The sequence below is a fragment of the Daucus carota genome, chromosome 6, assembly GCF_001625215.2.
Source record: "Daucus carota subsp. sativus chromosome 6, DH1 v3.0, whole genome shotgun sequence".
Taxonomy (NCBI): domain Eukaryota; kingdom Viridiplantae; phylum Streptophyta; class Magnoliopsida; order Apiales; family Apiaceae; genus Daucus; species Daucus carota.
The window spans coordinates 28,510,708-28,617,617 of NC_030386.2; the positions used below are offsets into that span (position 1 = coordinate 28,510,708).

At 33.9% G+C, this 106,910-nt stretch overlaps 12 protein-coding genes across 16 annotated transcripts; 9 read left to right on the forward strand and 3 right to left on the reverse strand.

Moving 5' to 3' along the window:
- Positions 1-2,271: 2,271 nt before the first annotated feature.
- Positions 2,272-5,360, forward strand: LOC108226198 (uncharacterized). Of its 3 annotated transcripts, none has more exons than XM_064080424.1 (12): positions 2,272-2,392; positions 2,467-2,628; positions 2,714-2,993; positions 3,086-3,182; positions 3,281-3,402; positions 3,509-3,590; positions 3,689-3,797; positions 3,903-4,057; positions 4,182-4,293; positions 4,392-4,646; positions 4,748-4,897; positions 4,981-5,360. In XM_064080424.1, exons 2-12 carry the CDS (start codon positions 2,470-2,472, stop codon positions 4,984-4,986), a joined length of 1,527 nt encoding a protein of 508 aa, XP_063936494.1. In that variant the 5' UTR covers positions 2,272-2,392; positions 2,467-2,469; the 3' UTR covers positions 4,987-5,360. The 3 variants fall into 3 exon arrangements, with proteins under 3 accessions (XP_063936494.1, XP_063936492.1, XP_063936493.1); XM_064080422.1 differs by having other exon boundaries at positions 5,041-5,360; XM_064080423.1 differs by lacking the exon at positions 2,272-2,392 and having other exon boundaries at positions 2,411-2,628; positions 5,041-5,360.
- Positions 5,361-5,466: 106 nt separating this feature from the next.
- LOC108226199 (replication protein A 70 kDa DNA-binding subunit A-like) lies at positions 5,467-7,633 on the forward strand. The gene is made up of 10 exons (XM_017401143.1): positions 5,467-5,616; positions 5,701-5,980; positions 6,084-6,183; positions 6,274-6,395; positions 6,478-6,559; positions 6,650-6,758; positions 6,847-7,001; positions 7,083-7,194; positions 7,273-7,476; positions 7,580-7,633. Exons 1-10 carry the CDS (start codon positions 5,467-5,469, stop codon positions 7,631-7,633), a joined length of 1,368 nt encoding a protein of 455 aa, XP_017256632.1.
- Positions 7,634-8,130: 497 nt separating this feature from the next.
- On the reverse strand, positions 8,131-9,920 carry LOC108227884 (uncharacterized). The gene is made up of 7 exons (XM_064080607.1): positions 9,820-9,920; positions 9,627-9,705; positions 9,273-9,558; positions 9,097-9,167; positions 8,748-9,018; positions 8,574-8,659; positions 8,131-8,473 (listed from the first exon to the last, which is right to left on the reverse strand). The coding sequence occupies exons 2-7, from the start codon at positions 9,699-9,701 to the stop codon at positions 8,216-8,218; spliced, it is 1,047 nt and encodes a 348-aa protein (XP_063936677.1). The 5' UTR covers positions 9,702-9,705; positions 9,820-9,920; the 3' UTR covers positions 8,131-8,215.
- Positions 9,921-12,431: 2,511 nt separating this feature from the next.
- LOC108227885 (ras-related protein RABA1f) lies at positions 12,432-14,187 on the forward strand. Its single transcript, XM_017403261.2, has 2 exons — positions 12,432-12,868; positions 13,540-14,187. Exons 1-2 carry the CDS (start codon positions 12,648-12,650, stop codon positions 13,970-13,972), a joined length of 654 nt encoding a protein of 217 aa, XP_017258750.1. The 5' UTR covers positions 12,432-12,647; the 3' UTR covers positions 13,973-14,187.
- Positions 14,188-14,894: 707 nt separating this feature from the next.
- LOC108227883 (cyanidin 3-O-galactoside 2''-O-xylosyltransferase FGGT1) lies at positions 14,895-16,443 on the forward strand. Its single transcript, XM_017403258.2, has one exon. It carries the CDS (start codon positions 14,992-14,994, stop codon positions 16,372-16,374), a length of 1,383 nt encoding a protein of 460 aa, XP_017258747.1. The 5' UTR covers positions 14,895-14,991; the 3' UTR covers positions 16,375-16,443.
- Positions 16,444-17,371: 928 nt separating this feature from the next.
- Positions 17,372-22,054, forward strand: LOC108228128 (acyl-coenzyme A oxidase 3, peroxisomal). Of its 2 annotated transcripts, XM_017403616.2 has the most exons (13): positions 17,372-17,998; positions 18,078-18,195; positions 18,311-18,418; positions 18,903-19,075; positions 19,202-19,301; positions 19,618-19,692; positions 19,834-19,964; positions 20,052-20,187; positions 20,262-20,381; positions 20,721-20,870; positions 20,952-21,056; positions 21,221-21,322; positions 21,534-22,054. In XM_017403616.2, exons 1-13 carry the CDS (start codon positions 17,529-17,531, stop codon positions 21,780-21,782), a joined length of 2,037 nt encoding a protein of 678 aa, XP_017259105.1. In that variant the 5' UTR covers positions 17,372-17,528; the 3' UTR covers positions 21,783-22,054. The 2 variants fall into 2 exon arrangements, with proteins under 2 accessions (XP_017259105.1, XP_063935853.1); XM_064079783.1 differs by lacking the exon at positions 19,618-19,692 and having other exon boundaries at positions 17,401-17,998; positions 21,534-21,921.
- Positions 22,055-23,275: 1,221 nt separating this feature from the next.
- On the reverse strand, positions 23,276-24,853 carry LOC108228129 (cinnamoyl-CoA reductase 1). The gene is made up of 5 exons (XM_017403617.2): positions 24,630-24,853; positions 24,407-24,561; positions 24,136-24,321; positions 23,695-24,047; positions 23,276-23,555 (listed from the first exon to the last, which is right to left on the reverse strand). Exons 1-5 carry the CDS (start codon positions 24,748-24,750, stop codon positions 23,393-23,395), a joined length of 978 nt encoding a protein of 325 aa, XP_017259106.1. The 5' UTR covers positions 24,751-24,853; the 3' UTR covers positions 23,276-23,392.
- Positions 24,854-26,561: 1,708 nt separating this feature from the next.
- LOC108226531 (NAC domain-containing protein 73) lies at positions 26,562-28,368 on the reverse strand. The gene is made up of 4 exons (XM_017401502.2): positions 28,067-28,368; positions 27,715-27,983; positions 27,412-27,601; positions 26,562-27,232 (listed from the first exon to the last, which is right to left on the reverse strand). Exons 2-4 carry the CDS (start codon positions 27,877-27,879, stop codon positions 26,709-26,711), a joined length of 879 nt encoding a protein of 292 aa, XP_017256991.1. The 5' UTR covers positions 27,880-27,983; positions 28,067-28,368; the 3' UTR covers positions 26,562-26,708.
- Positions 28,369-38,468: 10,100 nt separating this feature from the next.
- Positions 38,469-54,626, forward strand: LOC108227269 (homeobox-DDT domain protein RLT2). The gene is made up of 18 exons (XM_017402325.2): positions 38,469-39,288; positions 39,382-39,855; positions 41,810-41,892; positions 43,757-44,182; positions 44,283-44,372; positions 44,458-44,622; positions 44,736-44,958; positions 45,287-45,387; positions 45,880-45,966; positions 46,062-46,214; positions 46,296-46,451; positions 47,509-47,718; positions 47,815-48,438; positions 48,523-49,068; positions 49,696-50,292; positions 50,473-50,577; positions 51,522-51,782; positions 53,565-54,626. Exons 1-18 carry the CDS (start codon positions 39,177-39,179, stop codon positions 54,366-54,368), a joined length of 5,217 nt encoding a protein of 1,738 aa, XP_017257814.1. The 5' UTR covers positions 38,469-39,176; the 3' UTR covers positions 54,369-54,626.
- Positions 54,627-76,971: 22,345 nt separating this feature from the next.
- Positions 76,972-81,238, forward strand: LOC108224691 (transcription activator GLK1). Its single transcript, XM_017399382.2, has 6 exons — positions 76,972-77,610; positions 78,834-78,974; positions 79,347-79,664; positions 80,122-80,181; positions 80,370-80,477; positions 80,916-81,238. The coding sequence occupies exons 1-6, from the start codon at positions 77,110-77,112 to the stop codon at positions 81,069-81,071; spliced, it is 1,284 nt and encodes a 427-aa protein (XP_017254871.1). The 5' UTR covers positions 76,972-77,109; the 3' UTR covers positions 81,072-81,238.
- A 4,301-nt stretch (positions 81,239-85,539) lies between these two features.
- LOC108226200 (protein E6) lies at positions 85,540-86,133 on the forward strand. Its single transcript, XM_017401145.2, has one exon. The coding sequence runs from the start codon at positions 85,540-85,542 to the stop codon at positions 86,131-86,133; it is 594 nt and encodes a 197-aa protein (XP_017256634.2).
- A 2,770-nt stretch (positions 86,134-88,903) lies between these two features.
- Positions 88,904-106,707, forward strand: LOC108224281 (26S proteasome non-ATPase regulatory subunit 2 homolog A). Of its 2 annotated transcripts, XM_017398812.2 has the most exons (25): positions 88,916-89,233; positions 89,340-89,440; positions 89,935-90,055; positions 90,137-90,196; positions 90,456-90,523; positions 90,976-91,018; positions 91,351-91,416; positions 91,614-91,652; positions 91,733-91,815; positions 92,316-92,430; positions 92,663-92,737; positions 102,873-103,031; positions 103,194-103,301; positions 103,379-103,486; positions 103,567-103,707; positions 103,784-103,888; positions 104,102-104,320; positions 104,598-104,711; positions 104,796-105,011; positions 105,122-105,181; positions 105,320-105,433; positions 105,601-105,686; positions 105,885-105,993; positions 106,112-106,290; positions 106,384-106,707. In XM_017398812.2, exons 1-25 carry the CDS (start codon positions 89,222-89,224, stop codon positions 106,457-106,459), a joined length of 2,577 nt encoding a protein of 858 aa, XP_017254301.1. In that variant the 5' UTR covers positions 88,916-89,221; the 3' UTR covers positions 106,460-106,707. The 2 variants fall into 2 exon arrangements, with proteins under 2 accessions (XP_063936587.1, XP_017254301.1); XM_064080517.1 differs by lacking the exon at positions 106,384-106,707 and having other exon boundaries at positions 88,904-89,233; positions 106,093-106,269.
- The last annotated feature ends 203 nt before the right edge of the window (positions 106,708-106,910 follow it).

The window sequence follows — 106,910 nt, forward strand, 5'->3', positions numbered from 1 at the left end:
TCTGTTACATTAAAACAACTATTAAAACTGAAGTGCATTTTAAAAATAAAGATCTCAACACACAGTTCCAACTTCATAAAAAAGAGATTTTTACCAGATGATTTGATGCGGCGTCCACGTTATTCAAATGTTTCCAAAACTTATGCGCCACAATACCTGATGATTCCATTCCTATAAGTTTCAAAGACTGAAGTTAAATTAGACACATGTATTTAAAATAATCGAAACCACAACAAAGCAATGCTAGCATTATGTAGATACCTGAATTGGATCGCCTGCACACAGAGAAGTGAAAGTATGTTATTTCGATTATTCGATAGCTATTAACTGTTGCAATAAATAGAGAAAGACAGCAGAATTAATATACTGTACTTTGTTAAAGTAACTAACAACTTATTAAATTGAGTATTAGGTCAAATCAATCTGTTGTGGAATATCTTAATCCACATACGAAAAGTATTTTCCTACTATGTATTCTTATTACATATAAACGAAGCCAAATGGCGCATGTATTTTTTAAAATAAGATATAATATTTTGATTAAGATATCATTACACTACAAAAATTGTTATCATAAATTCATTTCGGGTATGTTTTTTGTTTGTAGACTTTGTATAACATATGTTATTTAGCCAAAAACGGTTTTTCTCCATTTATAATAACGAAATAATATTTGGGTACGAATATTATTACACTCCAAATAATTACAGATTAAATACATTTCGGGTTTGTTTTTGGTTTGTACACTTTGTGTAACAAATGTAATTTAACTTTTAAAGTTTAGGCAACATTTATGATAAGGATACATATGTATAATCAGATAAGAAATATTAAATTTACTAAGAACTTATTAAATTTAGTAATAGGTCAAATCAATATGGAGTTGAATATCTTAATCCACATACGAAAAGTATTTTCCTACTATGTATTCCTATTACATATAAACCAAGCCAACTAGCGCATGTATTTTTTAAAGTAAGAATCAAACATTTTGATTAAGTAAGCTTCACACTACAAAAATTGTTATCATAAAGTATCTTCGAGTTTTTTTTTGTTTGTAGACTTTGTGTAACATATGTAATTGAACTTTTCAGGTTTTTCTCCATTTATAATAACGATATAATATTTGGGTAAGCATATAATTACAGTCCAAATGAACTACATCATAAATCCATTTTGGATTTGTTTTGAGTTTGTAGACTTTGTGTAACATATGTAATTTAACCTTTAAAGTTTTTCTCCAGGTATAATAACGATATATATTTCTAAACAAATAACAAATTCTTATCATCTGCGCGATTCATGGGAAAAAACCCGAGTTTTTTTCATCCCATTATTGAAAAGATATGTTATACGCTGAGGGAGATACCTTCCACAACGATCCAAGAAATGTTACGGAGGCTTCTGTAAAGTAGTTGCACAGACAAAAGTTTTGATAGGGAAAAAATTATAACTGATGATATTAACATCTATAAACACTGATAATAGATCATAATCGTCTTCTTTCAAATTACATTTCCTATTTGTGGAGAAAATATAGTAAAACTGTTTACGTTATATATAGTAAAACTGTTTACGTTAGATATAGTTGGGATGAATATCATCACCATTAACATATTGGGACCTACCCACTTTGTAACATGTTGAGCTAAATATATAATCTTCAGCTATTAATATAAGAAACTTTCAGGTAGAACTATAGTTTCTTAATTATAAACATTTTTTTTAAAAAAACATATTACATTATAACAATTATTTTATCTTATAAATTAAACTATAACTTAGCGAATAGGAAAATATAATGAATACAAATATGGTCAAAATATTTGACTATGGATATATACATATGTACTACTCCCTCTGTCCCATTTTAACTGATGTTTGACTTTTTAACACGTATATTGAGGTGTGAAAAAACAATATCTACACTCAATAAAAAATTTTAATTCTTATATCAAATAAAAGTTTAGACTCTAAACTTTTATTTGATATAAATTTTATAAAAAATAATCATGTTTAGATGTAATTTTTTTAACATCTTAAAATACGTGTAAAAAAGTCAAAAGCAGTTAAAATGGGACGGAGGGAGTATTCAGTAATGAAGTTATTAATTGTGACGTGGATTGTTGTCGGTCTATATAAAAATAAATATCAACACTAACTTGAATATTTCAAGATTCAAGTTACACTTTTTTTTCCCGCTCACCTGGAAGATACTTATCGAATATTCGATGGTTTAATAAAAAACAATAAGTACCAGCATTGGATTCTCTCGGACCAGTTTCCACCACTCATTTTGGTTGACCACCATCTACTTTATTTATCCCTACAGTGTGTATTATTGATGTTCTAGATCTAAGACCAGACCATAGCAACGCTTCTGCAAGTACAAGTAAGTGGTTCGCTCAACCAACTTCAATCAGAGCTATTAAGACATCCTTAAATACATTTTTCTGACTTTGACAGGATATGGATGTATCAATGTTCAACAAATATGATAAGGTGCAGCACCTTCATACCGAAAGAACAGAATGGACCTTGCGTGTTCGAGCTCAGGCACTCTGGAAATCGATAAACAGACAAACCAAAGAATTTCGCGGCTTAAATGTTATCTTCATCGATGATTCGGTAACAGATGTGTTATTTAATTCCGTCTTAAATGTTTTATACCTGTTCTCTGTAATTCATTTATAAATATTGTTGTTTGGGTTAGAACTGGAGGATTCATGCTTTTGTCAGTGCAAAGATTTGTGTTTTCTTTGAAGACCTTCTTAAAGAAGGGGCCATTTACACTCTGTCAAACTTTCATGTAAGAGAATATGGGACTGAGGAAAACAATAGGGCTGTCAGATTTGGAAAACACATTTACTTTGCCAATCACACACAATTGGTTCCAGAGGTTGATAACATCACCAACATAGCTCCCTACGCTTTTGACCTGTTCCAAATAGCTGATGCAACCAATCTTATTACTGATACTCGCTTCTTGATTGGTACACTCTTTTCATTCTACTTATATGATGTTTTAAATTTTGATTATGATATCACAGTACTAAGACAAGTTAATGAATTTAATGTTTGTTAGATGTTGTTGGGAAACTGGAAGATAAGAATATACAACCTGTTCAGTCCAAAGATGATGAAAAGAGAATTCATATCCGCTTTAAGATTTCAGATGGGAGGTTAGAGTTTCCTACCATTTAAACCAGTCATTACTTCTTAAACAGATTAAAACTGCCTTAAATGATTTCCAACTGAATATTTCATGTTATTGAATTAGGTCGTCTATCAATGTTACATTCTTCGGTGAATTGGCTCTTGAATTTGACAAGTCTGTGAAAGTAATCAAAGATGAAAACATTTCAGTTATTATATCAAGTGCCAAAGTTAATCATTATGATGGTATTCTTTCTTGAACTCATCTATGTTGGGGGGAAATCAGTACCCGGTTCATTACTTTTATTATTAATATGAATAATCTCCAACAATTCTAATATTTGAACTTCAGGAAGTATATGCCTAAACAATTATCCAGCCACAAGGTTCTATATTAATCCGAATCACCACAGTGTCGCCAAACTAATTGAAAGGTAGTTAATTATGAACAGATGATCACTACGAATATACATTAATTTGAACACGTATTATCAAGTTTTACACTTTTACATGTAATTATGTACTTCATCAGGATTTCTGATCCTGCATACTGTGTGAACACATTTGAGCATGTGACAGAGGAAACACCTCCGCTATTCTCTGTTGAAGATATTAAAAAATTGCAAATGGATTATGTTGAGGTATACCATATCACTTTGAATGAAAATTGTCATCAGCCAGGTCATTTAGTACAATTGCAGTTTTGATTAGTGAGTCTAAAATAAAAGTACACAATTTTTTTACAGCGCAAGGTCAGGTGCAAAATTACTGTTAAGAAGGTTGATGAGAAAAGTAATTGGTATGATGATGTTTGTAGTACATGTGGGACTGAGGTTACCACTGTTGATGGAAGGTATCGATGTGTCATCTGTTCAAGGAATGTCCCATTTCCAGATAAGAGGTTATATCCATCCTAAATTATTTCCTCAGCGTGACAATTTACTTAATGATTAGTCCACAACATCTAATCCTTCAATCTTTGAATTATGAATTTTGAAGGCATAGTAATTCTTTTATTCTTGCAGGTTCAGGATTGCTACTCTTTGCAATGATACTACTGGGCTGATTGCCATAGTGTTTCCTGATGATGAAATTCAACGGATCATTGGAAAAAATGCTTTTGAATTAGAGGACGAAGTAAGATAAGACCTTCTCTGTTCCATAAACCATGTTTTGTATTTCATTCTGAAATTCACAAAGGAGATTGATTTAACCATGTATGCTTCATGTTATAGGTTGGAGATGAGAATAAATTCCCTTCCCTGCTCAAAGGTTTTGAAAAGAAAGATTATGTCATTACATTAACTATAACTGAGAGGAATGTTAAGAAGACCAGCAACATATACACAGCTACAGAAATTTCGGATCCCGTTGAAGTGTTAGGAAATCACAGCCCCACAAAGGAAGCAGAGGTTACTACAGGCGAGGAGCCAGTGGTCAATCTCGGAATGTCACCAAGGGTTGATAACAGTGACAACGTTACTGCAACAGTTAAGAGCCTTTAAATCAATCTTATTATTCATCTGGAAATGGTTGGTATATTTAAGATTGAAACTAATTTGTGTTCCAATAAATTTTTAAAATTATATAGGAGATTCCATGCAGTCTGACTGCTAAAACAAGCCCGCCAACAGCCAATTCATCAAACAAAAGCAGAAGTCGAGAGAAGAAAAAAGATGTTGAATATGAACTGGAGGATGATGTCCCTATCGGAAAATTCAAAATTCCAAAAACAGAGAAGGTGATCATCAAACTATGCATTATTTTCCATTTATGTCGGCCTATTATATCAGATATTGTTTTAATAAAATTTCTCACAATTAGGTCTGATGGTGTTGCCTTTTCTGAATGGTGGAACCATGATACTTCATTTTCTTTTGGTAGTTCGGAAGACTAAGCCTGGAGAGCTTCTTTTGTTGTGTCCTGCTTTTATTATTTTGTTGTTTAATGAATGCTGTCTGCAAACTTTACACTCCCTTTTGATGCTACTATTGAACAGAGCTGCTTAGTTTGGATGGTTTCTACATTAGAGTAAAGAAAGATACTCATTTGGATGGCCTGATATATATGATGTCATTCTGGAATTTAAGACTTTTATCAAAGTAGTATTGGTTCTTTATTCAAAGCCCAGATACATTGGTGACAAGCCAGTAAAAGGCTATAAAATATTTTGTTTTCTTACTCTATCAGTCATCATTATTTTATTATTGTTTTTTTGTTTCAAATCTACAACCAATTCAAGCCTATATATACACACACGTCCTAATACATTTCCAGCATCCACAAAACATATTCTACTCATACGACTCAATGGCAAATAGAAAATATGATAGTTTCAGTAGTCTGAATGCATCCAAGTCCGATTGGATAGTTCCAACCAGAGTGCTCAACCTGTGGAGAGGTTATCGTAAAACTGGAGAGCCTTTCAAAGGCTTTAACCTCTTGCTGCTTGATCATAAAGTAAGTAAAAACGAGGGTATATTATTAATAATTTGTTTTTTCAAGTCTCTCCTCTTTCTAACTGTTATAAACATTCTACTTCAGCGATCTAGGGTCCATGCATTTGTCCCCTACAACTTGGTTGACGAGTTTGAGCCAATGATTCAAATCGGGAATCTTTATGTTTTGGAAAATTTCAGTGTGAAACCTTACACTGCTGATGATAAGTTCAGGTGTCTTAGAAAGAAGTACCAAATTGTCTTCAACGAGGAAACTGAACTGACCCATATGGAAGAAAATGTCGTTAATGTGGAGAATTGTTGCTTTGATTTCTTTGACATAGCGGACCTGCCAACTCTCTCACAGCAGAACACTTACTTAACTGGTACTTTTAACTTAAAATATTATTGCTCTGTACTTAGATTTTTCACTTTCTTCATTGCTACTTTGCAAAAAATTCTTAAGTTTCAAATTGACAAACATGTTAGATGTTGTTGGAATCATGGAGGAGCATGAACCTATTCGCAAAATACAAAATCGTAATGGCGTCATACAGTCACAGATAATATTTGAACTAACTGATGGAAGGTACATAAGATTCATATTTGTTTAAAAAAATATTGATAAAGAAGAAAGCCTAATGATTATCTTAATTTTCTGCATATAAATCACTTCAAGATCAAGTGTGAAAGTCACATTTTGGGATGAGTTTGCTAAACACTTCTCTGATTGTCTGAAACAAGCTCAAGAATATCCTATTATTCTTATCATTGGTTGTGGGAGAGTCACCACATGGTCAGGTATGTCCTTCTCCATTTCATATAAAATTATAAAGATTTTTTAACAGTTATTGCAAGCTCATATGCTCATGTTGTTTACCAGAGCAAGTAATAGTGACAAACGTTGGTGCTACAAATTTCTACATTAATTGTAATCACCGCAGTGTGAATGAACTGAGGAAACTGTAAGTGGTTTAATAATTATAATACTACATGACTGTTATTAAAAAGTATGATTAACACCCAACTATCTTAAACACTGCTTCTGTTTATAGTTTAGCCCAGAAAAAGATATCAACGAAGACTGTTCCAACAGAAAACAGAGGAATGATGAAGTTTTATAAATGCGGAGACATATCCAAATTGGGTGTTGATCATGCTGAGGTAAAGTAAAAATTCATAATCTCATACATGTATCCACACATTAATATCATCCATAAATTATTAACAAACATTATGTCCGTCATTATAGAGGCAAATCTTTTGTCAAGTGCAACTCACTAATTTCCAGCAAGTGAAAACATGGTTTCAACCAATTTGCACATCATGTTATGCAAAAACCATAAGAATAGAGAACCAGGACACGTGCAGAGGTTGTCAACGGATTGTTCCGTATCCAGACAACATGTAAGTATACAAAAATTCCTGACCTTACTTTTGTAAGTTTACCAATACAAATAATAAGACTGAAATCTGGCTTTACTTAAGGTTTGAGTTATACGCAATTGCTTCTGATGAGACTGGATCCATCCTAATTATTCTGGAAGAGCGAGAAGTCAAGAAATTGATCGGTAAAACAGTCTATGAGATTAATGCAGAGGTAAACTTCCACAATCAAAGTTTTAATGTGAGATACCACTTTATAAATAATGTACTTCTGGTTGAAAACTTTTATTAGGGAAGCAAGGAGGAAATTTTTCCAACTATCCTAAACAGTATCACAGCAAAGGACTACACACTGAAGATTAGAGTCCAGATGGATAACATTCTTAAGAAATCAGAATTCTACATGGTTACTGATATTATGCAAGGGTTTTATAATGGAACATATCAGCAACAACAGACTACCATACCCCATCCCATTGAAAGCCTCGAAGCACAGGCAAGTATTTCATAATTAAATTACCATATTAGCAATACTAAACTTGCCCGCTTCTCTGGTTTCGATATACTTATTATTTCTGCTGTTATTTCCAAAACTGCAGCCATCATCATCAAACTGTACCAATGGTACTGTTTCAACTATTAGGCTGACTTGATCTAAGGGAGGACTAGGAGCTCTTTCTACTAAGCTGGAGCTTTTACTTTTAAGTTATTTAAATCCCTACTATTTATGTTCTACTCTTCTAACTACTGTGTAATGAAGTTTCTAAAACATCTGAGAATTCTTGCCTATGGTATAAATATTTATCTCCTCTATGGGGAATATGAAATTTTAGGCTCTATATTTGCATTTCTTACCTGCTGGTAGGCTCTATATCAAACAATTTAAGCGATGAAAAATATCCACATCTTTGTTATAAATCAAACCTTCACAGTTTCATAACTCTCAAAAAAAACATGATCAAATCCAAACAAATCTACTTACATACATAACAATGCTAGCAAACATGCAGAGTTCAATTAAGTAGAACACCCTAGACAACAAAAAAAATGCATAACTTAAGCTTGATCGCCATGCCATTTGTCGGGTACGAAACTTCAAATAGTTCATCAAATACTATCCAACAATCTAACAATAATTTTCAACCACATATGAGAAAATATAAATGATAAAGATCACAGAACAAAGTTTCCAACACCTGATTCTGCAATAAAAGCAAATAACACCTAGCAATGTTTTAGGCATCCTGGATCTTGATCACTTGAACGGCGAAGTGATAGAGAGAGTTACTTGCACACTCTAACACAACCACATCACCTTCTACTAACTTCAAATCATCCCTAAACCTTATCCAACCATCATGGATTGTTGTTCTGCGAGACTTTCCACCTCGACTCCTAACCTGCAGTTTCCAAGCCCTATCCCCTGAGTATACAGTAATATAATCCCTCCTCTTCCAGAATGCTGCAACATCTTCATACTCAGTAGATATGTCCTAGAACAAAATTTAATAAACCCAAAGTTAATAAAAGCTGATTAATTATGCAGGGACAAAATATAATCTAAAAGAACAGAACAGTAAATGATAGGCTTACCACTCCATAAACGTATTTGTACATATGATGTGGTTGAACAGTTATCTCAATGTGTCCACCGACTTTTGGATTATGTGAATTTTGACCTACAGAGAATTACATAATGACTAAAATAAGATGAAAGTTGATATATCAAAAGTACACAACATATAAAGGTATGAAAAATATTACTACCAATTGAGAGTGGTGTTCCAGGAAAGATGACTTCTACAAAGTGGTCATCAAAAACAGAAACAGTAGTCGACCATTTATCTTCATAACTGAATAAAATCAAGTTAAAAGCACTGAAATTGGCAATTCCTACAATTGAACAGAATTTGCTCAAACCAGTAAACTTCCCAATGCCATGATTGTAAAGTCCAGCAATCTTCTTCCCATTACTAAATATGTAAGTCTGATACGCAGCCAACATCCCAAATGCTTTTTTAAATGACAAAGGTGGTTCCTAAAAATATATATGGATTATTTTACATGATTGTAAAATGAAATTTGTTTTACAAAGTAACCAGGGTGAACTACTTACAAATTCATCAAACAATGGATCCTCATCCTTGACAAAGTTGACAAACTTCAGACCACCTTTTTGCAAAGACACTAACAAACAAAAAGACACAAAAAAAATTAAACAGAACAAACTCTTTAAGGCAGACACTAAAAAACTAAATGACATCAGTTTTCAAAAGATTGGGTGAGTATTACCATTCCGAGGGCGCTTATTCTGCATGCAGTGAACAACACTTGGATAGTCAATCTCCCTCAGATCAGTCCCAATTACATAGACATTAAAACCACTACACCCATTGAAGTCGAAAAGAAGCATTTGGCCCCCAATTAGCTCAAAATCATCATACAATGTAGAAAGCCCTGAAAGTGTGCCTCTTTCCTCATCCAGCACAACAGGGATTTCATAACCATTCCTAAATCCCAACAACAAACAGTTTGCAAGCATATGACCATATTTGTCCAAAATTTTTGTCGGCAACTTCTGCAAAATAAAAAAAATTTAATAAACGGAAGACTAAAAGTGATCAGTAGACAATCTTCAAAACTAACCAACTCATCTGAATTTGTATCCTCATTTGTGAGAAATTTGATGAATTTTGGCAGTATCAAGCCCGAAGATTCCATAGCACTACAAATATTACAAGAGATGTAATATCAGATTATTGCATGCAAGCGAATAATTAGGTATACAACTTCAAGAATTATGTTGAATACTATACCTAAACAGAACAAAAAAATAAACCTTCAATCGACTATTGAAGGCTTCACAGTGCAGACAATGAAAGCAAATGGGCACAGTTACAATTAAACTGATATATGCGTGTGGAGGATACCGAGATGAACCTGTAATGGACTTAAATTAAGTGTAATAATAACAATTAGGTGAGAAGCTGAGTAATAAAGATATCAAGTCAACGTAACTTCGCTTACATTTAAAATTTTATACACTGTTAAATTCATTTAATTTTTCATCTTTCATTAAAAAGGGAAAAATTCATTTAATTTTTATACGTCTTTACTTTAATAAAGATGATTTACGTGGGTTTAATACAAGACGTGAAAATTCTTTTTACTGACATAACAATTTCCTATCATTTTCATAATAAAAAAATATCTTCATGGATCAAGTGTAAAATTCATCATTTAATTTAGTTTGCTGAAAATTCGAAATTAATAATTTCTGAAATTAGTATTAATCAAATTTTTAAATTTTAATTTGTAAAAACAAAGTATTAAGTGTAACAATAACAATTAGGTGAGAAGCTGAGTAATAAAGATAACAAGTCAACGTAACCTCCCTTACATTTAAATTTTTATGCACTGTTAAATTCATTTAATTTGGAAACGTCATTAAAAAGGGAAAATTAGTATTAGTCAAATTAAAAATTTTTAATTTGTAAACTTATATAATTAAAAGTATTAAATTTTTGACACATTTATTATACATTCTTTAGCTTCCATTTTGTAAAATAATCATTTATATGCCCATGCGTAGCGGGCAAGATATACTAGTTTAGGTAATGTGTCAAAAAAATGCACTCCAACACTATCTTAGTATTATCCTAAATCACTAGCACAACCTTAATTTTCCTAACCATTACCTATTTATAAGTAACCCCTAGCCATTACCTATTTAATATTTATGAATAAAATAATCATCTCTCTCCTTTCTTTGTCTATTCTATCATTTTCCCCTTCTCTCTCTCAAATTTATTATTAAAATAATCTTAGGAGAACAAATATAGGGATTACTATTGGAGTCGACACTAAAAATAGATTATCTAAATTACTGAGACATACTAACACTCATTATTTTATATTATTTATAAATAATAGGATAGTTAACCTATTGGACTTGCTCTTAGCCTCTCAGGTAGGGCTGAGCAAAACCGGACCGAAACCGAAAAACCGAACCGAATTGTGTAAATTCGGTTCGGTTCGATTTCAATTTTTTCAAAAATTAGGTTAATTCGGTTTTTCGGTTTGAAGCGAAAATAATTTCGGTTTGGTTCGGTTTTAGATATAATATTTGTATCTGAATTAAATATATTTTATATACCTTATTTACATTCAGAAAGTCAGTAACCCACCAAGCACTAACCCTTCTGAAATTTGAACAGCCCCTCTTTAGTCTCTTACACGACTTACAGCCGTTAACCCCTTGCAGCGTATACCATCGTCTGGACTCCATCAGCAATTAGCTTCTAATTAGTAAATAAACCAGATCTTCTCACAGGAGAGTTGGTTCGGTTCGATTTGAAATAATAATTCGGTTCGGTTCGGTTTCACGAACCGAACCGATCGAATGCTCAGCCCTACTCTCCTGTGAGAATGGGCCTAGCGTGGGCTCTTGGGCGTGTATGCAGCTACCCTTTAGGGTCCTGAATAGCACTTTATTGGATGTGTATTGAGTTGAGCGGGTCTCGATCATTTCAAGGACCGATGATGACGACGTATAGTGATAAGTAATGTCTTAAAGAGTAATTTCTCTTCATTTCCATTCAATTTTTATTTTAACTATTTTGGTTAAACATTTGTAAATATACACACACGTTCTCTATCATATTTTTTATATGAAATCCGGTTTTATAATAATCACATCATCCTTATTATGCATAGCATGGTGTTGTTTGACAGGGATCGAAAACCCATTTTCTTGAATTATAATTCAAAATGTTTTTTTAGAGAATTTATAAATCAACTTCCTAGTTATAAGTCCGAATATGATAAGTTGAAAAGGTTTTTTTTAGTGACTTTCTTATTTTGAAAATTGATTTTACAAAAATATAAAAGATCATTTTAAAAAAAAAATTATATTATTATATTAATATTTTTAAACCCGATAAACCGTAAATAGAATAAATTATTTAAACATATAAATTAAAAATTATTTTTTAATTATAAATATTTTTTCACTGATCTTTTTTTAAGTTGATCAATTTATAATGTTTGTATAAATTTAAAATTATGAAAATAAATCAAAAGGTGGAATAATTTGTAATTATTTAATGACTTCCGCACTAATCTATTTATGAAAAAAAACAAATTACGTCTATCAAATTTACTCTTTATATTTTTTATATCTAGACATGTACTTTTAAATGTATTGACCGAGTAATTAAAAATATTATTTTTAATTATATTTTTAATAAAAATATGTATTCAAAATTTTAATTTATAAAAAATTTTGTAAATCAATAAAAATACATTTTACTATCCGGTCCGATCCCGTCAAACTCTTGTGTGTCAATAAATCAAACCGTCGTACAATAAAAAACCGGAAAGAGTATCATTTTACACAAAAATCTGAATTTAAGGCAAAAGCCACGGTAAGAAATTAAAAAGAAAAAATATAAAGAAAGAAAGTGTGTAAAGTGGCAAACACACCTCGAGTCCATCGCCTTCATCTGTACTCAACATCAGTATCAGCGCTGCGCCTCTGCTCTCTCCAAATGTTGAGATCTGTACGATAAGCCCCCTCAAAACCCTCCGACTCCGATCTGCACTCACTTAGTTCCTTATACTTACACATATACACACAATTTTATCTACCGCACAGCACAGTTGAGAATGGGGGCGTACAGAGCAGACGACGATTACGATTACTTGTTCAAAGTAGTGCTCATCGGAGACTCCGGCGTCGGCAAATCCAACCTTCTCTCGAGATTCACGCGCAATGAGTTCAGTCTCGAGTCCAAGTCTACTATTGGCGTTGAGTTCGCTACTCGGAGTATTCATGTTGATGATAAAGTTGTTAAAGCTCAGATTTGGGACACTGCTGGCCAAGAGAGGTTACTCTCTTTCATGTTTAACTTGTTTATTTCTTTAATTTCTCTATTTGTGTTTTTAATTTTGTTTTTTAGGGGTTTGATGAGTAATTAGGGGTTTTGTTTTGATTCAACTGATTTTCAGTTTTGGATCTTTGCATTGTGGTTGGATTCAGATTTTAAGTGTGAGATCTGGTGTTTAAGTGGTGATGGAGTTTGTTTTTACAAATTAAATTATACATTGTGTTTGAATTGTTGGATCAGGTTTATAGGGTTCACAAAACATATCTCACTACTTACAAAATTAGTGTTGTTTACAGTTGTTACTTGTTAGCTTAAGTTCAATTTTGGGGGAAGCAATTACTTTTTGCGGTCATTTTATGTTTTAAGCCCGAAATTGGAGTTCAATGTTAGTACGGACTACTAACTACATTATGAATTTATGATTACTCCTATCTGTTAGGTTCTTGTTTGACCAAATCGGAAATGTAGTTGGGAAATTAGGATTGGTAAGATTCATTGTTGTTACTTGTGAGACAATGTAAAGATAAGTGTAAATATCCATCATGTAGATTTAAGGTCTGGTATACGGGCTGAATGACTTTATTAGGATTATAGTGGTTGCGATTATTTTATTTTTTCGTGATACCTAGGTGTTTGTTGGAAAACACTTAGTTTATTCTGTTTGTATATAGGTACCGTGCAATTACAAGTGCATACTACCGAGGAGCTGTTGGTGCGCTGCTGGTATATGATGTTACTCGACATGTTACATTTGAGAATGTAGAGAGGTGGCTTAAAGAACTCCGGGATCATACAGATTCCAACATTGTGATCATGCTTGTGGGGAACAAGGCGGATCTGCGACATTTGCGAGCGGTCTCCACTGAGGATGCCAAGGCGTTTGCGGAGAAGGAGCGCACCTTCTTCATGGAAACCTCTGCCCTGGAGTCCATGAATGTTGAGGATGCTTTTACAGAAGTGCTTACACAGATACATCAAGTTGTTAGCAGAAAAGCTCTTGAAATAGGAGAGGATCCCACCGCTTTGCCTAAGGGACAGACAATTAATGTTGGTGGCAAGGATGATGTATCAGCAGTTAAAAAATCTGGATGCTGCTCATCCTAGATTTGATAATGTGTGCATTGCGTTTCTAATCTTCAGTGACATCCTATATATGTGCGGTTGAGCTTTTCTGTATGAATCATGGTTTTAGGTTTAATACATGGAGGTTCCAGTCAACAAAGTTAGAGTTTGTGGCATATGAAATTAAAATTCTTGGAGTTTACTGTCATTCAAGTCTGTAAGTGAAGAAGTTCAAGTATTGGTCATTTTTTCACCTAGTTTCAGTCTTTTTAGAGCCGCTATATCAAAGTTAATTATGGGCAATCCTTCAATGTTTCTCTTTGATTGCTTAGGGCTCTTCATCTTCCTTTATAGTGCAGCGGCAGCAGCTTTTAATCATTTCTATTAGCGCAGTAAAGACTGTTATCTTGTAACATAGTGAGGTGACCATGCCAGTATCTGTAATGGTTTTCTGTGGTACAGGATATTCCGATATTGTTTATTAATTAGTATAATGTATTTTTTTCCTACAAAGGACTGGCCAGTTCAGATATTGGATATCCTACCATACTAATTAGTATAATGTATTTTTTTCCTACAAAGGACTGGCCAGTTCAGATATTGGATATCCTACCATACCATCTCTCTTGATTAAAAACCTTGTTAATTTGGTGTGATGGTTTTCCTCTGCAGCAATTTTAATTTCTCATCAAAAGGCAACAATGGCTTCGCAGGTGCGGTACATTGTTGCAGTTCTTGTTCCATGTGGTTAGGAGGAAATGCTTTAAATTCTGTGAGTACTGTAGACAATCATGTGATTGATTGTTAAGTAGCAAAAGTAGCTTTCCAGCCCCAACCACCATTCCAATTTCCAACCCACCAATTTTTCCTCTGCTAACCTCCGGAGGATTCTTGCTGTCAAGAGTGATGGTTGGTGTCATGGCAATTGGCTACAAACCAGTATCCTCCCTATATAAGTATATTATTTGATTGATTATATGAAGCTGCTTATTATCTTCTTTTTTATACTCTAGATTGTATCATTTGTAACTTGAATTTTCATAGTCAGTCAATAAAAAGCTATGGGTGTACCAAGTCCAAGCTTGCACATTGCCATGTATCCTTGGTTTGCACTTGGACACCTTACCCCTTTCCTCCATCTATCAAACAAACTAGCCAAACAAGGCCACAGAGTTTCCTTTATGGTTCCCACCAGAACCCAAGAAAAGCTACAACATTTCAATCTCCATCCAGACCTCATCACCTTCATTCCAATCACTGTACCACATATCGAAGGACTTCCTCCTGGATCAGAGACAACGTCCGATGTGCCCTTCCCTTTACAGACCCTGCTTGTTACTGCTATGGACCAAACTAAGGACCTAGTGGAAGGATTGCTCCGTGAGCTGAAAGTGGATGTTGTGTTCTTTGATTTTGCATACTGGATCCCCAGCTTGGCTAGACAGTTGGGAATCAAGTCACTACATTACTGCATTATTAGTCCAGCTACAATAGGCTACACTCTCTCCCCAGAAAGGCATTGCAGTGGAAGTAACATATCTGAAGCTGAACTGAAGCAACCCCCAGCAAGTTATCCTGGTTCAGATATCACACTTAGCGCCTATGAAGCACGGGCCTTTTCTGCTAGAAGGGTGATGAAGTTTGGAACTAATATGCAGTTTAATGATCGTCAATTCATCAGCTTGAACGAGTGTGATGCACTAGGTTTCAGAACATGTAGGGAGATTGAGGGTCCTTACTGTGACTACCTAGAAAACCAATTTCAGAAGCCTGTTCTCCTGACAGGGCCTGCTATCCCAGAGCCTTCTACATCTCCTTTAGAAGAAAAATGGGCAAAGTGGCTAAGTAAATTTGACTCAGGTTCAGTTATTTACTGTGCATTTGGAAGTGAATGCATCTTAAAAAAGGATCAATTTCAAGAATTGTTGGATGGTCTGGTGCTGACAGGTATGCCGTTTCTAGCAGCACTTAAACCACCCGCTGGAGCAGGTTCAATCGAAGAAGCACTGCCAGATAAGTTCGAAGAAAGAGTTAAGGGAAGAGGAGTGGTTCATGGAGGTTGGGTTCAGCAACAGCTGATATTAGAACACCCTTCAGTCGGATGCTTCATAACACATTGCGGCTCAGGTTCTTTAGCAGAAGCTTTAGTCAATGAGTGTCAACTGGTGCTGCTGCCGCAGGTTGGGGATCAAATAATCAACGCCAGAATGATGAGCCGAAATTTAAAAGTTGGGGTGGAAGTGGAGAAAGGAGAAGAAGATGGGGCGCTTACTAAAGAGAGTGTATGCAAAGCTGTAGCTTCTGTAATGGAAGAGGGTAGTGATGTTGGGCAACAAGTGAGAAACAATCATGCCAAGTTGAGGCATTTTCTGTTGGACAAAGGATTGGAATCCTCTTACATCCACAACTTCATCATCAAATTGCAGGAGTTATTGATGGGATGATATCCATGTTAATTGTGCTGGATGTTTTTCTGTATACTATGCTTTCAAAAGTTATGATTCTTGGTATAAGATTGTTAGAGCATCTCAAAGGGTTCAGAACTGTTAGCTAAAAATCTATGTGTCATCCTGTGTGTTATTAGGTGGCCCTTTAAGATAATAGGTAAAAAAAGTTGCACTCCAACCATCACCCTTTAGCAAAAAAATTATAAATAACAAAGTATCATTCAATAGATTTGTTGAAACAAAAAGACTATTAAGTATAATTTTAGCTTATAATAATTATACATAACACCATTGGAGTGGAAACCTTCACTGTTAGCGAAAAAATTGTATAAACCATTTGGATAAGCATTATGGCTAATGAGTTTAGATATTAGCCTCGGAGATTAGTCAGAAGTAAATTACTCTAACAGATTCTTGGTATAAGATTGTTTCTCTTATTTTTCTTTTATATAGTGAAAAAAATGATTATTTAAAATTTCACTAATTATTAAATTAAAATGTCATTTTTTAGACCAGCCGCTCTCCTAATCAATGTCAAAGCCAAAAACACATGCCAGCTACAGAGAGTCAAACTCCCGCCCAGTTTGACTGGAATCTAGTTAGTGTGTTATTTCTTCACAAGAATCTGCGGTCCCAGTGGCGTTCTCTTATCAACATAAGTTTATGCATATTTTATGACAAGCACATGCTCCATTCACAGAATTGTTTACTATTTTCACTCTTCGATTCTTATTAATTACTATCGCCCAGGTTAATTGTTATTCAGTATTTAATTTTCTTTTTATAAAAAATATTTGGATTATATCTTCAAAAAAGTTAATTAATTTATCTATTATTTTTAGATTCGATTAAAAAATTAAAATCATTAAAAAATTTGATAAATCTTTAATAAATTCTGAATCATGACATGTTAATTTGTTAACTTTCCGAATGTTTTGTTTATGATTTGAATGATAATAATTTCCTAAAAAAAAAAAAAGATTTGAATAATAATATAGTGTATTTTAATAGCCCGTCACCCACGACTTTCTGTCCTAGAACCAGAAGAGTCTCCGACGGCGAGGGGCATCAATGTATAGTTGTATAATGTATACAACAGTTTCTGATGTAGAAAAGTGAAAGCTGGCTAGTCCATCTTGATATTTTCCAAGATGGACAACACTGATCGCGCCCTGTTCCGCACCCAGCTTCTCTCTCGTCACCTCCAAAACGACACCGCATTCACCTCAAACTCTCCTCTCCAACCGTCCCCATGCCTCCACTACTCTCCCCCCGAGGCGCGCTTCGAATTCGACACCAAGGATTTGCGAAAGCTGGTCGACGGCCACCACGTGGAGGAGCGGGACTGGCTGTTCCGCCTCATGAACGGCGAGCCCGAGCTTTTCGGAGTTAAACGCAGAGGTGACAGAGTGTTTGCCTCGCCTGATTATAATCAGCCTATGGAGCAACAGAGAGAGATGACTCTCAAGAGGATCAGGTATATGGCCCACCAGGGCGCTTTTCATGGCTGGGTTACTGCGCCTCCCGAAAAAATCGATCTCAAGAAATTTGCTATGCTGGAAATTTGTGGAGCTTATGACCATTCTCTGGCTATCAAAATTGGAGTCCATTTTCAACTCTGGTGTGAATTTATTTTTTTTCGTGTCGTTTAAGTACTTATTTCAGAAAAAAGTAGATTTTTACGTATTTTTGCGTTACAGGGGTGGTGCCATTCAGTTTTTGGGGACAAAGAGGCACCATGACAAGTGGCTGGAACTCACTGAAAAGTACCTCATTAATGGTTGTTTTGCCATGACCGAGTTAGGCCATGGAAGTAATGTATGTATTTTTCAGCTTATAAGTAGCTTAAGCCTAGCCAAATGTTACCAGTTTATTGTTCAGTAGATTTGCTGACCTGGTTTCTTTGTGTTCAATATTTGGTCTTCAATTTCAGGTCCGTGGCATTGAAACAGTAACCACATATGATTCCAGCACCGGAGAGTTTGTGATTAACACGCCTTGTGAATCAGCTCAGAAGTACTGGATAGGAGGTGCAGCCATTGTAAGACACCCTAATTTCTAAATTACTTTACCAATTGCCATCATCATAGGTGGCGGATCGTCTTCTACACACTGTTACAAGTCACTGGTCACTGGATCACTTCCAATAAACTACCAATTCATTGCTCAGTTAAAAAATCACAACTTTGTTGCTCATGGCTGGAGTATTTTCCATTTGATAGACCACCTATTATGTTATTGGGTTTAAGTCAAACAAATCTTCTATGATATTTTAAGAACGTTAAGTAGAAATTATTGGGGCACATTTTCCAGCATGTTGAAGTTTTAGTCATCAGTGTAGTAGTTTTTTAATTATGGCATAAATCCTAGTTCTTGTTTATGTTAATTTGATGTCATACATATCATCATTAATTCGAAACTTGGTAGTTTCACTAGAACATCACCATATATACATAATCACTTTACAGCTTTGATGAATAAATCCTATCTTTATGTATTGTTTTTCCTGTTCTGTGTGATGTTAGCATGCCACCCACACAGTGGTTTTCTCACAGCTCGAGATCAATGGGAAAAAAGAAGGGGTCCATGCTTTTATTGCCCAAATAAGAGATGCCAATGGAAATGTATGTCCTAATGTTCAAATAGCTGATTGTGGGCATAAAATTGGGCTCAATGGTGTTGACAATGGTCGAATCTGGTAAGGCGGATAATTCCTTTTATTTTATTTTTCATATCATAACAAGCAATCACTCATAAAAAGGACTTTACTCAGGATAGTTTTTAACTTCAGTTAAAGTAATCATTTCCGCAACTTGTATTCTAGGTTTCATAATTTCCGGATACCTAGAGAAAACTTGTTGAATTCAGTTGCTGATGTATCTTCTGATGGTCATTACATAAGTTCTGTAGAAGACCCAGATCAGGTGATCATTTTACCATGTCAACTTATAAAACTGTTTGTGTGCGCCTGTAGTAAGTTTGTGTGCTCATTTTGTTAACTATGTAGTTCCTATAGATATTAAAGCTGTAATACCTGTTTTCATGCTGAAAATTAATTAGTTGGAGGAAGTAACCCCTAACTTAATGTAAAATTAATCAAGGGAAGTCTCTATGTATTGTGACAATAACTTGAGGACATGGACTTGGCGAAGGAGAGATTTTATATATGTTCCAAACTGGCAAACTAATAGTTAGTTTCATAGTCAAAAAACTAATTTTGATACATAAATTTCTCATCAGAGGTTTGCTGCATTTATGGCTCCTTTGGTATCTGGTCGTGTCACACTTGGATCTGGTGCAATTTACTCTGCAAAGGTAACTAGACCTATATAATGCACTAAATGTCTTTTTCTTTACTTCAGGTAAAAGTTGCTTGATTTTAGTGTTTGTCACAATAGTATGGGTGAGCATCCTCTGAAACTCTTCATAGTATGTCAAACTTGTTTCTTCTGTCAGGTTGGTTTAGGAGTTGCTATCAGGTACTCCTTGACAAGGCGGGCATTTTCTCTTGCTACAAATGGGCCAGAAGTCCTTTTGCTTGATTATCCAAGTCATCAAAGGCGGCTATTGCCCCTTCTTGCAAAGACGTGTGTATTCTGTTTATCCTCTTATACTGCCTATTTCTGCAGATTGGATCCTGATTCCTGAGCCTTTTATTATCAATTTTGAAACAGATATGCTTTGAGTTTTGCATCAAACTTTCTGAAAATGCTATACGTCAAGAGGACGCCTGAATCAAACAAAATTATCCATGTATATTCCAGTGCATTCAAGGCTACAATGACCTGGCATAATATGACCACTCTTCAGGTTGTAACATAATTGTCTTTAAAGGCATCTACGTTAATGCAGCTTCATTTATACTATATTGTACTGTGAATCAGGAATGTCGTGAAGCCATTGGTGGACAAGGTTTAAAGACTGAGAATCGTGTTGGTCAACTGAAAAGTGAGTTCGACGTGCAATCCACTTTTGAGGGGGATAACAATGTTCTCATGCAACAGGTATAGTGATAGATATTATGATTATTGATGTCCATGTAACGAATGTGTTCTCTTTTATCAAATAAAATTTTAACACATTTCGAGCGCTCTTCGACATGCTCATGTCATTTGTCACAGTGAGATGGATGTGTGAACAGAAATGCCTCTGGTGATATTGCAGTTTGAATTACCTTTTTTTTTTTTTTTTACAATTTCCTGTTTTCTGCAATATCAGAAATAGGTACTTCAATCTTATTGGCTTCAGCTTTATTATTAAACATAATGGAACTGTAAGTGTAGTTCATATCATATTAAGATCCTCCAATGGTTTTGATAAATTTAGTACCTGAATGACCTTAGGTTAGCAAGGCACTACTCTCAGAATTTCTATCAGCTAAGAAAAGCAATATACCACTGAGTAGAGATTTGGGATTAGAACACATGAATAACTCTTCCCCTGTTATCCCTTCTCAACTCACAAGTTCTATCCTGAGGAGCATTCAGTTTCAGGTAATAATGCATATATTGATTTCTAGTTTCATACAAGTTATCATGCGACAACAGCTAACATTGATAACTTATTTGACGTAGACGGATATCCTCTGCCTGAGAGAGGGAGATTTACTGAAACGTTTTGCAGAGGAAGTTTCGCATTACCAAGCACAAGGACTAAGCAAACAAAAAACGCTGACAATGGTATAAATGAATAATTAAGATATTAAAATTGTTAATCCTCTTTCCTTTCCTAATCAAACTAGTTTGGTATCCATTAAACCATCTTTAGGATGTTTGTACTGTTGTATGCTCTCTTTCACCTTCTCATCTCCCACTTAACACAATTGTTTTTTCCATTTTTCAAGACTTATCAGCTTGCTGAAGACTTGGGCAAAGCCTTCTCAGACTTGGAGACTTTCCGATCCTTTGTCGAGGTTGAGGCAAATGTATCTGCAGCCGACATGAAGGTATGCTCCCGCCTTCCCCTCTCTCTTGTTACTCGGTGATTCATATCATCACACAAGGAACCTGTAACCTAAAATTTAAGTTTCTGAAACAGAGGTGATTAATTCTTGTGCTATCAATAAAAATAGAACAAAAAATTTTCTGTTACAAATCAAAATATAAGAAAGTAGGGTCGAAAAGCATAATCTGATTGATTATTTATACTCCTTGCAGAACATATTAGGTCTCTTGAGATCTCTTTATGTTATGATAACCATTGAAGAAAATGTTTCATTCCTAAGATACGGATATTTGTCAACTGCAAATGCTGCTGCAGTGAGGAAAGAAGTGGCCAAACTGTGTACTGAGCTAAGACCGCATGCACTTGCATTGGTCAGTTCTTTAGGCATAGATGATACTTTCTTGAGCCCTATAGCCTTTAACTGGATTGAAGCCAATTCTTGGTCTGAAGTTCGAAATTAAGCTATCGCCATCCTTCTCTATTCTAAACTCGAGGATCAGAAGTGAAGTTATACTTGGTCCATTCTAATAACCTTTCATTGCCCGTTCCAGTTGGGTAAGAAGTACAAAATCATGTCTAGAGTAATTTGAATTCATAATCTAGTGACAATAAAATTTCATCCATGTAAATCTTCAATTCTACTGCTTGTGACATGGGAAATCAAACCACAGTAATATTTTTGATATACCAATTTATGTCCTGCATTGGTGTTCTGCTGGTGCTGCATTTGAGATATTTGTGGATATAATTTGCAATACTTGTTTTAGAATGTAAGTAATTATATAAATGTATTACGTACGATATGCAACATCCGAGACCATGCAAGAATATTTTCTTTCCCACTTTATAAGTCGAGCCCGAGAAGTCCTTGTTGTTCGGAACATGAAGTCATAATTGTTCGGAAAATGATGCTGCTGAAATATAGCATAGATCCATTTGGGGCATTTCTCTAGCACCTTAAGGTTTTAGATGGACTGGTTCTCAACATGATATCAGAGCTTTACATGACTGTTGAAGATCCTACTTGATGATGAGATTGAGTTCCTATTGTTGATAATCGTTGTGAAATATTGTTCTCGTCTTCATCGCATCTCCCCATCTTAACATGGTATTTGAGCTTCTGGCCAAAAAAAAAAAACAAAAAAAAACATGGTATTTGAGCTCTGGTTTAGCGGAGGTCTCAAGTTCGACTCCGTCACCTCCAATATTCTCACAATTTAATATGGATACGAAAGCATTAATTGACCTAAAGATGGGAGCCCGTGATCCACTTTTTAACCCAAAACTGGGATTTTGAGTGAGGGGGAGTGTTGAAATATAGCATAAGATCTATTTAAGGGCTTCCTCTAGCACTTGAAGGTTTTAGAATTTAGATGGACGAGTTCTCAACAGCACAGTTGCGGAGGAAAAAGTGTTGTTTTTAGGGAAAATACTGCAGTTTGGATTACTATGCTAGACGAAATATATATTGTTAAATTTGATCTCTATCACGAATTAAACTTTATTTGATTATACTCAAAAAATTTAATCGAAAAGGACAGCAGTCTTCTCAGACGACTGTGGCTGCTTTCTAATTCCTTTAAGAGTACAAGTGACTTGTTATAGTCTCGAATGACTTTACCATGACAGGTTCAACTACTAGGATTTAAAAATTGCAGATGGAATGTTGCTTATATTTAAATTTAACTAATAAATTAGAATAAAAATTAGGAAAAGGGTAGCTTCATTCTGTATTCAAGTCCTCAGTTCACTCGAAGTCTTGATTAGTTTTACAGGGTATGAAGTCTTGTAAAAGGTGTTACTCATTTAACCAACCCCTTTTACCATTTCTTCTTCCAAACCACATATTCGTAACAAACAACCTAATGCAGCGTGCAGCAGGTAAGCAAAGTTTCATCTCTCAAGCTCATTTACCAAATATCAAACATTCACACACACATTTATTTTTACTCTGCTTAGTAAAAACATAACTACATTTTACTGCTATTACTTAGAACAATTACAATGCACATGCAAGGACTGGAGATATAAGGTATATATGATATCTATTTGAAAACTTATTATTATTGTATTACTGCTGATCATTAGTAACTGGGAGGTGCCTCTTCTCCTGCAGGCTCTTGACGGTCTCGTATAGGCATTGCTTCACCGGGATGAAATCAAGCCCCAGATCTTTTAGCTTTTGGTTCGAAAACTTGAACGGCTTTGTCCTCGGATTAACTTCATCAGAACACCTGCATTATCCATATAATTATTTGTAGTACTAATTACTTAATCTCATTTTTTTTTAACCCTAAAACATGGAATTATAGCTAAATTTGTTACGTACTACTTTTACGTTTAGTACAAGAAAAAACACAATCGCAGACATACTTGGTAGGAATCGGGTACTCAGGAAAATATTTAGCCAGGATCTCAACAACTTCGCCACGATGAAGTGAGCTCTCTGAACACAGATACCTTCCCTCTGCGGAGGGACTCTCAAAGATCATAATATGTGCAGCCGCGACATCTCTAACATGGACATAGGCTTGCACTGAGTTTGCATAGGTCTTGACTGCGCCAGTGAGGTATTTCAGGATATGAGCCGTGCTAGCATTCACGGTAGGCTGCAATAGTGGACCGACTACTAATACTGGATTGATCACAACCATGTCCACCCCTCTCTGCTTCGACTCTTCCCATGCAGTTCGCTCTGCCAGTACTTTTCCATAGCAATACCAGTTCTGCATAAATATACAAATCCATCACAGTATTTCATAAATTTAGGTTATAAGTTTGGAAGCATGCAAAGCAAAGGCATTTAAATGTTACCTTAGTGTTCTTGCAGAAATCAAGATCACTCCAATATGTTTCATCAATCAGCTCGTCAGGGCTCCGATTGGGGTCCATGTATACCGCCCCGATAGATGAAGTGAAAATCACACGTCTGACATTGGCTTCCGCAGCAGCAACTATCACATTTTTGGTTCCGACAATAGCTGGTTCTATCATTTGTTCCTTCAAATTTTAGATCAATTTCAGAAGCATGCATTTTTCACCAGCACTAATGAACCACCTAAATAAAAGCTAGCTAGTCACTTACCGGATCATCAGTGACGGGTGATGCAGTGTGAAAAACACCGTCGCATCCATTGATGGCATCGCATAAACTCTTGAAATCAAGCAGATCAGCTTTGCACAATATCAATCTCTCCATGGCTCCTTCAAGCTCCTTCAAATGATCATTTTTTGGATCATCTGGACATGTATGCACAAGATTAAAAATTTTGAACGTCGAAAAACAAAAACAAAAAATGAGCAGGTACCTGGATTTCTGACAGTTCCTCTAACCGTATAACCTCTTTCCAGGAGTAACTTGACCAGCCATGAAGCCACGAATCCGCCCGCACCGGTAACACACACAACTTGGCCGGAAACTAAACGCATGTTTCCAACACTAGTCTCTAAAACAGATGAGATTACGAAATCTTCTTACAGAATACAGACTGCTTAAAGTAATCAAGCTTTATTCGGATACATCTCTATTGTGTTGCAGTTTACTGCTATTTATAACGTGACAATCACCCCATGCCAATTAACCCCACCAAACTATTTCAGGTAAAAATTAATTTACAGCGCTTGTGTGTACGTTTCTAAAAGTATTATAAACGTTTAAATTAAGCTCTGATGGAGTCACGAAAATTAAACTCGGTATAAGAAAAAATAAATGTGAATAAAGAGAAACATTTAAACGAAAAGAAAAGACTATGGTCTAAATTGTTGAATATGAGTAACACCAACCCCAGGAATTGAAGTCTTGAGTCCACCGGGGGACTGTTAAGAGGGGACACCTTAGATAAGACAGAAAAGTAGCATTGTCAAGAGCAGAGTATTAGCTGTGATGCCATAACCTTTGATATACGATGAAAATGTCAGAGCTTTCCAACTGTTTTTAACAAACTGGAGAAAATTAAGCACAGGCCCCTCGGCCCTCCCTGCCGAGGTTTAATTCAATATCGTCCTAAGACGAAACAGGAAGTCTGTTTGGTTTTTCTTTTTACCAACTCAAGTAATGTTAAGAAGAAAAAATGTTCTAGTGTAAACACATAATGAGGAGAAGCAGATGTACTACTACTACATTTTCACATTTTGTCCTCACATTTCCTGCAAATCGTCCTGTGACTCCTGTCGGCTGTCATCACATATTTTCTCACCAAGATTAAAATGCAAAACTATACTCGCTCAGTCCCGTTGTATTGTCAATTTTTTGAGGGAGTCTTGACACACATTTAAATCACTAGTACAAAAATGACTTTCTGGGTCGCTTTTTTAGCGTTGGTTAAAGACAAAACTGACGCTATAAATACTTTTTATGCGTCGGTCGGGCAAAATGCCTGACGCTTTAAGTTGACTTGTAAATTATTTTAATATTTTTTGTAGAAAAAATTTTAATATTCAAACTTTTAAAATGCTTAACAAAATGAGAAAATGTTAACAAATCGACCGACGGAGCCGCAGTTACCCTGAATGGAAAGGAGGGCAGAAGGCCCAAACGAGCCCAATATAAGATTAGGCCCAATCTACTACTTTTTCCTGGTTATTTAAGTTTGAGACAATGACAATTTTGTAATCTTTTCTTCTAATTTTCAAATTATATAAACGTCCTTATGTTTTCATATTAATATGTCTTTCTACTCATCTAATTTAGTTTTTAATTGTGTTTTTTTATCTGAAAGAATTATTATTCAGCTAAAAAGAATATAGTTATGGTCGTATGTTACTAGCTAAAAAAACCGTTGAACTTTTTTAAATTCTAACCACTGATCCAAGATAAGGAGCCTGTTTGTTTTAGTTAAAAGCTGAGGTTTAAAGCGGTTTCTAACTTTAAATGAAAAATGTATGTTTGTGTAATAAGTTAGAAGCCCATTTTCACTGTTCAGCATTTTGTAGCAGCCATATAAGACAACCGTATAATTTGTAGCAAAAGATTATAATATATTAACAAACACCGACTTAATTTACATAAACTACAAGCTTATAAAACTATATCTAAAGATTAAATAAAATATATCAAATTAATTGTCAAAAAGTTTTGAAAATTATTTACATTTTATATTTATAAGAGAGGATTGTTAAATGTGAGGCAGAAGAGCGTAATTATCCAAGAATGGAGACACTTTCACACTTGCAATCCATTCTCCATCAGGCTATAATTTGTTTCACATATGCAAGCAGCAAGAAAGTACTAATCAACGAGATATCAATAATTTAATCATATGCATGTGATGAATACAATTCAAACAAAAACTTTACAAGAATGAATTCCAGGCCATTGTTTCCTTTTTCTGAAAGGAAATCCCAGGACATTATTAATTACTTGAGTTAGAAACTAAAATACCAAGCGATTAAGAAGTAGTCTGCTTAAAAGATATAAGAGACTGGTTATAATAATCAACGAACACAGCGCTATTGTTCTTTAAGCTAGAACCTCCTGCATTCCCTGGTGTATTAGTATTTACAGCAACGGTGTCCTTGGGTAAAATGGGTGCAGAACGTCGTAAATTCACCGCGGAGGTGGTGCTGCTGCTGCTGCATTGTCTAGGTTGAGTCTGGAAGAAGATTTTGGAAACAACAAGCTCTCCATCTTTTTCGTCATCATTGTTACCAAGATGATACTGATGCATTACCCAATTAGTCTTTTCGGGTTTTCGCTGCTTGCCGTAGTTAGTGTAGAGCACAAGTATTTTCTTGTACCCTTTGATGACTTTGCCTTGATCAATAAAAACTGCCCTGGTTTTGCCAGTTTTGTGCCATCGGGTCTCGTTTCCGTCGATGTCCGCGTGCACTTTTCTTCTCTTTCTGGTCCCGGTGGTGTATGCTTTCGAGGGCCTGTGGAAAAAATGTCGGATAAATCCATCCTTGCTCACACCTGCAATTTCCCATCAGTATTATTATTATTATTCTCAGATATGTTGGAGCGGGTGAAGTTCGAACCCATGACTCTTTGGATTAATGCAAGGCCCGTTTCCACGCACTCAACATAATTACACTCTATATATATGCATGATGTGCGTGTCAGAGAAAGGTGCAGAGGTGTTTGAAGATCACCTGGTAATTTTTCTGGATGAGCATAGCAAATACCGTTCTCGCCTTCAAGGGTAGGGATGAATTCATCAATCAGGGGATGAAGCTTACGAGCATCTGACCTTACCTTGGCTTCTAAATGTTCAAGAAGTTCTTGATCGCTCGGATCAAACTTCACTCCAGCTGGCAGCCCGGGCAGATTATGAATGCCGCCCTACATCCCTCGCAATAGAATTAACAGCAACCAATTATTCATTTATCATACACATAGAGAAATTGAATTTAAGGGCGCGACTGACACTAAGAATGCATTTGTATATACTAAACCTTTTCTTGCCATTTGATCTGATGTCCACAGGAGGGGCAAGCTTTAACACGGTTATGTGTTGGGCTTTCATTACTCGCGACAGTAAGAACAGTAGCAGGAGGTGGAGGTGAAGACTTTCTCACAATTGCCATGGCATCATCGCTGCAGTCGGTGCACCATGTCATGTTTCAATTCTTTGTATTGGTTTTTCTAGCAGCTGCTATGATGATCATCACACTGCATGTGATGACTTGTTCTTATCTAGTTCTTTTCTAACAGTTCTACAAATCTAAGAAGTGTAAAACACAATTATAAAAATGAAACGCAAAAGTGATAAAAGAAAATAAAGAGAAGAAAAGGCACAGAATGAACCTTGTCTCATCTACAGCATATTAATTTATTGCTTGTTTGCTCTTCGATGTTGGGAAGGTATTGTATTCTTCTTCAACAGCTAACTCCCCTTTTGAAGCTTGTCTTTTGTACAATTATTCTTCTTCACAATAATTGGAAGAGACGAAAATAATACATGTAGCTAGTACACCAGGAGATTGATACTTTGGATGCAAACAAATAATTGTATAAAATTATATAGAAGAGATCAAATATATGATATTCAAGGGTTGCTCAGATCACAAGTTTTCTGGTGAATAAATGTATTTAGAAATCACTTTAGGGAATGTCGAAAGATATCTGGATGATGTATATATGTCTCACACACACATGTAAGAATATACCGCGAAGCAAAGGGAAGTGTATTTGAGTGCAGATGGGGCAACCTGCAAGAATGAGAGAGATGCTAGTTCAGATGTCGCCCTGGAGTGTATTTGAAGGTAAATTTTGAAGATGAAACAAAATTAAAATATTTATGGAGAAATGTAGGAGAGTATATCAGTTTGACATTTACCAACAAATTTTGTTTCTTAACGTAGACTTGTCATGTAATACAAGAAACCTCCGGTGTACTTGTACATTATTCTGATCAGACACACAAGTAAGACACTGACCACGCACCATACGCACTACTTAATATACACAGAAACAATGCAACCCCAGAAGAAGTGAAGGGCAAAATGGTGAGTATTGTTTATCTTACAAAAAATGTTAACTCAGTAATCTGAAATACTTGCTCATTGCGGCGAAAGTATATAACTAAGGTTGGTTAAAATGGATGATGATACTGAATTAGATGGCCGGAAAATAAACAAGTCAGGCATGTAAGAATCAAATTCAAGCCGAGTCCAAAGATTCCTACTTGGGATCTATATACAATATATGAACGCAGAACATTATAATTATAAAACAATAGATTCCAGGGGACAAACTAAGCTTCTTCACATTTCTTCTTCTGGAAATTATTCTGTTTTACTTCTTGGACTAATTTACAAGTATGAATGTTGGGATAATTTGGTTTATTAGACGCATGTTATCTTGCTTATTAGCAAGTTTTGCCTCGTTTTTGTAATAAGAACTGGTCATTTTCATAAAAAAATATCTAAGTATTTTTCTGGGAACCGAGTTCTGAAAGATCTGAAACCGTCTAACATCTAATTTGGACGAGTTATATGCAGTGCTTAACCTTAGAAGTTGAAAGGGATGGAGGGGTTACTATATATTAAGGCATGAGAAATAGGCCACCAAAAGAATCTTTTCTAACAGCGTTACAGCGGGGTGATCTCTTGAAGCAACTCCAGGGTGCTAATTCTACCCATTTTTATACTGTTTTTTTTTTTTTTGAACGGCGATTTTTATATTGTTTTTAGTTTTCTTCTTTCAAAAATCACTCCAATAATCACAAACGAAGCTGGAACTCCTATTTTATCAGATGAAATTTTTAGCATCTCTTTTCTGTATCATTTGACGCCCACATTGATATCGGTGATATCTCTAGGTTCTGATAGATAGCATGTTTAAGGACTCCTGCATTATTTTTAATATATAATATAATATATAACTACTACTCCCTCCGTCCCAATCAATTCTATACAGTTTCCTTTTTGGGACGTCCCATCATTTCTATACATTTAATATAGTAACTTTTAATAATATAAAATACTATTACACCCACTTCTTTCTTCCACTATCTTCATTCTATAATAATATAAACACTATTACACCCACTATTTTCCTCCACTATCTTTTCCTCCACTATCTCAAATCTATCATTAAATATAAATAAGTCCCACCACTTTACTCACTTTTCTATCTCACTTTACTCACTTTTTACACTTTTTCTTGGTCTCCGTGTCCAAACCAAATGTATACAATCTACCGGGACGGATGGAGTATCAAATTAATATATGACAATTTTTACCTTATATTTTAAACTTAGCTCTCTATCTATTTCTTTATTATTTGAGAAAAAATTTGAAGATAAAATTGAAGAGAAGTAAACAAAATTAGATGAAGTGAATATTATGTGCAATAAAGAATATATACTTTTGGTAGGAGAAGAGAATCTTAAATTTTTAATGAGCTAATAAAAATTCAGTATATATAATATTAATTTTTTACATCTTTTATAAATTTTAAATTAGTTAAATATTTGAAAAAAGTTAGGAGATGCTCCGACAATTTGCCTTGTTATGCGGGGAGGGGGTGGCTCAGCTGGTTGAAATTGTTCTTCCAGACAAATTATTAATTTAACCGATGCCAAAAAAGTAAATTTTAAAATTGTTATAATTAATGATTTTATTGTCTATTAAAAAATCATAATTTTATAAATATCATAAAACTTTTAAAAAAAATAGAATATAATTCAGATATCACTAAATTTTGTAAATATTGTGAATTTTGAATGTATGTTACTGAATGCTAATAATTTTTAAAAATTGAGATAATACTTGTTCCGAAATCATCAATATATATATATAAAGGAGTATGCGGGCGTCTCTAGAATTGTTCGATCCAGTCTTCTGATTTTTCTTAAATTTCGGATAGAAAATATAATTATAATTCGAAAAATTAGGTTTAATACAATTCTAATGATAATACAATTCTTTTCTTATTGGATTCTGAAAATAGTACTATAGAATTTAGAAAAAGGATTCTAAAAGTAATTTTTTTTTTCTTATTTAGGAATCATAAAGATAATATAATTTTTATTTTTATTTATACATTATTTTAGAAATTATTAAAGAAGTACAATTCTAATTTTCAAAAGTTATAAAATTTATAATTTTATTTTATTAAATTTAAATAGAATCCAAAGTTTCCCGTTAGCACGATCCCCTTTTTTACCAATCGACGAACTACGTGCAGAGTGGATGAGAATGCCCGTGAATGGCCATTAGATTAAGAACAATATTACTGGGATAGCAAAATCACCTGGGTAGTTAAGAAATTTTTCTCTGAAATAATTTTTCTAAAAATTTTTCGTTTACTTTTTTCAATTTTTTGAGAGAAAATAGATAAGGTGGCTAAAAAATAGTAATCATTAAAGATATATAATCTAAGTAGTTAAGAAATAGGAATTTTAGCAAAAATATAATAGCTAAAATCTATGATATTCTAAGTAGTTAAGAAATTGAAATCCTAAAGAAAAGAGAGATAATTCTAAACAATTAAGAAATAGGAATCTTAAAGAAAAATATAATAACTAAAATCTATAAAATTGGATATATTTATCTAATTATAATTATAATTTTATCATATTGTAAATTATTCTTGATTAGTATTTTGTTTGAGGGGAGGGCGGCCCAAATTATCTTTCATCTAAATAATAATAAATTTTCTATTAGTATTATGTTTGACGGGAAAGCGGCTAAAATAATTTTTTATCTATGTTATAATATATTGGAGGGCCACTTTAAAAAAAATTTATATTAATTTTTATATTTTATATTAACGATATGTTTAACGCTAACATGACTCAAAATAACTTTTATGCAATTATAATATTAATTTGTATCAAAATTTATAAAAAAGATTCTTGATTAGTATTGTGTTTGAGGGGAGGGCGGCCCAAATTTATTTTTATCTAAATAATAATAAATTTTCTATTAATCTTATGTTTGACGGGAAAGCGGCTAAAACAATTTTTTTTATCTAAGTTATAATGTATTTTTCTTTTATTAAAACGGGACCACGACTTAAAATAATTTTATCCAGTTATAATCTTTAACTTTATCATAATTATATGTATATTTTAACTTTTTGTTATGAGTACTGTGTTTGACAAGAGAGCGGCCCAAACTAATTTTTATCTATATTGTTATATTTAATTTTATCATAATTATAATAATTATTGATTAAATTATCTTTGATGAGAGGGCGGTTCAAACAATTTTTTTTATTAGTATTGTGTTTGACATGAGTGCCGCTTAAACAAATTTTTATGTTAATTATAATATTTTTTTATTAATGATACTCCCTCCGTTTCAAAATAGATGTCAAAAAAGAAATTTGTTTCAAAATACTTGTCCACTTCAACTTTCGATGTGAAGTTATATTTCCAAAATCAACTCTCCTCCACATATTTCAAATTTATATTTCCAAGATCAACTATATACCACACATTAGGTTCAATTAATGACTTATTACACATCTTTTTTCTCAATATCCACTTTTCTTAAACTATGTGATTTTTTGAAAGTGGACATCTAATTTAAAACGGAGGGAGTATGTTTAACGGGAACATGACTCAAAAAAACTTTTATACAATTATAATATTAATTTGTATCAAAATTTATAAAAAAATCATAACGCCGCCGCGAAGCGCGGCTTTATTCACTAGTATATATATAAAGGAGGATGCGGGCGTCTCTAGAATTGCTCGATTCAGTTTTCTCATTTTTCTTAAATTTCGGATAAAAATTATAATTATAATTCAAAAAATCAGATTCAAGAGTTCTAAAAGTAATATAATTCTTTTCTTATTGAATTCTAAAGATGATGCAATTCTTTTCTTATTTAGTATTTCGTATTGAATTCTAAAGATGATACAATTCTCTTCTTATTTAGTATTTCTTATTGAATTCTAAAGATATTACAATTCTTTTTTTATTTAGTAAATCTAATAGGAATAGGATTATATTAATTCAAACGAACAATAATAAATAAAATAAATTTATATTTAAGATCTGTAAGATAACATGTACAATTCCTATTTTCAATAAGATATATAGAATATGTAGTTGAATTTTATATTATAAAATTTTATTTTTGATAAGCATCCTGACTTCCTAACAATCTATTCTACCTATTTCCATGGAGAATTTCATGTCCTTATTGGATAAATCACAACCATCTAAGTCCAACTTCCGAAGGTAAATAGATATCGGTTCGAACAAATCACATAATCATGCCTGACATGTAATTGTTAATCGGCACAACTCAAAAAGCGAGAGCAATTAAACAATCAATTTGGGGTTGGGGGAATCATGCATCTATCATAGCTAGGGTTCAACTTAACCCCGGATTATAAATCTACTCACTCATAATTAAATTAACAAAACAAAAGATATAATAAAAACACATAATTAACCTATTATTAAGAATAGAGAAACAACCTTCAATCTTCAAATCCTTGAACAAGAAGAAAAGTAAAAGTTTCTTCTCTTCTCTCTCTATCTCTATCTCTATGTATGTATCTCTAAAAACTAATTGATTTCTAGAATAAAAGTATTTTAATGCTTTTATGAAATTACAAGGCAGTCTCCGAAAATAATAGACACAAATAATAAATTAGATAACACGATATGTTCGAATCATAAAATTTGAATAGTAGACACAAATAATAAATTAGACAACTCGATATGTTCGAATCATAAAATTTATTAACTCAGAGTGTCTAGAATTATTGAATTTAGTCTTATAATTTTCTTAATTAAATTTCAAATTGAAAATAAAATTATAATCTAAAAATAAGGTTAAAAAATACAAATCTTATTTTCAAAAGTTATAAAACTTATAGTCTTATTTTTTAAAAAATATTCAAATCATATATCTAACAAATAATTTTCTTGAATTTTAAATAAAAAATAAAATTAAAATCTAAAAATGAGGTTCAAGGGTTGCAAAGCTAATACAATTCTCTTTCTTATTCAAGAATTGTAAGAGGAGTATGATTTTATTTATTTAATATAAAAATCATTGAAAAAATACAATGAAAAATATAATTTTTATTTTCGAAAGTTATAAAATTATAGCCTTATTTTATTAATTCTTTTCAAATTATATATATAAATAATAATTTTCTAAAATTTAGAGTAGAAAATAAAATTAAGAATATAGAAAATAAAATTATAATCTAAAAACCAGGTTCAAGTATTGTATAGATAAAAGGATTGCAAAGATTGCACAGTTCTTTTACTTATTTAGAATTAATAAAAGAGTAGGAATCTATTTATTCAAAATAACAATTATAGAACATATATAATTTAAAAATATAATTCTTATTTCCAAAAATTATAAAATTTATAATCTTATTTTATTAGTTTTTCTCAAATTATATATCTAAAAATAAAACCAGCATCTTCCGGAATATCAAATTGTATAAATAGGTTCGTAGCGCTAAACTCACGTCGTTCCATAATGATCAAGAAGATAGCATCTCTATCATGAAAACATCTTTAAGATCTTCACAACCTCATTCAAATAGTATGCATGAATTTACAACCAATATGTTCGATTCAGTCTTATAATTTTCTTGAATTTTGAATATAAAATAAAATCATAATTCAAAAAATCAAGTTCAAGGATCTTAAAGGTAATACAATTATTTTTTATTGGATTCTAAAAATAATAAAATTCTTTTCTTATAATTTTCCTAAATTTCGGATATAAAATAGAATTTTAATATAAAAAATCAAGTTCAAGGATTCCAAAAGTTAATACAATTCTTTTCTTTTTGGATTCTAAAGGTAATACAATTCTTTTCTTATTTAGGAATCATAAATGGAATCAGATTATATTTATTTAAACTAACAATTATAGATAAAATGCAATTTATATTAAAGATTTGTAAGTTAATACGTACAATTTTTATTTCTGATTTATTCTTATAATTTTATTAAACGTGGAATAGAAAATAACGGATTGTAAAGATAATAATCATTAAAAAAAACTAATAGCAAAAAAATTAGAATAATAACTAATAAATAGGAATCATAAAATAAAAATAATTAATAAATAAAATAGAATATATAAAATAGGAATCACATATTGATTTTATAATAATGTAAATGATTCTCGATTAATATTGTGTTTGACGGGCACGGGAGGCGGCCCAAACTAATTTTCATCTAAATAATAATAAACTTTCTATGAAAATTATTTTTGACGGGAAAGTGGCTAAAATAATTTTATCTATGTTATAATATAATTTTTTGTTAAAACGGGACCACGGTTCAAAATAATTATTATCCATATATAATCTTTAATTTTATAATAATTAGAATTTTTTTTATTAGTATTGTGTTTGACAGTAAGACGACTCAAACTAATATCTTAATTATAATGTTTTGTTATTAATTATAATGTTTTGTTATTAGTATCGTGTTTGACACGAGAGCGGCTCAAACTAATTTTGATCTATATTATAATATTTAATTTTATCATAAAAACAATAATTATGGAGTAATATTGTCTTTGACGGGAGGGGGCTTCGGACTAATTTTATTATTAGTATGTGTTTGACAGGATGGTCGGTTAAACAAATTTTTATACCAATTATAATTTTTTTTATTAATGATATGTTTAACGGTAATATGACTCAAAATAATTTCTATGTTATTATAATACTGATTCGTATCAAAATTTATCACGCCGCCGCGAAGCGCGGCTTTATTCACTGGTTCAATATCTGAAACACCGTCGGGCTAAGGGCTGCTTAATGGGTTTTGAATTTCCTGGAGCAAAAACTGCAATTGGGCTGGGCCTAAAACATTATTTGCACAAAAATGACTGCAGCGGGACATAGTCACAAGCTAATTTAAAGTTTCAAACCCATGTTTAAGTGGGTCTTGAGAATCCCATGTGGGCACTAGGGATGGCAACGGGTCGGATCGGGTCGGGATTCTTGAGATTCAGACCCGATCCATTATATTTCAGATCGGGTCGGGTTCGGATCCAGATCCGAAAAATGAAGATCCAGATCCGATCTGTCGGGTTTTTTCGGGTTTCGGTTCAGGTTCGGGTCTAATTCGGGTATTTAAAAAATAAAATTAAATACAAATTAAAAATTATATATCTATAAAATATGTGATTGTGGATTATTTTTTTAACTTTAGAAATATAAAAAAGAGAATTACAAGGTTCATTTATTACAATAAACACGAGAACATGTTAACTCAATTGTATACAATCAATCAACTTATCATTTATATTTTATTATTTTTATTGTATTTAAATTTTTTAATGCACAATAATTGATAAAAATAAAATATTGATGAAATAAATATAAATTCTATATTGCAAATATAAAATTAAGTAAAATGTTAATATTCATACCTAATAATTCATAATATTTCAATATATATACGTTACATTTAACATATATGTATGTGTGTGTGTATATATATATAATATTTTGTATCGGGTTTTTATCGGGTTTCGGGTTTCGGGTCGGGTCTCGGTTCGGAATACTTGAGATCCAGATCCAGATCCAAACTTTTTCGGGTCCAAAAATAAGATCCAGATCCGGATCCAAATCCAAAAAAAAATCGGGTTCGGGTAGACCCAATCGGATCGGAACGGACCGGGTATCCATCGGGTCGGATAAAACTGCCATCCCTAGTGGGCACGCGTTTGTAGTGCATCAAAAAATCTTCTAAAATCTATCTTCAAAAATCTTCTATTTTATCCAATTCTTTTACAGTGATATAATTGACTTTCGAGAAATTTATCACTTCAGATAGTTTTAATATCAACATAATTTATGCGTTAATATTGATAATTATGCAAGACCGATATTTTATATAAATATATGAACGTTCCACCTTACTAACCATATATGAACGTTCCACCTTACATCTGAGAAATTTATCACTTCAAATAGTTTTAATATCAATATACGAACTTTCCACCTTACTAATCATATTTAGTCATATAATGATTAAATAATTAAAATAAATTTTTAGAAAACAAAGAGATATAAGAAATCGAAACTACAAACAAAAAAACATGATTTGATAAAAAAATCACAATTTTTAGTCAAGAATGTATTACAAGCACGGCTAATTATCGTAACCCAATAAATATTGGTTGCCTTTTTTACATAGTGGAAATTTCTTAATGGAGTTCGTGAGTTATACAATCTGGTCGTGCCCGTCATCTTCTCTTATATCGGATCTTGAAAACAAATGAAAGTATAATAAGCTCCATTGTATGGCAAAAGAACGTGACTAATTTCACTTTTAATTTAGACAAAAAATCCTAATCAGACAAATTTACCAATTTAATGTAATATGAAACATGATAAAATTGTGAACATTTTGTGAACAAGCCTTTTGTTTTAGGGTTAGAAATGTACAAAATTCAGTATTGTTGCACAAAACACACTTAACGCATTTTATATATAATCTAAATTACATGAACAAAACCCATATATAATTGAAGACCGTGTCATATTTTGGATACTCCTCTCAATCACTCTCGTTTCATGAAGGCTGTTTACAAACCATCTGCCCAGCTTCTCCTTTTTCTGACAATTTATTATCCTTCTATCTACTCGCTCTCAGGTCACCAGAACTCAGATATATTTCCTTTGTCTAGAGGACTTAAGATCCGGTCCATACAAATTGAGTGTACCTTTATACGGAGAGGTCAAAAACCCCCCCACACACATAACCATATTCGCGCGCTTCTATTTTTCTGACTATTCACTATCTTTCTATCCACTCACTTTTATTTCACCGAAACTCAATTAAATTATCCTAGTCTCGTGAACTTAAGACCCGGGTCGTACGAATCGATTTATCACAGTGTACAAAGATGATCATCCACTCTTCATTGAGAATCACGAACATATGTTTCAAGAACAGATCAGATATATCAAAATTTATTTAATAATGACGTTTAATGTGAGATTATGAGATGGTTTAATTGATGAGATTAATGCGAATGCATGTATCTACTTGGGTGAAATTAATGTAAATGCATGAGTGCACTTGAGCGAGGTTAATGTGAATGTGGGGTTCACTTGGATGACGTTAATGGCTTAATGCTAATGCATGGGTCCATTTGGATAAGTTTAATGCGAATGCGGGTCCATTTAGGGGAGGTTGATGTAAATGCAGGTTCCATCTAGACGAGGTTAGCGTGAATGAGAGGTATATCCAGATGGCAGATGATGTCAATGTGAATGTAGAGGTCCACTTGTTGTCATACATATATTTCATTTTATATAAATTCTGTTAAGAAAGAATTTATCAACAATTATGTTATATAAATTCTATTGCTTAATACTTGTATGTTAAAATATTTTTCATCAAAAATTTTAATTATCATAAAATTAGGATGAAAATAAAATTTTATTCAGATTTTTTTAATTCTTTTTCTAATTATCTGTAGAGTGGTCTATTATGAATTAACCTTTTTTTCGTCTAACAATTTTGACAAAGAAAATCTTTTTTTCCAGAAAAAGAAGGAGCGGGCCCGGACTATATAGACTTGCTGGTGTCAGAGAAATACAAACACTAAGCCACACTCGCCACAGGTGCGCGTGCAACACATCTCCAAGAACAGCCTAACCTCGTCCAACATAAACAACAATAATTAAACATGGGTGGTGTTTGTTTAGATAAGTAAAAGGTGCAAGCAGGTCAAAACACACAGACACACACTTGTATGTATGTAAGTGTGTATGTATCACGTATTGGGAACCCAAAAAGCAGAGTGCATATATATACATAGAGTAGTAGGAGAATATAGATATAGAGAGAGAAAGAGAGCCAAAAATGAGAAGGATGATTAGTGGAAAGGGAAAAACTGTTCGTTGGGGTGTTCTTGATTTTTCTTTTATTCAACTACAATCCAATATTTCTTCATCTCGTGTATTAATTATAGATACAACATTAATAATACTTCTTGTACTAGTCTTAACTATACACACACAGATATTACTCTTACTTCTACTTGTGAGATTTTATTTATTTTATTACATCTATCATCATCATCAACATCTTTGTTATTCTTCGTTGATCAAATCTCACCGCTCATCTTTGTATCTCCCCACTCTCTTGATATTTGATGTTACATAGTAGAAACCCTTTTTATTTTTATTTTAAATTTTATTGAGTGAGTGAGTGACAAAGCAAAGAAACTAGTAGTAGTATATAAATTTTTTGATAGAAGTCTTGGTTTAGAGGCAGACAGGTGCACTTAAAAATACCCAATTCTTACTTTTTTCATCCATACCCTAAATTCTATTTCTTTCTGCTAACCCTAGAATTTGGGGCTTCACTTGTGCCTGCTGTTTGATCTGCTGTTATAGACATATAGTAATTATACACACAAAAGATTGGATTTTGGTTCATCTTGAGCTATGGAGGAGGAGGGTAAACAAGATATGGAGAAGACACCAGAGGGTGAGGGGAAGGTAAAAAGAAAGATGAAGACTGCTGCTCAGTTGGAGCTGCTTGAGAATACTTATGCTTGTAAGTTTGGTTGTTATTTGTGTTTAAGTATTATTGTTACTACATTTGTGTTGAATTTTGAGATGGGGTTTGTTTGTGTTGAATTTGTATTAGTGGAACAATATCCATCAGAGGCATTGAGAGCAGACTTGTCTGTAAAGTTGGGGCTTTCGGATCGACAGTTGCAGATGTGGTTCTGCCATAGGAGGCTAAAAGATAGGAAGCCAACACCGCCAAAGCGACCCCGGAAAGATTCTTCTCCTGCAGCTGGGTTGGGTTCGTCTGGTGGTGTGGGTATTGGTGATGAGATTAGGGCATTGGGTGAGGTTGGAAATGATTTTCCTTCTGGTTCGGGTTCGGGGTCAGGTTCATTTAGCCACATTGACTTGCAGAAGAGAATGATTGTCCCGAATCTTGGAGTTGATGTGCCAGATATGAAGAGGTTTTACCAGCCACCCCAAGCACTATCTGAGCTTCGAGCTATTGAATTCATCGAGGCACAGTTAGGGGAACCATTGAGAAAAGACGGGCCTATACTTGGATTGGAGTTTGATCCTCTGCCGCCTGGAGCATTTGGCACCCCCATAGGTATAATTGATTCTCCATTATGCATTATTTAGTCATAATTTTAATTTCATTGTGTGGTAACACTTCGTTCATGTACTTGCCTAGATATCGTTGCAAATGTAGTATATCATACTGATCCTTGACCCTTATGGAAACTTAGCACTTTGGAAAGAAATGGATTATTAGTGATACTAAATACTTGCACATTGGATTGTATTTTATTACCAATCTTGAAATCTGAATAAACTAAGAGTATGCTCTAAATGGGTTGGCTTTACTGCTTAGACTAGAAGTAGGGTTTTCCCCATTGGCAAGGGAAAGCTTAGTGAATTTTGTTTTGCTTTGGAGACACCAACTCTTCACATAATTTCGTTGTTAGAACTTGGAAGTTATACCGTAGATTACACGATACACAACCACAGAATATGGCTCATCGCAATATGTAATATGACTGATATGGTTTATTTTTAGGTTTAGACTGAACTATTATTTTTTCAGTTCTTAAATTTTTATGTCTTCTAATTAATTTAATACTTTCGCTCTAATTAAATATTTCAAGTTATAAATTAAAGTTTTTTTTAATGTTTATAAGTAATTACGAGCTCGTTCAAATATCAGCTAACCAGTGTGTGTGTGTGTGTGTGTGGGGGGGGGGGGGGGGGGGGTTATAGTGGTATACCACATGCTTGACAACTGATTAGCTGAGAGAGATCATACCTGGGTTATGATAATAGTTCATGACTCTCTCTAAGACCAAAAAAATTGGTTTAGTTTTAATATTTTAATTGCATTGACCAAAGATCATACAAGGATTATTGATAATAGTTATGGCTCCCTCTTGACCAAAAAGATTGGTTTGGTTTGAATTTTTTTATTGCATTGACCAAATTTCGACTTGATGAAAAAATATATTATTTTTCATATCTTTACAAATCTATAAAGTATATTTTATCGAGGAATAAATGTAGTTTTTATATTTGTGTCTTATTAAAAAAAATATATTTTAGTGTATGATTTATATCTAATTATATGATACACACACACACACACACACACACACACATATAAAAGTACTACAAAAAGGGTTTAGCAGGGGTATGATAGGGCTATGATCGATTAACTAGGAAAGTTCAGCAATGTTTAGAATTTGCAAAATTTGTGGGATTCTGAAAAGATTATAGGGTATTTCGGCTTGTGGAGTTGTGAGATTTTGTCTGGATTTTCACTTTGTCCTTTTGGTTTGCTGATCAGGAGTATGTTGATTCGTTGTCAGCTGTGCAAAGTTGTGATAATCTTTCTAATGATAATGAGTTTCAATTTCTGACTGCACTCTGCTGCTATATGACTCATCTGTATGGGCTTTGTTGGTTTGTGTTCTTCTGGATAATGTTAATACTAGGCTATTGTGTATTTCTTAATAATGGTGATACTAGGCTATTGTATTTAATTGGTTATATGTTTTTTTTGCTTACTGTGTTTTCTTTTCGTCTTGCATCGTATGCCATGCCTTGATCCAGTGGTCATGTGAATCCTTTTCTAGATATTCATTTTAGTAAAGCATGTTTTTCCTTCCTCTTGCATTGTAAACCGTGCCTGATTTGCTGGTCAGGCAAATCCTTTCCTAAAAAGCTTGCTTAGAAACCCAGAAACATTTATCATTTTAAGTTATATATAAGATTAATCCCTTTTTGGTGAATATATCAAAACTTAATTGTTTCAAAATTAGACGAAGTGTACATTTACTAATTATTTAGTATCTTTTTCAATTACTCTACATCTCTGACAAATAATATGGATGAGAAAGTTACAGATAGATTTATTTGGCATTTCGTGAAGCGATAGAATTGAGACTTAAATAATGCATCGGGTAGTAGATCTTGGTTTATAAAGGCTTATAACTCATTCTCATCACCACGGGATGTATAAATATTTGGTAATATATATTGATGAAAACTAATAGTGTTGCATGGTGCAGCGTTGACATCCGGGCAACAGAAATCAGTTGGAGGACATTATGAAGTCAAGCTTTATGAACGCCTGAATGCTAAGCCAATTCAGGTTTGTCTTTTTTCTCATTTATTATAAACTAATACCTAGGAAGTTGTGTTCAATTGGATTTTATGTTACTCCAACTTTTTTATTTAGGTTGCCGTACCGGTGCCGGATAGTTGGACACGACACTTATTTCGTGTCGGATCTTTTGACTAAAATATGGAAATTTTGACCAGTTTAAAAATTAAATATGAGTCATACCTGCAATTTAGAAGAAATATGTGAGAGAAAAGAAAGAATCAAGAATGAAATTAAATTAGAAAAGACACCTAATTTGCTAAATCCCCTACAAAATCATTTCTAATTTGAGTTCTGTTGCTACTTTTTGGTAAAATGTCTAACTTACCATACTTGTTTATTAGTATACTACTACGTGTCCCTGTACCCGTGTCCAAAAGTAGGACAGTGTCCCCGTGTCCCCAATTTTTAAAGTTCCCAAGTCCGACACTCAATTATATGTCGTGTCTGACTCTCTGTACCCAAGTCCGAGTAACATAGCTTGGATTGAATGAAATTGGGAGAGAATGGAATGAAATTTGCTCTCATATTTGAGGGGAATGTTTATAATTTTTGTTCTTTCTTGCATCCCTGTAGTAACAATTTAAATTAGATCTCTAGGCCCCCAATTTTGGAAGGAATGCTTGATTCTCCTTCTTCCTCGTTTTCCCTACATACTTTGTCTTCTCCTACATTCTTTATTTCTTCTTAAAATTTTGTGCATACTTTTCCATTCCCTTCTTCCAAGTGAACACAACCTTAGATGTTGAACAGGAATGCATAATTGTATATGACACTTTACTGGAGATTCCGGCATAAGACTTGTTACCTGGAGCTTCTTGGGAAGTAGCTTCTGTTTATTTTCAGCAGTACTTGTGTTTTTAAACATAACATAACTATAATATTATAGTAATCAGTTTGTAGCTGAGTGCCTGAAAAGATGGTATAATCAGATAAAGCTTCTTGTGCTAGGCTTGATAGGTTCTGCGTGTTGGATATTGTACATGCATGTGATTCAGTTCTATTTTTCCACTATATACCTTGTTTAGACTTGTAACGTTTTAGGTAACATTGATGAAGTGAAGACGAGCTATATATCATTACTGAACTGGATAGGTGGTAATAAGAAAAGTAGGTGTTCTAAAGATGATCTTAAATATTCACCTTGCAACTTGCAAGAAAATCCCCCATTGTGTGTAATTTAATTATTCAAATTCTGAATTTCAGATTCAGGTGTGTGTTCAAATGTTTTTTACTTTCTTATTGTGAAAGCAATGAAGAAGGGCTTTATAACATTGTTAATACTTTTGCCTAAATCTTAGATCAATTAATCTGCCCTCCTGACTTTTGTGTCTCACCTTTTATCAAAAAATTTAAATGTCCTCTCACATTATCTATTTTGATTTGTCCTCCAATTTTGTCTTTTTATATAACTCCTTTTTATATTTCTCTATTTGGGAAAGAATCTCCTATTGGCTATTATGTGTAAATGTTTTGCTCCTTGTAACTCCACTGAAAATGTTCTCATATGTTGTCACTGTTTCACTACTTCTCTACTACATCTTATATGGACATGAACAAACAGGAAAAAGTAAATGAAAATGGGCGCCAAATATGCTCTCTTAAGTTAATGAAAATGAGTGCTAAATATGCTCTCTTACTCATTTGATCACTGCTATGTAGTCTCAGTAACTCAATCGGTTAAGAGTATAGCACAGTAGAGTCAAGATCATATTTTGTTTTAAGATGTCTAACAACGCAGTCTGTTAGTTTAGAGTAGATTGTCAATGCCATTTTTTCTGCAATAATTAATATTAATATTTACTTAACATCAGGATAACTATACAAGTGACTGGCCTATGTTTTTGTACAGGCTTCTGCGAGGGCTCTTCATGAGTACCAATTTCTGCCTGAGAAACCATGTGTTAAAAGCGATGCATATGAAAGACCAGTGTCGTTGTATAATCACAACTCACCAGCTCATCTGCCCAGTTCTCGGACTTCATCATCAAATGTAAGGTTAGTCGCACATGGTAATGAGCAGTTACCATCTGCATACGGTTTCCAAGTTCCGTTCCCGAACCTAAGTCTATTGCCACAGCAAGGAAGGCAAGGACACCTCTTGGCATCGACCTCAACAGATCATGATACTAGGGCATTTAGTCAGTCCTTTCCGATCATCGTTGAAGATGCTCATCCTGTTTCTCACCCAATTTCTGGATTTGATAGTTCACTTATACCATCTGAAAGGCAGGTGATCCTTGATGATGACATTTTGCGGATCGAAAAGAAGCGCAAGGTTTGCTAATTCAGTCACGATTTTACTTTAAACATAAGTAGGTAGTCATTGTAAAATATCTTAAGTTTATGATTTTTAGGTGTGAAATATTGTTTTGCAGTTTGACGAGGCTAGGATAGCAAGGGAAGCGGAAGCAAATGAGAAAAGGATCCGTAAAGAGCTTGAGAAGCAAGATATATTGATGCGAAAGGTCTTGTTTATATGATTTTTTCTCCTTTTTTTATTAAGTAGGCATAAAATGCTGTATATTGATATGCTAAAGATCATGTCTTAAGAGAGAAGAACAAATGAGGAAAGAAATGGAGAGGCAGGATCGCGAAAGGCGTAAAGAGGAGGAAAGGCTATTGCGTGAGAAACAACGCGAGGAGGAGAGGTTGCAGAGGGAACAGAGGCGTGAAATGGAAAGACGGGAGAAGTTTTTACTGAAGGAATCTATGAGAGTAAGTTCAGTGTGTACTTCTTTAAGTGTTTCCATTTTATCTATTTTTTAAGAACAAAAGTGTCACTGCTAATATATATGTATAACCAACAATTCTTTTTTTTTTTTTAACAGGCTGAAAAATTGAGAATTAAAGAAGAAATGCGCAGAGAGAAGGAAGCTGCAAAGCTTAAATTAGCTAACGAAAGGGCTACTGCTCGAAAAATTGCTAAAGAGTCGATGGAATTGATTGATGATGAACGCGTGGAACTCATGGATATTGCAGCCTCTAGAAAAGGGTTGCCCTCAATAATGTCTCTTGATAGTGATGCTTTGCAAAACCTTGAGTTATTCAGAGGTATAAGCTTTGATAAATTCTAAGTAACTATCTTTGTATATGCTTACCTTTCGTTGTAATTACAATATATACTAATCCACTATGTTTATTGGTGTGACATTAACGTAAAGAGCCACTTCTGTCTTTTTCTTGCGAGATTGCACTTTAAAGAAAGTACTTAATTGATGGTCATGCATATATCAAGTCTCTTAAAATGAATAAAAACAGGAATGCACGAGAAATAATTCTCCTTTATTAAAAGGCTAACGGGGGATCCTTTCTCCTTGCTCTTTATTTCTCTGTAATGCCTCATTCATTTTCTTAGTATCTATGCAAATGCTTTACTCAGATTTGCTCACTGAATTTCCTCCAAAGTCCGTTTGCTTGAAGAGACCATTTGCAGTTCAACCTTGGACTGATTGTGACGAGAACGTTGGCAGCCTTTTCATGGTGAGCTCTCTCTCTCTCTCTCTCTCACACACACACACACACACACACACAAAAGGCGCGCACACACACAAGCACAAACACACACATAAGATACGTACATGTCTGCTTTTGTGCTATCTCATTTTTTTCCATTAAAAAATTTCAATGTTAAATTGGGCAGAGTATATCATCTATCACTTCTGTAAGAACTTTCTGGGTGATCTCAGTTTCTCTAAACTCTACGTGTTAATATAATAATAATAATGTCATGTTACATATTACTTGACCGACAAGAAAGAAACCACGATCTTTCTGAATTTAATTTTTTCTAATGGTCCTCTTTTGATACATTTAGGCTTATTACATATTTTTTTTTTTAAAAGTTGTAATGCATAATCAATCAGAAAGACCCATAATCATTTGACCATGTTAACTGAATAGATGTATCTTCTAACCTACAGGTCAGGTTTTATATGTAATGTTTTACGCAGTTAACTTGTCTACGATATACAGGTGTGGAGATTTTTGGTTACTTTTGCCGATGTTCTTGGAATTTGGCCATTTACCATTGATGAGTTTGTCCAGGCTTTTCATGATCATGTAAGCTCCCTCAATGCTCATGGACTAAATTAAAATTAAAACTGTATTTTGGTTCATGGAGATAATCTTGCTATATCTGCTTTTACATTTCTCAGGATTCAAGGTTGTTGGCTGAGATACATGTAGCTCTGCTTAAATCTATCATTAAAGATATTGAAGATGTTGCAAGATCACCCTCCTTCGGATTGGGAGCAAATCAAAATAGTGCTGCTAATCCTGAAGGCGGACATCCTCAAATTGTTGAAGGGGTAAGTCCTGCTCTGTAGTCAGTCTATAGCTGATTTTCTTTTGTCCAGTATTTTTCGGAATATTAATTTATTTTGCATCAGGCATATGCCTGGGGTTTTGATATTCGCAGCTGGCAACGACATTTAAATCCGTTAACTTGGCCAGAAATATTGCGTCAATTTGCTCTTTCGGCAGGCTTTGGGCCAAAGTTGAGAAAAAGGAGTGCTGAACAAACATATTTCCGTGATGAAAATGAGGTCTGATGTCCACTCTTATAGTTTTGTGTATTGATTGCATGTTTTACCCATGATAGAAGTCTTCGGTGTTCATCCAATCCGCCAAACCACGGTTTAGGACTGGACCAAGACAATTCGAACCAGTTAAACTGCAATCCAGAAAAAAACATTTTTAATGGTTTGGCTATCCCGACCGTATAGACTTGAGTGTTTTGGTTATGGTTTGTAAGATATATTTGGTGGTTAATCCAGACCGGACCATTTGACATATTTTATACAATAAATAAATAATATATTATAATATGATTAGCTATGATTTAATTTTACATTTAAAAAGGATCACTTTCTTTTATTATAAAAATTTAAGATTCCGCTTCATCAAACTTGTGAAAAAGATTCTGTGATCTTTAGACTACTTCTTGTTAATATAAAATTAAATATATTAGATTCTGGTGCAAGTATTTTATAAATATATGAAAGTGAAATCTATTGGCATAGAACATGAACACCTAAAGAATATTGGCATGAACGTTAATATTATTGAGGTTATTTTGATTTAGCACAGAACATTCAAGATTCTGAAACAACTGAAGAATTTCGAAACCAAGATTTTATAAAATTTAATTAGAAAGTCAAACCGTGGTGAAACCAAACCAAACCGTTCTTAGGTGGTTTGGTTTTTAAATTTTATTGGTTTGGTTTGGTTTTGAATTTTAAAAAACAGCTATCATTGGTTTGGTTCGAAAATTAGATGAATCAGGACCAAACCGGATCATGAACACCTGATGATGAGCACTTCTCTCTTCTTTTTTCTTATCTGTAAATATAATTACATCATTTGAAAATAATTTTCTAGCAGTTCAGAAAAGCACATGTAAATTTAGACATTGTTTTAAGTAACCATAGCTTGTTCTTGGTCTTGCTGACTGAATTTTCAGTTTGTTACAATTTGTTTTATTTGATAATATATTAAGAAATAATCCTTTGGTGAGACATTTTTATGAGGACGTGACATGCATATCTGTAGCTTCCCATAGCTTTCTATAACAGGAAGTAAGTTACCCTTTTTTAAGTGCAGGGTAATGGTAGCGAGGATGTCATTTTGACACTACGCGATGGATCTGCAGCTAAAAAAGCTTTTGCCATCATGCATGAACGGGGATATTCTAATCCTCGGAGATCCAGGCATCGGTTGACGCCTGGAACAGTTAAATACGCTGCATTCCACGTGCTTTCACTGGAGGGTGGCCGGGGTCTCACTATATTAGATGTTGCAGACAGGATTCAAGTAAGTCTACATAGTACATGGTTTACATAGGTGGTCATGACAACGCAGTTAACTAGGTAATGTATGTTTCTAACTTTTGTGTGATTACTATAATAGACATCTGGTCTGCGAGATCTCACTACAAGCAAGACACCGGAGGCATCAATTGCTGCTGCTCTGTCGAGGGATACAAAGCTTTTCGAGAGGACAGCTCCTTCAACTTACTGTGTACGTGCCCCTTACAGGAAGGATCCTGCTGATGCTGAGGCATTGCTTTCTGCAGCCAGAGAAAAAATTCTGGTGTACAAAAATGGAATTTTAGATGGAGATGTTGAGGATGTTGATAAAGAGGAAGCAGAAAGAGATGCAGATTCTGAAAGTGATGTTGCCGAGGAGCTGGAAGTTGAGGATATAGGTTCTAATTTGAAGCCAAGCAAAGATGTCTCTTCTTGTGAGCCGACTGATTCACAGTTGGAAACAAAATCTGCAAGTGGAAAAGAAATATTGCAGGAGGTTCTAGAACCTTCAGAACATCATCTTGAAAATGTTGTGATGACGTCATTGGAAGCTGTTCCTAATAAGGAAGACACGGAGATTGATGAAAGCCAGTCTGTTGAACCATGGGTTCAAGGACTTGTGGATGGAGAATACTCCGATTTGAGTGTCGAGGAGCGTCTTAATGCCCTTGTTGCCTTAATTGGAGTGGCCAATGAAGGAAATTCAATACGCATCATCCTGGAGGTACTGCTGTATTTTTTGCTACAATGGGTTTATGAACTGTTTTTTTCTTGTTTGGATAAGGTCTGAGAACTGAGAGCTTTACAGGATCGCATGGAAGCAGCAAATGCATTGAAGAAACAAATGTGGGCTGATGCTCAGACTGATAAACGTCGCATGAAGGAGGACTGTGTCATGAGAATTCCATATTCATCTATTATCTGTAGCAAGGGTGAAGAGAATATCTCCACTGCGGTTGTAGCTGGAAAGCAAAGTTCTCGTAATGATGGTAAAAGCGATATATCATCTATACAGTCTGAGGTCATGCATGAACACTTGGGTGATCTATACGTCAATACAAATAGTATGCATGCGGAAAGGTGTTCGTCAATGCAAGAGTTGCCAGTTGCCACCGACAGTAGTCCACTTGTGCAAGCTGTATATGCTGCAGAAAAGTCAAGGTCACGTCTAAAGTCTATTATCTTACAGAAGGCCGACGAAATGTATGTACACAGGTCTTTGCCTCTTGGGCAAGATCGCAGACGCAATTGTTATTGGCAGTTTGTCACTTCTGCATCTCTAAATGATCCTGGGAATGGTAGGATCTTTGTGCAGATGTGCAATGACTCTTGGAAGCTTATCGATTCTGAAGAGGTGGGATTATTAACAAAGATTTATAGGTTTTGTTATATAGATTTATTAAATTTCAGTTAAGTAATTATGCTAGCAGCACCTATTTATATGATTTCTTGCAACTTCTAAAAAAGTAAATTCAAGCTCAACTTCATTGTCCTTGCACGCTTCAAAAAGATTTGTATTATTTAAACCAGTCAAGTGTGAGCATAATACCTATTTAAACCCAATAGATAAAGTTACCCACATTCTCTAGAGTTGTAATCAGAGTATTTCCAGGCCTTTGGCTTTTCATGTACAGTACGGTTTGATAACATCTAGGCATTTTAATAAGTATGTTTATTGACCGAATGAATCCTTTTAGGTTGATATCCTATATATTTTTCCTGCTAGGTAGAGCCAATTGATGTTTCATTGATCGCAAGATCTCAATCATTATATCTTACAATTGTGTGCTACTGGCTACTGCACAAGTATATCTTTATTGTAGACATCTACCTTTGTATGATTGCACTCTACAGACAATCTGTTCTTGTTGCTTTTATAATAATATTAGTATCTTGTTCTAGTGATGATAGATATTAAACACGCTACAAGTCTATAACACATTAGACTAATCATCATTGACTCACCATTTTATTTTTACAGGATTTTGATGCCTTGTTGGCGTCTTTGGATGTCCGTGGTGTGAGAGAGTCCCACTTGTTCTCCATGCTGCAATTGATTGAAATGTCTTTCAAGGAAACTGTTAGAAAGAACTTGTCTCGCGTCAGCTCGGAAAAGAATGATGAATCTGTTGAAACAATGGCTCCAGAAATGAATTCTGATGACCAGCCTTGTGCTGCTGACAGTCCTAGCAGCCGTATCTGTTTATCGAATCCGGACATGCCCGAATCATCGGTGTCTTTTAAGATTGGATTGGGAAGTAATGAAACAGAGGTCAAGGATGCCCTGCAGCGACACCAAGAATTCGAGAAGTGGATGTGGAAAGAATGTTTCAATCCATCAATATTGCGTGCCATGAGATATGGGAAACCAAGAGGCAAACCAGTATATAGTGTTTGTGACTTTTGTCGATCTTTATATGAAGAAAGCTGCCCTTGTCAATATACCTCCAATGTTTCTACCGGAGATTCTAGCTTTTCTGAATACGTTAATTGCAGAGAGAAACTGTGCTCGGATGCTGGAATAACAGCCCCATCAGTAAGAATAAGTTTACTTATTGCTCAGTTGGCATCAATTGAGGTATGCACGCTAATTTCATCTTAAAATTTAAATTTGCTCCAGATCTGTAGATAACTACTTTAGTAAAAATTCTCTTATTTGTATTGTGCTATATACAGTTTATCTAGCTTTGTGAAGTACTAGAAACTTAACAAGATAAACTACTATTTTAACTGTGGTGGGAATCTGTTGGCTTGATAGGTTTCCATTCCAGTTGAAGCTCTTCAGTCTGTTTGGTCTGATGACTCTAGAAAATCATGGGGTATGAAGCTGCAAACTGCGACATCAGCTGAAGAACTTCTCCAGGTTAGTTCCTTACAAGTTCTCCATACATAATGTGTGCTTGTATACCACTTCTTGTCAAATTGATCAATTTTTTTTTACTGCAATTTGAGCATTATAATGTTATATATTGCTATCTAAAAATTCAAATCTGGGATTATATTAATTGTTGTTTCTTCTAATTTGGGAAAAAAAAGTGTATTTTTTTATATCTTTATTGGTAATATTAATGAGAAAATAGGCCAGTTTGACCAAATAGTCAAACCCACTCGGTCTTTGCGGGATGGAAGGAAATGCTTCAGGATTTGCGAAGAGTATCTGTGCTTTGATATTTCTGGATATTTTTCTCTTTCAGATTTTCTTGATTGTTTATTTTGTTATTCGTTGGTGAAATTCATATCAATTCTTCCAACCCGGTTTCACAAAAAAAAAAAAAGTTTTGAAAATTGGAAGATATGAGTCCTATAATGGAGAGGTTTTTGATTGTAAACTACAATCTCACTTGAAGCTCAGGCTAATAGACCCTCAATAATAAGTTTACCCTATTATGAATCAAGGAGAGTTTGTTCGTGATCACTAAAGTTTCTTTAAACTCGGTATCCTCTAGGTCATGGGTTTAAGCCATGAAAACAGCCTTTAGGACAATTGGTATGACCCTTCTCGAATTGGTAAAATCATTATTGTTTTTCAGCTAGACTGTCAAAGGGGTAGGATTTTAAGGTACAAATCTGGTCAGGGATCCACATAGTGGTAACAAAGTGAATTTTTGATCAGTTACTGCTCACTCTTTAAATGTCTTGTTTCCTAATGTGGGTTCTTTAAAGTAAAATACTGTCTGTGGTAAGTATCCCATGTCCTACTAGAATGGTTTAAATGAATATTCTATGTTGATACTCTCTTGCCATTATTGTAACTGAGGGATTTATTTCCTTCCAAATATATTTCTGATTTGAAACTCTTCTTTTCAGATTCTGACTTTGTTAGAGGGTTGCATAAAGAGAGACTTCTTGTTATCAGATTATGAAACTACGAGCGAATTGTTAGTTTCTTCTGACTCAACTGGGCCCAAGACTCATGGTACTTCTACTCCTGAAGTGGTTCCTGTGCTCCCATGGTTACCTCAGACGACCTCTTCAGTTGCACTAAGGCTCATGGAACTTGATTCCTCCATTAGTTACATGTTGAGCCAGAAAGAGGATTCCCAGAAGGAGGAAGGGTATTCAGATTTGGTAAGTACCCCATTTCAAAATTTCTTAGTGGTGGGCAAATAGTTGATTCAATTTAAGCATCTTTGGCTCTTGTATGCCTGGAATCGTGATAAATGCTATGTTTTGTTGCATTGGGCATGGGTAGCACAGTGATGCAATGGAGAGCATGTGCTTTGCTAATTTGCTTAATGGTGGATTTGGATTTGGAGTAATTCTCTTTTGTTGAGTTTCTGTAATGAATATTATTGTGTTAGAACTTAGAAGGGATATAATATTCAATTAGTCACGGGTATCCTAAGATCCTAAGTGGTCATGTGTTCAAATCCTGAAACCTTTATACCCCATATTCTCTAATACATAATTTGGACACTTAAGTAATTTTCATGGACTCCTTGTGATCCACTCTATTATATAATTTTATGAAGATTTTTTGAGTTAGGAGATTGTGAAAAGAGATGCAAGATCTTATTAGTGGCTTCCCCAGTCCCGCAGAAGCCTTATAGTCTTGGGAGAGTAGGTCGCTAGCATATATGTGTGCATGTGTGTGTGTGTGTGTGTGTGTACACATATATATACAAGTTGCAGTCTTTCAGTCTCTGATTATTATGGAAATTTTGAAACAGCACAGTTATCTCACCTTTACTATTCAACGAAGTTGGTGTGCTTTTAATCTGAGTAATAGTTGAAAGTGTTGTGTATATATTCTGTGTTATACGAAGGGTAATTTTGGGCCGTTATGACCCTAAATTCAAATTGTTGCTTGTGACGTGATATATATGCCATAGCTCTTTCTTTTCATTTAGAAAATGGAACTTGTGAATAAAAGTAACATGCTCTTAGGGGATTAATTCTTTGGATCTAGTTACTAGTTTTGTTCTGGTTATCCCAATTTAACTGCCTCCTGCGGGAAGAGGGATCAAGATAAAACCAAACTGAGCCAAATGTCAGTAAGCTCAAACCGCTTCCATTAAGAAACTTTACGTTCATGTCCAGACAGTTTGATAATTTAAAAGACGGGTTCGGGTTTGGTTCATTAACTTTATGCACTATTCCACTTGGCCTCTATTTAAGTTTTAATATCATGGTTTGTGAGAATTTTATCGAGCATTGCTCGAGTTTGGTGCAACCGGAGCACGACATTTAAGTCAAGTTCAACTAGGCAAGCTCATCTCTGTGCTTATATATTTCTGAGCTGGTTAGGATTGCGAATTTGCTCCTGAGTTACATTAATGAACGTGTGTTCGAGGGGCTTATTAGCTTTTTCACCCTGAACTATTACTTGTCCAAGTTCGGATAGTTTATAGCTTCAAAGGTATGAAATGAGATTACACTGAACATGAACCACTGTGAACTGCATCAAACTCTGAACTGCTTGCGAACAGCTTGGCTCATTTACAGACGTATTTGTGCGAGTGAAAACAATTATTAAATTTCCGAATTAGATTAAGTGAATCTTATAGTGAGGGAGAGTTTTTTTGTTATCCAAGTCTCTAGGTATTAGCATATAATTAACACCATAGCCCAAAGCAATAACATAGTTTCACACCATGGGTTAAATTTATGAAGTTGCTCTATAAAAATGTTGCGGGCAGTGTTGACTGTTGATTTCTCATTTGCTATATTCTTTAATTTTTTTCTACATTGTTATGCACTACAGCTTTGTTAAAGGCTTAGAGGAAAAGTTTAAATAATTGACATATTGGTTCCTGTTCAACAATTCTTATCTTCCTTGATATTTTTACCTAACTTCTTTTTCCTACTCAATTATATTAATGAGAGCGATTAATTTTTCACCATATCCAGGCTGCTCCATCAAGCATTGATGTTGTAAAAGAATATATATCTGAGGGTGAAGCGCCAGAAGCTTCACAGGATGCCGGATCGCTGCACCAAGAAGCATGTGTTAAAACTAGTGGGCACAGAAGTTCTGGACGGAGACGCGGGCGGGGACGAGGTCAGGGGCACAGCTATGGTGGCAGATCTCAGAAAAGGGTGGGGCTTGAAGCTGGACAAAAAAATACAAGTAACGCAGATGGATTCAAGCAGCTAAGAGGATGGAAGAGTGGGAAAACCCGTGGCCGAGGAGGACGTAAGAGGGGTCAATGGTCTGTTGGTAACCGCTCTGCAAAAAATAAGCAGAAGGCTACAAAGAAATCAACAGGGGTTTCTGGTGATAGTGGGGAAACTGGAGATATCAGTGTTGATAGAACTCCAGCAAATTCTGTTCTGAAGTGGAATATAGAACCACCGCCAGCTTACAGTCCTGAGGAATCGAGCACTTCAGATTCTCAATCGGAGGATAATGTTGAAAATGGGCTTGCCTCAGCAGAGTATGATGATATAATGGTGGACAACTATCCTAACATGTATAATAGCAGGCAACTAGAGTATGATGTTAATGGTGATGAAGATTATGATGATCGTGCTGAAGCAGAAGAAGATGGCAATGATGATGATATGGATGATTTTGTGGAAGATGAACAGGAGGATGTTGAGAGATATTTTAATGGTTACTCTGACGAAGATGGAAGCATGGAGGATATGGATAAAAAACAAACAGGGAACACTGATGACATTACTGAATCCGCCTCAGAAGACGGCGATTAAGAATAAACTACAACAAGAATGGTAGTTCGCTATGTATAACAGATTCCCTTTTTTTTTTTTTTTTCTTTTGCTTAAATCGTGTAATCTATCAAGGCAGAGGTTAGATTAAATTTCCCGTATATTTTTATACAGTGAAATTGGTAGTTACTGCAAGAAAAATATTAGTTATAGAAATTGTTAGATGAAGCATGGAAGGTTAGGTTTTTTCCTTTTGTTTATATCGTCTCATAATCTAGTTGAGAAAATCTTAGTTGGTAATTCTTGTTTTTGAAACTCTAAGATGAGGCTAAAGAAAGCTGAATGACAGTTGCTAACTGCTTCATCTACAAGATTATCTCAAGCATGGTTCAGCTTCTCATGCATCGTGAAATCTATACTACAAGTCATCGTAAATGAATAACATACATGTAACGGTGATAAATTCGAAGAAAAAGTGAAGCAACATTAACAAGGGATGGATTTGATGAACCATCTGATTATATTTAAGGGGAGCTTAATAAGACTCACAGCCAGATTCAAAAGGCCCCCGCAGCAAAAACAACATGGACAGAGACAACTCAGAAGAGATCTGCATGGCGATGAGGCCCATGAGCAGCAGTGAGAGAGATGATACAGATCGTAAATTAAAAAAGAAAGAGAGAGAGAGAGAGAGAGAGACTGACAGAAAGAGAATGTTGCATGCTTACCCTAAGATCCAGATGATAACACCGAGTAGAGATAAAATGAGCGACAAGAATGAAAAAGGCAATCCCAGTAAGAAACCCAATGGCCTGCATTCTCCCATTTTCGTTCAGGAAAGTTAATAATAAGACGGATATTTTATGTTGTACGAGTGCAGTTTTTGGTGTGATCGCGGTTCATGGCCTACGTACACTCTTCACTAGTATTACATGGAACGTTATGTCACAAATGATATTACATTTACGATATATTGTGACATATTAATTTCTTGCGTATATATGCAAATAGTTTCGGTATTCCGACATTTTCCTCCAGTGTTTCTTGTTTTCCGCAGTATCAGCGGATTTTAATGTTAAGGTAATTTTTTTTTTTTGCTAACTGACATATATTAAGAACTCAAAATATGTACAAATTTAAGGCAGGAAAACAACTACTTAATTTAACTACGCTAACTGCCTAACCTAGGACCGGAAATGCTATGCAGAAAATGAATCTCAAATCCGGTACGAGCCGATCCGATGTGATAATTAATGAAATGAATATAGATGACCTCGAAAAAACTGATTCGGCAATGATCCAATCTAGTGAGGATCTAATCTATAACTACCGGATATAGATTGAATTTGAATTTCCAAGATATGTTAAGTTATTTTATATGTAAAAAAATATTAAATTATTTAAATGGGTATACAGCTCCAATCCGTAAAGCATATTCTAACAAATTCAGATGTGGATCAGATTAAAAAAATGGGACTCTGAATCAATCCAAACCCGAATTTGATAAAATACTTTTTAATATTTTTTTTTTATTTATTGTTATGATATGTGCAGTTGATGGTTAAAATTGCTTAATTAATTTAACTAACTCGAGCCAAAATGAGATTTTCTTTTTAAATAGAGAAAATAGATTCTATTACATATTATTATAATGATTTTTAGAATGAGCAAAATTACACCAACACAGTAAACAACGCAGTAAAGAGAAACCTCTATTAGTTAGCACATCTCTAACAGTATTATCTAAAAATTGCGACTTAAATTAAATTCGTAGAAGATTGTGTAAAAATTGTTAAATAATGTTGACAGAGGAATTTGGTAATCAACAAAGATGAGGTTCATGTCTGTGACGGTGGTGTAAGCTACCGGAGTGCGGTGGTTGTGTGTTTTAGGGGGTGGCTGAGATTAGGGTTTTGAGTTGGTCTCACGTGCTCGCAACTCATGATCCCCCAATGTGCCTACGTACCCTTATATTTGTAGGGGATCAAGCCATACGTAGTTCTCTTGAACCAAGACTCCTAGTTTGATCAGGACTAGGCCTCTTGGGGATAAGACCAACCCTGGGGTGGTGACTTATCTCTTAGACGTCCAACGCTTTCAGAGTCCTACTCCAGTTAGAATTAGTCTTAAGGCTGACTACCTCAGATTCCTAATCCAAGTAGATCACGGATTCGACAATATCTCCACTATGAGAGATAGCATCTACCACGACCCTTATGGAGAAGTCATCTGGGAGAGCTACGACCGCTTCCTAAGGTGTAGGGACGCGTCCTCACCTCCCAGTGAGGTATTCATCGTCAAGTAAGATAAACAAGGAGCCAAATTACACGATCGTCTCAATCCCCCGATGAGGGCTAACTCACCAGAATACAGGATTCAGACATATGATCGGCCTTCATGTTACCCCTCATGAGGGCCTTCAAGAGCCATGATCACCTCAAGCCCCCACACGAGGGTTAACTCGGCAGATAGCAGGATTGAGGATTGTAGATCATGCCCGGATGAGCCTGATAACTACCAAATGAGCTTGGTAACTACCAAATGAGCTTGGTAACTACCAAATGAGCTTGGTAACTGGTCTTCATATCCCTCAGAAGGGTCGTCGTATCCCCCGGAGGGGTAGGTCTTCCTATCCCCCGGAGGGGTAAGTCTTCGTATCCCTCGGAGGGGCGGTCTTTGTCTCCCTCGGAAGGGTTGTCTCAGCGAATGTACACTTATCCTCTCACTCAATATATTTACATGTGGGAGCGACCCCTGAGGGCGCGCCCTTGCCTTCACCGTCTTGTCCCATCGACCACTCCAACAACACATCAGACAGGTCCTTCTTTAACATGAGGTCGCGCCCCCGGGGAGGCGGGGACACCCCGTTAAAGGCGCGCCCTTGGTCACCTCCGAAGAGGGCGCACCCTCCTCCACAGCACGACATGGGCGGACGGAGGTCGGTCGCGTCTCTCCATCAACATTCTCAAGTAAGGCGTCCCTCCTTATGACTCGGAGGACGCATCCTCTTCACGCAACATCAAGGGTCGGTCGCGTCCTCCCTTTATAAGCAGGAGGACGCGTCCCGATACCTCATATAGGACTCTTAGCCCAATTCATGTGTTACTAAGTACATACCCGGCCCAACAAGGACCCAGCCAAATTTGGCTATAACAAATAAGTTAGAAATTGTGCTTAATGAGAATTGAGACTATTTAAAATAATTGGTTATATTTTAATATAATATATTATGATTTCAGGTTCTTATTAATAAAATATGTTATTTAATATTTAATATAATATAACTGATGAAACTTTCACTACATAACTCATAAAAGCAACTCCAAATCTATAAAATCCTGAGCTAAAAATTATTAATTTGGAACAAAACATTTTTTTCAATAATTATAGTCAAACTGTAAGTCTAAATGTAAAGACAACCCTATCTGTTACATAGGGATGATAACTCAACAATAGAACAGGACAAGTAAATAACACTACGCCTGCACCAGAATTGGAAGATACGAAGACAAAGGTTGAAGAAGCCATCTACAGTCTTGAAGGAATAAGTTCACTGGAAGAAGTTCATTAATATGTTCATGCCTCAGTGAAGAATAAAGATTGAAGTATTCAAGATTGTGGAAGCAATGAAGATGTTGTCCAAGTACTCGAAAGATTTCAGTGCAACCCCTGAAGCAAGATATTTCTATATATCTTGGTTGGTTATTTATAATCAACAAACTGAAGCATAAACTAACCCGGAACCGACTGATCAATGTTTGCTGACAAAGACGGTACAATGTTTAACTTCAGTGTTAGTCGCTTGTGAACCAGACCAGTGCACTAAGCGTCAGCACGTACAGAGCTTTGCAAAGTATTTATCGATCGAAGAATTGATCCAGTCATATCAAGTCATTTGTTCCAAAGCCAAGCCAAGCCAAATGTCAGCTATGCCAAAGCTTACTGCTCAAATGCCATATGTCAAAGCTTCCACATAAAGCCATATCAGGAAGTGACATTTTATATATGTGTGCACTTATATATTTGTATATGTACAAATATAATTATATATGTATATATGTATATTTAATTAAATATAATATATATAATATATATGTATATATGTTTTTAAACATATGTATATGTATATTTATATGTATATATATTTAAATAAATATATATGTATATAGTATATGTATTTATATTTTACATAAACATTTATATATTTAAGTGTATATATATATATTACATTATGTGCATAAATATATGTATATTTATATGTATAGGTAATTATATATATATTCTATATATATATATTAATATTTATATTTACATATAATTATATGTATATTATATATATTTAAATATATGAGAATATATTTAAATATATGTATATATATATATTACTATATGTTTATATAAATATTAATTATATATATTTATATGTATATCTTTATTTATACATATATTTATATAATATTATGAATATAATATAATATATATAATATATGATTTGTGCCAACTCAAGATTTGAGCTAATTTGGCTAAGTTGGGAGAGGAGCAAACTCAAGTCAATCTCAGTCAAAGGAGTGATAACAAGGAAAGCTTTTACAATGGTGGAGCAACTTTTGACTAAGTCAAAAGACACTATGGTGGAAGCTATATGAGGAGCAACATTTGACCGAAGTCAACAACTCTTCCTCACTTAGAAAATTCTCTAAGTATCATCACAAGTGAAGACAATGCACTCTTGAGGAGCAAACTTTGACCAAGTCAAAGTTCGTCCCCAAGTGATGAGAGAGAACAAGGAAGCTATATGAGGAGCAACATTTGACCGAAGTCAACAGCTCTTCCTCACTTAGAAAATTCTCTAAGTATCATCACAAGTGAAGACAATGCACTCTTGAGGAGCAAACTTTGACCAAGTCAAAGTTCGTCCCCAAGTGATGAGAGAGAACAAGGAAGCTATGTGAGGAGCAACATTTGACCAAAAGTCAAAGGCTCTTCCTCACTTAAAAAATTTTCTAAGTACATCACAATGGAGTATCCACACTCTTGAGGAGCAAACTTTGACCAAGTCAAAGTTCGTCCCCAAGAGATGAGAGAGAACAAGGGAGCACATTCAATATGGAGTTTCTTGGAGTTAGATTTATTTTGTTAAATCGAATCCGTCCAGGACGAACTCAAGTCGTCCAGGACGAACTCGTTAACCATGGTTAGTTTATGAAAGCCTATAAATATGTGATTGTGGTTCTCACAATTTACATCATCCTTCGGGATGGATGGCCAAGTGCTATGCACAAACTCTCTCAAATATACACACACCCTAGCCTAGTTTTGTACCATAAATATTTGTAGTGGATAGGGCTTGTAATATTTAGAGGAGTGGTCATTGTAGCCAACCTTCGGGTTTGGATTTGTAGCACCTTCGAGGTATTTATCAATATACAGATATACCTTGGAAAATATTGTGTGTTGGTTTAATATTTTCATATCCTCAGAAACCGACCCAATAAATATCCGGAACACGAAACACATTACAGGACTGCAATTTATTTATCCGCAAGATTCGAAAGAATTTTAAATTGTAGTGAGTATCGTATTCAACCCCCCCTTCTACGATACTTTGGACCTAACAATTGGTATCAGAGCCAGGTTGATTGATATACAAATCAGGATCCTAATCGTACGGAAAATCAAGAACCTAGCTTTCGATATTTGATTAGGGGAAATGTTCTTCCCGTTTGTGTTGCTGAATTTGTCTGTAGGCCTAAGCAAGGATTATCCGTCGGATACTGAACTTTGGACCAGGACTTATAAATTTATACTTTAAATTTTAATAAGTTTATTTTATAAATTTGACTTAATTTATTTTAAACTTATTAATTGAGTTTATTATGAATTAATTAAATTTATTTTATAAACCTAATTAAATTTACTTTATAAACTTTACCAAATTCAATTATTAAATTTGTTTAAATTTATTTTAGACTTGTAAAGTTTACTCTTAGACTTTACCAAGCTTATCATAAATTTTTATAAATTTATTATTTAAATTTGTATAGTTTATGATTTAAATTTAAGTTAAAATCTAGAATATAAATTTAAGAGGATTTTAATGATTATGGATATAAGTTCAGTTCAAGGGTTCAATTTAGTTTGTTTTGGAAGCTATGATTTAATTGGAGACGAGACACTTGAATATTTTCAAAATTTAAATTTATTTAATAAATTTTAATATATTTACTAAATGGATTTAAAATAAATTTATTCTAAACTTATTCAGTTTATTATGAATTTATTTGAATTTATTTTTTTTAAATATAATTAAATTTATTTTATAGATTTGAGTAAGTTTATTTTATACTTTATTTTCTTTTATCTTTTAAAACTTATTTTTAAATTTATTTTCTTTATAATTTAAACTTAGTTTAAATAATCAAGTGTCCCGTAACCTTTTTGATTATTCTACTCCAAGACAAATCAGATTGATATTTAGTTGAGACAGATCAGGCTGACAGATTACAAGACAAACACCGGGCTTTCAAATACCAGATTTTCAGAACCGGTTTTGGAAGTACATTGATGACCCAATCTAATTGATTTCTCAAAGGATTATTAGAAGCAGTTTTTCTATGTTCAACAAAGATGATTTTGATTCAAAGAAGATTCTATTGAAGACTGATTGGACACTAACTGACAGTGAATTTTGAAGAAGGTACTTCAGGCCTTGATCTGAGTAATTACTCCGACTTGATTATCAGATCACCAGATCAGGATGGGAATTTGCTACATCTACAATGAAGCATCTTTCCAGGGCTCGGAATGTCAACTTTGAATGGCACCACTAGTAGTAGGAAAAGAGAAGTTTTTACAGAAGAATCTTCAAGGGATTTCAATCTAACTCAGTGATTCAGGGATATACAATTACACAGTGAATTGTATCAATGCTAAATCCATCCAAAATCAACTGAACCAAAGACAGAGAACTGTGGAGGTTTATGGATATAATTATCGAGTTACTACCACACCAAATCAGTTTCGTGCATTTATGTCAGAACCTTAGGATTGAACAGAAGAGTTTGTAACTGCTGAATTTGAGGAAGCTCAAGTCGACGAAAGTTAACACTTTTGAAGAATGTGAGGACAGAACTTCAAGGATTAGCATAACACTGTCTGAGAGGTTTAGTCATGTCAGATTCAGATGGAATCTATTGGTTTTAAGTGGAGACTCTTCAGGGTTCAATTCAACAGGCTGTTTGAAAACTGAGTTGGTCAGCACACACAATATTTTTGGTATCTTTAGCAAAAGAAGGTTGCTATACATATTGAAGCCTCGACAAACAAGGATGATAGGGCTTGTCTGACATTCAAGTGGATGTTTTGAAAGAAGCATCACAACAAGTTCTTATGCTATTTTAGGAAAGGTGTGAGCTGGATCAGTTGCTGATGAGAAGGATGATTATGGTTATCTGGCGATCCTAGCATTCTCTGAAGATGACTCAATTCGCACATCTCAGGTATGAATTCTTTCTATCTATGCAATACATATTTCTTTATATTCAAAGCATGTTATAAATCTCTGAGTAGAATTGTTTAACACACAAGCACAAGCATGATAGCATCACAATAGATAATGATTGGACTAGTATGCTAGATCACTGTTCTGGTAACTAGGATTGATGATAATCTTGTGCATGTGTCTTTAGCAGATTCTTAACATGTGTATGGATATTTAGGATTTGATTATTTGCAATGGTGAGATTAGAAGCTTTCCTTTGGAACACGACTCTTAGTTTTAGGGGTTATGATCCTAGCATGTATAACTTTGTTAAAACACTTTGTTTCAGATTCCCTAGTACAATTAGACTTGCTTATTTATCTGAATTGTTTGTTAAGGAATTTATTTGTTCTATGATGGAATGTCTACCTTGTGTCAGTAGAAATTTTAGAACTTCATGTTAGATCTAAAACTGACTTAGGTAATAGAGATAGTATAATGCCATATAACAACAGATTGGAATCAGATCCTTATGCTCTTAGAAGATTATTGAATATATGTAATTCTACTTTATACCTGTTGCACTTGTGTTAATTGGTTTAAGTAGAGAGTACTGAATCTTCTGAATTGCATAATTGCCTGTTTTGCTCTTGTCTTATCTTTGATTGTTTGCCATGTGTATTCAACATCATGTCTGCTTATTTTCATGTCATGAATGCATTTCTTTGTACTTGCATTGAATTTATAAAAGCATGTTTGAGAATCACATTAGGGCAATGTCTAGATAAGAATTAGCATGTTAAGGTTGCTTCTGTTGTTACCACTGTTAAAGAAAAATCTCTAATTCATTCGGACCCAGTTATGATTGGGGACCATAGAACTCTTTCCATTTGTGATTGCAGGTTACATATGATCCATATGATTTTTGGTGCACTCTGTTTGCTGAGTAGCTGAAATCATATGATTCACAAAAAGTACCATGTTAGCAAATGTGATCATGTGAGCAGTTCCGTCAATAATCTTTGAAAGATGACAACAAAGATTCTCTTGCGGGACATGCCTGTTTTCCTGGAATGTCATCATGGAAGCATATCTTTCTTGGAAAAGTCAAAGCACACAAATTCTGAGTATCAGACTGTTCTCTGACAAAGGACATTATGTCAGTTCATGGAATAGTGCTTTATCTCAAATCAGAAAAGATGTGAATCTGCTCGTAGCTAATATGGAACTTCAGCTGAAGATGGAGTGAGCTATTTCGATAGTAAAGCTTCATCGGATGAGTGTTAGCTATGGAACATGAAGCTCTCATACTTGTATGTCAAAACAAGGAGCTTTTTTTTTTATTCGTAAGAAGAAAATTGGTGAGAGGACTACCTCATCTGGAATTCAAATTGGATGAAGGATATGAGTTATGTTAAAATAGGGAAGTCGAAGGAGCATCGCACAGAAGCAAAGATATGATTAACATTACTCAGCCGCTTCAGATGATACGCATGAATTTCTACAGATCAGTTAATGTCATGTCTACAACAAAGCCAGATATCTTTTTGCGATGATCGTTGACTACTCTAGACTCTTTTGTGTTGTTCATATGTGTTCGAAGGACAAGACGTCACAAATAGAGGTTGATCAAGATGAACCCTGATCGTTGATAAATCCAGAAAGGCACCATTCTTGTTAGTGGCCAATCAGAAGCAAACACACAATCTCTTGATATGTGTTTGGGGAAAAATGCCTCTTTGCAAGTCTTGCATCTAAAAGCTCAAAGAATATTTTCCTTGGCTACTCAATGGAGTCTACAGTCTATAGGGTGATTATGATTGATCAACAGAAGGTGATTGTAAGTCTGGACAGGACATTGAACAACACTTTGCTCCAAGCTGTTAAAGGTTATATCATTCGTATTATGATGAATCAAATCCAAGCAGAATCTCTTTGCAAGGATAAGGATTGTTAAGGAAATCCCAGCAACAGCTTAGGGGGAGCAGTTGGTGGATCCACTAGTCAAACTCAACACCAAATTGAAGATGAACAGGACATATGAAGAACGTATCTGCTTAGACAAAGGGTTTGGACTTTGGAGTCAATATCATTCCCGGGTTCTAGTTCTTAAATGTTCTGAATGGTGAAGTGAAGACTGGGAGAGCTATTGTGAAAGGATGTTGTTTCTTTGGGTTTCAATCTGAAGTGAAACTTGAGGAAGATTCAGAAGCTCTTAAAGGGATCCAGATTGAGTGATTGCACAACAAGATGATCTCAATCAGTTTGAAAGCAGATTGTGCGGATTCTGATACCCTGACCTAATGACAATTCATTACGTAGTACTTGTCGGGTATTTAGATTCCAACTGGATGTTTTTGGCTCTGTTACGAGGGACAAGCCAATTTGGTTGCTTAGAGTTACTTCAAAAGAGAAGGTTATGAAGATGATGGAAATAGAATCTTCAAGTTCAGGACTCTACATCTTAGGGGACTCAACGACCTTCATGATTGAACTAAAGCACCATTGACGAGACTCGGGTTCAGGATATTACAGTGAGCTAGAAGATGAAGCTTCATGCAATATTTCAAGGACTTTGCAGTTGCAGATCCAACGGAATTTGTATACCTATTTCTTCACCAGCTCTCTATGAGTTGCTATCCAACACCTGATGATCGTCACAGACATGGTATGACTTCTTACTATCATATTATCTTAATATCTGTTTGCTAGAGTCATATTTGGTATCCAAATTATTACCTCTCATGATACAAGGCACACACAATACAACTATCTGTGCTGTAATACCATGATTATATTATATGTGGACTAACGTCACTTGTGCAAGATAATTGCTAAGTGAATGCAGATTAGTGATATGATGAGTTTATTGGAAAGTTGCAATTCTTTATGGTCTACTAGTTAGCCTAAAGAATGATGGCAATAAAAGGAAGTCAAGGATCTTTTGAATATGCGCATTTTGGAAGATTCTAGACCTGCCAAGACTTATGCCAACAACCACTGGACTTCATCAGTACAAGAAAGTAACATCAACTGAAATGTCAAGTCTCAGAGGTATTCAACTTATCACTTTACTTAACTGCAAGTGGATCACATACTATACTTTCTATAAGGTATTACTTCTTTCATGAGCATGTCTATCGTATTTCTTGAATAAATTCATGAGTATTGAATTGTCTATACATAGGACTTGTGAATTTATTTAAAATCCAGTACCTCGTGCTTTTTGCTATTCTATGTGATTGCCATGTTTATTGCTTTGCATGCTTAGATGGTGATTATATGTTTTAGCATGAGCGTTTGTTATTTCAATTATTTAAATTATGTTGCATGACAATTAAGTGACTTATTTGTTCATGATTTAAATGATTAGAGATGACATGAAGCATGACTTAATTATGTTATTTTTCTTGATCTATACCTCTTTAACAATTGGTATCTAGTAGAGAAACTTTGTCATAATCTAGTCGTGATATATCTGTATTTGTGAACATACTTAGGATTATTTTCTAGGTTGAATTCATTTTTATAGGTATAAAATCTGAAGCATGACTTATTTGTTTCTAGACTTGTGACTTGTATCAGTAATTGGTATGTGGTTAGAATCTAGTTAGAATTTAGTCATGATATACTAGTATTTGTGGAGTTACTTAGATTCTCTCTAGGCTGAATCCATTTATATTAGTGTATATATTTGAAGCATAACTATTTGTGTTAGATATTTGATGATTTATTAATTGGTATTTTATTTCATGTCTAACTGCATATAGGTGTGACACTTTTAGTGTTAGTGATATTTTGCATGCTTATATATAGATCACTAATATTAATTGTTAATATTTTCTGCGAGGAGTTGTGTGAGTTTACTTGTACTTAATGCTTACATGTAAAGGACTTGTGAACTTTTCTTCAACTCTCCCTCGGGCTTGCGAATATCTTTGTATGATTATCATGATTTTAGTTGTTATATGCTGATCTGATAATTATATGATATTGCGTAGGTAATTATTATTTTATCTTAGTTAAATTGTGATCCATAATTATATGCCTATTTGTTTCATGATTGACTTTGATAGGATAATAGAAGCATGATTAATTCATTTTTGAAATATTTAATTGGTATCTATTTCTGATGCTTTATTGATGTTTTATTTGTGAATTGATTGTGATGTATTGGCACTGGTGAAATATTGTTGCATATTTCTTAAAACCACTGGTGCTAATATATTTTAGGTGTTTAATATTCTGAGTACAAGGGAGACAACATAATCTTTATTCTGTCTCATATTTATGTTCTAGAGTAGTGAGTTTCCTTAAAGAAATTTTCTTATCAATTGATTTCAACAATTGGTATCCACTACTCTATATCATAAAATTTCTTAGAATATTTTGCATTTATACATGTAGCGTCATAGGACGAGACATTGATTATCTTGTATTTGTGTACTTGGTGATCCTTGTCACTTACAACGTCTGTTTTGACGATGTGCTAGTATGAGGCCTTTTCACTAATTAGTGTGGCGAGTGCTTCAGACACTGTAGCGCATAAATTTTCTTGTTTTCTTTTTAAATTGTAGTGAGAAACAGGAGTCTGTGTCTTTTTCAAAAACAAGTTCATTTAAACCTTTTATGCATAGATTCAGACTCTCGTACTCAAACCAGTTTTTAATGGAAAACTTTGATTCTTTCATCGGTTGTGATTGTCATTCTTTATGAAAATCATTTTTACAATCACAACTGATTCATTTTTCCTCAAAAGATTAAATGCAATTGCTCTCATTTAAAATCATAGATTTTCTAAAGTGCATTTATATCTCATTCTGTTCTTCGGAACTTAATCAGCCTCTTGGCTTTCCTAGATAGTCATAAGGTTGAAAACCAACAATCTTTATCCCAGACTATAAAACCAAATTCAGAACACATCCCAACTTTCCCCTGGAGTAATAAGGAACTTTTCAAACAAAAAGTCAATGAGGGAGAAACTGTACTCGTTGCAGCAAATAAGGATGTGAGGGATAGTGTACCCACAGCTCTACCTCTCAAGGTGAAAAGGTGTTTTTTTTAAAACTTGAGGTAACTGTTGCTCATCTGTATTCTCTCAAAAGAATATAGAGCTGAAAAGGCAATAAAACAGTCTTTGGAATCATTCTCTCAACAGGATGAGTCCATTGAAATTCGCTCGTCAGCCAGAGCATCTTGTATTGAGTCAAGCACATCATCAGTAATCACTATGATGAAGAGCCTAAACAGAAAATATTATGGACACAATACAAGAGAGTGCACAATAAGGTTAAAGGTTTTGTTCCAGAAGCAACTTCTTCATTCACCATTTTACGGTAAATAAGATGGTTGATGCCTTTACAGGTGTAAGGAGGAAACGAGGATCTCAATTGCCAAATCTTCAGGATTCTCGTCTCCCTCCCCAGATAAGAACAGATCTGGATCCAATCGGAATGGATTTCCTATTTATAGGAGATCGGCAACTCTCTGACTATGAGTCAATTTATTGATGAGTCAGTTGAGGACCGGGGATTTACGAAACCCCATTGCACCGCCAGTGACCTCTCTTGAAGGGGCTATGGTGATTTTCTCATGCAGGTACAGAAGACCATACTTTGAGTGCTGAGAGAAACACTGTGAGCCAAACACTGAGAGTTAAAACACTTGGTGAGATTCTGAGAAGAACCAGTGAGATGATAGAATGATAAATATGTGAGCATGAGTGAGTGCAAACACATAGGAAATTCAGAAGAGTGAAACACTTGTGAGGTACATATTATAATATTTAGTATCGAAAACTCACATGTTGTTGAAAGAATTGACGGAAGCAACTACGGTTCATTCCATTTCACGGTGTGAACTTATGGTTGATGATTCTCTTGAATCAAGTGTCTTCACAAACATTGAGGAGGACTTAGGTCTTTGCCATAATTAAGCCTTTGTCTAACCTCCCAGAGCAAACAACTCTGAATCCTTAATTGGATAAGCCACTTAGTGGTTGGCAACTTGTGGACCATGATTCAGATTTATCTGATGAGTCTGCAGGGACTGGGAATTACGAACTCCCATTGCACCACCGGTGACCCCCTACAAGGGCGGCTAAGGTGATTTTCTTGCAGGTACTCAGCATTTTGGAAGCTCAGTATTTGTGTGGAGGGATACACTTACAGAACTCGTGAGTGACACCCTTACCCAAAAACCGAGAGAAAATTGAGTGTTGAGTGATACACCTACAGAACATTTTAGTGAGACACCTACTAATTACCAAATTTATACCAAAAGACAAAGTGGATGTTGTTACTGGAATGTCAATTTTACTCATTACTTTTCCGTTTGGAACCTATTCTTTCAGCATAGGGACCAACCCAATCAAAGTAAACCCTTCTTCTGAACTCTTTCTTCGACCCCAGCTTTAGCGTTGTTTAGTTCTCTACGGGGATATTATCTTTTGGTACAGGATGTATTGGATACGTTCCTTGACCATATTTGATACCACATATCCTCGGAGGATTCCACAACTAAGGGGGAGAATATATTTAGGGGGAGAATTTATGAAAGGGGGAAGAAAAAGTAAGTTAGCTTTCTTCTGCTGTCTACAACTAAGGGGGATTAAACTACTCTTTAGCTGTGTACTACTGAGGGGGAGATTCTTCTTTCAACTAAGGAGGAGGATTGATCTTTCATCTAAGGGGAGACAACTACTTATCACTAAGGGGAACCTGATCAAGGTAACGGGAGGAGAAGTATAAGGTGATACATTTGTTCTTCAGTAAGTGGTAGACATGAACTCATTCATTACCACTGAAGAATTCAATGAAGCTGCTGATTGTTCTTTGCATAATGGAATGTTTTGAATTCTCTTCAAGACAGACTATGAGGATTATCTGGCAGGTAAGCAAGAACCAGAGAAATAAAGGTGATATGCACATTTGTTATTTCTATTCATGAAATCTGGAAATGTATTATATGATCCAGAAACTTTGTAGCATTATTTACTAGTCCAGGATTTTATTTTTTCTAGTGTTAGTTGAGTTATCCTCCAGAGGATTTGCTTGTTATGATTAACAAACAAATAGGGGGAGATTGTAAGTCTAAATGTAAAGACAACCCTATCTGTTACATAGGGATGATAACTCAACAATAGAACAGGACAAGTAAATAACACTACGCCTGCACCAGAATTGGAAGATACGAAGACAAAGGTTGAAGAAGCCATCTACAGTCTTGAAGGAATAAGTTCACTGGAAGAAGTTCATTAATATGTTCATGCCTCAGTGAAGAATAAAGATTGAAGTATTCAAGATTGTGGAAGCAATGAAGATGTTGTCCAAGTACTCGAAAGATTTCAGTGCAACCCCTGAAGCAAGATATTTCTATATATCTTGGTTGGTTATTTATAATCAACAAACTGAAGCATAAACTAACCCGGAACCGACTGATCAATGTTTGCTGACAAAGACGGTACAATGTTTAACTTCAGTGTTAGTCGCTTGTGAACCAGACCAGTGCACTAAGCGTCAGCACGTACAGAGCTTTGCAAAGTATTTATCGATCGAAGAATTGATCCAGTCATATCAAGTCATTTGTTCCAAAGCCAAGCCAAGCCAAATGTCAGCTATGCCAAAGCTTACTGCTCAAATGCCATATGTCAAAGCTTCCACATAAAGCCATATCAGGAAGTGACATTTTATATATGTGTGCACTTATATATTTGTATATGTACAAATATAATTATATATGTATATATGTATATTTAATTAAATATAATATATATAATATATATGTATATATGTTTTTAAACATATGTATATGTATATTTATATGTATATATATTTAAATAAATATATATGTATATAGTATATGTATTTATATTTTACATAAACATTTATATATTTAAGTGTATATATATATTACATTATGTGCATAAATATATGTATATTTATATGTATAGGTAATTATATATATATTCTATATATATATATTAATATTTATATTTACATATAATTATATGTATATTATATATATTTAAATATATGAGAATATATTTAAATATATGTATATATATATATTACTATATGTTTATATAAATATTAATTATATATATTTATATGTATATCTTTATTTATACATATATTTATATAATATTATGAATATAATATAATATATATAATATATGATTTGTGCCAACTCAAGATTTGAGCTAATTTGGCTAAGTTGGGAGAGGAGCAAACTCAAGTCAATCTCAGTCAAAGGAGTGATAACAAGGAAAGCTTTTACAATGGTGGAGCAACTTTTGACTAAGTCAAAAGACACTATGGTGGAAGCTATATGAGGAGCAACATTTGACCGAAGTCAACAACTCTTCCTCACTTAGAAAATTCTCTAAGTATCATCACAAGTGAAGACAATGCACTCTTGAGGAGCAAACTTTGACCAAGTCAAAGTTCGTCCCCAAGTGATGAGAGAGAACAAGGAAGCTATATGAGGAGCAACATTTGACCGAAGTCAACAGCTCTTCCTCACTTAGAAAATTCTCTAAGTATCATCACAAGTGAAGACAATGCACTCTTGAGGAGCAAACTTTGACCAAGTCAAAGTTCGTCCCCAAGTGATGAGAGAGAACAAGGAAGCTATGTGAGGAGCAACATTTGACCAAAAGTCAAAGGCTCTTCCTCACTTAAAAAATTTTCTAAGTACATCACAATGGAGTATCCACACTCTTGAGGAGCAAACTTTGACCAAGTCAAAGTTCGTCCCCAAGAGATGAGAGAGAACAAGGGAGCACATTCAATATGGAGTTTCTTGGAGTTAGATTTATTTTGTTAAATCGAATCCGTCCAGGACGAACTCAAGTCGTCCAGGACGAACTCGTTAACCATGGTTAGTTTATGAAAGCCTATAAATATGTGATTGTGGTTCTCACAATTTACATCATCCTTCGGGATGGATGGCCAAGTGCTATGCACAAACTCTCTCAAATATACACACACCCTAGCCTAGTTTTGTACCATAAATATTTGTAGTGGATAGGGCTTGTAATATTTAGAGGAGTGGTCATTGTAGCCAACCTTCGGGTTTGGATTTGTAGCACCTTCGAGGTATTTATCAATATACAGATATACCTTGGAAAATATTGTGTGTTGGTTTAATATTTTCATATCCTCAGAAACCGACCCAATAAATATCCGGAACACGAAACACATTACAGGACTGCAATTTATTTATCCGCAAGATTCGAAAGAATTTTAAATTGTAGTGAGTATCGTATTCAACCCCCCCTTCTACGATACTTTGGACCTAACACAAACTCTTGATGTGGTTATATTAATATATTTGATCAACCTATGGAAACATTTCCCATCATTAATTATTATGTTAAAATAATATATTATATTTATAAAAAATTAAAATAATAACGTATAGGAGAAGTGGTGAATATCAAGAGATCGGGCATTGTTATAAAGAAGAATTTTGTATCAGTCGAATGATAAAATTATATATATTATTCATAGAGTTTATTTTTGACTGCAAACTTCTACTCTGGGATTTCGGCCGACGTGATAATTTTGTACAGAATAGTTTTCGCGAGTTCATTACACGAATGAGAGAGACAATCTTCTATGATTATTCTCTTTGGACAGAGTTACTATATAAAATAAAAAATATTCACCGGTTGCTAATTCGTTATTAGTACAAATAAAAATATCAGAAATAAATTACCATGCTTCACGGTGTTGCAAAAGATGCAGACAAAGTAACAGTGACCACAAACGGACTATACTCTGTTTTCACAGAGAAATAAATCTTCTCCACATATTTAGTTTATTCAAATAACAAATGTCTCCGAAATATCACATTTCTGCATCTGTCGAATATTTGATGGTCCCTCCATGCTCGAAGATGTTGTTATCTAAAATAATAATTATCTATTTACATATTACACATATAGTTTTAAAATTACGAAATTGAATTATTAAATAAACTATATAATTCATCAAAGTTAAATAGGACAATTATTGAGAATGGAGACGAGCATAATTATTTGGATTTTTAGGAGGGGACCTATCTTTACAGTTTGGACAAGGTCAAGGTATGATAGTGAAGGTTGGATAATAATTGTCAGTGCCACACACGGAGTACACAAGTCCCAGCATACCACCACCTCGATCAATAATGTCTAAACTATTTTCAAATTAATGTTTATCTATCTCTTTAATTACATTTTCTGTGCACCTTACTAACAAATTGTTTTTATTATATATTTTGATATTTATAATTTAAGAAAGTAGTTATACACATCCTTTTTGATTAAATATTTTGTTCGATGCATTTTTCCTGAGTGGCAAGTTTACATTATTTTTTAGATGGCTAAGAGCATCTCCAACCATCTAAAACCTTGAGCTAAAATGTGAATTGACATACTTAAAATAAAAAAAAAATGTAGCCAACAGTTCCAAAAACTCAACTCACCTATTGTCTATAAATTTAGCCAACCTCCTATGAATGACTAAATTTGTCAAACCTCTACATGTCTGTAAGAAAATCTGTAGGAAGATTGTACATCATTTATTACCATATTGAACTGATATATTATAGTTTAACAATTTAAAATATTAATAACATATTATTTTTAAATTATAGCCAACCAATATAGGCTGTACCATTGAAGCAAAATGTCTTACAGGTTCAGCAAATTTTATATAGTCAACGCCGTTGGAGATGGTCCAAGAATCGAATTTAGAGACGATGGAAAGAAACTTTATCATTTTCTTTAAAACTTTTATTTAAGATTGAGGATTGAATTCAGATCGGCATGATAGAAAATATAATCTCCCACGTTTCCTTGATTATATTTAAGATTGGTCACATGCAGTATAAAGGACGTGAATATTTTGAGAGAAAGACGGTAAAAAGTGAATCTCAGGGATATATTTTATAACACTAGGTGTCAAATGATTGTTGCAACAACTATTAATAGGGGTGTGCATTCGGTTCGGTTAACCGAAAACCGAACCGAATAACCGAAAAAAATTCGGTTCGGTTAACCAAATTACAAATTTCGGTTCGGTTTTCGGTAGGAAAATTTCTGAAATTCGGTTATTCGGTATTTCGGTTTTTAACCGCGGTTAACCGAAAAACCGAAATAATAACCGAACTTTTCTGTATTTTATAAAATATTGATTCCCTGGTTGAATTAATATACTCCTGCTAGCATGTGCTTGGCTGTTCATATATAACTGGACTCTCTACTTCTCCGGCCCCGGATTCAATTCAAGGAATTCATCAGTCAACTCACTCATCCCATGCGATTCATTAACCCATTTGATTCACTGAAGGCTGAAGCACTGCATCACTCCAGAACTGGATGCTGGAGTCTGGAGCAACATACTAGCTGGAATAGACATTCAAGAAGCAGAAATCCAAGCATTTGAGCACCCAAAAACTTGAATTTCTTAATTTATTAAATTGCTGATCAAACTAAACTTAAACTTTTTGAATGTTTTTTTGCAATTTTGATATTTTTCTTAAAATTCGGTTTCAAATTTCGGTTTTCGGTAAAAACCGAATTATTTATTTCGGTTTCGGTTTAAAACCGAATATATTTCGGTTTCGGTTTCGGTTAACCGAATGCACACCCTAACTATTAACTGTTGTTTTACAGCAAAAACATATCAATCTTTTTGTGTATGTAGTGCGTTCAGAAATTTATCCATTTTAGAACTTTTTTCTTTTCGTGATAAAAGGAGCGGATAGTTTATTAATAACAACTAATTATGTCACAGATCATCTCCCATTTATCATTGTTATAAGAGAGTGAAATTTTGAAGATTTGTTACATACTAGTCTTAAATTTGTGCGAGACGAGATAAAATCCAAATTTTTATTGTTATTTTAATTTTTAATATTATTATATCTTTTTTATCCAAAAAATTATTATTATTATTATATCTTTTTTATATGAGAAATTAATATACTTTAATAAGTGCAATTTTACTTTCATTTAGCTAATTATAAATTATACTTTTATACTTTATATTTCTTATTTATAATAAAAATGATATTACATATGTTATATCAGTTGCTAACGACCTCCTATATGTCTTCGACTACGATACTAAAAATTTAAGAATACCAGTTATATATGATTTTTTTTTATAGCCGCTAACAGACTCTAATCCAACCTGTGACCAAGAGGATACAGGTCCTCGTCCCTCTTTTAACCCGCTGAACTAACTCTTGCGGGTATTTTGTTTGTGTTGGCGGATAATATTGAAGTTAAGAAAAATTACGTTGGTCAGTTTTTTATTATTTGTATATTTCTATTTATTTATACATTTTTGTTAGATTTTTATAATAATATAAAGAAAAGGATATTTTGAAAATGATAAAAAAATATGTAATCGGAAGCTTATTGTCGTTCGCGATAAATGCGCATGTCACATATGTCTGATTTGGTAAGAAGTCCTTGTTTACCGGAACGTCTTAAAACACTATCGGTGCGAACTTCGTGATGGCGACAAACATTTTTGCTAATTTTGTCTACTGATCGACCCGCTTAATAATCAATTAATACATTTATATTGATCTGTCCTAATATCCACCTTTATTATAATCAGGTCGCTCAAGGGAAATGCTGGAAGAAAAGAAACCACAAACACATTATGTATATACATATAGATGCTGATTAATCTTGAAATATCTTGATTTTATTAGAGAAAACCGAAAAAAATAAGGACTAGCGAACTATGAATCTTTTGCTCAATTTTGGAAATCCGTTGTATATTTGCTGAAGAAACTAGAAAGCAACATTTAGAGGAGAAACGATAGTGCTACTTTGGCTACTTGCTATAAGTTACAAAACACGTATCATAAGAAGATATTCGATTACATAACTTCAAAATTCACAGAGTTATACACCGACAGTATTTAACTCGATGAATATTCATTCCTCCGTTCTAGTAGGAAAAAACTAGCTAGGCGAATGATTATAACATAGAGCGGTTAAAGATTTTTTAGGTAGTATAGTTAGAGGGTTGTCTGTGTCACTGTGTGCTAGTGTAATAGGGTTGTCTTCTATGAGCCTATGACTAGTACTCCCTCTGTTTCTTTAAACTTTGCCCATTACATGAATGGCGCAGGTTTTAAGGTGATTACATGGTGAGTAACTGCTGAGTAACTATCATTGACTTTTATTCACATACAACACATGCATGATCCACCACTGATACACTAAACCAATAGAATGCAAGAATAAATTTGAACACCAATCAGAATTCAAGATTACCTATACACGGATTAGGCTAAATTTCATACAACCAAATACAGATATGTACCTTCTTTTGGTTTTTTAACAGATGTGTTAAATTGACCAGGCATATGTATATAAAATAGTTATATTCAGTGGCCCAAAATAGAAAGGAGAAAAGTATTTTGAATTACCTTAAAAGGAAAGTGGGAAAAGTATTTAGGGACGGAGGGAGTAATATTCATGTTGCTGATGCCGTAACTTATCAAATGCATGTCCGTTCTCTTTTGTTGTGTGCAGTGTACATAGTGCATGCATAGTCACTGATATGACTCGCAAGGTCAACATCCGACTGCTTCATAGAGTATGAGTAATTCATTGATGATGTTTATCATCAAGCTATTCATAATTAATTGAGTGTTCAATTAGTTTTCATGACAGGGTTTGTACAATGCATGGCAGCCGTAGCAATATACTCCTTTGCCGAGTCATGAAACAAATCGCGAATGGTTTAATGTTAAAGCTGTATTACATCCTCTCTTTTCGTTCGAAAGTCGAGAGTTCAAGATTCTGACAAATGTAGTTTAGATATAAAAGGTTCCTGTATCACAATTTTATATAAGTAGACTTGGACTTTAGACTTTGGTTCTGTTCATTTGGAGTAAATGGAATGAAGAAAGAATATAATGAATTTTGTACTCTAAAATGATGTTGATCAAATAAAATGTATATAATTTTCATTACTTCAATCATTCCAACCTTATTATTTTAACTATAACTCTAACCCACATGTTTTGGAAGGAATGCTCATTCCATTTCAACATCATGTTTCTTCACAATCTTTCTGACAAAAAAATTAACTACATTCATATTTTATCACTATTATTTCATACTTTTTTCTTTCTTCTTTAAACTTCTATATAATTTTTCATTCCATTCTCCCTTCATTCCGAACACAGCCTTAGAGTTGGTGATTTTAGCTTAGAAGAGTGAATCATAATTGAGGTAAATATTATGGGGTTAAGAAGAAATTGAGAGTGCAGAAGCTGAACGCCGAGAAGGTGGGCATGGGAATTGACAGAGAGGAGGAAAGGGACGCAACTTACACGTTAAGACAGAGACAAAGAGAGAGTGACCCATTAGAAAATGAAATGTATTTTGTTACCTTTTTAATTCATCCTATTTCAGATTCCAGACCAGTCAATTTATTTATTGCGCCTCTTAATTAATGATAGTGATTTTTGGTACTATTACATTATTTTACTTTTCAACTCATATCAGAAGATGCAACGGCAACCCCACTAACCATCTGTACAATACTATCCCGGATTTAGGAATGTGTCTGTCGTAATGTCTCAGAACTCACGGCGCTCCTCGCGCAAGAAAACCACTGAACACAACATTTGTACTTCACAGTTTGCTTATGTCTCACACTCATTTATTTTTCATATATTATACATTCACGATTCTCTTCATTTCATTCTTTCGTACGCGATTTTTATGATAATTATGTTCGTAATCAGCAATTCGGCTGAAAATAGATTTTTCCTTAAACAGTCCAAGTAATACTTTGTTATTTGGTTGAAAACAGTTTTTTTCCCCGAAACAATCCAAGTAATATTTTAAATCTAGCTATATCCTCTTGACATCAACTTGACCTGCTACATCCTCTCGTGTGTCGATAGAAAATTGCGAAACGTAGCAGGAGAGGCATTTTAAACTTCCAAAAAAAGGGCATCCACATGCATTATTTTTATTATTGTTACGAGTATAATAAGAGAGTCCTGAAGCGAGCCAAAACAAAAACATATATACAAAATCTACGTGCCTTGAACTCAAGTTGTGGTGCACATCCAAACTCACCACATTCCATTTAACCAACAACTCACTATATATATACACCCTTATTATTACTATTATTCACTGGCTTTGTATATAAAATTGCTTTCATCTCTCTCGAATCTTCATCGGAAAATTCTTTACATGCAATAATTTATTAATACTCGAATACTTGCACCATAATATTGTACAAGTACCTCAGAAGTTCGTTTCACACTATGCTTAGTGTGGCTCGTTTGAGGAACACTAAAGATGAAAGAGCTGGAGAAAAGATTGATAATAATCTCTTCATCGGAGGAGGAAGCGGCGATATCAACGACTTCCCTGATTTCTCGACCGATAATTTGCTGGACAGTATTGACTTCGATGACCTCTTCGTTGGCATGGAAAACGAAGTCGATGTGCTTCCCGATCTGGAAATGGACTCCGACATTCTCGGTGACTTCTCTGTCAGTGGCGGCGAAGAATCTGAGTTTGTGAATTATAATAATTCAGCAGCGTCTGGTTCAGCTGAAAACACTGATGCGAAGAATAGCAACTCGGCGAGCAGCACCAAGGAAGATAACAAAGTCTCGGATTCGGGCTCGGGGAGTTCGAGTTTGATTAATCAAGGAGAAGAAATCTTGAGTAAGAGAGAAAATAAGTCTTCATCTGCCAAGGGAGCTGCGGAAAAAGGGAAAAAATCATCGAAAAATCATCAAGGCAAGAGGAAAGTAAAGGTAATTAGTTAGTACTATTTTTGCTCATTTATATATATAGCTAGATTTAGGACATGGAGCTACTAAGATTTGCTCGTTTTCCGAATTTATAGGAGGAATATTACTACAAAACCTAACCTCAGCTAATAGCTAAGTACACAAATGAAGACTAACTGAATCAACTTCTAAGACTAGCATCAGACATGCATTATAGCATTATTGGTCGTCTCTTTTATAAGAGTCTTATTACTTTTAATTATACTAGCTTATAGCCCGTGCAAGGCACCGGAGCTTTTTAATTATTTATAAATTTTTTAAATATATTTTAAATGGTGTGAAAAAAAATTAATTTATAAATAATAAATTAAAATTGTATGTATCATGTCAATGTATTAAATTCTTTCTATCAAATTTTAAATTATTTTAAGTAGAATATGTGACGCCAACTCCTATTAGATTATATTTATAAATTTATTTTATATTAGAATTATTATAATGTGATTTAAATATTTTTCTAAAAATTTTTCTGGTTCGAGATTAAAATTGAGAAACACAATTTGTTTTGAATTAAGAAGATGAATCATAAACATGCAATAAGATGGTAGAATTTGCTTTGGATTAAGAAAAAGTTTTTGTATTCGTTCCTCATATAAATCGGGCTTATTTATTTTGAAATATATTAGATAAAAATAATTTTGTGACGGTGCGATTTATATGATTCTACAAATAAAATTGGTAGAAAATATTTATTTTGGATTAAAAAAAATCATAAACACGTGAAATACAGAATTTGTTTTGGATTCAGAAAAGGAATTATAAACATGTAAGTAGATATCAGTTGTTTTATGGAACAGAAGTTAATTTTGTTATAATTTAACGGTGCTTATTGTTCAATATAGGATCCGATGGATAAAAATAATTTTTTGACGGTGTGATTTATATGATTCTATAATTAAAATTTGTAGGAAATATTTATTTTGGATTAAAAAAACCAAAAACACATGAAAGACATAATTTGTTTTGGATTCGGAAAAGGAATTATAAACATGCAAGTAGATGTCAGTTTCCCTATAGAACAGAATTTAATTTTGTTCTAATCTAACGGTGCTTATTTGTTCAATATACGATCCAACGGATGATAAGTTTTTGAACCATAGGACCATGCGACCAAATTATCTCCCTTACGCTTATTATATATAAGTATATAATGTGATATATTTAAAAGTTGGGATGTGTTTGTGCAGGTTGATTGGACACCAGAACTGCACAGAAGATTTGTGCAAGTAGTGGAACAGTTAGGGGTGGACAAGGCAGTCCCTTCAAGAATCTTGGAGCTTATGGGAATAGACTGTCTAACTCGTCACAACATTGCTAGCCATCTTCAGGTACGCGCACATGATTAGTCTATGCCTAATTATATTTACCAACTAATTTTATCAATATTTGATTTTTGGGCTATGATTAGCAATACAATATTTGTAATGGGAAAAATGGTTGAATCGATAACCTAGCTACTAGTTACATGCATGTCAGTATTTTTTCACGTATCTGATTAAGAAATTCATTAATACTGCATGTATCGGACACATGAAGAACTGGTCTTAATTTGCTTTAGTTGTTATCGATTGGATTAATATAAATACAAAGGAAAATTTAACGGAGAAAAAGATCATTGTGTTTAAGGTCCACTGTTACAGCTAGGTATGTATATATGAGAAATATATTAATAAACTGCGAATAATATGATATAATTGCAGAAATATCGATCTCACCGGAAACATTTGCTAGCACGAGAAGCTGAGGCAGCAAGCTGGAGCCAAAGGCGACAGATATACAGTGGTGGTGCTCTAGAAGGATGCAAGAGAGAAATGATTAGTACCAATCCTAACTGGTTTACACCCACCGTAGGCTTCCCGCCAGTGGCACCCATGCCTCATTTCAGACCATTGCACGTATGGGGACATCCCTCCATGGATCAAAGGCACATTTGGCCGAAACACAATTTCCCCCCTAATTCAAGGCCACCAGTTATATGGCCAGCTCCTGCAGTAGCCCCATCCTCCCACTTACAACAGGTAATTCAATCATTGTTTTTTCTTAACATTTATAAATTGTCGACATTAAATTAGTCGGAGATAGGCCTGTTTAATTAAGTCAGTCAGAAAAGTACCTTAATCGGTTTGAATTCGGTTAACACGAATGAGAAAGAGACATCAATACATCTGTGTTGTGCAATCTCATTGATTATCATTCCATTTCAACTAGTTCAAATCTCATTAGAGGTCGTTTGATAACATGCATTTCATTTCAAATGACAGGATTTGAGTTGTCATTTCAATTCTCAGATTTATACTTATATTTGAATGTTTGGATTTCAAATGAAATCCAATTTCCAAACAGACTATTTGACCAAATCCTGAATTTCAAATGAAATCTAGGTTCACAAACAAGTCACCGAATTTATAGTTTTTAAAGTGTTGCATGCTATCACAATTTCTCACTACAAATGCTTGTTCTTGCTAATGTCTATAGGTTCCAAATACTATGCCACATGGAACACCTTGCTTTCAGCCACCACCTCCGACAGCAACGGTAACTACTCATGCTACACACACGCATCTACAGTTCTATCTTTTCAGAGCTGTTTATCAAGTGCAAGTGCATGTGGACTGAGTTTGGAAACATCTATAAAAACAAAACATGAATAGTCTTTGCAGCTCTTTCATTTACTTTTTGGCTCCCAACTAAATAATATATATGGATTATTTGTCACCGCGCAGAACTTTGCTGCTCCACCAGCGGTCCCGGGCCTTCCACCCCGTGCCATGTTCAAAGCAGACTCCATCGCTGCTCAAGCTTGCCCCCACCCTCCCATTGACTTCCATCCGGTAATCTAGCTAGCTTTCCTATTTTTATGATTATTTACTCGATGGTCCGCTTTTCATTTTTTTTTTTTTTTTTTTTTGACAAATTTTTTAGGTATATTAAATAATTTCAAGAGTGACTTCTCGTAAATGTACTTGACTTGCATGATTGATTGACAAGAACAATGATTTACGAGAAGTAACATTAATAAATACGCAATGATTTCTGGGGACATATATACATGCATGTAAGAGAACAGTATTTGCTGGACCAGTACTTTGCTCAACTTAATTTACTGTTTGGTCTCTATCAGAATCCATAGCTGGTTTCTTTGTTACTTTTCGGACTACCATTTTTTTTAAAACGTTATTAGGAAGAGGATTTATCAGAATTATTATACCATTACACGCATAATTAATTAATACTGTATCTAATTGCTCGATATATATAACATATTGCAGTCAAAGGAGAGCATAGATGCAGCTCTTGAAGATGTATTAACGAAGCCATGGCTGCCACTTCCGCTGGGGCTGAAACCTCCGTCAACGGATAGTGTAGTAGTGGAGCTCCATCGTCAAGGCATCGAAAAAATTCCGCCCACTAGTACTAGTGGTTGAGCTTACTTACAACCCTTCTCTCTCTATATATATATATATTTGAGAACCTCTCTTAGCTTGCTTCTGCGATTTTTCAGCCCCGAAAAGAAGCCCCTCAATTCGACGACGTTTCATGTATCTAGATCTTCAGAATCTATATATATTTATAAACAACTTTTGTTTTTTTAGCTTTTTCTGGTTTATCTATCGACTCGCATGATTAAATTGTTTTACTTCTACCAGAGAGGTTGATTCTGTATTTTCTCGCAATATTGAGAAGATCGTAACGTCCGGTAATAAGCTGGGAATGGCGCTTACAATTATGTCGTGAGACTAAAGAATAGTGTCAGGCAGTCAGGGATTCAAAATAATTTTCAATTTTTTTTTTTTTTTGAATATAAGCACTTGCATTAAAATTCCTCCAACATAAGATTACAAGTAATAAAATCTGGAGCAGAGCTATTCCACTCCTGAAGACCAGACATAAAACATACAGCCCTAGATAACAAGTGAGCTATCTGGTTCGCAGACCTATGAATAAAGACAAATAAAATAGGATAATCCCCTCCTTCCCTGAACATCATCAACCAAAAATTTAGCATCCGATTCAAACACACATTTGTTGGCTCGCCCATGACAGTGCCTCTTTAAGACCGAGAGCTTCTGCTTTCCGAGGTTGAAATCGACCATGTACAATATTTCTTTGACATAAGTACATGCATGTTTCCGATTTAGTTGCAATTGCTGAAAGGAGGGCATTCTATATATTATTTGGTTCTCTCAGGATCTTACCCCTGTATATATATATTGTTTTTCAATTCAAGTTCCGCAGTCTTTGTTCCTATTTGAATGTAGATTGAGAATCATTAAATTTTTCTGTGAGATATGACCAAGATATATAGCTCGGTGAGCCTCATCATTAATCTGGGTCCTTCAATTTTTATCAAATTTTTTTTTTAATAAATGAGTTCATTCAATAATAAAAGGTCATACAACATCAACATAAACAGTCGCGTCGAACAAACAAAATACTGAAACAATCACCAATCAATCCATTCTTCTTGGAGATAAAATTACGTGATTTGTTGAAGATGATATATACACATGCTTCGTCACTTTCGCTTTCACCGTAACCAGTTTGAGCTATCGACTGAGAATGCAATTCCCGAACAACTTTCATTACTAAATCAAACATCATACTCACACAAATGGTGAGAAAATAACAAAACTCACACAAACGGTGAGACAACAAAAACCAAAACCACAACCTAGCAATCTTAAATTTGCAAATGCGTAAATGAAATACTAGCTAAACCAAAACAATCCTTAGATTCGGGGAACAAACCCACAAAAACAAGATACTCCGACCACTGTCGAGAACAAAATCACCGCGAAGAACGAGAAATCCGTAATTCCGTGGAATTGAGATCTAAGAGAAAGAAGGTCAAATCGAAAAAGGTTTTGAATCCTCATATCCAAAAACACAAACTAATACCAAAACTTAAGAAAAAAACTTTAAAACGAATTTTATTGAAAGAAGGAATAACAAACAAAGAAAATAAAAGATTTTGGGGCTTTCCACCGGTTGAGATCCGGTGAAAGCCCCCGACTGCCAAGCAAGAAACGAAAGAGACGCACGAGAGAAAGATAGGGTTTGGGGAGAATTACGTGAGACTGTTTATCAAAGATATTCGAACTGATATCTTTCAAGATTAACATTATTTAGTTAAGTTCCTCCTTGTTATCCCTACGTTTGTACGAGTATGACACTCAAATCAAGCTTTGGTCATTTTTATTTTTGATCGGTGAAGGTAAGATAGACACTATTACTCTATTAATAGTAGTGAATGTAGAACAACAATCAATTAAAGAGAAGCATAATTCTAATTTCAAAGATGTGCACGCCGAGCACGGTTATTGTCAAAAAAATCGATTAAAAGAGAAAATGAATGGAAAAAAGACTGAGTTTTAGCGTGTGTTTGGGAATAAAGCTTCTGGCCTTAAAAGCTCAGAAGCTTGTTTTCTCTTTTTTGTGGTCTGTTTGGCAATAGTGTTGAAGTGCTTATTCCAACCAAAAAAAGCCTTTGAAAAAAAGCTTGATTTCCTAACTTTTTTTCGTACCCAGCTTTTAACTTTTTTCTAGACCAACTCAGCAGATTTCTCTCGCTGCATTATATTCTGTTTCATGCTAGATTGCTATCGTTTTTGACCAATGATTTTCTTATTTTTTGTTCTTGCTAAACTATTTCATGTAATAATAATGAAAGGTATCTTTTTACTTGTATTAAATAAATATAAGTATTAAATAAATGATGTATCTTTTTATTTGTATTATCTGCGGTTATTACTTTTTTCTTTTAACGCAGGGTTTAATATTTTGTAATTGTAAAATATTTCATGTATTAATAATAAAAGGTCTTATATATCATACTTTATTTTTTAAAAGAAACAAATTATTATGTTATAAAATTACGAAATGATACCAACTTATAAGTTAAGTTATCCAAACACTTAAAAAACTTATAAGTCACGTTATCCAAACACTTTTGATAGGTTATAAGAGCAAGTCCAATGCTAGATGCTATATATCTATTGCTATTGCTATAATATAGCATCAAAAAGTGTTTTTTGGTGTTAAAATAAACACTATTGCTATATATCTATTGCTATTACTAGTTTCAAATTTAACCAACTCATTAACTTTTACCTAACTTTTATATAGAACCAACTCATTGACTTTTACCTAACTCATTAACTCATTAACTAGTTTCCAATTTCTAGCTATTAATGATGTGGCAACATGGATGGATCCATCTTTGATTTCAAATATAGAACCAAAGATGCATCTATGCATGGATGCATCCAAATATAGCACCCCTTTGGAGTTGAGTTTTTTTACTTTTGATGTTATAATATAGCAATAGAACCAAGTATAGCATTGCATTGGAGTTGCTCTAAGCCCATACCAACTTCTCACTTTTAATCCACTTCTTTACCTTAAGTAGTAAGTCACTTCTTTTAAACTCAGTCAAACGGCCTCTTAATTTGGATGATAAGAGAACGAAATATTGTGATTTAGTCTTCGAGGTCTTCAAAATTTTGTGATCTCTATAAAATTTTCTTTTTTATTATCTAAATTTTTGATATAAATTTTTATCATATAAAATTATGAAAAAATAATAGACTATTTGTCTAATACTCCTACATACGCACACATATATGCTACGTGAACAATCATTGACATGCAGATTTAATTTATTACTTTGGCATGAAATGTATAGGACGTGAACAATAATAGCCTTAAAGATAAGAAAGGCAGTCACTTCGACACACGAGGTGTTCTTTCTTTTTATGGACAATATTAGTGGACCTCTGTTTGCCACACATTTTCTGTCAACTCTTTTGTACTGTGTTACAGACTGTGTAATAATTGTCTCTTCTGTCGATCCTTATAATCCGTTCCTCCCTCCGTCCAAGTCATTTGTATACAAATGACTGGGACACGGAGACCAAGAAAAAGTGTAAAAAATGAGTAAAGTTAGATGAAAAGTGAGTATAGTGGTGGGACCCATTTATATTTAAGTAATAGATTTGAGATAGTGTGGGAAAGTAGTGGGTGTAATAGTGTTTATATTATTATAGAATGGAGATAGCGGAGGAAAGTAGTGGGTGTAATAGTGTTTATATTATTATAGAATGAAGATAGTGGAAGAAAGAAGTTGGTGTAATGTTATTTTATATTATAAAAATTACTATTTTTGGTATGTTTACAATTGGTGGGACGTTTCAAAAAAGAAACTGTATACAATTCATTGGGACGGAGGGAGTATGTGATACTTTGGTAAGAATTTTGTGATTGAAAACCAAAACTGTAAAATCGTAAATTATATTACATATCTGGGTAAACATCGTCTCTGTCGATTTTTTTTTTCTATTCACCATATACGTCTTATAATTTAGTTTTCGGTACCTCTGACAAGACTTTTGCGACTAGAAAACAAAATGGTAAAGTCACAAATTATATTACAGTCCGGGATTATAGAGATGAAAAAAGCGCTAATTATATAATACTTGTTGTGAGAACAATTTTGATGATGGTCATCTTCTTCTTTATTATGAAATGATGGGCATCTTTGAAATAATGCTAATTTGAATAATTAAATAAAATAGCACTTCCAAACAGACTATTAAATTATGCTTCAAAAAAGGTCTTCTATATGATCCACTTTGGATGCAAGTAGGTTTTGGAGTGAGGAAGAACTAATATAATTCTGATTCTCTTGTGTAATATATATGCAACCTACTGAGAAAAGTGCGCAAAGCAAATACTGAAAATTAAGGATAGGAAAGAATCTCGTCCCAAAATTAGAGAAACTGCAAAATCCCGGCGATTACTCATACATATCAATTACCCGATGTGATGCTTTCGCTTATATATAGACCATCTCACTCTAATTTGGATCGTTTAATTTATCTTGAATACAATACAATGGCTAGCTATGCAATTGCCCTCTCTTTGCTCCTTGCGACAGTGCTTCTTGCCACTCTCAAAGTTGAGGCCAGAGAGATGCAATATTTTTCCCACTTTAATATTCCACAGGACGAGCAATCCGCTTTAAAACCCGTACCAGAAATCAATAATTATAACAGGCGCAACTTCGAAAATCACGAGATCGACATCCCAACAGAAGAATTCATCGCAAACATTCAAAAAGATTCTGCGGAAAGTAATAGCTTCCCTCACGGTTTTGATAAAAATTCTTATATCACTGCGCCGCAAGGCGTGCATGCATCGGAGAACAAGGAATTCGAATTAACCGCCGAAGAACAAAAATTCTTCAATGAGAAAGATCGGATGAATGGCTACACCAACATGAAGGTACGCGAGAATGTTAATGCTAAGGAGGCGCAAGGGATGAGTGATACGAGGACTCTAGAAAACGGCAAGTACTATTATAACCCTATGAGCGATATTAGAGCCAGTGGTAAATATAACAGTGCGTACAAGTCCAAGTATGATGAGTTTCGACATTTGGAAGACTTCGAATTTAATCCTCAAAATCCAGAGGGATATTTTCCTTGATCGACAAGGTTCGAAATTTGTAAGTGGAGTTTGATTAGCGAATGCTTTTTGCTTCATGAATGTTTATGGGTTTCTGTTATATAAATAAATACGTGTATCCTTTTTATTCAGTTGATGCATTACATTATTTTTGTACTGCATGCATGCATTGTTTTATTTTGTTTTGGCAATTGGCATGACGTTGTCACCAGAACACTGAACGAGTTAGTTATGAGAAATTTATTAATCGTGTTGCTCGTAACGGATTAGGTTTTTTCTAAAATCTAATTGCTATTATTAGTGTAATAAATTGAGGCGGCATTTTGCATATTTGGTAATATCAAAGTACTTTATCTGCCATAATATGGTGATTCAAGAAATAGAATTATTACAATTTTCTATACCTAAGATTTAATTTGACCCTAAACTTTTATTTGAAAAATTAATCCTCTGTACATGAGGTTTGCGTTGCTGTCCAACGACTGGCTTGCAGCTTAAAGCTGGAGCCTGTTTGACTCCACAATTAAAAATATTTGTTTGTATAATAAGATGCAAATGGCATAAATTTTGAAATAGTCTAGAAACAGCCTCAATGTCAAAAGCTAGTTTAAGATATTTTTTTAAGTAAATTAATATTTTTTGATTAAAATTACTTATAAAATATAAATTATATATAAATTACTTTTATTTTTATTATAATATTTTTAATAACTTATAAGTAATTAATAAATTAAAATTATCTAAGTAAATAATTTAAACTACTATATTATCATATAAATTATGTTAAGTCATAAATCATAACATTAATCAGTCATAAATCGATCAAACTGAAAGCGGTATGAGATTTTAAAATAATAGTAATCACGAAGCAAAAGTGAACTTCGTTGAAGTCCAAGATACACCTTAACAAAATAAATTAACATGTAAAAATAGAAATGAAATCAAGACAAATCCAAACTCAAATTTGATATTTTATTAAGTGAAAATGCTATAATCTAAATTTTTGATATTAAATGAATGGAACTGGAATATGGATAGAATTTAATGAAATGGAATCACTTTGTGGTCCCTATGAAATTAGGCCCCGAAGGGGGTCACTACGAAGAAGTTCCGGGAGGTACGAAAAAGTTTCGAGTTCATATTGTTCATGGGCTGAGAACGAGAATATAGTGTTTTTTAGATCTTTATAAGAAGAAAAGAGACCTCAATTTGGATCTGTGCGAGGATTTGGTACACGAACACCAAAATCAATTTGGGTCGAATACAAATTTCATTTTATATACATGAAAATACATAATATAAATATAATTCTGTGTAAAAGATATTATATGTATATATATATATATAATTTTTTTTATTGAATTTATAAAATACATGAAAAATACACTATGCGTTTTGAAATGAATATGAACTTAAGATAAGGTACACAAATCCGAAACGGATTGGATATGAATTCCACTTTCAAATACAAAAAAACACGAGAATACATGACACTAATTACACGATATGATATCATTGTCAAGTCTAATAACGGGTCGTTTGGTTCGAGGAGTGGTATCGGGTTGGAATGAGGAATCGGGTTAAGGTGGTATGGGTTTGAGGTATCATATCTGATATCATGTGTTTGGTTGAGTGCTGGAATCAATATATACAATTTTTATAAAACATAAGTTAATAATATATATTAATTAAAAATATTTTTCAAAATTATTATTGTCATATATTTTTGCATCATTGATTTAATTTTGTATCAAACATTAATATTTCATTACTTAAAAAGAGACAAAAAAAATAAAAAAAATAAATGTATCTCATACCTCCATTTCATACCCACCTCCCCACTTGGGTATCAAAAACTCATACCTTGGGGGGTTTAAGGTATGAGTTTCAGATTTTGTTTTTCTCAACCAAACAACAGGTATGGGTTTGGAATGGACAAACCCCATACCTGATTCCAGAAACCCACGAACCAAACGACCCCTAAGAATGTTCGGTTACAAGTTATAATTCATTATTATTATTTTAATAATTATATTTAATTTATTTTACATGATCTAATATATGAAAAGTAAAAATATTTTATCGGGAATAAAAACAAACAAATGAAAATATAAAAATTGGGTTGGACACCGGATCGATGAATAATAATCTATACTATAATATAATAAGGCAACATAGATTTAATTTGTAGTCGTACAAAATTTTGGTTTGGTCATCTCCTCTATGTAGTTATCGGTCACATGTAGACTTCTCTTACTCTTACAATATTAAAGAGTTTTCTACCGTTCAAATTACAAACACTTGTGATGTAATACAAGATAAAAAAACCCCATCATTATTCTTTTAAATATAATTTATATATTATTTATATACTATATTATAATAAACCGATATTTGTATAATTCGTAGTCGTCCAAAAAATGTAATCAGTTGGTAAATATAATCTGGTTAAAATCTAATTCATTAATACTAAAATACTAATAAGATGATGTTAAAATTTATATTATAATTAATAAATTACGAATTTTATATCCGCCCGTGCTTCGCACGGGTTAAAGGCTAGTAATATATAAGAAAGAAAGCATATGAATTCATGTATTTACAAGTTACAGCTTGCAAGTTGCAACATATAAATCAGCCCAGCCCTCCCAACCAAATCCCCCCTCCGCCTTTTTCCCGAAATTAAATATACAAAATCACACTCGTGCAACTGTACAAGTGGCAGCATAACTTTTTTTCTTGCCCAAGACGACACTCCCATTTTCTCTATATATACTCCCTCTGTCCCATTTAATTGTATACGTTTCTTTTCAACTGCTCGACACGTATTTCAATGCTCTTATAAAATATAGTTCCGTAACTTATTTTTGAGATTTTCTTTTCCTGAATAAAAATATAACATCCAAACTTTAATTCAGAAAAAGAAAATTTTAAAAATAAATTACACAACTACACTCTACAGGAGCATTAAAGTTCGTGCCGCCGTCCCCCAATGTATAGAACTCAGGGGGACGGAGGGAGTATGACACCTTTGCTCTTCAATTTCACAATATACTACTCTATTCATTCTGCTTAATTCCATCCTAGAAGCTTCTACAACATTCTATCCATGGCACCACTGGTTTATTTTGCTTTGTTTTCCATTACTTTGTTGAAGTTTTTCATGATAATGTAGCATGTATTGTGTATTGTGATGCTGATTACTATGCTTTTTGGTTTCATTATAGTCAGATGAGGACTTGTTACTAAAGCAGCAACTGCAGTTGTGTGTGGAGAAAGTCATGGACTCTGATGTTGCTTCGCGAAAGATTGCTCTCGAAATCATGAGGTATTAAGAGTATATTTTCCTCGTGTTTTTTTGTCGAAAATCCGGGTTTATTTAGGGTTTTAATGTGTTTATTGATTTTGTTAGTGTACTACAACCTGCGAGTTTGCTATTAGTGATTTTCTAAATGAATGAAGTGTACATATGAGTTTCATTGTGTTGTGAATTGTAGACTATGAAATAAATTTGTGAGGCTGGTTTGGCATTTTCTAGATGCGGAAACCACACACATTTGGATGGTGTGTAGTACTGCGTGATTCGTTGTGCTGATTTTTCGAAGAGATTGAGATTTAGTCCTCTGTGTTTGTGACAAGTTAAGGAAGTGTTGTAGGCTAGACTTTGACAGTGAGTTTGAGTAAATAGGCCAATAGTATGGAGATGTTATTCCATGACACAAAGATGAACTAGTGTTTGTTTACTTGCTATCGTCTAATTTCATGAAATTTTTAATATGGAAATGACATGTTATATATTTTTGTATTTGTCATGTGCTATAGAAAGGAAATCCAGACTTCAACAAGCTCCATGACTTCAGTCCCAAAGCCATTAAAGTTTTTGCGTCCTCATTATGGAACCCTGAAAGTACATTATGAAACGATGGAACTTTCTGATGTCAAGGTATTTTGCTGGGATGAACTCCAATGTTGTTGTCCATCGTAGATATTTGATTTTGTTGTTACTAATCTTCTGATGGTGCAGAAACTACTAGCAGACATGCTTTCAGTTTTGGCTATGACTATGGCAGCTGAAGGAAAACGGGTGAGAGATTCTGATATAAATAGGTTATAGTTTATCTCATTAGATAAGTATTGAGGTCTTGATTTGATCTTAAATTCCTGTAGTTTAATGTCAATGTCATGCAATGCATATAGCTTCTGCTTGCAGATTATATATTGTCGATTCATCTCCATTTCATGATATTTTTGCAGCACAAAATGTGTATTGATTGTGTTTGCAGTCGGTTATGTACATATTATCTGGTGTTTTTCTCTAATTGAGATTTCCATGTCGATTTCAGGAGAGTTTGAAATATAGATTGTTGGGATCTGAAGGTGATATTGGTTCATGGGGCCATGAGTATGTCAGGTGAGTATGTTTTGACGTGTCCTTACAGTGTTCTCTGCTAATTAGGGGTCTCTATGGCTGAACTTGTTTCCTGAAATATGAGTAAAAGTTATAATGTGCTTCTTTTACAAATATATTGACTTATAAGCTAGAGGCTTAGCCAAACGACCCCCAAGTCACTTTTATAGTTAATAAGCTGGGACTCTTTATGAATTTTTGACTGACAAGAATTGTAATATTATGAAGATTGGGGTCCGACCTCCTAGAATGTGAGATCTGTTAGTAGTTGGGAGTTCCTTCTTATCTTATCTGACACAATTCCTATCAAATTAATCAACAGAAGGGAATTTTTGGTCGAACAGCTAAAGAACTCCTCTTCGGTCTAAGATTACATGTAACAGTAGAAATGATAGTAGCTGTACTCGGAATTCAGTTAAGCTTCTGTACAACTTATTATAATTCCTTCTGGCCAGGAACTTGGCAGGGGAAATTGCACAGGAGTATATGAGACGAAAGGTTTGTATTTCCACAGTTTCAATTTGCCTATATATATATCTCCTGTCTTTCTTTTTCCTATTTTTCAATATCTGTGTACATACTTGGAGCCAGATAAAGTGTACATATGTGTTCTCTTGTTTATGGGATATTTCAGTTGCTGAAACCTGATTAGAACACCTGCAGATTCCTAGTCCGCTGGATCTTTTCCGTTCCCATTTCAGTTCATTTATGGACTATAGTGGCACATGATTTGGGAGGGACTAATAAATTCTATATACTTTGTCATTTTACAGTTGCTCCTATATCTAATAACATTTTGCTTAAAAATTCATTTAATATGTACTTGGCAGAATGAAGAGGACACAGTTGATGATTTAATGGAACTGTTAAAGCAGATTGTTGCATTTCACATGCAGGTACAACTCGGTACAATTTATTTGCTTGGTGATCCAATCCCTGTGTACTCGTGTACCACTGTTTCGTATAAGCTGTTCAGTTCATTTGTGTGGGACTCCAGTGTTTTATTGACAGCAGCTGTATATATAATATTAAGATTGCACATGTGCTAAATTTCTTATAACCTCATTTATCTTTATTTTTCTCTGCATTGCAGCATAATGCAGAGCATGAGGCTGTTGATCTTCTTATGGAGGTTTTACTTTGCTGTATTCCATTTTATGTTCCACCCGCTTCTAGCTACAATTTCTGTGCTATTATATACATGAATTTCAGGTCGAACAACTCAATTTATTGAAGGAGCATGTTGACAAGACAAATTATAGAAGGACAAGTCTTTACCTCATCAGTTCAGCTAAGTTAGTGGAGTTCATTAGTCTTTATTTCATCTGAATCTTTAGTTTGATCATGTGCTCACTGATCTCTGTTGTCCAGAGGAGTTCTTATTAATGTAAATAAAATTAGCTTAATTGTTGAGGCTAATGTTATTGAATTTATGATTTGATTATAAAGAAATTTAACTGCATGATCTGACAAAACAGATTGGTTATTTGGACTATTTTAAGGTGCTTATGACTGAAATGTTCAATTACTGGACCACGAGTACAGAGACTCATATATATAGTAAATGAGATGATATTTTAAATCAATTCTGTATATGTTTCTTTAGTCAGAGTAAGTACACGTGCTAGGAGTAAGATATTATTACTTTTTTAAATTTCTAACTGTTTTCTGAATACTCTTCTCATATTATTTGAGCTAATTCCCTCTAATTCATTAATTTCTTGATAAATGTTAGTTTGTTGTCACTTGTCTTTACGGGAACATTCACGTCCGTTATGATTGCTTTTTTTTGCAGATACCTCCCTGAACCAGATCATTTGCAAGTCGCTGATGTTGGATATAACATATATATGAAGTTTAAAGATTATTCAAGGGCACTTCATATTGCACTGTTTTTAAGTAACATGAAGGTTAATTACCATAAAAGTTTTGTGATTAATTCTTTCCCAACAATCCCGATCATAAATTAGTGAATTTAAAAGATAAAACTGTAAACTGAATTGATGTTTTCAGTTTATATGATATATTTATAGCATTGTAGTAATAGTAGTAATAGGTAAGTTTATGAGGTTTCTTTACAATCTTGTTTTTAGTGTTTTTTCTTTTTCTTTTTTGCTAAATAAACTGTATTTTTCTCAACAGTATGTGAAGGAGGTTTTCGCCTCTTGCAATGATACACTGCAGAAGAAGCAATTTTGTTACATTCTTTCCCGCCATGTAAACATCTTCTCCTTTCTCCTTTTATATCTATATCTGCAAAGAATTAATGTCCATTCTTTCTTTAGTAGCCTTTTCTGTTCTGTCTGGCTGCTTCACATGTGTTTTTCCACAAATGCGAAGTACATATCTCTAGCAAGAACCTGGTTTGATTTTTTCTTTCAGACCTTGTGCAGTTCTATTTGCCTAAATGTTTGTAGGAACTAGGAAATTTACTGTTCAATTTCATCTGAAGATTTACCTTAGGGCTTGTAAACTAGAAACTAGGAACTGTTGTTGTCCTGGTTCACATAATTTCCCAGCTACTGAGTTCAGATTTCCAAGAGATGGCAATCGGTCGGTATGGTTCGGTCCGAACCAAATAGTATTTTTCAAAACCAAACCCGTACCGAACTGAACTGAAAACCGAAGTTCAAAAGCCAAACCCGAACCACCAGTTTTCGGTTTGATTCGGTTTAAACCGAAAAACTATTACAGGACGCTATGTTCAATGATATAATTCATAAGCAGAATATTAATCCTAATGCTTGCTAAAGTTGAAATATATTAATGATTAATTGATAATTATGTTTAAGTGTACTTATAAATGATAAATTATATTAAAAGAATTTACAATCAAATATGTTATTTATGATTTAACTAAAAAACTGTGATTCGTACTTCAATATTTCAATATTATTTACTCCATAGAACTTGACCTATATTAGAGCATCTCCAACGGGATGCCCCTCTGCTGTCATGTTAGGTTTTAAAAGTATAGCTAATAGTTGCAAAACAGAGTACTCCAACGCAGTGAATTGTTAGTGAACAGTTAGCAATAATTATAAATAACGTAAAACACGCACGCTACATTTGTTGATTGAAAACCCATCATCTATATTATTTCCATGTCATTTTCCTTTAAAATGCACTTTACTTTTATACTTTTGTCACTTACATCCCTCCTATGTTGCTTAATAAATATATTATGTATACTATAATTCTAATAAATTTCTTTATTAAATTGATTAAGGTCTCTCCTATATTATTTAATAATTATATTATATATACTATACTTTTAGTTTCTTTATTAAGTTGATAAAGCTAAATTCAATTATTAACTTTTAAAATTAAATAAAAGTACAAATAATTAAGACATATTTATTATTTATTATAAAATTATTATATAGATACGAACATGTATATATATATATATATATATATTAGAATTATTATTATCTATATATAACCTATATTTTTATTTTTAAAATTTGCATATGAAACTAATATATATATATATATATATATTATTTTTGCCAACAAAATATAAATTTTTATGGGAAAAAGTAATATAAAAATGATAAAAACATAAGTTGAGTATATGTTATTAGTGATTTTAGAAAGATATTATTTTATTTTTGAAATATAGAAATAATTGTTAATTAAATTAGTCTTAAAACTTATATGATTTGCATCATTAAGTGGAATTATTTTGATTAATCCGTATACCTTTTTATAAAATTTTTGTTTGATTGAATTTATAAAAATTATTTATGAGTTTCATTTACAATAAATAACTACTATCTAAAAACATAATTGTTGAAATTTGAAAATAGTAAAATACAAATTTTTAAATAATAAAATTTCAAATAATTAAAATAACATATATATATTTATGTATAATTTTATTTGAAAATTTAATTTGATTGAATTTAGAAAACATTACTTATGAAATTTATCTATAACAAATAATTATTATTTAAATATATATTTGTTAAAATTTAAAAATAATAATATAACATATAGCTAACCATTATAGCTAACACCGCTGGAGCAGAAACGCTTACAGATTCAGCATATTTTTACATATTATCTATTTTTATCATTTTAGCTAACAATTATACTGTACATATCTCTCTTGGAGATGCTCTTATATAATGATATAAAATAAATTTATATTATCGGGTTCGGTCGGGTTTTCGGATTCGAATTGGGTTTGGATATTCGGATCGAGTTTTGGTTCGGTTGGCCTAAAAACCAAACCCGTAACCATACCATAAAAATCGGGTACGGTAAAAATCATTCGAATCGATTCGGTCGGATATCCGTCGGTTCGGAAAATTTTGACATCCCTAAATTTCCTCCATTCCTTTTTCTCTGGAGTAATTTCATATATTAAGTTTAAGGCAGTGGAAAAGCCAATTAGATGTATTCTTCTCATAAGAATACAGTTTGTGTTGCTTTGAGGTATTATTATTATTAATATTATTATTATTATTATTATTATTATTATTATTATTATTATTATTATTAATATCGTCATCATCATGATTATTATTATTATTATATTATTATTATTATGATTATGATTATACTTCTACATTTAAAATCAAAACAATTTATCTTACATAGTCTACACAACTATTCGTTTTAATTTTTTAAAACTTAAATGATTTAATTTATGAAACAACTCTCTAAAATTTATCATGTTTCAGAATATGAATAAATAAGAGGTAATACCAAAGTACCAAAATTTAGTTGTTGTCATATAATTTTTTATTTAATAATTATTATTATTATTATACTACTATGAAAAGACTTCTTTATTGACTAATGACTACTCCCTCTAGGGGTGAGCATTCGGTTAACCGAAACCGAAACCGAATTTTTTTTCGGTTAACCAAAACCGAATTAAGTGAAAATTAGCTACCGAAAACCGAACTGAAATTTGTTCGGTTTATAACCGAAACCGAAATTATTATTTCGGTTAAAACCGAAAACCGATATGGGTAACCGAAATTCAAATGATTCCCAGGGACAGTATGTATACATCTGAATGCTCAAGTTATAACCACACTTACAAAACTTCACTTGTTCAAAACTAAGTATTTCAAATAATGATATAATGGAGTTGGAGTGAATCGTGTTTTGTTTCAAAGGAGTCACGGTGTATACATAGGAATCTATGGTCAGCCACAGCTCTCAAACCTCAATTTCTCATACATTACCTGTTCATAATACAACCCTGAGCAGATTTTGAAAAGCAAGGTAAGTTGATACTTGATTGTATAAAATACAATATTGGATACAACTATAAATAATAAAATCACTGGCAGTAGATAACTAATATATATTATTAATATTAATAAAATATCATTAAATGTTGAAAATTCGGTTAACCGTTCGGTTTTTCGGTTAACCGCGATTAAAAACCGAATAACCGAAAAACCGAAATTTAAAATTTTTGTTACCGAAAACCGAACCGAAATATATAATTTGGTTAACCGAACCGAAAAAATTTCGGTTATTCACCCCTAACTCCCTCTGTCCCATCCAATTCTTTACCTTCCAAAACTTACCAAACCAAAAATAGTCGATGGATCCCATCACCTCCCAACTTTTCCTCCCCTTTCACATTACTTTTACTCCATTTTCACACTACTTTTCATCCACTGTCTCTCTTTTATAAATTAAAAATCGATAGTCCCACCACTTCACCCACTTTTCTTTTTCTTTTCCACTACTTTATATATATTTCTTAACCTCTGTGCCCAAACCAAACGTAAAGAATTGGCTGGGACGGAGAGAGTATTATTTTGTAATGTAAGGATTATTGCACCAACATAATAACATCGCCAACAAGTATTCCTTTTTATTTTAGAAACTCAAACAATTTATTTATGAACAACTCTATATAATTCCTATCATGTTTTAGAATTCAAATAGAGTCCATATTGATATTATATTAGTCAAATTTATATTAATTTAAAATTTAATTCAATAATAAGATTGCGATAAAAATGAAGAAGGTGGTGGCAATAGTGACATGAGAAACGGACCCAACAAAAATGAAGTCATTGCCACCATTATTTTTGAACAATTGTCCATGTTGCAGCATATAGTAAAAGGATAAAAACACGATACATTCTCAAAAAAATATGATAACAAATAGTTTTGAATTAAAGTTAGTTAACTTCGTTAGACTTCTATATTAATTTGTCGAACAACTATTTCAATAACTAACACACCACGATTACACTTAAAAAACTACAACTAGCGTGATATATAACGTTTACCTATTAGACGTATAAAACAATTATGAATTGAGAAATTTAAATTTTATTAAATGTTAAAAACCCTACGAGCCAAATTATATCTTGGTGCTGAATATTCTTTTCATCACTTTAGAAATCATGAAACAACATAATGATTTTACTAAAATAAAACATATCATTATGAAATAAATTACTAAAATAAAACATATCATTACGAAATAAATTCACATCATGACATGTATATGATAATAATTAATAGAATCAAAATCAAATATTTAAAATAAGACCAAATCTTAATTCAATAGAAAGTTTTATATCTAAACAATAATAAAATTAAATAAATCTATTAAAAAGATGATAATATAGTCAAATAAAAATACATTATACTTCTAATTAATAATAAATTTCAAAATTTTATTTTGGCCCGTGCTTGGCACTGGTCATAAGCTAGTAAATGATTACTACTAATTTTGCATTAAATTTCAATTTCACATATCATGCTAGTTAACATTTACATTTATTATATCTGTCTTACCAAGTTTCTTATGGAACTCTTCTATGTTTTATAATTTGGTAGTAACTTGGATTTTTCTAAAGTCGTGTGAACACTTTCAGATTGAAGTTATTTGTGGTTCACCAAATAATTCAATTGGATAAAATCAGAAATTCTGCAAGAAGAGAGAATGTGTTTTGTTGTGTATTTCAAATGAACCATATCTCTTGAAATGATCAATGCAACATCTATATATAGATGTCAACGGATGTGTCTTTTGACAATAGACACACCTTCAACCAAATAGATTTGTCTAATGACAATAAACACATCTTATCCCAATAGATGTGTCTAATGTCAATGGATAAATCTAATGCCAATAGACACTTCTCTTCCAATAGATGTGTCTAATGCCAATGAACATGCCTCATAAGCACTAATAATCATAATAAACTCGAACTAAGCATACACTCCGTACTCTCCTGACTTGTTCGATGTAATATTATGATTACATTGATCAACTAGTTAATTCAATTTACACTAAAATAACCAACAATCCTCCCCCATTTTAGTGTAATCCATAATCAACTAAACAAAATCACAACAAATAACAAAGTTATGCATAAATGAAATATCATGACGATTGAATTTCACATTAGTATATTACACATTTCAAATATTCGAATATCAAGGTATCGCGATGGATTGAACCTCTACTATTATTAATGAATACATGAAGATAATATACACATAACTTTACATTCTCAAATTTTCTTACTTGACACTATATTTGACTAGCCTTGTGTCCCAATCCTTCTTAAGCATATCAAAGCCAAGTTCAAGCTTCTTGAAGCGGCTAAACTTCATGCTCAAATAGGTAGTTCTTTTATTCTCGCACCTGCATATGCGATTTTTCAAAAGAACTATTAAGAAGATAGACTTCAACCTCCTTATCTTGCAGGTCTGAACACATAACTTGGGATGATGCTTTAATGTGTTCCAGTCTCTAGATGTTAAGTTTCCACATTGAATTCAACACCTGATTTAATCTTAGGTGAGAATTAGGTTTCTCAACATGAGAGACTTTTAAACGGACTTTAATCCCATCCCCACAGCCGACTTGTGCACAAGATCTCTACTCAATCCTTTGGTAAGATGATCGGCTAAATTATGTTGAGTTCTTATAAACTCCACTGATATAACACCGTGAGTGATAAGCTCACGAATCATACTATGTCTAACACCTATGTGTCTAGATGTGCCTTTAAACACTTCTCTATAAGCATTAGACAAGGCAGATTGACTATCACACCTTATTGATATGGGTGATATAGGTTTTGGCCACAATGGAATTTCATATATCAGATTTCTTAGCCATTCAGCTTCTTTACCAGCAGCTGATAATGCCACAAATTCAGATTCCATTGTTGAGTCTGTAATGCAACTCTGTTTCTTTGATGACCAAGAGATAGCACCTCCCCCAAGGAGGAATACCCATCCACTTGTGGAAGAATGATCTTCCTCATTGGAAATCCAACTTGCATCTGAATGACCTTCAATAACCGAAGGAAATCCAGTATACGCCAAACCATAATCCATGGTTCCTTTCAAGTACTTAAATACTCGGCTTAAGGCTTGCCAATGATGTGAACTTGGTTTGCTAGTGTACCTACTAAGCTTTCCAACAGCATAGGCAATATCTGGCCTAGTGCTTATCATGGCATACATAAGACTACCAATAGCCCTTGAGTACTCAAGTTGAGATACTGAAACACCTTTATTTGGTAGGAGTTTAATACTAGGATCAAGAGGAGTGCTAACTGGAGAACAATCCTTAAAATTAAATCTTTTCAAAATCTTCTCAATATAATGAGATTGAGAAATTGAAATACCATTATTCACACGCTTGATCCTTATACCAAGAATCACTTCAGCCTCCCCCATGTCTTTCATATCAAAATTAGATGACAAGAACTTCTTGGTTTTATCCACTTGATTTTGGTCTGTACCAAAAATCAACATGTCATCCACATATAAACAAATTATAACTCCTTTACCAGAAGAATCAAATTTGCTATATACACACTTGTCTGCTTGGTTAATAACATAACCATTAGACAAGACCACTTTATCAAATTTATCGTGCCAATCCTTAGGTGCTTGCTTTAGACCATAAATTGATTTCTTCAATTTACACACCTTGTTCTCACAACCAGGCACAACAAACCCTTCAGGTTGTTTCATATAAATCTTTTCATCTAATTCACCATTCAAGAATGCAGTTTTTACATCCATTTGATGAATGACAAGGTTGTGTATAGCAGCAAGTGCTATTAACAACCTAATAATTGAAGTCCTAGCAACAGGAGCATAAGTATCAAAATAATCAATCCCTTCCTTTTGTCTAAAGCCTTGGATTACCAATCTGGCTTTAAACTTATCTATCGAACCGTCCACCTTTATTTTCCTTTTGAAGATCCATCTATTCCCCAATGCTTTACAGCCAGGGGGCAAATCACTCAATTCCCATGTATTATTATTCATGATAGAATCCATTTCATCCTGGATAGCTTCCTTCCAAAATGCAACATCTCTCGATGTCATAGCTTCGGTAAAAGTTTTTGGATCCTCCTCAATAATAAAACAATATTGGTATTGATCTTTAATTTCATCTCTAGAACCCTCAACTAGATAAAGATGAAATTCATCTCCAAAAGACTTTGCTTTTCTAGCTCTAGTGCTTCTCCTTGGTTCAGACGGTTGATGAACATCTTCAGTAGAAACTGAGTTCCTACTAAGAAGATTGAAGCATGTCCCTCGGTCTAGGTATAGATGTAAATCTTGTTTCATCAAAGATAGCATCTCTTGACTCGATAATCGAGTTCACAGGCACATAGTCATTAGATTCTAACACATAGAATCTATATGCGATGGAATGCTCAGCATAACCAACAAAGATACAATCTATACCTCGTTCACCCAAGTTTCTACTTTTGGGTTCAGTGAGTCTTACAACTGCTCTACATCCCCAAACTCTCAGAAAACTCAATTTTGGTGACTCTTTATACCAGAGTTCATAAGGGGTAATTTTATTCCTCTTACTAGGAATTCGATTCAATAAATAACAGGCTGTCAACATAGCCTCACCCCAAAAACCCTCACTCAAACCCGAGTAGGACAACAAGGAATTAACCATTTCTTTCAAAGTCCTATTTTTTCTTTCTGCCACACCATTTTGTTGTGGTGTATAAGGAGCCGTGGTTTGATGTATTATACCAGTAGATTGAAAATATACCGGATCATAATACTCACCTCCTCTATCGGTACGTAGATTTTTAATCAAGGTACCATGATGATGTAGTTCTACTTCTTCTTTATATATTTTAAAGGAGTCAAGAGCTTCATCTTTCACATGCAACAAATATACATAACAATATCTAGAAGCATCATCAATAAAAGTAACCACATATTTTTTATTTCCTAATGATGGTGTAGAATGAAAATCACACAAATCACTGTGTACCAATTCTAATACATCAGACACCCTATTAGCAACTTTAAAGGGCTTTCTAGTTATCTTTGTTAACATGCATGTTTTACATTTTTCATTGTTTAAATCAATAGCAGGTACGAGGCTCATTTTAGACATATCCTTTATTCTTTTATAATGTACATGTCCTAGTCTAGCATGTCATAATTCTGATTTATTCAAATTTAGGCTAGTACTAGTAGAAGCCATGCAAGAAGATTCATCATTAAATGGAGTATTTACATTCAACATAAACATGCCATTACATAAGTAACCAAAGCCAACAAAAGTGCCATGTTTTGACAAGATATACTTGTCACTTTCATAAACTTGCTTATATCCACAATTATTTAATACAACACCAGACAAGAGATTCTTTCGAATCCCAGGAACATACAACACATTATTCAAATATATACATTTTCCAGAAGTAAACACTAGCTTAACATTTCCTAGCCCTTTGATCGGTTCAGTTGCAACATTTCCCATATTTAAGATAGATCCATCTTCAATTGGTTGAAATTCCGTGTACCAACGAAGATCTTTACATACATGACTTGTTGCTCCAGAATCAATCCACCAAGCAACATTATCATCCTGCACATAAAATGCATCAGATATCAATGATACATAATTCTGACCAGAATTACAATTTTTGATCAAAATCTGACCTTGTTGCTTTTCTGGATCCTTGGATCCACTTGGACCAGCATTAAGCCTTTCTTGCTTACTTTTACCAACCCGACAATCCTTCTTGAAATGTCCAGGTTTTCCACACTTCCAACATGCAATCTTAGGCCTCTTGTTGGAAAAGTTGTTGTTTCCTTTGAATTTCCGTTTATCACCCTTGCTGGTTTTAGGATTCTTATAAGATCCACCATCTTCAACCATATTCACAGAAGAATTACCGACTTGGTTCTTGCCCTTAGGATTATTCTCATTTTCTTGAGTCCTCAAAGCCTTTTCAATTCGGAAGTGACTTCCAAGTTCAACCAATGTCATATCTTCTTTATTATGTTTCAAGGTGTGTTTAAAATCCTTCCATGATGGTGGCAGTTTGTCAATAACACCATAAACAGAGATAGATTCATCCATCTTCAAATTGTGTTGAACAAACTGTCCCAGAATCCTTAACAATTCATTGTATTGTTCCATCACCGGTCTAAAATCGACCATTTTATAGTTCATAAAATTACTGACAAGAAACTTCTTACTAGAAGCATCTTCTGCCATGTACTTGGATTCAAGAGAATCCCACAATTCTTTCGCTGACTCAACATTTTGATATACATCGAAGAGGGAATCAGACATACCGTTTAGGATGTGACCGCGACAGATGTAGTCATCATTTTCCCATTTGCAGCGTTGCCTTGTTTGTTCAATAGTTTCATTCTCAATCTCTTCGGGCATGGGAGTACTTAGAACATACACAACCTTTAGCGTGGTCAACAAAAAATGCATCTTCTTTTGCCATCTTCGAAATTCTTGACCCTCAAACTTGTCCAATTTTGCAAACTTACTTGTCATGTCTTTTGCAGATTCTCCGTTCGTCATCTTCAGAATATAATAACTTCAATCTTTGTTGTATAATTTGGTAGTAACTTGGATTTTTCTGAAGTCGTGTGAACACTTTCAGATTGAAGTTATTTGTGGTTCACCAAATAATTCAATCGGATAAAATCAGAAATTCTGCAAGAAGAGAGAATGTGTTTTGTTGTGTATTTCAAATGAACCATATCTCTTGAAATGATCAATGCAACATCTATATATAGATGTCAACGGATGTGTCTTTTGACAATAGACACACCTTCAACCAAATAGATTTGTCTAATGGCAATAAACACATCTTATCCCAATAGATGTGTCTAATGTCAATGGATAAATCTAATGCCAATAGACACTTCTCTTCCAATAGATGTGTCTAATGCCAATGAACATGCCTCATAAGCACTAATAATCATAATAAACTCGAACTAAGCATACACTCCGTACTCTCCTGACTTGTTCGATGTAATATTATGATTACATTGATCAACTAGTTAATTCAATTTACACTAAAATAACCAACATTCTATGCAGGGAATTACATTTGAGCTGGATGATGAAATGTGTTCTGATGATGAAGAGAAAGAAACAATGCAAGAAATTGTCAACAATGAGAAATTAACTGAAGGTTACCTCATGCTTGCTCGTGATATAGAAATTATGGAGCCCAAATCTCCTGAGGACGTCTGTAAGGTATAAACTCTAGCTATAAGCGCTGTTCACTGGCTGCATATTTTTCTGTGATTGAGAAAGTGCGAATTTACACTGTGTAATATAGTTTTTCTGGCTATTAATTGTTTAGGGTAGTTTGCATCACATAGTTCTAACTTCTCTCTGAATATTGTATGATATTAGGAATCTTTGCTTGATGGCCGGGCTGGTGGGGGTGCAACTGTTGATTCAGCTAGGCAAAACCTGGCAGCGACATTTGTTAATGCGTTTGTGAATGCTGGCTTTGGTCAAGTGAACACTTTGTCTCAGATATTGTTTTCTTTTCAATCTTTTGGGACTCTTCTGTCATTATTGTTGCTCTTTTGCAGGACAAGCTAATGACAATACCATCATCAGAGACCTCAAGTGCTGAGACTCCTGGGCATTGGCTTTATAAGAACAAAGGACACGGAAAGGCTAGTGCTTGTGCAAGTCTGGTATGCCTAGCTATACTGACATCCTCCTGTGGTATTATCTTAATTTAAAATTATTAATTACAGGTTTCTTTGTAAAATAGGGGATGATCATGCTTTGGGATGTTGACAATGGACTTAGCCAGATGGATAAGTTTTTACACAATAGTGATATGCATGTAATAGGAGGTGCATTATTGGGGATTGGAATAATGAACTGCAACATCAAACATGAATATGACCCTGTGAGTTCTCTTGTATTTAGTGCAATGTTTCACCTCTGACTACTTACTAATGTATCCTGTTTACTTCAATTTTCAGGCATGGGCCACTCTTGCAGATCATACTGACAGAGAAGATTCCATTGTTAGCATAGGTGCAGTAATGGGTCTTGGTCTTGCTTATGCAGGTTCCCGAAATAAAAAGGTTAGAATTCTTATATTATTTCAGATAATCTGGGTGCCATATGCCATTATAGGCGCCATGCGGTGATTTGGACAGAAGGCCGCAGTTAACTATATCTACCATGGTCATATATCACTAAAAAGCTGACCTTGTTTTTTGTATATTAGCTGCATTTCAACTTCTTAAACCTCACTTCTTAATAGTTACTGAATCTTACATTTTTATTTTTCATAGGTTACAGATAAACTGACCATTAACCTAGTACATCCAAAGTCTCTTGATGTGATTGCTTTCACAGCAATCTCACTGGGATTGGTACATGTGGGCTCTTGTGATGTAGGGGTGGAGCAGACAATTATTAATGCATTAATGAATCTTAGTGAATCAGAATTGGGAGACCCTCTTACCCGTCTCATGGCTCTCGGCCTCGGTCTCCTTTACCTTGGTAAACAGGTAGTCAATTCTAAGATGTAGTAATGTTCTAAAGGTTTTCCAAGATGTAATCCGAACTCTACTGTGCCTCGTAAATGTTTTATAGATACCTTATCATGCGTTTTAAGTAATCATTACATTCAGATATGTGATGTTTACTTAAATGTAACGTTTAGGCTGATAGGACACTTCTTCCATAATATTATAGGATAAACTAATAAATTTAAGCATTTCTGATATGCCTTTATTGTCAAGTGATTGATGGACCTCCATTATTGATAGTCTTTTTCGTCTACAGGAAAGGGTAGCAGAGACAGCTCAAGTTTTTAATACATATCACAACAAAATCACTAAATACTGTAACGTCACCATGCTCTCTTGTGCGTATGCCGGATCTGGGGATGTTCTAAAGGTCTAAATGTGTTTCAGTCGATTAAAATATATGTTTTTTGTAACTTGTAATTGCATGAACTCCCTAACTGTTCTCCTGTCATAGGTCCAACACTTTATTGGTCAGTGTGCACAACATCTTGATGAGGGTGAAACCCATCAGGGTCCGGCTGTTATTGGAATTGCGATGGTGGCCATGGAAGAAGAACTTGGTAGCGACATGGCAATACGTTCCTTAGAGCATCTGTTACAGTATGGAGAAGACAACATTAGAAGGGCAGTCCCATTGGCTCTTGGGCTCCTTTGCATATCAAACCCAAAGGTAAGAAGGTTTGGGGTGCCAAATATTACTCAAGAGAACGGACCAGTATCTACTGGCTATATATGTTCGCTATGCATTGCTGAGTGACATTTTTATATGGCTCTGACCAGGTCAACGTTACGGATACATTATATCTACTTAGCCAGGATCCAGATATGGAAGTAGCTATGGTACATCTTAATTGTATAGATTACATGTATTGTTTGGCTGCAATGAAATTAGAAGTTAGATTGTTGTTTCTACAAGATGTTAATTGATAGTTACTAGTGCTACTCGCTGAAAGCAATATTTTTTTGTTTATTTTGTAGGCTGCCGTCATTTCTTTGGGGTTGATAGGTTCAGGAACTAACAATGTTAGAATATCATGCATTCTAGGGATTCTGTCGGGTTATTACTACAACGAAGCTAGCCTTCTCTTCTGTGTAATTATTTTCAATTCTATTGCAAGCACACATCAAGATGGATATATATATATATATATATATATATATATATATATATATATATATATATATATCACACTCCTTTATTTATTTTTATCCTCTTTGCTACGTGGAGCTCTTTTAATTTCTAATTGGAACTCATTCAGGTACGAATTGCTCAAGGTCTATTACACATGGGGAAAGGCTTGTTGACACTCTCCCCTTGCCACTCTGAACGGTTCTTATTCTCCCCGTAAGTGCAACTTAACAAGTGATTCAACTTAAGCTCACTTGTGATTGGATAATTTCTCTAATTCTACTATATCGATCATCAAATCTAAACTGGCTTCCAAAACATGGAGCTCTCTGCTATATGCGCAGGGTTGCAAGTATGTCCTGGGGTAACATTTATAAAGCTTGTACTAGACTCATTTCTCTTGGTCTTATGCAGGAAGGCGCTTGCTGGAGTTGTAATTTTGCTGCATGCTTGTCTTGATATCAAAGCCATTATCCTAGGCAAATATCATTATGTGCTTTACTTCCTTGTTCTGGCTATTCAGGTGAATTTTTATATGGTCGTAGACAAGATAAGCTTGTTATGTTCAAATTCTTTATCTGGTAGGTTTGCCGTTTATTCTCCTTTTGGTTGTCTAATGTAGAATGTTCTGATCCTTTTAGCCAAGGATGTTATTAACTGTGGATGAAAATCTCAAACCTCTGGCGGTTCCTGTTCGAGTTGGCCAAGCTGTTGATGTTGTTGGTCAGGCAGGTCGGCCAAAGACAATTACTGGTTTCCAGACCCATTTGACTCCTGTAATATTGGCAGCTGGTGATAGAGCTGAACTTGCAACCGAGAAGTAAAATATTCCTTTCTTAGAGAATCATGCGACTAGATTTAACTTTCTGTTAACACATTAGTGTTTTTGTTGACATGTTAATGTTTTGTGCAGGTATATACCACTATCACCGATTTTAGAAGGCTTTGTCATTTTAAGAGAGAATCGAGATCATGAGGAGGATAACTAGATACTGTGAACTGATGTAAACTCTGCAACATGCCCAACCAATTTAGAGCTTTTTGGGCGACTTTTGCGGTTTGTAATGCTTGATATGTTATCCTGGCAAAATTCAGTACAAAAGAGGGCAGTTGGGTGAGAACCAACTTATAACAGTATTATGATGAGAGTTTTCAGTTAAGCTACTTGTGTAAGATTGTTGTTAATCAGTACGTGAAGCATGTAGTTTGTCTCCTCTTTTGGGGCATTATGCTTTTACTTTTTCTGTGCCAACCCCGGGCCGAGCAAGCCGCATCCGGTAAATTCGTTGCTTCGTTGCGGGTTGATTCTGTTTTTATTTTTTTAAATTTCTGTCTATTGGTTTAGTTTAAATAAATTAAATTTCGACCAAGTTTTTTTTTTTTTTGAAAGCAAATGAGAATTTCATTAAGAAAGAAACTCAGAATATAACGTTTCCAACA

Coding starts and splice junctions, on each gene's coding strand:
- LOC108226199 (XM_017401143.1), top strand. CDS start 5,467: ATGGCAAATAGAAAATATGATAGTTTCAGTAGTCTGAATGCATCCAAG. Junction 6,184..6,273: donor TTTGAACTAACTGATGGAAG/GTACATAAGATT, acceptor AATCACTTCAAG/ATCAAGTGTGAAAGTCACAT. Junction 6,560..6,649: donor GTGAATGAACTGAGGAAACT/GTAAGTGGTTTA, acceptor TTCTGTTTATAG/TTTAGCCCAGAAAAAGATAT.
- LOC108227883 (XM_017403258.2), top strand. CDS start 14,992: ATGGGTGTACCAAGTCCAAGCTTGCACATTGCCATGTATCCTTGGTTT.
- LOC108227885 (XM_017403261.2), top strand. CDS start 12,648: ATGGGGGCGTACAGAGCAGACGACGATTACGATTACTTGTTCAAAGTA. Junction 12,869..13,539: donor GACACTGCTGGCCAAGAGAG/GTTACTCTCTTT, acceptor GTTTGTATATAG/GTACCGTGCAATTACAAGTG.
- LOC108224691 (XM_017399382.2), top strand. CDS start 77,110: ATGCTTAGTGTGGCTCGTTTGAGGAACACTAAAGATGAAAGAGCTGGA. Junction 77,611..78,833: donor AAGGCAAGAGGAAAGTAAAG/GTAATTAGTTAG, acceptor GTGTTTGTGCAG/GTTGATTGGACACCAGAACT. Junction 78,975..79,346: donor ACATTGCTAGCCATCTTCAG/GTACGCGCACAT, acceptor ATATAATTGCAG/AAATATCGATCTCACCGGAA.
- LOC108228128 (XM_017403616.2), top strand. CDS start 17,529: ATGGACAACACTGATCGCGCCCTGTTCCGCACCCAGCTTCTCTCTCGT. Junction 19,965..20,051: donor TTGCCCCTTCTTGCAAAGAC/GTGTGTATTCTG, acceptor ATTTTGAAACAG/ATATGCTTTGAGTTTTGCAT. Junction 21,057..21,220: donor AACAAAAAACGCTGACAATG/GTATAAATGAAT, acceptor CCATTTTTCAAG/ACTTATCAGCTTGCTGAAGA.
- LOC108227884 (XM_064080607.1), bottom strand. CDS start 9,701: ATGGAATCTTCGGGCTTGATACTGCCAAAATTCATCAAATTTCTCACA. Junction 9,559..9,626: donor ATACAAATTCAGATGAGTTG/GTTAGTTTTGAA, acceptor TTTATTTTGCAG/AAGTTGCCGACAAAAATTTT. Junction 9,019..9,096: donor ATCCATTGTTTGATGAATTT/GTAAGTAGTTCA, acceptor ATATATTTTTAG/GAACCACCTTTGTCATTTAA.
- LOC108226200 (XM_017401145.2), top strand. CDS start 85,540: ATGGCTAGCTATGCAATTGCCCTCTCTTTGCTCCTTGCGACAGTGCTT.
- LOC108227269 (XM_017402325.2), top strand. CDS start 39,177: ATGGAGGAGGAGGGTAAACAAGATATGGAGAAGACACCAGAGGGTGAG. Junction 39,856..41,809: donor AGCATTTGGCACCCCCATAG/GTATAATTGATT, acceptor TGCATGGTGCAG/CGTTGACATCCGGGCAACAG. Junction 46,215..46,295: donor ATCCTCAAATTGTTGAAGGG/GTAAGTCCTGCT, acceptor ATTTTGCATCAG/GCATATGCCTGGGGTTTTGA.
- LOC108224281 (XM_017398812.2), top strand. Junction 104,712..104,795: donor GATCTGGGGATGTTCTAAAG/GTCTAAATGTGT, acceptor CTCCTGTCATAG/GTCCAACACTTTATTGGTCA. Junction 105,994..106,111: donor TCCTTGTTCTGGCTATTCAG/GTGAATTTTTAT, acceptor TGATCCTTTTAG/CCAAGGATGTTATTAACTGT.
- LOC108226198 (XM_064080422.1), top strand. CDS start 2,470: ATGGATGTATCAATGTTCAACAAATATGATAAGGTGCAGCACCTTCAT. Junction 3,591..3,688: donor GTCGCCAAACTAATTGAAAG/GTAGTTAATTAT, acceptor GTACTTCATCAG/GATTTCTGATCCTGCATACT. Junction 3,798..3,902: donor TGCAAATGGATTATGTTGAG/GTATACCATATC, acceptor ATTTTTTTACAG/CGCAAGGTCAGGTGCAAAAT.
- LOC108228129 (XM_017403617.2), bottom strand. CDS start 24,750: ATGCGTTTAGTTTCCGGCCAAGTTGTGTGTGTTACCGGTGCGGGCGGA. Junction 24,322..24,406: donor CACCCGTCACTGATGATCCG/GTAAGTGACTAG, acceptor TAAAATTTGAAG/GAACAAATGATAGAACCAGC. Junction 24,048..24,135: donor ATTTCTGCAAGAACACTAAG/GTAACATTTAAA, acceptor ATATTTATGCAG/AACTGGTATTGCTATGGAAA.
- LOC108226531 (XM_017401502.2), bottom strand. CDS start 27,879: ATGACATGGTGCACCGACTGCAGCGATGATGCCATGGCAATTGTGAGA. Junction 27,602..27,714: donor AGATCAAATGGCAAGAAAAG/GTTTAGTATATA, acceptor CGAGGGATGTAG/GGCGGCATTCATAATCTGCC. Junction 27,233..27,411: donor TCATCCAGAAAAATTACCAG/GTGATCTTCAAA, acceptor GGGAAATTGCAG/GTGTGAGCAAGGATGGATTT.